General features: G+C 38.5%; 11 protein-coding genes across 17 annotated transcripts; 7 read left to right on the top strand and 4 right to left on the bottom strand.

Moving 5' to 3' along the window:
* The first annotated feature begins 766 nt into the window (after positions 1-766).
* Positions 767-28346, top strand: LOC110381962 (glutathione synthetase). Of its 3 annotated transcripts, XM_021342407.3 has the most exons (13): positions 767-1144; positions 1755-1850; positions 2262-2378; positions 3145-3294; positions 8544-8677; positions 12362-12404; positions 19343-19513; positions 19742-19809; positions 20119-20223; positions 20736-20942; positions 21109-21244; positions 25368-25459; positions 25867-28346. In XM_021342407.3, the coding sequence occupies exons 1-13, from the start codon at positions 998-1000 to the stop codon at positions 25994-25996; spliced, it is 1596 nt and encodes a 531-aa protein (XP_021198082.1). In that variant the 5' UTR covers positions 767-997; the 3' UTR covers positions 25997-28346. The 3 variants fall into 3 exon arrangements, with proteins under 3 accessions (XP_021198082.1, XP_021198077.1, XP_021198079.1); XM_021342402.3 differs by lacking the exon at positions 8544-8677 and having other exon boundaries at positions 3145-3314; XM_021342404.3 differs by lacking the exon at positions 3145-3294 and having other exon boundaries at positions 768-1144.
* Positions 28347-28650: 304 nt separating this feature from the next.
* LOC110381963 (NADH dehydrogenase [ubiquinone] 1 alpha subcomplex subunit 10, mitochondrial) lies at positions 28651-32076 on the bottom strand. The gene is made up of 5 exons (XM_021342408.3): positions 31975-32076; positions 31165-31898; positions 30365-30538; positions 29228-29443; positions 28651-28806 (listed from the first exon to the last, which is right to left on the bottom strand). The coding sequence occupies exons 2-5, from the start codon at positions 31864-31866 to the stop codon at positions 28711-28713; spliced, it is 1188 nt and encodes a 395-aa protein (XP_021198083.3). The 5' UTR covers positions 31867-31898; positions 31975-32076; the 3' UTR covers positions 28651-28710.
* Positions 32077-37391: 5315 nt separating this feature from the next.
* Positions 37392-39289, top strand: LOC110381964 (RNA-binding protein pno1). The gene is made up of 3 exons (XM_021342409.3): positions 37392-37756; positions 38283-38445; positions 38919-39289. The coding sequence occupies exons 1-3, from the start codon at positions 37497-37499 to the stop codon at positions 39261-39263; spliced, it is 768 nt and encodes a 255-aa protein (XP_021198084.3). The 5' UTR covers positions 37392-37496; the 3' UTR covers positions 39264-39289.
* An 88-nt stretch (positions 39290-39377) lies between these two features.
* LOC110381965 (EARP-interacting protein homolog) lies at positions 39378-48140 on the bottom strand. Its single transcript, XM_064041484.1, has 9 exons — positions 47998-48140; positions 47482-47616; positions 47065-47211; positions 46265-46351; positions 45543-45728; positions 44311-44435; positions 43091-43192; positions 42219-42350; positions 39378-39703 (listed from the first exon to the last, which is right to left on the bottom strand). Exons 1-9 carry the CDS (start codon positions 48037-48039, stop codon positions 39541-39543), a joined length of 1119 nt encoding a protein of 372 aa, XP_063897554.1. The 5' UTR covers positions 48040-48140; the 3' UTR covers positions 39378-39540.
* Positions 48141-56022: 7882 nt separating this feature from the next.
* LOC110381959 (SCO-spondin) lies at positions 56023-83431 on the top strand. 3 transcript variants are annotated; one of them, XM_064041434.1, is made up of 11 exons: positions 56023-56461; positions 75029-75094; positions 75482-75619; positions 76067-76174; positions 76371-76468; positions 78724-78903; positions 79257-79394; positions 79883-79921; positions 80518-80677; positions 81265-81418; positions 81921-83431. In XM_064041434.1, the coding sequence occupies exons 1-11, from the start codon at positions 56401-56403 to the stop codon at positions 81961-81963; spliced, it is 1185 nt and encodes a 394-aa protein (XP_063897504.1). In that variant the 5' UTR covers positions 56023-56400; the 3' UTR covers positions 81964-83431. The 3 variants fall into 3 exon arrangements, with proteins under 3 accessions (XP_063897504.1, XP_063897503.1, XP_063897505.1); XM_064041433.1 differs by having other exon boundaries at positions 56026-56461; positions 81265-81414; XM_064041435.1 differs by lacking the exons at positions 78724-78903; positions 79257-79394 and having other exon boundaries at positions 56267-56461; positions 81265-81414.
* A 497-nt stretch (positions 83432-83928) lies between these two features.
* Positions 83929-88317, top strand: LOC110381956 (uncharacterized). Of its 2 annotated transcripts, XM_021342393.3 has the most exons (5): positions 83959-84098; positions 86225-86644; positions 86989-87213; positions 87597-87810; positions 88095-88317. In XM_021342393.3, exons 1-5 carry the CDS (start codon positions 84032-84034, stop codon positions 88222-88224), a joined length of 1056 nt encoding a protein of 351 aa, XP_021198068.3. In that variant the 5' UTR covers positions 83959-84031; the 3' UTR covers positions 88225-88317. The 2 variants fall into 2 exon arrangements, with proteins under 2 accessions (XP_049701768.2, XP_021198068.3); XM_049845811.2 differs by lacking the exons at positions 86225-86644; positions 86989-87213; positions 87597-87810; positions 88095-88317 and adding exons at positions 84760-84879; positions 85198-86218 and having other exon boundaries at positions 83929-84098.
* Positions 88318-88809: 492 nt separating this feature from the next.
* On the top strand, positions 88810-94869 carry LOC110381966 (uncharacterized). The gene is made up of 5 exons (XM_021342411.3): positions 88810-89380; positions 89703-91609; positions 93353-93609; positions 94273-94400; positions 94616-94869. Exons 1-5 carry the CDS (start codon positions 89317-89319, stop codon positions 94867-94869), a joined length of 2610 nt encoding a protein of 869 aa, XP_021198086.3. The 5' UTR covers positions 88810-89316.
* Positions 94870-95322: 453 nt separating this feature from the next.
* On the top strand, positions 95323-97074 carry LOC110381957 (uncharacterized). Its single transcript, XM_021342394.3, has 3 exons — positions 95323-95429; positions 95546-95671; positions 95753-97074. Exons 1-3 carry the CDS (start codon positions 95369-95371, stop codon positions 97057-97059), a joined length of 1494 nt encoding a protein of 497 aa, XP_021198069.3. The 5' UTR covers positions 95323-95368; the 3' UTR covers positions 97060-97074.
* Positions 97075-97551: 477 nt separating this feature from the next.
* Positions 97552-100249, top strand: LOC110381961 (uncharacterized). The gene is made up of 3 exons (XM_021342401.3): positions 97552-97658; positions 98227-98373; positions 98579-100249. Exons 1-3 carry the CDS (start codon positions 97589-97591, stop codon positions 99838-99840), a joined length of 1479 nt encoding a protein of 492 aa, XP_021198076.2. The 5' UTR covers positions 97552-97588; the 3' UTR covers positions 99841-100249.
* On the bottom strand, positions 100104-121215 carry LOC110381958 (GMP reductase 1). The gene is made up of 8 exons (XM_064041427.1): positions 121010-121215; positions 109255-109374; positions 106094-106184; positions 105291-105457; positions 104606-104671; positions 103931-104053; positions 103327-103543; positions 100104-103102 (listed from the first exon to the last, which is right to left on the bottom strand). Exons 1-8 carry the CDS (start codon positions 121094-121096, stop codon positions 102933-102935), a joined length of 1041 nt encoding a protein of 346 aa, XP_063897497.1. The 5' UTR covers positions 121097-121215; the 3' UTR covers positions 100104-102932.
* A 4205-nt stretch (positions 121216-125420) lies between these two features.
* LOC110383067 (uncharacterized) lies at positions 125421-141845 on the bottom strand. 2 transcript variants are annotated; one of them, XM_064041564.1, is made up of 14 exons: positions 141627-141845; positions 141053-141248; positions 139433-139505; positions 138827-138954; positions 138365-138436; positions 132533-132616; positions 132376-132421; positions 131900-132066; positions 131412-131479; positions 130715-130850; positions 129850-129959; positions 127129-127222; positions 126664-126786; positions 125421-125529 (listed from the first exon to the last, which is right to left on the bottom strand). In XM_064041564.1, the coding sequence occupies exons 1-14, from the start codon at positions 141774-141776 to the stop codon at positions 125432-125434; spliced, it is 1545 nt and encodes a 514-aa protein (XP_063897634.1). In that variant the 5' UTR covers positions 141777-141845; the 3' UTR covers positions 125421-125431. The 2 variants fall into 2 exon arrangements, with proteins under 2 accessions (XP_063897634.1, XP_063897635.1); XM_064041565.1 differs by having other exon boundaries at positions 126660-126786.
* Between the last annotated feature and the right edge of the window lie 789 nt (positions 141846-142634).

Genomic DNA, 142634 nt, shown 5'->3' on the forward strand with positions numbered 1-142634 from the left:
GACTTCCTCTGATGTAATCATTCCTCACTTTATCCATTCTTGTAACACTACACATCCACCTCAGCATTCTCATTTCTGTTACATGCACTCGCTTGTCATCCCTCTTTTTTAATGCCCAACACTCTGATCCATAGACAGGTCTTATTAAGGTTGTTTTTGCCCTTCAGTTTGAAGGGCATCCAGTGCCGGATTTATATTTTTAATGAGTGTAGGCTACTTTATTTCCGCTGCCCCATGCATGTGCAAACCTTACAAATGATAATATTTCATATTTGTAGTAAATTCGACCAAGGGGACCATTTTTTTTTTAATTTTATCTTCTGAAATCTGACGCCCCTGTGACGCTGCCGCCTCTAGGCCCATCTAGGCCGCGGCCTATACGGCCGCGTTGTCAAAAATGTCTTTAAATGAAGAAGAAAATAATTTTCTTTTTCTTGACTGTTCTTGCTCGATCCTTTCCTCTTACTCTCACAACAAAGAAATAATAATTATTTGAACCATTTCATCGTCCACCTGCTCAGAGGTTGCCTACCTCTACCAACTATAATTTTGAAGCGTCGCTTGCTGCAGTTCAAGTGCGGCTTACCAAAAAATTATGCGTCGTGTCGCTCAGTTCCGCCTAGTGCAGTCGCACCTTTACTAACAATACCATTTTTAATAATATCTGAATCAACATTTAGAAATAGAATTTAAATAATTTGTGTAGCCGAAATACATGTCAAAATGAAAAGTTGACATTTTACGAAATGTCAAGTGACATCAAGTCAACTGTCTACCATATGTCAATGAAACAAAACTATTCACAATTTCACATTCACATTGCCTGGCTGTACGTTTGTCAAAAGGAAAACATCTTAAACTAAAATTATGAACTAGTCCTTGTACTACATAAAATACAATAAATACACGAAATTTAAATCATACGTCGCTAAGCCTTTAACAGAGCAACACGTCTAAACATTTCAAACAGTATTTGTTCGGCAATATCTTTTTAAAAATGTCGCAAGCCCGCTTCGCATCGTGTATTCCTTTGCCGATAGAACAGAAGAACTTGGTGAACGTAATAGAAAAAGCGAAGGACTGGGCTTTAATGCACGGAGTGGCGATGCGAGACAAGAAACACTTCAATAAAGATGTGATCCAGGTACGAAAATACTATGTTGAATTTTCTATGCTCATAGTGACTTGCGTATCTTCAGAGGTTCCTTCTCAAATAAGCTTATCTAAAATTGTACGTTGCGGCGCTGTGCGTAGGCCCAAGCCCAACTGGCCGTTTTAGATATCAATAGAAGGATATGATCAGCAGTCAACATCGTATGGCAATTTAATCTTTTTCTTTATTTAAAAAAAGATTCTTGCAAAACTGAGCAGAACTTTAGATCATGTTTATACAGATTTCAAACTTAAAAGTGGCTTAACATGTTTTTGTGTGCAATAAACAATATGCACACACCTAATCAAGCAAATCAGATAATAATAAATAAGTTAAAAAACATGCATCATCATAAACTGAAAGATAGTGTATCATATAATTGACAGAATTTACTAAAGTTCCCAGTTTAACTTACATGTTTGCGTTTATGCATAATTATCTCACCTTTGGCTGAAATGATGTGCATGCAGTTTTCAGCATAATATTTGTCAGACTTAGTAACAGGTTTAAGGTAATACATATTATTGAAATCAGTTTTATTTTTTTACTGTACTTATGGTTCTGATGATTTTAACTATTGAATCTTATTCTTTGTTCCTAGGTTGCACCATTTGTGTTGTTGCCTTCACCATTCCCTAAGTGCGAGTTTGAGAAGGCTGTGGAACTACAACCAGTGTTGAACGAACTAATGCATAAGGTAAGTTTTTTAATAACAATTCTACCTGATATCCAAGTAAAACTTTATATCACTTACGGCCAGTTTCTTCATCAAAAGTAAAAGTCAAAGTAATGTCTAAAGTGAAAGTAATGGTCAAATTCGTTTTTTCAAGGCTAAAGTGACAGCAAAATTCATAGAAAAATTGAATTTGACCATTACTTTTACTTTAGACATTACTTTGACTTTTACTTTGGCTTTAACTTTTGATGAAGAAACTGGCTGTAAATAGCAATTTCAATTAATATGTCAAATTGTGTTGCAAATCGATGCAAGTTAAAAATATATAAAAAATACATTGAGATTTCTGTGAAATGATTTTGTCTCTGCCTTGTTCTTCTCTTGGCTTGGCAGATGATGTTGATAATGATGATGATGTTTATGACGATATAGGTGGCGCATAACGATGAATTCTTGGAGCATACACTGCAGAATGCACTGCAAGTGGACGAGTTTACAAGGAGCCTTTATGACATTTGGGTCAAAGTGCGAAACGAGGGAATCACTCAGGTACACGTCATTATTGATTTAAATAAACGGAATGTGAGTGTTTTTTACAGAAGAACTTGTATATAAAATCCTTATGTCACAATGTTAGTTACCTAACTCCTCCGAAATGGCTTTTCTGATTTTTACAAAATTTTATATGCTTGTTAAGTAGGTCTGAGAATCTTCTGGCTATTCATACCCATACATGTGGATATTACCTAGAAATAATTTATATGGCAAAACATGTTTGCCTGGTCAGCTAGTAAAATATATTTTAGAATAAAAATATACAAATAAAAAAAATTGCCTGAAAACTCTTAAGCATCAATGGAAGTAAAACATATTGTATAATACAGGTAATCTCGTCCGTTTAAAATTAACAAAAGTACCTACTTTGTGACGGTTTCGCGAATTATAATTACAAATCACGATGCAGTAAAATTGCTTCTAAATATAATTGATTATACATACATGAACGTTGCTTTATTCGTTTGAATGGTTTCTAAAAGATTTTTAACTCTTTTGCAGTTTTATTAAAATTCACACAGCATTTTTCTCTGTAACCACGCTCACATTCCGTTTTTTTAAAACGTTTGTAAAAGCGATTTTTACTTCAGAAAGGAACTGAAAATTTTGCAAACTCCCTTTTTTATTATATATTATATTGCGGTAAAGTAAAGATCGATTTTACATAACACAAATAAATATGAATAAGTCATCATCATTATATAATTTGTCATTACCCGTGGGCGTTCGAACATCATGTAAAATGTGCAATGTGGCGTAGCCGATATCATTAGGCATGCTGCGGTCGGACATCATGCTGGAATCCAGATGCCCCCACACGGAGAACCAGTGTGCTAAACACACACCATACTGCTCCTGGAAGCAGGTGGAAATCAACAGCATCGCGTCAGGGTTCGGGCACCTGGGACCCGTTTCCAGAGAAATTCAGAGGTAGAGGATCGTAGAGATCGTTCTTGTTGAGTCGCATTCACACATTTTTAGTACTAGCCGAAAATTGCACCAAATTTGTATTTTAGTACTAGCTTCTGCCAGCGGTTTCACCCGCATCCCGTGGGAACTACTTCCCGTACCGGGATAAAAAGTAGCCTATAGCCTTCCTCGATAAATGGGCTATCGAACACTGAATGAAATTTTCAAATAGGACCAGTAGTTCCCGAGATTAGCGCGTTCAAACAAACAAACTTCAGCTTTATAATATTAGTATAGATGTAGGCCATCTGAGACCGTGGTATGACAGTGATCCGGATTTTGAAGGCCTTAGAAATCTGGATAACTATGTACAGTTTGTGCCAATTAACTTTTTGATCCCTTGCGCATATTCTCGTACAAATCTTGTCAAGAAGCTCAGCTTATCCGGTGGCTAGCTTCAGGAGTGCAATGTTGATTTGCGAGAACTGTACTATAAAAGATGCGGTCCTTAACTAGCTCGCATAGTTTAAGCATAGACGGTGGTTGGGATATACATATAAGATTACTCAACGCTCAAATTGCAACACAGCTTATTATTTGAGAGTCTTGTATCAAATACTTACACATTTCATTCAAGTGTAAGTTCGATGGGCAAAACCCATATTTTTCCAAACCTAGTAAGTCACGTCAGAGTCTAGTACCTACATCTTTTATATTTGCTTGTTTTTCCCTTTCTAACTATTATAACGATTTTCCTTTTCTTCACTTTTGTTAACAAGGCATGTCATAATTATGAATAAAATATAATAATACTGCATTGACTACCTACAATTTGATGTGACGCATCTGTTCTATACATGTCACCTCATTACCATAATAAATACTTAATACTCATGGCCTTTTTAAAGGACAGAACTAATATAAAAAATAAATAGTAACTTCTGTACTTTATAATAGACTCGAGGTTCTAACAGCTGCACGGTCCGATTTAACAAGGTGAAGCTAGTTACATACTTTGTTATGCAAAATCTATACTAGTTAGGTCCATTCGTTTTTCGGAAAACAACTATTTACTTTGTCTATGAACTTGGGCCTAAGGGCTTCTTCAATCATCAGCTAAGTTTTTTTTTTTTTTTAGTTAAAAAAAGTTATCTGGCGATTGAAAAATCTACCCCTAGAATTAAAACGATTATACCCTGTTAGGCTGTGAAGTATGTTTAAAGTTTTATATTATGCAAAACCTGTAAGGCATAAAGACTGGCTGAACATAATTAGATAGATGATGCACTTTATGATAAAACTTACGGCTACTTTATGAATGTGTGAGTGAGGCTGTCGAATAATCTCTGCTTTGATATTATTATAATCGCGGGCGATTTGTTCAGTTGTGCCTGTTTTTATATGTTTAATACGAATACTATGCTGGAAATTGTATACATTGATACTCTCTGACTAAAGGCTGTTCCCTATATTTTATATCTGTTGATTTCCTTACTAGAGATATTATTTTGACATTAGCCCCTGAAAAAAATAATGTCAAATACTTCTAATGAGCAAAACCACAGACAGACAAAATATTCGGAACTGCCATGCTGGAACTGTAAGAGGCATATTTTTTTTTAGGGAATTGAAAAGTGTATATGTAACTTCTTGTCGGTTCTCCATGAGACCCACTTCTTGAAACTGTTCAATTAGCTTGACGTTTCAAAAGAGCTTTAATAGCGACCTATTTGATATAAAAAAATTAGTTTGAGTTACCAAGAACTCAAATTCATAATAGTGATCATTCCTTTTGTGTCTTTTTAAAGTAGAATATTAAAACAATTTTTCATAACATAAAAATAAATCAATGTATTACAATTTCTAGTAAAGTATGAATTTGTGACTAACAAACTAACTGCCCCTTTGAGTTCTGTTTGAAAACTTAAATATTTTAAGCTTGTAGAACTTGAAAAGAGTTTGTACTCAATTTTATATAGCACCGACCGTACGTCGAACATAGAACTCCTTTTTTAAGTTGTTAAACTTTTAACTACTCATAAATCAATAGCGTTGAAAAGTTTATAATTGAGTACAAGCTACAACTTGATTTGATATTGTTTTAATTAACATTGTGCTAACCTGTAATTTGAGTTTATTTGCCTATAATTTTGAACCTGACAACACTGAAAATATTTTTGTAACTATTTACAGTGTTGCTATCCAAGAAATATATAATACGTAACATTTAGACAATTGTTGAACGTAATTGCATGTAAATTATTGTAACTGGCGGACAACTGAACTCGTTGCCCGCAAACAACGAACACTGCATTTTATAATCATACATGATTTACGATGAGTTGCTCCATTTAACTATAACGATAACCGAACCATTTCCAGTTGTGAAATCGCTGATTTGACCAATGGCCGGCAGTTTCAGTTGGCAGTTAAATGGTGCAATTCACCCTTAAATCCAAAAATACATTGTTCAAGAAAACACATTGTTCTTTCTTTTTCAAATACATTTGTGCCTATTACAAACACAAATTGCATTGTTCGATGCTGTAAAATAGAAATACGTAGTTAGCAAGCCCAATGCTTACTCTGTGAAAAGAGGCCGTATATAAAAAAAAAAAAACTGTTGCAATTGAACTAATATTAAAAAAAAAAAAACTGTTCTGCCAAGGGGACAAAGAACAGTACTTGCTCGTTTTGCTTTTTCCGTTACGTACCTACCTATTTGTTGATAATTAATATTTTTTTTTAAATAAGTATTGAAATGCAGGCGTGGTGATTAAGGGTCTCCCCACATTTATCAATGCGGAATCGGCTCAAACCGAGAACGTATCACCACACTAATCGCCGATCCGCTATAAAAACGGTTCGTTACACCAATATTAATAACTAGTAAATAGTAACACCAATACTATGTTTACAAAAAGCCTTATTTGGCCGGTGTGAAGCCGACAAATGTGGGGAGACCTTAACGCTTTTTTCTTGTCTGTTGTGAAGAGGTTTGTACCTTGTTGTGGGAAAATAAAAAGTCTGATAACGATTAGCACGTACTTATTTCGGGAAACAAGGGTTTTGGAAAAGTTTAAATGGAAATATGAAAGTCGTGTAGAACACATTATTAAGATATGAGTAAATTATGTCATGAGCAAAATATATTAATCGTCTTGATTTTTTTCCTAATTCAAACAATCTTTTAAAAGAAAACGAAGAAATAAGTGATCGAGTATTACAATTATTAATTCGGTTGCACGGTTTTTTTTTTCGAAAATTACCTGTAGTATTAGATCGTAGTTACCATGTAGGTATTTTATATCTAGCTAGCTGTACATATTGCGTAAATACAAAGACAGTATGGTAGTGGAGACCTACCTATCGTATAATAACATATTTCGTGGTTAACATTTGTACAACACCTCACATGTAACCTAAACGCCATATTGAAATTAAATAGGCGGGAAAATATATCTGTCAATATATTTGACATTTGTTTTTTACAACAAAGAAATCGAAAAGCTTTTGTGTTCATAATTTAAAAAAATAATAATAATTGTAGTTATTACAACCATCACATGAATATAAATCACAGTTGATCACTTACTTCTGTTCCAATATTGTATCTAAGTATCAATAGATTTGCTTATTAGGAATGGGATTCCTATGTTTAGTAAGCAAATCCACGCATAGGTAATTGAGAACTGCCGTTAGTAGGTATAGTATTTAGATGAGTATGAATGTATGAACAAGGACAATATTTATGATGAATGGAATACACATTGATGAATTGAATCACTGTGTTATGAAATAAAGCCCCGTATGTTGTTGAATCATGTGTTTAAGGAAGGATATTATTGTTTTACCGGGTTTTCAAACACCAGTCATATGAAAACAGGAAAATGCACATAATAATAATAATATTGTGAATGTTTAACCTAGTTTTCTTTTATAATTTCCTTATTGGTCATTCAAAGCACAACGCATGGGATTTTCTTGGATTTATTTTTCCCGTATTTAAGTATGGATAGGAGAAAACTTTAGCGACCGTTTAGCATCTATTGCTTCACATGATAAAATGTAATCATCCGGCAAGTTATTGCTAAATCCCTTAAGAAAACTGTTAGAGCGTATCATTATTATTTTGTAGCAATCGCCAAAGATTTCTAGTTGCGTTATGTTGGTACCAATTGTAAGTTTTCACAAAAAACCGACGCTAGTAAGAAAAATAATGTGCAAATACACTTTTATAAGATTAAACATAATACACATTAATACACTTTTATAAGATTAAACAAAAGACATGTATGTAATTGTGACCTAGTTCATTCTAAGCTAATTCTCTCAATGAGTAAAATAAAAAAGATGTATGTAATTATTAATTTCATTTAGAATTTATCTGACAGATATGTATAAGGTTTTGACAGCTTTTGCATAGAAAATATTTTGTCAAACCGCTATATTTATTCCTCAGATAAATCGGGTCTTTGGATGTTATTACAGGAATTGTAAATCACATTAGAAAACTAGTTAGTGGAATAGTATTCAGCTTTCAGGGAGTAAGGGTTTAATTCATTGCACTGAGCCTAAAGGTGAGATTCTACCGGTGTGCGGCACACAAATGTTTCTTTTAGACTACGCTCTTTAGCATTTAACAAATTGAATGTGAACATTTCTAAAATATCTGCAAAGTTACAACCTTTGTGTGCGAACTATTTTGGTGGAATCTCGGCTTAAGGGTTACTTATAAAAAACTCTCACGGTTTAAATCTGAATAAAAAATATTTTTAGCTGTCTTCTCACATGGATCTTTTTTTTTCAATTTTTTGTCAAAACTACTTTAGGTTGAATAGTTCATTTAAATCGTGTGGGTCTTTTAACCCTTCGAAAGAGCAAAGCACATTTAATAATAAAAATTATAGCGCAATCAGAAAATAGGTACTTGTTTGAATAAACTACTACGAAGATGAAATGTATTGTAATTTTACTACACTGTAAATATACATATACTAAGATAAGAAATTTTTATGTTTAGCTCCATAACGATTTTTATACGAGTATATGCTGGGAATTTTGAGTTGTATACAATTACAGATTTTATGAATTATTTTTAGAGATATTTAACAATAAAAAATATGTTTTTTTTGTATATACTGTACTGTAGTAGGTGAAGGTGCGTCTGGCGGGCGGATAAAACAAAATCATTCATAACACATAGTTACAATGGATTGGACAGAATTTCACAGAATTAAATATTTCCAGTCGATCAGCCTCGGTCTCTTCCGCTCCGATTACCTGATGCACAACGAGGACAGTAACAGTATCAAGCAAGTGGAGTTTAACACGGTGGCCTCAAGCTTTGGAGCCATGACGTCGTATCTGCCAACAATGTCTCGGTACCGACACCGCTGCGGCGAGGATCTGATACCTTAGATCACTAACAACCTACAAAATTACTATTCCAAAGTTCTGTGGCACATCTAGGTATCAGTCCCCACCGTTCAGCAGAACATCTCTCATGTGGCTGCTATCCTTCCGATCTATGCACGCTGCATCTTCTATCCTTCGATTTACTCCGTAGTGCTTCGGTTTACTTCGTACTCTTCCGTTGTTTGTTGCACTGTATTACGCTTTGCTTCACTGTGGTGGTTTCAGGCATGGTATTTAGACTTCGCTTCCTAGTTAAGATGTTGTATTATGCTGTTCAATATTCCAGATGTAATATCGTATCATTAGCACTAGGTAAGCAGTTTTTTTTTAGTTTTTATGTCACCATTTCACGCATGTATTTGAATTGTAAGATTTTGGTTGCTTTGCCGTGGCACGTTCGCTTGAGAGATGTTACCTGTCCACGCCTGCATTGTCGGTCAGTTCCGTTTATTTTCCAAATTTGGTACGGAAAACTGAGAACGGTGTTTATGTTACAAATGTTTTAATGTGTATTTCTGTCCAATCTTTGCTGGGTATGGCCTAGGGTACACATCTTTCAAAAAGTGATTTGACGCTTGTGTTTTCATTCATACACAATTGCACATACTTTACATGTTGTATCAAGAATCTTCAAGGTCTCATCATGTGCTTTATTTATTTCGATGTCTAAGACAATGAAACCATTGAGAAGCTGATTTGTGAAACATATTTTGTTCATTGTCATCAGTGTCACGCTTAGCTTTACTTGATGTTGCAAGAATCATGTTTGCAGTTGACATGGCGACGTTGGGAGCCAAATTCACTAAATATTACGATACAAAAAAATAACGGACAGCTTATAAAGGACCAGATTTAAAAAATATATATATTATTTCGTTTTGATATGTCGATAAAATTGTAAACATTTCAAGTCAGCCATGTTTTAATGTCAAAGTGCATTAGGAGCCCAAGTTTCGCCATAAATTATAGAGAATCATCGTTCATACGATACGTAACAAACAAAGACTATGTCAAATAGTAGGTAGAGATAAGAAGTTTATAATGGTTTTTATCATGTTAACTGATAATAATTACGTAGCTATTAATAGTGGTGTCTAATGAGCATTTGAAATTGCTTCGTCATCGTATCTTTGACAACAAGTTTTTCATAGGACTCCAGAGTTTTGAAACTTGCAGACCTTCCAAAATGTATATACCATAGGTCTATAGACCGTTAGATATTATGAAGAATGTATGTAGATGAGGTTTACTGAAATTTGGATTGCAGTCTAGATAGTAAATAAATAAAACTTATTGAAGATTTATATTTACATATGAATGAATTTGGATGAAAAACTAAGGCTAACTAAGGCACCTAGTAAGTATTTGTGTAATATAAATAGAACTACTAAAAATGAAACAAAAAGAACATTGCGTCATATTCTTCAAAGAATTATTTCTTCTTTCTAGTCACAAACATGAAATTGCAGTTTTGATTAACATGAAACAAGGATAACATAAAATTGAGAATCCTAAGTGGAGGTGTATTTCAGATGTCTGTAGTTTAATTATTTTACGATTTTGTTGTCATATTCAATGTTATTTTATTTTAGTCATATTTGCAATTTCCTTTAGTCGGTAACAAATACTTATCCTTAGGGTTATTTTTTTTAAATTTGAAGTGAAATAGTTTAAAAAAATTGCAAGTAGGTACCTATCGAATAATAATATTGTTTGAAATATAAAGTGGAATAACCTCTACAACGTGATTTACTCAAACTACAGCCTGAAATCATTAAAAATATTTAAAAAAAGATTCAAGTGTCTCTGATCGATTAATAATAAATTAATCGTTTATAATCACTAGAAAAACATGTTTTTTTTTAATCATGACTTTTCTAATAAGTCTATATAGAGCCATGATGCTATGTTTCAATACGAAGTTGCTGTTCATATCTTTCGGCTTCAGTATCAGATCAGTTCAGCAATACGATCCTTTGAAGATGGGTAAATAACATTAAACATTAACAACCTTACTTATAAACGTGAATTAAATAATACTTAAAGACTGTTTAAGAAAATACTTATGAACATTGCTTAACCATGTCTTAACTTACATTTAATCACTACTTAAGGCTTAAGTAGTAATTAGTTAAAATTATGCTTAGATATTTTTGTAAGTAAGACTGATAGTTAATTGCATACGGGTCGACCTAATAAAACGTGCTAAAAGGGTGCAATTTTTCCACAATGTTTAATGTAGATGAAGCTAATTCTTTCTGTAAAAACCGCTACAAAACGTGGACATTTCTTTCCTTTCATTCTTATCATAACCAAAACATACTGTTTTTCAGATCATTCATTTCAAAGCAGTTTCAATTCATAGCTTGCGAGCCTAGAACTATTGCATGTACGGTAGACTGCACATCAGTGGTAACTGTCATGCATCTTAACTCAATAGTAATAAGTACGATATTCCTATAAACCTGTTACCACTGATCTGAAGTTGACTGTACTTGAATGTATAAACCCATAATTAATTTAAATATTTATTAGCTTGTATGTATTGTATTGTACTTATATGTAGCTGTATTTTATGGGACTTAATTTCTCAACGTTTGTCATCATTACTTGTGAAATATTAAGACGGATTGCCAACTGTAAAATTCCTATACCTATATAAGATACAGCAAAAAAAACACGAGTTCTATAGTTGGTAATTTTGTCTTTATTTTCGCACAGTCATCGTAATATGTAAGAACTGTACTCTTGACTATACTGTGCTTGTAATGTGTAGTAAGAGCTTTACTTAAGGTACGTTTTTAAGTCTTCCTGTCGACCGCAAATGCCGCGTCTGCATGAAGTTGGCCGCAGCTTCACTACTGGTTTATATGTATTTACATGGAACAGTTGCAGTCGTCAGCAAGAATTGAAAACGTACCTTTAGGGCGGTCCACTCACGCGGAAATTGATCGTGTGAGTGAACGGCCTTGCATGAGTTTGACGTGAACGAAATAAAGGTCTGACCGTTTTTTGGTGCAGTTGAAAATGCTATTTTCCCTAGAAAAATAACAGCTGCGCAAAAAAATCGGTACCTAAATGATTTGCTTTTGGTTAACACCATGTATGTATTTTCTTGTACACGTATGTAGCTACTTTTTTTACTAGTCCCTGTATGTAGCATGACTTTTAGTTTTATGACTAGATTTCATCATATTACAAACAGGTGTGACTTGACGCAACTGCTTTGATGACGTCATATGTTCGGTAGCTGATGAATGATGAAAATTTCTAAAATTTTAAATAAATAAATATGGAATATAGATAAATGATGGAAAGATCTAGAACGAAAATGAGATCCGATATTTGTTTTTTTTTGGGTCGGTATCATAGACATTGTTTGGGAAAACTGTAAATAAATTAATACAACATTTGTCTATTTCAGACTCTGTTAAAATAAAAACCATTTAAAATTGCTTTGGTCTATGGTACCGTCTTCGTTCGTTGGCTCCTTTTATTTCAATATAAAATTATTGAATTACTCTTTCGAACTTTATTTTTGAAGCTGTTAAATTTTTTTTTCCAAAACTTTCTAACGAAACACCAACAATGACGTCATCGAGCAGTTTTCTCTTTTAGAACGGAGACTGACGAATGTTTTAAATTTTCAGTTACATCCTGCGACAGCTGGGACATCCCGATTTGATCAAAAATGTAAGTTTAACTTAAACTTATTAAGCAGTTTTATAGTAGTCACGCCATAACTACGTTTTTCTTTTCTCTCACAAACAAATCACAAAGAAGATACAAAACGATTGAATTTTGTGTTACGGCACTTTTAAGATCATACTTAAAAATTGTACATAAACGCGACGTCACAAACCCTCACTCCCAACCTTTAATGCTTTATATCTAAGTGACTTTTTAATGTTTTAATAAAATAAAAAATATGTGTCCAGTATTTTCTGATAATACAAAAGACCAAGTAATTAGACTGATTATTTTTCCGACCCAAATATCGACCAATAGAATTGCACCATTCGACGTCACGTGGTACAACCTACATGGTATTATACTGATAATTTTTTTTGAATATTTTCTCTGGTCGTTGCTATGTCAAACTGACAGGTTGTGGCCGACATTTGGGACGGAAAATAATACGAGCTTCAAAATTCTCTGGCATTTCCTCAAGGTTCCCTGCAAACAAATAAAGTCGTCAAGTTTTCCAGGAAAAATCACTCGCGCTTCGCGCTCGTGATTTTTTAACCTGAAAAACTTGACTCCTTCATTTGTTTGCAACGAACCTATCGGGAAATACCCGATAATTTTGAAGCTCTTGTGGTATTATAAGTGAATATTTTTTAACCCTACAATCACGCCTATTTTGACTTTCGTAACGTGCTATTTTGCAGTCTAATTTGAACAAATGGAATCAGGCATCATGAGTTTCCCCATGATATTTAATGTTATGAAAAATATGTACCTAGCGTTAATTCCGCGAGAATTATAGATCGAGGCTGGGGCGTAGCCGTGTAGCGACGGCTTAAGAATACACATGTCGCTACCCCTTCTTCCAGTGGGTGTCGTAGAAGTCGACTAATGGAGTAAAAAATGCACCGAACACCGTGCGAGAGAAGGAAAACTCGAAAAAAAAACCCTCTATCAACCCGTCTGGCCAGCGTGATAGCAGTAGGCTAAATTCCTCTATGTGCAGAACCATAAAGCCACGGCCCCTAGTTCCCGGCAGTCCCGTTATTCCCGGTCACGGTGGCGACCGTGGTTACGGCGGGACAGGGGGTGCGAAGAATCTCCGGGTTACGGGAGGCCACCAAACTAAACTGACTCTGGCGACGTACAACGGCCGCACGCTACGGCTTGACTCGCATCTGGCGCAACTCGAGGTGGAACTTGGGAAGATTAGGTGGCACATATTAGGGTTATGTGAAGTTCGAAGAGAGGGGGAGGACACCATAACCCTCGAATCAGGTCACCTAATGTACTTCCGAGAGGGAGACCAACAATCCCAAGGTGGCGTTGGGTTTCTGGTTAATAAGTCCCTAGCTGATAACGTGGTGGAGGTGTCTAGTGTGTCGAACAGGGTAGCGTACCTTATCATAAAGCTCACCGACAGGTATAGCCTCAAGGTAGTGCAAGTGTACGCACCGACCTCGACACATTCAGACGATGAAGTGGAGGATATGTTTGATGATATATCAAGGGCCCTCCACTTCACTACAAAGACCCATTACACCGTTGTCATGGGGGACTTTAACGCTAAAGTGGGAGTACAGATTTGCGGCGAATCGGCAGTAGGATCCCATGGATTTGGAAGCAGGAATCATAGGGGGCAAATGCTCGTCAACTTCCTAGAACGCGAGGGGCTCTTTTGATGAACTCCTTTTCAAAAGCAGCCCCAAAGGAAGTGGACGTGGCAAAGCCCCGATACTATGACTAAAATGAGATTGACTTCATCATGACGAACAAGAAGCACATATTCAGAGACGTCTCCGTGATCAATAGGTTTAATACCGGGAGTGATCACCGACTTGTCCGAGGCTCTCTGAATATCAACTTCAAGGCTGAACGTTTCCGTCTGATGAAGGCCAGGCTCCGACCAACACTGCTCCAAACCATGACAGGATCTGAAACGTTCCAGTCAAATTTGGAGAACCGATTTGCCGCCGTGGAAACTACAACAGACGTTAACCAGAACCACGAATATGTGGTTCGGATCCTCAGGAGGAAGGTTCGAGATTCTGTAACATGCAGCGTAAGGGCAAGAAATCAAAGCTTTCGGAAGAGACATTAGGGCTTATGAAGAAACGACGTGAAAACCCGCCTGTCACTTCGTCAGCTCAGCGGGCTCTAAACCAAGAGATCAACAAGCACGTACGACGCGACCTCCGGTGCTCCAATACTCTGGACATTGAAAGAGCAATTGAGCTGAATCGGGGTCAAAGGTGTTCGTACAATCTCTTGGAAGAAGCCACTTGACGAAGCTGACCACAACAAGTGGAGAAGTCGTTTCTTCGGTGCCGGCAGTCCTTTCGGAAGTGGAAAATTTCTATGGCCGGTTATACGCATCGCATGCATCTCGACCTGATCCCGGAAATGAGGATTCTAGAGCCACATTAACACGCCATTTCACCGAAGACCTGGCAGAAGTCAGCAGTGGCGAGATCGAGATCGCTCTGAGACAGCTCAAAATGGAAAAGCCCTGGCGAGGATGGCATTACAACAGAGCTTTTAAAAGCAGGAGGCAAGCCCGTACTGGGGGAGCTCCAGAAGCTTTTTAATGCCGTCCTCTTTGAAGGGAGAACTCCAGAGGCGTGGAGTAGGAGTGTTGTCGTCCTGTTCTTCAAAAAGGGAGACAAAACCCAGTTGAAGAACTATCGACCCATTTCCCTCCTAAGCCACGTATATAAGCTGTTCTCAAGAGTGATCACGAACCGACTTGCGCGAAGACTCGACGAATTCCAACCACCGGAGCAGGCTGGGTTTCGAGCGGATACGGCACCATAGACCACATCCACACAGTGCGGCAGATTATACAGAAGACCGAAGAGTATAATCAGCCCCTGTGTCTAGCATTTGTGGACTATGAGAAGGCCTTTGACTCGGTTGAAATCTGGTCTGTTCTGGAGTCCCTGCAGCGTTGTCAAGTAGATTGGCGATACATCCAAGTGATGAGATGTCTCTACGAAGCCGCTACAATGTCCGTCCAAGTACAGAATCAGCAAACAAGGCCCATACCGTTGCATCGAGGAGTGAGACAAGGGGATGTTATTTCCCCGAAACTGTTCACTAATGCAATGGAGGATATGTTCAAGACGCTGAACTGGAAAGGACGCGGCATCAACATCAATGGCGAACACATCTCTCACTTGAGATTTGCTGACGATATCGTCATCATGGCGGAAACGCTGCAGGACCTACAACAGATGCTGAACGACTTGGCTGAATCTTCTCTACGCATCGGCCTACGGATGAACTTGGACAAAACCAAGGTCATGTTCAATGAACATGTTCTACCGGAACCGATTGCGATACACGGCGCCGTTCTCGAAGTTGTTCGGAAATATGTATACCTCGGGCAGACATTGCAGTTAGGTAGAAACAACTTTGAGGACGAGGTGAATAGGAGAATTCAGTTGGGTTGGGCTGCATTTGGGAAGCTACGTCGAGTCCTAACATCGTCGATCCCACAGTGCCTAAAGACAAAAGTCTTCAATCAGTGCGTCCTACCTGTCATGACCTACGGAGCCGAAACGTGGACACTGACGGTACGGCTGGTCCACAAGTTTAAAGTCGCTCAGCGGGCTATGGAAAGAGCTATGCTCGGCGTTTCTCTGAGGGATCGCATCAGAAATGAGGTAATCCGTCAGAGAACCAAGGTCATCGACATAGCCTACCGAATCAGCAAGCTGAAGTGGCAGTGGGCTGGCCATATTAGCCGAAGAACCGATAACCGTTGGGGTAAACGAGTTCTAGAGTGGAGACCACGCCTCGGCAAACGTAGTGTAGGACGTCCTCAGGCACGGTGGAGTGATGACTTGCGCAAGACGGCTGGCAGGAGCTGGATGCGAGAAGCCGAAAATAGATCTCAGTGGCGTGCACTTGGAGAGGCCTATGTCCAGCAGTGGACTGCGATAGGCTGATGATGATGATGATGATGGGGCGTTGTGTTACTTTCATACATCTATACTTATAATAAATCTGTAGAGAGGTCAATTCTGTACATGAAATATAATTAAAAAATAACTATCGGGGGGTGATTAGGGATCGATACTAATGCCAAAAATGCAATCAGTAAAATTTTTGTCTGTCTGTCTGTCTGTCTGTCTGTCTGTCAGTCTGTATATTCGTTATGGAAACAAAAACTACTCGACGGATTTTAATGAAACTTGGCACATTTATTCTTCATACTCCTGGTCAGGTTATAGGATACTTTTCATCACGCTACGATCAATAGGAGCAGAGCAGTGAAGGGAAATGTTGGGAAAACGGGAGAAGTTTCTCCATTTTTTAAGCTTCCGTCGCATGTACAGTCTTAATGGTTAAAGCTACACAGAAATCATGTATGACGGAAATGTTCTCCTTAAAATTTTACAAAAAATATTCCTTGACAGCATATGTCTATATTTTATGGTTGACTCACAATAACACGTGTAAGTCCCGATAGCATAGCAGTTTGGAGCTTTCTGATTATATTTGTCTGCTCTTACGTTTACAACACTCTCACTCATCTATAATTAAAAACAGTTAACATTATTCCCTATTCAATAAAAAAAGAATCATGTAAATCGGTAAAGAAACGCCAAAGTTATGCCTAAAATACGCTACTAAGCCATCGCGCTTGAATATTGGAGCATGCTATAAGGATTATTTTTGTGTATCGGTCGCCGCGCTCGACGTCCTTCGCGGCGTAGGTATAAAAAGGCGGGGGGTCCGCGCGCGAGCTTCAACCATCCGCCAGTATATGAAGCGTGCCGCCATACGGTACTTCGAACGCGCTGAGAAACACGATAACTCACTTATCGTGTCAGCCAGTAATTATACTCCCTCCCGCATCAGTAGGATTCGCCGCCCTAGGCATGCCCTTCTAGAACCTGACGATGAGATAACTGTCCTCCAAGAGAGTAGTAAACTCACTAGCACCCTACACAAACACAAACCGCGTTCGTACAAACCTCGCCGCCGAGGTCCGCCGCGACGTCCCGTTCTCTGTCCTCCCGACCCTTGCTCATCGAGCCAGCCCGCGAGCTGAGCCAGTAGCTTTAAATTCCCCATTTAATAATAATGATAATATGATCCAGCCTGTCCCTTTGCTGCCTCCCCAGCGACGCCCTAAGCCGAGGCCCGACCCCACAGGGGGTACCCTTAGCGCAGTCGCTTAGTTTATAAGTTGTTTACGCCCCTGGCTGGAGGCCTTAAATTCTAGGCATCCACAGGGAAAAGTCCGGTTAAGCAGTACACGGCCTCCTAGGCTGAACTGCGAGATGCCATACCAAAAAAAAAACGCGCGAGCTTCATACAATATTTGGCTGTTGATGCGAATAGATGTGCGGACTGTTCGACCTTATTGACAGACAATAATTGTTATAAACGAACCGTGCTTATCAGCGCGACTTTTAGTCTTTATATGTAGTTTAGTTTTAGATTAGATTTGTTTTGTTGTTATTTTATGAAATAGGTAGTAGTGTTAGGTTTTGGTAGTGTTTAAATATTATTAATAGTATAGATTTTATTTCTTTATAAGTAGTAGTAGGTACGCATATTAGTTATTTTGGTAGTGCTTAATTTTATTAATACTTAGTTTATTTTTATTCCTTTATAGTTGAAGTAAATAGTAGGTACGAATATTAGTTATTTTGGTAGTGTTTAATTTTATTAATAGTTTATTTTTATTTCTTTATAAATAGTTGAAGTAAATAGTAGGTACGAGTATTAGTTATTTCGGTAGTGTTTAATTTTATTAATAGTTTATTCCTTTATAGTTGAAGTAATTAGTAAGTAGGTACGAATATTAGTTATTTTGGTAGTGTAAAATTTTATTAATAGTTTATTTTTATTTCTTTATAAGTAGTTTAAGTAAATAATAGGTACGAGTATTAGTTATTTTGGTAGTGTTTAATTTTATTAATAGTTTATTTCTTTACAGTTGAAGTAATTAGTAAGTAGGTACGAATATTAGTTATTTTGGTAGTGTAAAATTTTATTAATAGTTTATTTTTATTTTTTTATAAGTAGTTGAAGTAAATAGTAGATAGGTAATTTCATTCTATTAGACTTAGTTCAGGTATCTATTTTTTGGATTTATTTTGGATCAGTTTTATTATTTCAGTACCTAGGCACTTAGATTTCGTAAGTGTAAGGTAGCTTTAGTTGCCGTCGATTAAAAATACACAATGCCACCTAAAAAACGACCATCTTTATCTCGAAACTCGAGAGATGCTAAGAGGATGAGAAATGCGCGTTCTCAGGAATCGGCAGAGGAAAGAGCTCATCGGTTAAACTCTATGAGAGTTAGTGCCTCAACTTCTCGAGCCAATGAAAGCTCTCCAGAGAAAGAGATGCGATTAGCAGCTGACAGAGCAAGACGAGCTACATCACGGGCGTCTCAAAGCCTTTCTCAACGAGAGTTGAGGCTTACCATCGATCGAGAGCGACATGTGTTAATCCGACAAGCTGAAACTGCTTCACAACGAGAATTGCGGCTCACAGCTGACCGCGAACGACATACATTATCTCGCGAGTCAGAAACATTTATTGACCTGACCGCGAACGTCATACATTGTCTCGCGAGTCAGAAACCTTCACTGACAGGGAATTAAGGCTTACAGCTGATCGCGAACGACATACATTATCTCGCGAGTCAGAAACCTTCACTGAGAGTGTCAACACACTTCACTGTCAACTTTCAATATAGTTTACCCGGAAGCTTTGCGCTGAAGTATTTTCGTTCTACAGGTACTTAAGCCTCATGTGAACGTGATCTAAACAATATTACCTTCTTATATATTAACTTAATAACAAAAGGAGTTAAAAGCTGACCGAGACATAGCTATCTATACTTTTCTGCCGGAAGTCACTACACCACGCGGACGAAGTCGCGGGCAGAAGCTAGTACTTAATAATATGCAAATTTTCAGATGCCAGAAAACAAAGCGCTATCGGGCCTATGTTCCGGGATCACAGACGCTTACGACCTGTTCGGCGTGCCGAATGCAGTCATCCTGTTCGTAGTCGAAGAAGTTTCATACAACATCTGCGACCAAAGATTCCATGAATTTGAAATTGCTGAGAAACGGCCCGATATTATGGTGAGAACATTCTTTTATTACATTTACCCGACTTCAAAAAAAGAGGTTTTCAGTTTGACCTGTATGTAGGTATGTTTGTGCGCGATTATCTCGCGTTTGGTTTGACCGATTTTGATACGGTTTGCAGCATAGTATTTGTCAGAAGGTTTTAAGTAGATAGTTGAAGTCGGTTTATTTTTTTTGAAGATCTATTCATTTATTTCAATTTTCTCTCATGTTATTTTTCAGATTCACAGAAAAACACTGAACGAGATTTATGAAGAGACCACTTTGAATGACAAGAAGCAGCTTATTTTGTTAGTATAAATCATTTTGTAATTACACCCTCTTCCTAGACTAGCTAATTAATTCAATCGTGTTAAACGTTGCTATATTCGTCTCCAATTACCATCTATCTATTTGCCGACTGACACCAGTCTAACCAAGGAGTAACTGGGTTGAGGAGGTCAGATAGGCAGTCGCTCCTTGTAAAGCACTGGTACGCAGCTGCATCCGGTTAGACTGGAAGCCGTCCCCAACATAGTTGGGAAAGAGGCTCGGAGGAGGATGATGTAATTTCAAGTAATTTATTTAGTTTTGTTTGTTAACTGTTATGTTTCACACAGGGATGGCCGTGCAGTTGCGGTGGCGTATTATCGCTCTGGGTACGAGCCTGCACAATATCCTTCGCAAAGAGAGTGGGACGCCAGACTTCGTGTCGAGAGATCTACGTAAGTATCATTATAACTAGCTTCCGCCGGCGGCTTCGCCCGCGTGGTGTGTTGATAAAGTACCCTATGTGTTAGTCCAGGGTATGGATGGATTGCCTGAAAGATGATATGAATAGGTAGGGAGTGAGTGGCAGTATGACGAGTGACAGGGGAAAATGGAAGAAAATGACATATTGCGCCAACCCCAAGTAAAATTTGGGAACAGGGCAGGAGAAAGAAGAAGAAGTGTTAGTCCAGGGTATCACCTATCTATCTTCATACCAAATTTCAACCAAATCGATCCAGCTGTTTTAGGGTGATAGGAAAACAAACATACATCCATATATTCTCACAAACTTTCACATTTTGTAATATTAGTAAATAGTGGGATTAGTCGGATATTTTTATTGGGATTTCTTTTTATTTTTCCTTCAAATTCAAAGTTTACATTTAATGTTATCATTATATTGTAAGCGACTTTGTTTCCTAAATATATAAAATAAAAATATATATTACATACAAATTTTTTTCAGAGCCATAAAATGCCCGTCGATCCAGTACCAGTTAGCCGGTACCAAGAAGGTACAACAAGCGTTAGCGGCGCCGGGCGTCTTGGAACAATTCATGGGCGCCGGAGCGACCACCAACAGAGTGAGAGATATATTCACTGGACTCTACTCTCTGGACTTCGACGAGAGTGGGGAGAGAGCCGTCGAAATGGGCCTTAAGGATGCCGAAAAGTAAGTTAACCGACTTTTTAAAATGAGACACTTAGGGTCCGTTCAGACAGACCGGCTCGGAGAGGAGAGCAAATTCTTAATACGTTGAAAATCGAGTACTTAGTATTTGTAGGACGCCGTGGCCGTAATCGGGCGTGGACGCCATTAATGTATATGTCGTTGTCAGGTTCGTGCTGAAGCCGCAGCGCGAGGGCGGCGGACACAACGTGTACGGCGCCGACGTGCGCGACGCGCTGCTGCGCATGCGCCACTCCCGCGAGCGAGCCGCATACATACTCATGGAGAGGATCGTGCCGCCACTGGTTAGTACACACCGCATACATATACAACGTGTACCACTCCCGCGAGCGAGCCGCATACATACTCATGGAGAGGATCGTGCCGCCACTGGTTAGTACACACCGCATACATATACAACGTGTACCACTCCCGCGAGCGAGCCGCATACATACTCATGGAGAGGATCGTGCCGCCACTGGTTAGTACACACCGCATACATATACAACGTGTACCACTCCCGCGAGCGAGCCGCATACATACTCATGGAGAGGATCGTGCCGCCACTGGTTAGTACACACCGCATACATATACAACGTGTACCACTCCCGCGAGCGAGCCGCATACATACTCATGGAGAGGATCGTGCCGCCACTGGTTAGTACACATCATCATCATCAGCCTATCGCAGTCCACTGCTGGACATAGGCCTCTCCAAGTGCACGCCACTGAGATCGATTTTCGGCTACTCGCATCCAGCTCCTGCCAGCCGTCTTGCGCAAGTCATCACTCCACCGTGCCTGAGGACGTCCTACACTACGCTTGCCGAGGCGTGGTCTCCACTCTAGAATTCGTTTACCCCAACGGTTATCGGTTCTTCGGCTAATATGGCCAGCCCACTGCCACTTCAGCTTGCTGATTCGGTGGGCTATGTCGATGACCTTGGTTCTCTGACGGATTACCTCATTTCTGATGCGATCCCTCAGAGAAATGCCAAGCATAGCCCTTTCCATAGCCCGCTGAGCGACTTTAAACTTGTGGACCAGCCGTACCGTCAGTGTCCACGTTTCGGCTCCGTAAGTCATGACAGGTAGGACGCACTGATTGAAGACTTTCGTCTTTAGGCACTGTGGGATCGACGATGTTAGGACTCGACGTAGCTTCCCAAATGCAGCCCAACCCAACTGAATTCTCCTATTCACCTCGTCCTCAAAGTTGTTTCTACCTAACTGCAATGTCTGCCCGAGGTATACATATTTCCGAACAACTTCGAGAACGGCGCCGTGTATCGCAATCGGTTCCGGTAGAACATGTTCATTGAACATGACCTTGGTTTTGTCCAAGTTCATCCGTAGGCCGATGCGTAGAGAAGATTCAGCCAGGTCGTTCAGCATTTGTTGTAGGTCCTGCAGCGTTTCTGCCATGATGACGATATCGTCAGCAAATCGCAAGTGAGAGATGTGTTCGCCATTGATGTTGATGCCACGTCCTTTCCAGTTCAGCGTCTTGAACATATCCTCCATTGCATTAGTGAACAGTTTCGGGGAAATAACATCCCCTTGTCTCACTCCTCGATGCAACGGTATGGGCCTTGTTTGCTGATTTTGTACTTGGACAGACATTGTAGCGGCTTTGTAGAGACATCTCATCACTTGGATGTATCGCCAATCTACTTGACAACGCTGCAGGGACTCCAGAACAGACCAGATTTCAACCGAGTCAAAGGCCTTCTCATAGTCCACAAATGCTAGACACAGGGGCTGATTATACTCTTCGGTCTTCTGTATAATCTGCCGCACTGTGTGGATGTGGTCTATGGTGCCGTATCCGCTCCGAAACCCAGCCTGCTCCGGTGGTTGAAATTCGTCGAGTCGTCGCGCAAGTCGGTTCGTGATCACTCTTGAGAACAGCTTATATACGTGGCTTAGGAGGGAAATGGGTCGATAGTTCTTCAGCTGGGTTTTGTCTCCCTTTTTGAAGAACAGGACGACAACACTCCTACTCCACGCCTCTGGAGTTCTCCTTCAAACAGGACGGCATTAAAAAGCTTCTGGAGCTCCCCCAGTACGGGCTTTCCTCCTGCTTTTAATAGCTCTGTTGTAATGCCATCCTCGCCAGGGGCTTTTCCATTTTTGAGCTGTCTCAGAGCGATCTCGATTTCGCCACTGCTGACTTCTGGCAGGTCTTCGGTGAGATGGCGCGTTAATGTGGCTCTAGAATCCTCATTTCCGGGATCAGGTCGAGATGCATGCGATGCGTATAACCGGCCATAGAAATTTTCCACTTCCGAAAGGACTGCCGGCACCGAAGAAACGACTTCTCCACTTGTTGTGGTCAGCTTCGTCAAGTGGCTTCTTCCAAGAGATTGTACGAACACCTTTGACCCCCGATTCAGCTCAATTGCTCTTTCAATGTCAAGAGTATTGGAGCACCGGAGGTCGCGTCGTACGTGCTTGTTGATCTCTTGGTTTAGAGCCCGCTTAGCTGACGAAGTGACAGGCGGGTTTTCACGTCGTCTCTTCATAAGCCCTAATGTCTCTTCCGAAAGCTTTGATTTCTTGCCCTTACGCTGCATGTTACAGAATCTCGAACCTTCCTCCCTGAGGATCCGAACCACATATTCGTGGTTCTGGTTAACGTCTGTTGTGGTTTCCACGGCGGCAAATCGGTTCTCCAAATTTGACTGGAACGTTTCAGATCCTGTCATGGTTTGGAGCAGTGTTGTCGGAGCCTGGCCTTCATCAGACGGAAACGTTCAGCCTTGAAGTTGATATTCAGAGAGCCTCGGACAAGTCGGTGATCGCTACCGGTATTAAACCTATTGATCACGGAGACGTCTCTGAATATATGCTTCTTGTTCGTCATGATGAAGTCAATCTCATTTTTAGTCATAGTGTCGGGGCTTTGCCACGTCCACTTCCTTTGGGGCTGCTTTTTGAAAAAGGAGTTCATCAAAAAGAGCCCCTCGCGTTCGAGGAAGTTGACGAGCATTTGCCCCCTATGATTCCTGCTTCCAAATCCATGGGATCCTACTGCCGATTCGCCGCAAATCTGTACTCCCACTTTAGCGTTAAAGTCCCCCATGACAACGGTGTAATGGGTCTTTGTAGTGAAGTGGAGGGCCCTTGATATATCATCAAACATATCCTCCACTTCATCGTCTGAATGTGTCGAGGTCGGTGCGTACACTTGCACTACCTTGAGGCTATACCTGTCGGTGAGCTTTATGATAAGGTACGCTACCCTGTTCGACACACTAGACACCTCCACAACGTTATCAGCTAGGGACTTATTAACCAGAAACCCAACGCCACCTTGGGATTGTTGGTCTCCCTCTCGGAAGTACATATTCGAGACCTGATTCGAGGGTTATGGTGTCCTCCCCCTCTCTTCGGACTTCACATAACCCTAATATGTGCCACCTAATCTTCCCAAGTTCCACTTCGAGTTGCGCCAGATGCGAGTCAAGCCGTAGCGTGCGGCCGTTGTACGTCGCCAGAGTCAGTTTTGTTTGGTGGCCTCCCGTAACCCGGAGATTCTTCGCACCCCCTGCCCCGCCGTAACCACGGTCGCCACCGTGACCGGGAATAGCGGGACTGCCGGGAACTAGGGGCCGTGGCTTTTTTGTGCTGCTCATAGAGGTATTTAGCCTACTGCTATCACGCTGGCCAGACGGGTTGATAGAGGGTTTTTTCCGAGTTTTCCTTCTCTTGCACTGGTGTTTGGTGCATTTTATACTCCATTAGTCGACTTTTACGACACCCACTGGAAGAAGGGGTAGCGACATATGTATTCTTAAGCCGTCGCTACACGGCTCAGTACACACCGCATACATATACAACGTGTACCACTCCCGCGAGCGAGCCGCATACATACTCATGGAGAGGATCGTGCCGCCACTGGTTAGTACACACCGCATACATATACAACGTGTACCACTCCCGCGAGCGAGCCGCATACATACTCATGGAGAGGATCGTGCCGCCACTGGTTAGTACACACCGCATACATATACAACGTGTACCACTCCCGCGAGCGAGCCGCATACATACTCATGGAGAGGATCGTGCCGCCACTGGTTAGTACTGTAGAACACTTAGAAACTTTTTAGTCTATATTCATTGTTTGGTCAAAACGTTTATTGACTGATGGCAGGGAAGTGACAACTTCGATATAAAAACCTATACTATTTCTAACATATCTAAATAGTTGTTCAGCCAGGGACCAAACAACGAATATACCTAGATTAAAAAGTACACACTGCATTAATATATTCTATTTTTATTTTATATGTGAAAACAAACAATTGTACATGAAATTTTATACGTCTGTATTTTACTACAGTAAAAGTATAAATGTACATCAATTTAGTCCTGTACTACTACTGTATTTTAGTTCTCATTAATGTTATTATACTTTATCCCGCAGGTGTCAGGCTACGTGATTCGTCCGGGCGCGACGATACCGCCCCCAGTCGTCGACTTGGTTTCAGAGCTCGGCATATTTGGAGTTATCATTGGGTAAGTAGTACTAACAACACCATTGCATCTTTTTAACACTGGAGCTATTTTTCAAATTGGACCAGTTGTTCCTGAGATAACCGCTTTCAAACAAATAAACTTCGGCGTTATAATGTAAGTCCAGATGACATATTAGCCCCAGTGGGGACCAATAGGGCCAAGGCCCTCTGGAGCCGCGGGATTAGTCGAAAGAGTTACCGCGGCTCTGGTACATAAAAGGCCCACGACGGAACATGATGGATTTTTAGTCGTAGCAGTCTGACACTCCCTCACCGCTGCTAACCCACAGCGGGAGGTGTCATTTGATGACTTTTTCCATCATCAAAAAAGAAAGATGACATATTAGCTATTGTTAGTAAAAAACAAAGTGAAATAAATAATTTTACTAACAGTTTATTTTTTTACAGGACAAAAGACAAAGTATTCCACAACAGGCAAGTTGGTCACATGTTACGCACGAAGTTAGCCGACGCCAACGAGGGCGGAGTCGCCGCCGGCCTCGGAGCCCTAGATTCACCATTCTTAATAGATGTGTAGTACGAAACACCAAACTGTTAAACGGACTATACTCATTTACACGAATATTAATTTGAGTTTTACTTTAATTACAGGTCTTATTGTTAAGTAACTTTGCCGGTCTGAAGTTGGCTAGCATTCAATTCACGATGTGGTAATACATTTTGACTATCTCATACAGCGTTCCCAATATTTTATCTATTTGTTGATTTGCTTAATACCGATAGAATTTGACATGAGCCCCATGCGAGTAATATCGAATTCCTATCTTTAGTAAGCAAATCAACAGTTGGTTTTATAAGAAGATTGCGAACGGCAGTTAGTGAATAATAGCCAACTTCATATTGTTATTTGACAAGGCCTGTTTTTTTTTTTATCAAATCATTGAAATTATCTGACAGATGAATATAGAGACATTTTTTATGTGGTTAAATCTGCTGTTAAAAATATATTAAGGGCTCACAACACTGCTCATTTAATATAATTACCGTTAAATGTATTTGAGTATTTATTTTGTCTATTGCGATCTTTGAAGACGCTGGAAACCAAATGACTAAATAAAAAAAGATCCCGACGAACTGAAAACCTTTTTGGAAGTCGGTTTAAAAATATATAGTTCGCGGAGTTTTTATTTATTGAGCTGTGGTAGTAACCCTTAGTGATGCTCCTAACAAGACAAAATATCGATAAATCGATAAATCGATAAATGAGTATAGTCCCCTCGAGTCATGATTGCAGGACAATATTTAATGACTAAATTATGAGTGTTTTTTTCTTATATATATATTTAAATAAAATGTTGATATAATTAAGGCGTGAATGAACGTGATACTCGCACAAGTTTTTTTTAACGGAACAATGCACTTTCAATGCCTTTAATAAATACTTTTTGACTTCACTTTTTTCCAGCCAATGTAACATGAAATTGGTTATTTTACTCATGTTCATTACATTAGTTTAAAAATCAATATGTACCGTATTTTAAAAACACATTCTTTTTTAAGATTTTTAATTTCTTCAACCATTGTGCAAACATCATTAGAATAAATTGTATAATACGTGAGTTAAGACACTTGTGATATCTTGCACTTAGACTACGTAATTTTTTACTGTAATAATATAACTTTTATTCATAGATTTTAATATGATGTCAAGAAAACAAAAAAACTTGATTTTATTTAATTATTATTGATTAATCCAAATACTTGTAAAAAAAAACCCGTAAACAGTATATTGATTGAATAGTCAACTGTAGAAAATTATTTTTCCATATTTTTTCTGCCAAAAATTTACAATGCCTCCGAGCCTTTTTCCCAAACTATGTTGGGGTCGGCTTCCAGTCTAACCGGATGTAGCTGAGTACCAGTGCTTTACAAGGAGCGACTGCCCTGCCTGACCTCCTCAACCCAGTTACCCGGGCAACCCAATACCCCTTGGTTAGACTGGTGTCAGACTTACTGGCTTCTGACTACCCGTAACGACTGCCAAGGATGTTTAATGACAGCCGGGACCTACAGTTTAACGTGCCATCCGAAACACAGTCATTGGTGTCTAAGATATACTTAGAAAGTACATACAAACTTAGAAAAGTTGCATTGGTACTTGCCTGACCTGGAATCGAACCCGCGCCCTCATACTCTATATTTATAATGAACAATAAAATTATGTTTTTAAAACCAAGAAGAACGCCTATCAATGATAAGCTGGCAATCTAACATTAGAAACTTGTTTTGTGCAATAAATTAATATTATCATGAATTATATTTAAAAATGACGAATTATTAAGTTCCTTCGCCATATATTATATTGTTAAATAACGAATTGATTATTATTTTGTATTGACATTCCGTATTATTTTGGCTCGCATTTACGAATACGAATGAAATCGCTCGATGTATTTAAAGTCCAATTTTTGAATTTATTTCTATTACGTAACACCTCTTTAGTAGCATTTATCGAAATCTTGCATTGGAGGATTTCATTAAACTACTGTCGAGTTACTTCTCAACAAATTTTAATCTGTATTCTTCAGTAGGAAAGAACAAAACCGATCGACCTTAAGTAACTCGATTGTAAAAAGGTAATAATATAATCTATTTTTAAGAAAGACTGTGAGACGATACCTGCAATCAGCATCGAAAATAATTATATCGAAGGAAATATTAATCGGAAAATTCTTTTTCACTGATAAATAATTTCTATATACCTACTCACCGCAGCGTTCTTTGCGCCTTGAACAAAAAGCCTAGGCCAATTATTATCTCGAAGTTAGTTGCAAGTATCCGTCGATCAGTGGTGCTGAGCGAAACGCGTAGATATAATACTTTAGATGTTTTTAATAACTTACACGAAATATAAGCAGTTGACTTAATTTTTCATGGTTTTATTCAGTCATTACCCAAACTCTAGCGTTTTCCCTTCTGTGTTAAAATAGTAAACATCTATTCACTGTCCGTCAGGTGCACAAAGCTCCATTAAAATTAAAGCTTCACTTAATGTACTGCTAACACTTTTTATCTTGTTCACAAAGAGAGTCAGCAATAGATTTATCAAAGCTTTAACTTTAATGGAGCTTTGAGCACCTGACGGTGTGGTGGCTATAAGGTAAAAGGACATCATCCATTTTCAACAATATGCATTTGATTTCTAAAAGGCTAAGGCTAAAGAAAAAAAAATCCTATTTAAATATATTTATAACATTATATTAATAAATGAATCTACAGAGTTGTCCACATCTAAACGTATTCTGTGTACTTGGACATTTTGTTCTTGAACAAAGACCCGGAGTCGTACCCCTCCATGTACTTGAATTTAGGGTGAGCGTCAATTACCTGGAAATAAGACAAAAATCATTATTATTATTATAAAGATAAATCATTAAAGAACTTGTATTTTCTCAGAATGGATTAGTTGTCTGTGAATTGTGTTTCATTTGAATGTTATTAAACAAATATTACGTGAGTATTCTGAATCGTTTATCATTGAACAGCCAAGCATTAACAGACAGTATTTTTTCTCCCCCAAAGTAATAACAACGAAGATACAGCTTGTTTTACCATTTAACTATAGCGATAATCAAACACTAATAAAAAAAAAAAATCACTTGTCAAATCGCCGATATGTCCAATGGGCGGCAAGTATACGGCCGGTTATGGTTTGGTCATCGTTATAGTTAAATGGTGTAACTCACCCGTAGTTAGAATTATTTGGTGGGGAGATCTGTACATGTCTATAGGTAGCCAAGCAACTTACTATCTGCCTTTCGTAAGAATCATCAGCACTGGTGATCAGTTCCGGGACATCCAACTTGGGTATACCAAAGAGGTTCATGAGGAAGTACTTCTGGTTGGTATAGATCATGCGCTGGTCGGCCCACTCCACTTCGCGGGGCAGGCGCCAGTCTTTCATCTTGGGGTCCTCTCGCTCCGTATACTGGTCGAAGTTCAGACGCTCAATGTCTTCAACCACCTGGATGGGGAAGATAACATTGTTACTATACAGTCAACAAAAACTTAGGATCTTCGATAAGATTCTTATAGTGAGTTGAGCCATTTAACATAACGATAAATCATTTGATGTTGTCAAATCGGTGATTTAACCAATAGGCAGCAAATACACAGCAGATTATGGTTTGTTTATCATTTTATTTAATGATGCAATTCACCCTTAAAATTTAAGGATTAACTTTTGTGAGAATACATTAAATAGTATGAAAGATGACATGAATAGGATGGGAGTGAGTGTCAGTATGACGAGTGACAGGGGAAAATGGAAGAGGATGACATATTGCGCCGACCTTAAATAAAATTGGGAACAGGGCAGGAGGAAGAAGAAGACCATTAAATAGTATGAAAGATGATACCTCTTGCCACACTATCGGCACCAAGTACTTTGCCAAATCTTTCTACAACCAGTACTGATATTTTTTTTTTGTAATGTTATACAGATACTACAACCTCCTACGTCACCAGGAACAATTTGTTTGTGGACATGATGATCGGTGGCATCGCTCCCGTATAGGCCTTGTTAGCCATCAGCGCAAGTGCCAAAACCAAACAACTAGACACAGATGCAGCTTTCATAATCCTAACTAATATTATAAATGTGAAAGTAACTCTGTCTGTCTGTCTGTCTTTTCTTCACGCCTAAACTACTGAACCGATTTGTATGAAATTTGGTACAGACATAGTTTGGAACTTGAGAAAGCACATAGGATAGCTTTTATTACAAAAACATATAAAATAAAAATTAAATATATTCCGGACATACCTATCTGCTGGTCAAACCAAAAATCTGCCAGAAGTCACTATTCCACGCGAACGAAGTCGTGGGCAAAAGCTAGTCTTTTATAGATAGTTGCTAAAAGGCCATTGAGGTACAGATACTAACCACTTCAACCTCACCGCCACCGCTCCAGTCGTACACGAGCAGCTCAGCGTGGGTAGAAATGTCACGAAGGTACTTGTTCTTGTACTGACGCTCAACCTCCGTGAGGAAGCCCTTGGTGAGGGCACGGCCGCTCACCTCATGCTCCAGGTTGCGTTTTTTAATAGCATCTTGCACCTGGAAATTAATACTTCCTTTAAATACACAACACAACCATAGGGAGTGGTGAAGGGTCGGTGTTTTGTGGGCTGTCTTTTGTTTGTGCTGATTTATTACTATAATTTGAATATTTTTTTTGAGTGTTGAGTTCTGAATTGTTTATGCGAGTTTTATACACTTTATTGTTTGGTGAATGTGTAATTTAACTTTTTATGAGTAGGGGGCTACACGAAAGAACGAACGTTTATATGAAATTTTTGAACGTTAAACTGTAGGTCCCAGCTGTCATTGAACACCCTTGGCAATCGTTACAGGTAATCAGAAGCCAGTAAGTCTGACGTCAGTATAACCTAGGGGTATCGAGTTGCCTGGGTAACTGAGTTGAGGAGGTCAGATAGGCAGTCGCATCTTGTACAGCACTGGTACTCCGCTGAATACCGTTAGACTGGAAGCAACCCAAACATAGTTGGGAAAAGGCTCAGGTGATAATGATGATATAGTTCAGAACATAGGTGATAATGAAGCAAAAATAAATTGATATATGAACTAAGATAAAATGATATAATGAAGAAACAGTCTGTTCAGAAAATAATGATCAACATTACCTAAAATAAAAAAGGAAGGGTATAAAACTAGATACTTACTTTGCTCACTGGCAAGTCCAAATAGACAACTAGATGTGGGCGCATCAGTTCCTCAAGGGTGTTTGCTCTCAGCTCATAGTACACAGACCTCACTGCCTTGCTGAGGAACTTCTGTTTGTACATGGCCTCCAGAAACACAAAGTCGGAGTAGGGAGACCTCTCCAAGACAACTCCCTGGCCAGTGTTCAACAAATGCGCCAGAGCATCAATGTATTGACTGTACCTAGCTATGTACATCATGATCTGGAAGTTACCAGCTAGACGGTGGTCTGGCGTCAAGTTGAAGTTGACATGATCGAAGGTCCTAGTATCTTCAGGAATCTGATCATCGAACATACGCAAATCACAGCCATTCGGCCTTTTGTAATGGATGTCCATGTTCGCTTCAGGGAAATGCTTCATGCCCAAGTCTTCGGCGAGTGCAGCCGCGAACTGGGTCTTACCAACAGCGACAGGGCCTTCAACGACGACAACTTTAGTGTTCTCGTCGAACCTGTGGGTCGTACGGTCGAAAAGACTTCTGAACCAGGTGTAGTCCTTATTAACGTAGTCGAAGGGTGCTGGCTTCGGCGGCGGGCACGGCAAGGAAGCCCTGAGCGCCTTGCCAGCGATGCCGCGGTTCTGCACGAACGTACATGCCGCTATTTTACATCCCTGGCTAGGGGAAATGATTTTCACAACACCGACTTTTAGCAGCGACATTTTGATTCGAGGTATCTCCTATTGTGCGATACCTAAAATAGAAGATATTTCATTAGATTTAAGTTAAGCAACGCATTATTTAATGAGATATAATAGCGAAATCCTTACCTTCAAATCAACTCATAACAAAAATTAACCCTGTGACATAACCATTCACAAATGGAACGTTCGAATTATCAGCTGTCAATCACTGCCATTAGTGCCATTTTGGATTTCCTACATTTTCGATTTTACGAACGCAGCTTATTTAGTGTTGTGCCCTTACAGTTGACACCGTAAAAAGAATAAACCGATACCATGTTTCTGAAATATTGTGACGGAAAATGATTTGGAATTTACTTCTATGGCGTTTGGCTATTAAAATATTGATTCGAAAAAGCGTGATAGTTTACGAGCTCGTTTTTAACTTTAATTTAAATGTATACCAGTCTCTAAAAAGTAAATTGAACTGGCAATATGCACAAATATACATCAAAGTGACAATAATAACATTAAATTCTTTTTAATCTGTGCATCTATTAAAAGCCGTGTCGTGTGGAGTTGCTGGACTCCCATCGACCGCGTCCCCAGGTGGTGGATAGGGGAATGCCCCCCAGATATGGGAGGTACTAGGGAAATCAAATACCTAGCGCGAACCAAAACCAGTAGGCATGGGCGTGCCTTTAGTCTTCGATACGGCCTAAGGGATCATACCCCGACAGAAAAGACAAAGCTGTGGATCAGCGAAATTCTATGAAATGGCGGAATCAAAAACATATCTACCCCAGGAGGGTACCACGACACGTGGAGAATCCCTCCCTGATCAATGCTCACTCGAGCAGAGTTCAGGCTGCCCCTCGTATTCTGGGGGGGGGCAAATTTCGCTCTAAGAATGTAAAACCCAAGATGAATAACCCAACACCTAATCTTACGCAACAGGTCTTCCATAAGGGACTTTTCATTAACAGACCTAGATCCAACTCTTACAGTGGCTTGCCGTCGGAAGCTCCTGTAACCGACACACAAACCTTAGAGGCTCTCTGCATGGAACATGCTCACAGAAACGACCACAACGACACACAAACCTGGCAGGAAGAGAGTAGCCGCAAAAGACTAAGAAGCAGCCCTGAAACAACGGCACGAAGTCAGAAACAAACCAAACTGAGTTACTGGCTGGCAGCACCAGTACCAACATCAAATATGTTTGCGGAACTTGCAACTACTGAAGAACCAAAAGCTGTAGACCAAGTAACACGCCAAGTAGTGAAACCTCCACCTTTCTTTGTTGACAAGGTCAGCAATATCCAGCCCTTAACAAAAATGCTGGAAAGCGTTGCTTACGAAGACTATGAAATCAAAATTCTCCAAGGCGAAAGAGTAAAAATCCAGGCAAAATCCCCAGAGTCATACTCGAGTATTTATAAAGAACTCAAAAATAGAAACACTGAATTCTTCACATATCAACCTAAACGCGAGAAAAGCTTCAGGGTAATACTAAAACGCATGCATCCCTCAACTGACACCGAAGAAATAAAACAGGCCTTAGAGGAACTAGATCACAAGCCCAACAATATTTGGAATGTAAAACACAGCAGAACAAAACAACCACTCCCAATGTTTTTCTTAGACTTGCAACCAAGCCCTAACAACAAGGATATCTATAGCATCAGATCACTCCTGAACTGTCGCGTAGAAATTGAACCACCAAGGCCTAAACGCACAATTCCTCAATGCTCCAACTGCCAACAATATGGCCACACGCAAAAGTACTGTCACAGACAACCAAATTGTGTGAAATGTGCTGGACCCCATCAAACAATAAACTGCCCTAGAAAAGAGCGTTCCGATAAAGTGAAATGTATTCTCTGTGAAGGCAACCACCCTGCTAATTATAAGGGCTGTATTGTCTACAAAGAACTACAAAAAATAAAATATCCCACCTCTGAACCTAACAACCGAAAGCCTAAAAACTCAGAAAATTTAATAAAAGGAAGTCGAACCACTGTGACTACTCCAGGAATGTCATATGCAACAGCTGTAAAAAATGACTCAAAAACAGCACCAAACAAAGAGAACAATACCGCACAACACATGGCGGATATTCTTCAAAATTTTAATAGCTCGATGCAGACTCTCATGAACCAAATGCTAACAATGACCCAGATGCTAGCTGAACTCATGTCTAAGTTATCGTCACATTCTCATCCATAAAAATATGTGTGTGGAATGCTAACGGTCTGTCAAACCACTCAAATGAGTTAAAAATTTTCCTAAACACAAATAACGTTGACATTATGCTAATTTCTGAAACCCACTTCACAACTAAGAGTTTCTTTAAAATCCCGGACTACACACTGTACCATACAATGCATCCAGATGGTAAAGCACACGGTGGGTCAGCCATTCTCATCAGATCTAACATAAAGCATCATCAAAGCCAATCATATCAAAAGGACTATATCCAAGCCACGAGTATAGTTGTGTACGACTGGACAAGTAACATTGTAGTATCGTCGCTCTATTGTCCACCAAGACACACTATTAAGGAAGAACAGTTCAATGATTACTTCAAAACACTTGGCAATCGATTCATAACCGGGGGTGATTACAATGCCAAACATACATTCTGGGGCTCCAGATTAACTCTACCAAGAGGCCGCGAACTTTTTAAGAGCGTTCAAGCAGGCACTATGAACGTAATCACAACAGGACAACCCACATACTGGCCCTCTGACAAGGCAAAGATACCAGACCTAATTGATTTTTGCGTCGCTAAAGGCATAGCAAAACACAATACATCTTGCTATAGTTGCTGGGACTTATCATCAGATCATTCTCCTATTTTTGTGGAAATCAGAGCGAAATTTAGAGAAACGACCAAAAAATGTACACTACACAATAAAAGGACAAACTGGACCCTTTTTCGTCTTCTTATAGATGAAGCTTTCGGCGCACCTATTGCTCTTCAAACGGAAAACGACATTGTAAATGCTGTTGAATTTTTTACTACTAGTATTCAGAGTGCAGCTTGGAATTCGACTCCAATAGTGCAACATAAACCCGCAGAGCAATACATACCACCAAACATTCGCGACAAAATTCGTGAAAAAAGAGATCTCCGTAAATTGTGGCAGCGCAATAAATGTCCTGAAACAAAAAAACAATTAAACTACAAAATAAAAGAGGTTAAACACATCCTTGACCAGGACCAAAACGCTGGATTTCAAGCATATCTTGAAGATCTTGATGTCACCAAAGATACTGACTATTCCCTATGGAAAGCAACAAGAAACATCAAGCGACCTGCAACAACATCCCCACCTTTGAGAAAGGCAGATAATTGTTGGGCACGAAGCGACCAAGAGAAAGCTAATACTTTCGCTGCACATCTTTCAAATGTTTTCCAACCTCATCCTTACGAAGGCCCAACAGAACACGAGAAGACAGTTACAGAATATTTGAATGCCTCAGAAATAGATGAAACTACACCAATCAGATTTACAACGACAGAAGTCAGAAGAGTAATACAAAAAGCTAACTCAAAGAAATCTCCAGGATACGACCTCATTACCAATAAAATCCTGCAAGAGCTACCTGACTCCGGGATAGCAATGATTACAGCAATATATAATGCCATATCTAGACTCCAATTTATTCCACCGCAGTGGAAAGTTGCACAAATAATAATGTTGCTCAAACCGGATAAAAAATCAGAGGATCCAAAGTCATATCGCCCAATAAGCTTGTTACCCATACCGTCGAAGATACTCGAGACGCTAATATTACTACGTATAATGCCATTAGTAGAACAACAAGGCCTGATACCCGATCATCAATTCGGTTTTCGCAGAAAGCACGCTACTATAGACCAAGTACATAGATTAATAAATGAAATAGACAAGACTTTCGAAGCTAAAAAGTATTGCGCGAGTGTCTTTCTCGATATATCACAAGCCTTTGATAGAGTCTGGCATGAAGGGCTATTATTTAAAATAAAATCATTGTTCCCTTATTCCATCTATAAAATTCTGAAATCTTTCTTAGAAAAGAGATATTTCATGGTAAATCACGGGGAGGCTTTCTCAGGCCTTTGTAATATAAATGCTGGAGTCCCTCAGGGTAGCGTCCTAGGACCGCTACTCTACCTGATCTATACCTCAGACCTACCAACATCTGACTGCATTACAACTGGAACCTTCGCCGATGATACAGCAATTTTGTCATGTCATGAGGACCCAACTGAGGCCTCAAGAATTCTACAGAAAGGATTAAACAATATCTCAAACTGGCTCAAGAAATGGCGCATCAAAGCAAATGAAACCAAGTCCATAAATGTTACCTTCACCTTGAAAAAAGGTACATGTCCACCAGTAAAGCTCAACAACCTCGAGATCCCCCGAGCAGACCATGTGAGATACTTAGGCATACACCTGGACAAGCGGCTAACGTGGCAAAAACATATATTTACTAAACGGAAACAATTAGGATTGCAAATTCGAAAATACTATTGGTTAATTGGCCGCCGGTCACAACTATCAATGTGCAATAAACTGCTATTGTATAAGGCAATACTAAAACCAATCTGGACCTATGGTATCCAACTGTGGGGGACAGCCTCTCACTCCAACATTGAAATAGTGCAGAGGTTTCAAAACAAAATGCTGCGAATGGTAACCAATGCTCCCTGGTATGTGACAAACGAACAGTTGCATCACGACCTGCAAGTACACACTGTCAAACAAGAAATTCTACGACATACAAAAACCTACAAAGAAAGAATTACACACCACCCAAATCGTCTGGCGAAAGTCTTGATGAAGGAAACCCATGCAACTCGTAGACTAAAACGAAAAATGCCACAGGACATACTTAAATCACAATAAAATAAAGTAGGATGTGTCCCAGGACGCATTCCGAGCATGTCATTATAGACCCCGACCAACCAACTGCCCAATGTTCTAGAGTGTGACAGAATGCAGTGATCAAACAGACAAAAAAAAAAAATTTTACATCCCTGGCTAGGGGAAATGATTTTCACAACACCGACTTTTAGCAGCGACATTTTGATTCGAGGTATCTCCTATTGTGCGATACCTAAAATAGAAGATATTTCATTAGATTTAAGTTAAGCAACGCATTATTTAATGAGATATAATAGCGAAATCCTTACCTTCAAATCAACTCATAACAAAAATTAACCCTGTGACATAACCATTCACAAATGGAACGTTCGAATTATCAGCTGTCAATCACTGCCATTAGTGCCATTTTGGATTTCCTACATTTTCGATTTTACGAACGCAGCTTATTTAGTGTTGTGCCCTTACAGTTGACACCGTAAAAAGAATAAACCGATACCATGTTTCTGAAATATTGTGACGGAAAATGATTTGGAATTTACTTCTATGGCGTTTGGCTATTAAAATATTGATTCGAAAAAGCGTGATAGTTTACGAGCTCGTTTTTAACTTTAATTTAAATGTATACCAGTCTCTAAAAAGTAAATTGAACTGGCAATATGCACAAATATACATCAAAGTGACAATAATAACATTAAATTCTTTTTAATCTGTGCATCTATTAAAAGCCATGTGAGAATTTATTTTGCAACAAAATATCTTGAAATACGCTTGAAAAATAAACATTACAAAATGACTGAAGAAACGGAGTTGAAGATGGACACAACTAATATCAATGTGGACGAGTTTCTGCCTGCTAAGAAGACGGTGAAGCTAAAAAATATAAAGCGAAGAGCAGTCTCAGAATCTGGTGATGGCATGGAAATTGAGGAACACAACGGGATCCAGGGGAATGCTAAACACAGTCGTTCAAAGCCAAAAAAGAAGAAGAAGAATGCTGAACCGAACGAATCTAAAGAGAATATGCGAAAAATTCCAGTACCAGCTCACAGGTATAACCTCAAATTAGTCTAAAATAAATATCGTAGGACAGGTATTTTAACAGATGTTCGTATGCATTAGCAATGGTGTGTGATAATTCTAGAATAATGTTAGTAAACAAATATGTTCTTAGAAAGTCATCATTAGGGTCAGTTAAGATATTTCCTCAAAATTAAAATAACCCGAAATAGTTATTAATTCAGAAACAGAAGTATTGACAACGTTGTATTATTGTTATAGAGGTACAAAAAGATATAAATAACCCAGACTAACATTCTTTAGTTATTACCAAGTTTTTTCAAATACATATTATAGATGGTAGACACCATATAACTATCCTATTTGGAATGAGTATTATCACCATCTGCCTAGCCTTTTCTGAGCTGGGGTCAGTTTCCACTCTAACTGGATGTAGCTGCGAACCAGTGTTTCATATCAAGCAACTGCCTATCTGACCTCCACAACACCGCTTTGACTTACCCACAAGCTATTCTATCTCAAATACATTACTAACTAAATGATTTATCTCATTTACAGATACACACCATTAAAGGAGAATTGGTTAAAAATATTCACACCTATTGTGGAGCACCTTCTGCTTCAAGTGAGATTCAACACAAAGACTCGTAATGTTGAGATCAAAGTGGGACCGGAGACCAAGGACATTGCTAATTTGCAGAAGGCTGCTGATTTTGTTAAGGTAAATATATACTAAACCTACAGTAAATATACAGGAAACATTCATTGGTCTGTTTGAATCCTGAAGGCTCCAAAACTACTGAACTGATTTGAAAAATTTCTTTCACTGTTGGGATGCTTGACTAACCCCAGGCCTGAGGATATATTTATCTGTGTAGTTCCCTTGGGATATGAGTAAAATTGTAGGAAACAGCTGGTAATATTATAGTTTTGTCTATTATGTTAGGTACAAATAGTATATATGGTAAGGCAATATTAGAAATTTCAAGTTGATCAGCATGTGTGTGCAATTATAGGTGTTTTTTTTTTCAAATTTTATTAAGCCGAGAGATTAGTTGTGACCTCAAAAAAAATATTAACTTTCTTTTGCCTTGTGCTAGGAGCACATTTTTTATCAATAATCTTAAAAACCCTTATTCTTAGCTCAAAAACGTTGCAATGAATAATAAAGTAATGAGTTTGTTTTATTTACAGGCCTTCCTCTATGGTTTCGAAGTGGACGACGCCCTCGCCCTCCTTCGATTAGATGACTTATTTGTTGAATCTTTTGAAGTAAAAGATGTTAAAACTCTAAATGGTGACCATCTCAGTCGCGCTATTGGTCGCCTTGCCGGAAAAGCAGGCAGAACAAAATTCACCATAGAGAACGTCACTAAAACCAGAATAGTGTTGGCAGACTCAAAAATTCACATCCTTGGCAGTTACCAGAATATTGCATTGGCAAGAAGAGCGATATGCAACCTTATCATGGGTTCACCTCCTTCAAAAGTTTATGGTAATCTAAGAAATGTTGCCAATAGGGTCGCTGAGAGATTTTAGTTGTAAATAAAAGTTATATTTATAAATGTTTTTATTTTTTACCTATTTAACTTACATGTTATACATATTTATCAGTGGAATGATTAAAAAACTAAATAATAATACAATATTCAAATCTGTGCTTACTATCGACCGATAACTTATATGATCCGCTTTTTCGCAAGATGGTATCATTGCCGAATTTTAGTTCTTATATTGTATATGTTTGGTGCTACGAAAATTTGCTAAGGTGGGTCATAAATGTCATTGGCGGATAGTACAATTATTATTCGTGGTACTACAGGAGTATTTTGTATTTAAAATGTCTTGGCACTCGCGAGATGACGAGGCGGGCGTCGTAGCTGAGCGAGGCGAAGGTCCAGGGCTCCGCGGCACTCCACTCGGCACAGTACACCGAGTCTTCATGCTGCTCATATGACTGTAGGACGCCATCTTCTAAGCTGTTAGAAAAATAAAAGATCTATTAATATTTGTTAAACAAGTACAGTCAACTTCAGGTCAGTGGTAACAGTTTTATAGGAAAATCGTACTAATTACTATTGAGTTACGGTGCATGACAGTTACCTCTGATGTGCAGTCTACCGTACGAGTACAAAACATTTTTTTAAACAGATTTTATCCTGATAGGATAGAGGTAATGTCAAAATAGGTACATATACTCAATCTATACTAATATTATAAAGCTGAAGAGTTTGTTGAACAAACTCATCTCAGGAACTACTGGTCCGGTTTGAAAAATTATTTCAGACATAGATAGCCCATTCATCGAGGAAGGCTAATCACGCTAAGACTAATGGGAGCAGAGTACGTAGGGGAGTTCATAGTGTACATAAGGAAATACATAGCGGAGTTAATAGAGTGTACAAAAGGAAATACATAGGGGAGTTCATAGAGTGTACATAAGGGAGTTCATAGTGTGGGAGTGCATAAAGTGTACATCTATCTATCTAAATATATTTAATAAAACTCAAAGGTGACTGACTGACTGACTGACTGACATAGTGATCTATCAACGCACAGCTGAAACCACTGGACGGATCGGGCTGAAATTTGGCATGCAGGTAGATGTTATGACGTAGGCATCCGCTAAGAAAGGATTTTGATAAATTCCATCCCTAAGGGGATAAAATAGGGGATGAAAGTTTGTATACATCTTCTTAGATTTTATGAAGAAGTCCTGATGACGAATCAGAATTTTATGATGACGTTCGCTTAAATACGATTTTGATTAATTCAACCCCCATTAAACCCAAAAAAAGGATGTAAAATGTATTAGTTTGAACCTATCAGTACGTAATGGAACGATATAGTTCACCCAAAAACTTAATAGTTTTAGCGCCTAATGACAGATTAGTAAAGAATATTGTGTACAAAGAAGTTTTGTAGGCCCTAATTTTTTACACACGCTAAACAAAAGTAAAGCCGCAAAAACCATACCTAATACTTCTTAACGCGAGCGAAGCCGCGGGCAAAAGCTAGTAAGGAAATAAATAGGGCAGTTCATAGAGTGAACATAAGGAAACACTTGTTATAAAGTATGTACTTTTTAGAAGTAAGTAAATCTTAGACACCAATGACTGTGTTTCGGATGGCACGTTAAAGTGTAGGTCCCGGCTGCCATTGAACATCCCTAGCATCGTCGTTACGGGTAGTCAGAAGGGGTATTGGGTTGCCCGGGTAACTGGGTTGAGGAGGTCAGATAGGGCAGTCGCTCCTTGTAAGGCACTGGTACTCAGCTGCATCCGGTTAGACTGGAAGCCGACCCCAACATAGTTGGGAAAAAGGCTCCGACGATGTGCAGTAGTTCAAAAGTGATGCGGGTGAAATCGCTGGCAGAAGCTAGTTTTATACAGGAATTAATTTTATTCAGTGTAAAAACTTTGTCAACTTATAGTTAAATAAGTTTTATAGATACATATATTTTTATTTTGATGTGTTTTAGTACAAAAATAGTTATTGATAGCGAAACCGGTTTACTGACGCGAGCGCTGCTCCAAAACCGCGTAAGAATAGTTAGGCTAAGAACTCACGGAGCGATTTTGAACCGTGCCCGCCGCGGTGGCGGAACTGCGTTTTTATTTCCAAACTCACGAGACCGGTTATTTGCGCGGTTACACAGCCGTAGCGGTTGAGATTATCGCCCGCAAACGTGGCGGGCAATGATCGCAAGACGCAAGACGGGCAGCCTCTGCGCTACTGCGATCGCCGGCCAATCGACCGCGGAGCGCGCGGGCGCTTCCCGCCGAGGCTGCGGGTGACCGCGGCCCGCGCGATTCTACTAGTTGCCCGCCGGTGCAGCGGGACCCGCAAACAAACGCGCAGACTGCGGGCGTAAAACGCGTCGTGAAATGTGCTTTAATTTTTTACATGTATATCTGCATTCTACAGAAGCTACGGGCCCGCAGCCGCGGCGGTCGCGGGTGAAAATCGCTTCGTGAGTTCTTAGCCTTAGTATCCATATTTTGCTGATTTTAAGACGGATAAAAAACAAATAACTGATGACACAGATATGTTCTTGACCACCAATTTTTTTTGCACTGCTTAAAATTCATTCCAGTATACAAGGTGTTGATTTGCATTTGTGCCATACTTCAGGAGGAGGACATAAAATACGTAAATAATCGATTGTAATTACAGTAGACGGGAAATAGCTAATACGCACGGCTTTTTTTGTCATTGTAATGTCGTAGTATTTCGGAAGTAATCCAATTTTATGAATAATCATTGCGTATGCTTTGTGTTTGCGTTTGCGTGAGGGCGCAGCACGGTTTTAAGGCCAGTAACACACGCGCCAAGTTTAAATACGGCTAGATGACATTGACGGAATTCCGAAAAAAAGAAAAAAAAATACGTGCCAATTTTTTTGTTGATTTGGGTCGGATCATTAGCATAATTACGTCCTTGAATATGGCACGGATGCAAATCAACAGCTTGTATAAAAGTAGGTATACATACAGTTGTGTGGGTCGTTTCTCGTCGTCGTTGTCGGTACAGAGGCTGGCGGCGGCTGTGAGCAGAGCCCGGGCGTCCGAGCTGCCCGTCAGCAGCAGCTGCTCGTGGTACGTGTTGTAGCGAACCGTCCACACCCTAACGAACACGTAAAAATAAAATCAAAAAACACTTTTTCAAAGTAGACTGAAAAAAAAAACATTATTTATAAAATTTGCAAAAACATCACGTTTGCTTCAAAACTCTCTAACTATCACGGTGCATGAGATACGGCCTGGTGATAGACGGACGGACGGACGGCCAAAGGAGCGAAAACAATAGGATCCCTCATCCCGTTTTACCCTTTGGGTATTCGGAATCCTTAAAAAGAAATAGTTCAAAAAACTAAAAAACACGCTTTTTGTAACGTTTCTTAGCTAGTCATGTATTGTCATCAGAACTCAGAGCGTAAGCAAAATTTCATCCCAATCGAAGGCCGGGAAGTGGGTAAAATTGAGATTTCAAGAAGTGGGTAAAATAGAGATTTCAACATTTTCTTAAATACATAGTTACAAGTGCAGCTATGATAAGCGTGTTAAAAACAGCACATACATGAGAAAGCCCCAAAAACGCCCACCCTTCACCACATCCTATGTGTTATTACTGGGAAGAAGTGGCGCAACAAACTCCCCAGCGACACATGTCTGTCTTATCGATTAGTTACGAGTGAACTAACGAAGCGTTCGGGTTCTTTGAGACATCTATCAACGATTTTTGGTATTGCCTAATAAAATGGGCGGGTTTCAAGAACGCGATAGATAGAATATTGGAAACGGCCGTTAGAGGCTGATGCGATAAAGAACAAAAGCCCTAAGGAGTAGATGCTATAAAGGACTTACCAATGAGAATGGTCCGTCCTACTGAATATAGGTTCCTTCCCATTTCTGTAGTCCCAAATGTTGAGAGCCGCGTCGTCGCCCGCCGTGGCCAGATGAAACTGCCTGAAACGATACAAATTATGTAATATGTACTTGCTTCTGCTAGCGGTTTCACCCGCATCCCGTGGGAACTACTTCCCGTACCGGGATAAAAAGTAGCCTATAGCCTTCCTCGATAAATGGGCTATCTAACACTGAAATAAATTTTCAAATCGGACCAGCAGTTCCTGAGATTAGCGCGTTCAAACAAACAAACAAACTCTTCAGCTTTATAATATTAGTATAGATAATACAAATATAAAGTATATACACCTATTACGAAAAATGAAATTAATTTTAAATCCTACTAATATTATAAACGCGAAAGTTTGTATGTATGGATGTATGGATGTTTGTTACTCTTTCACGCAAAAACTACTGAATGGATTTTAATGAAACTTTACAATAATATAGCTTATACATCAGAATAACACATAGGCTACAATTTGTAAACATATTGTTCGAAATACTAAACCTGCGCAGACGAAGTCGCGGGCACCAGCTAGTAATAATTATAATTTAAAATGTCATCAAAAAACTCCTCATCGCTGCCCACTGGGAGTGTACCCGAGAGGCTGGCAGCCATAAATTTAATGTACTTAATTACTTCAAGCTTCTAACAAGACTATTCTAAAGATTTACAAAAAACCTTAAGATGCCTCATAACTTCTATATAGCTCATGCAAATTATGCCAGGGATTCACTTACTAATTTAACATTGAAAAATAACGTGAATTTAAAAATACAACAATTTGTTCTACTATGTTTTTTGAGTAAAAAGAAAACAAAACAAGTTGTATGATTTTACATAGTTATCAAATAAATTAAATATCAATACATCTATATGAACAGTTTTTACACATTTATTACATTACCTGTTAGGATGGCACAATAAACTATAGGTCCCGGCTGTCATTAAACATCCTTAGCAGTCGTTACGGGTAGTCAGAAGCCAGCAAGTCTGACGCCAGTCTTACCAAGGGGTATTGGGTTGCCCGGGTAACTAACTGGGTTAAGGAGGTCAGATAGGGCAGCCGCTCCTTGTAAAGCACTGGTACTCAGCTGAATCCGGTTAGACTGGAAGCCGACCCCAACATAGTTGTGAAAAAGGCTCAGAGGATGATGATGATTACCTATATTACCTGTTAGGATTAAAATCCAAGTCTCTGGCGAGTTGCGTATGCGCATTGTCGATGGTCCAGGCCGGCTTGCTGCAGTCTGACCGCGTGTCGTAACATTTTATGTGCATGTCTTGTAGCACTGCGAACTGGACACAAAATACGTCATGTAAGTCACTACATATTAATTATCAAAATCAAAAGTCATTTATTCAAAGTAGGCTGAAAATCAACACTTTTCGAACGTCAAATTTACAAAAGACAGCCCCCAAAACGCCCACCCTTCACCACTTCCTATGTGTTTTGCTGGGAAGAAGAAGTGGTGGAACAAACTCCCCAGCAACACATGTCTGTCTGTATGGTTTGAAGAACCGTATACAACAAAGTCGCCTTTTCTTGTCCCTATGTCCCTTTGTACGCTGAAATCTTAAAAACTACGCAACGGATTTTAATGCGGGTTTCAATTCAAAATTATTTAAGAATTTTAAAGAATTACAATAAATGTTTGGCAATGACCCTCAAGGCTACGGCCTGTGTTTTGAGGATCCGAGTTGCGACATTCAGGTATTGACGAACATTAAACATATAGAAATATGTATAAAAACAAAAACAAGAAATGTGCATGGGTGTACGTGTGTGTGTGTGTGTGTTATATGTGAATGAAATAGATAAAAAGTGATTGAAGAGGAAGGTTTATTTGTATAATAACACCCATTAAATAGTTGGGAAATACCCGTGTCATCCAGTGCGAAGCCGGGGCGGGTCGCTAGTTCGTAATAAACAAATTCTATAGGCGACTGTTTGTGTGTGTGTTTGTAATTTTATCACCCGCAGAGGGATTTGATGAAGCCTGTCGACAACATATAGGCTACTTTTTATCCGGGTGCGGGAAGTAGTTCCCTAAATGCAGAAGGCTGGCGAAACCCCTGACGGAAGCTAGTAAATACAGCTGAGCTTACCTGTACCTACTTAAAAAGTGGGTATCCAAAACCAATGTCCTGTTATTGAAAATTAGATCGAATTACGTACAAAATAAGGTGTAAAATCCAAAAGTAAGTCAATGGCCGATAAAAAGGTGAAGGAAAACATCTCGAGGAAACCTGGACTACTTATATATAGTCTGAAATCACCAACCCGCATTGAGCAAGCGTGGTGATTAATGCTCAATCCTTCTCCCTGTGAGAGGTGTGTGCAGATGTACAGATGTACAGCAGTGGGACGATATACTTAAAGGTTGTAACAGTAAGTCAAGTTACCTGTGTATGTCCCTGATGGGGGTTCCACTTGCCGCCAGTGAACTTGAGCCGGGCGGAAGCGGCGGCCCGGCTGAGGGCGGCGCCGGTAGTGACGTCATGCACCCTGACCCCGCCCTCGCAGACCACGCCCACTCGTTTAGCGTCCGTTGGATGCCATTCTGCACACCTAATTTCTTCTTCTGGCTTCTATAAGATTGTCATACATCATAAGAAATATTGTCGATTTGAAATACGTAATGTGAATTAAATAATTTCCAATTGACAGTTTTTTACACCCGGTAGGTTAGCCTCATGGTCAGCTATTAATAAACTTGTGTAATGGGTACAACTGATAAACTACACAAAGCTACATATACATATTGTAACACCCAGATCACGCCAACAAGCACGCTCAACACACAAATGTCGACCGTACCGGCAATCGAACCCGGTACTCTCAGTTCGAAAGGCCATGGACCTGAAGTTCAGAAGTCCGGCGAACGGAGACCATTGCGCCAACGGAGTCGTCACGGGGATTCTATTTCATACTTTTCATTACTATATTATCGGCTTTCCCTTAGAACGCACAAAGGTCCATTAAAATTAAAGCTTCATTAAATATATTGCTATCTCTTATTATCTTGTTGACAAAGAAAGAGACAGCAATAGATTTAAAGAAGCTTTAACTTTAATGGTTCTTTGTGCAACTGACGGTTAGTGTCTGTTTCTAGAAGTATACTAACCTCTGGCTTGATGGTTAAGAGTAGCTCCATATCGTCCGCATTCCTGCTTTGTATAGCGCTCAAGTCGTCCAAGTCCTTAGGTATCACCTGTAAGTTGCATTTAAATTGCTACAGAAATAAATACTTAGTGGTCAAAATTATAACACCCCTTTTGCATCAGTATAAATAACTTCTCACCAGTGACCAGACCTCATAAAATTTTCAGATATGTATATGTATACTATAAAAAGTATATTATAAAAAGGAAAAAATATATATTTTTGTTTGATTAAAATCAATAAACTCAAAAAGTACAGGAGTGATTTTAAACAATCTTTCACCATTAGAAAGCTACATTAAATTCGACTACCATCCTAACTAATGTGAAAGTAACTCTGTCTGTCTTTTCTTTACGCCTAAACTACTGAACCGATTTGTGTGAAATTTGGTATAGACATAGTTTGGAACTTGAGAAAGACAATAGGATAGTTTTTATTGCAAAAAACTATAAAACATATAATTTATTCCAGACATATAGCGCCATCTATTGGTCAAACCAAAAATCTGCCGGAAGTCACTAGGTATTCCACGCAAGCAAAGTCGCAGGCAAAAGCTAGTAGGCTATATTTTATCCCAGTACGGACAGCAGTTGGCACAAGACGAGGGTGAAACCGCGAAAAAACGCCTATAGCTTATACATCAAAATATTGACAGGCTACTTTTTATTTAGGTGCAGAAGTAGTTTCCTCGGGAAAGAGATGAAACCATTGGTGTAAACTAATGTTGTATCACGAATGTATAAGTTTTTAATAATATTTTACCTCTACAGTAGGTAACTTGAATACAGAGACGCCCATAGTGCACTGTGATGTAGCTGGGTCGTACGAGTTATGTGTAGTGAGCAGGGTTGCAGCGTCGTGCGGGGAGCAACGCAGATGCCATACTTCACCGATATCATGTTTAAATACCTGTAACATCGTTTCTGTTCACTTGAATTATAATTAGAGAAGTGTAAAACAGTAATTTTTAAGCGCATCATTCAGAGTATTTTCTTTTGTACATTCTTTTACTGACTTCCCAAAAAGAATCCTTTTGAATTTGTATTTTTTTGTTTTATGGAACTGTTATAACGTTGTAAGAATGGTATATTCTTCACACTAGCCTTTAACATTCATTTAATGATTTGAAGAAAGTAATATGACTGTTGTATTTATATTAGTATTGTTTTATCATCTTACTTTAGTATGTAAAGCTCCGGTATCTTCTTCCAATTCTACAACATGGATTTGGTTGGAGTTAGGCTTCAAACTTTGAGTTCCAATGAGGAATCTGATCGCGTCACTTTCTCCATACTGAGGGGATAAAGCTCTAGTCTGGAAAATTTAAGATTATATTTATTTACTACATAATTTGTTCAGAGGACCGATATAAACAAAGTAGGCGCCTTCCGGGTCAGTGGGTCATCTTATAAGTCCCTTGATCCAGTCGCCTAGCAGAAGGCAAATTCAAATAGAAATAACAAATTCCGTATTTTTGTGTTATGTTAACAGCAACACAGATTTAGAACACAATTGGAACATGATATAAATAAAAAATGCGGGGTAAGAGTGGTAATGTTGAATTAATCTAGCTAGGTATTCAAAATCATTCAAAATATAAAGCCCCTAAGACGACCCACTGACCAAAAGATGGTATTTGAGTGTCTGTTAAAGGAAATGTACTACAGTGAGGTTGGTCTTCTTATATTATCTTACCTGGTGCTCTAGGCCGTAAATAATTGAGTTTCCTTCTTCCATATTAGCATCAAATTACATTTATTCCTTGTAAAATGTTTATTTACATCAGTAATTCAGCATTTCTCCATTCTTAGAAAGAACGATACGTTTTCCTTCCTTATTTTTTAGACATGAACAAACTATCTTCTATCACTTTTCAACTTACATAATCGATGCGTTGTAGAAAGGGAAAGAATATTTTTATATGCTCAATTTTCCGAATATGAAACTAATACACGTCAGATGACTTCTGACATTTGACATTTATTATGACAGTAAAAGTCAGCGGCTTTTTTTTGCAACTCGTCTGGATAGAGATATTTTTATCAGATCGCAGAGCTGGTTGCTAAAGTTGAATAAATAATGGCATGTAGTGATAACTTCTGATCGGTCGACCCGTGCTGCTGACTGTGCCACAAGGCCACAAGCACGAGCTTCACCATTAATTTTATTAAAAGTCCAGCATTTTCGGTTTCAGTAAAAGTATCACAGGAAGAGTAGAAAACATTTGCATTTATGATGCAGTTTTCGCCTAACTTGATAAGGGTTTGCAATCCTAATTTCCGAACCCAACCGTCTCGGCCAAGCACTTCAACCACCCGATGCTTTAAAAAAATTCCCGCGTAGCTGCTCGTACTCGTACCTACGCCAAAAATTTTTAGAGATCACGATACGGTACGCTATCGAGCAGTTAAAATGAGGATACCGTAGTAGTTAATTTATTCATTTACATATTCCTATCTTGTTTAATAAAATGAATTGTTTCCGCGTAAACTTGAAAGCGTAATAACATAATGGAAGGCAGATGCAACGAGAAAATTGTTTGTAACGATCCACTTATTTATGCTGTGGGAAAACAATGGAACATAATACCTACTAAGTAGTACCTAGGCATTTAATTGTTTTAGACAAATGCTGCATGTAGGCAAATATACAATGTACAGTCAGTCCCAGTCAGTACCTACTTACTAGGACGTTAGTAGTATAATATGAAAGTAGGCTATGTAGGTAGTAGGAATGATGACGAAATGAATAGGTAGGTACTTATGTAGTGCTTTCAAACTAGTGGATTTTCCGCTAGGCTTTTCCTGACGACATCGATTGCCCCGTATCAGGCGGTCAGGGGACCCAGGGTCCGCATAAAGGTAGAATTCCGTGGGTCGCGGCTGACGCAGCCGCGCGCGGCTTACGACAGTCGTTGGCCGCGCGCGACAATAGTCAACCTATGAAAATGTATGGCACCGCTGCCGAGGCTCGCGACAGTCGCGCGCGGCCGACGAATTTCGTAAGCCGCGCGCGGCATTGTGTTGAAATTAGTAGATTTTGTTCGTCCGTTCCCTCTAGTCGAAGTGCTAATTGATATCCTTGAAGAAGAAGAGGATGACGTGTTGCTGTGGCTGTATTATGAAAATAGATTACCAATCTACCCTATCTTTAAAAAGTAGAAATGATGAAGGATACTTCCAAATACTGATTCAAAAGCATTTGTATTGTAATGAAAACAAAAGGAAGTTTTGCCGACTAAATAAAAAACAATTCAATTCTGGTTTTACTAAAATTCTATAAATGTTATTAAGCGCTAGACCATGTTGAGATGCATACGGCCGCGCGCGGCTCACGAAATTCGTCGGCCGCGCGCGACTGTCGCGGACCTCGGCAGCGGTGCCATACATTTTCATATGTTGACTATTGTCGCGCGCGGCCGACGACTGTCGTAAGCCGCGCGCGGCTGTCGTAGCCGCTATCCACGGAATTCTACCTTAAAAGTTTGTGGGCTATCTGATAAATGAATTTTATGATCATTAAATTCAGGTACCTACCTATCTACATGAGGGTGTGTATACAGAGAAAAGGTACATAAGAGAATATACAGAGAGGCGATGTTCGTTAGTTAGTACATAGGAGAGCATATGGGGGACAACATAAGCAACTGAAAAACCGTTAGATGGCCACCTGATTTAGACTTACAATCTCATGAGCTCTCACACTATAATATCTAATAATAAAAAATAGAGTTACCTATTGCTTTAGGCTGGAAACAGTGCTTGACCGTCGGTCGACATATCTGTGCAAGTCTATGAACGCGCACACATCTAGGTAGGTACGCTGACGGTACGCGCGTAATTTTGTAGGTATGTGATCCGGTCAGGACGTACGGTCAGCACTGACCGTCAGCCGAGCACTGTTTCCAGCCTTAGGGTCGCCCTTCTTGTATATAGGCCGATAAGCTTACTCCCGAGTCTGTACAAACTCTTCGCTGCCATGAACAAGCCCTGTAATCGATGCCAGAAAACCTGTAGAGCAGGCAGGTTTCAGGAAAGACACTAATAACTTCTTTATAATTCCACATTCATGATCCCAACTTTAAAAATCCCGTGCGTGCGTAAATCATAAATAAATTCATACGCACGTTAATTCCTTACATTCTTGAGCTAAACTTGAATTAACACAAACATAGTTTTATGTTCATGGTGAACAAACAGAGTCGTTGAGAAATTATGATTATCTATTTTATATTTAGAGGTAAACCGTTTGGCAGTGAGGAGATTATCGTTCCCAATTATCTATCTACCGAATCTACCGACCTGTGGATTTGGTTACCTACTCTCTTTCCTGCTATGTAGATACATATCCTACATGGTAGTGGGGTCAGCTTTCTTAATTTTTCTTCTCCAAGTGGATTTAAACTGAAGATAGGAACTCGAAATCGCTTGTATGTGGCTAATGTCAAAATTCTATCTTCAGTGAGCAAATCAATTATTGGAATCGGCCGTAAGCGCCGTCTGTGTTTCTTCTTGCAAAAATTTCTAAGCACAGGTGTGGCGTGTGGCTCATACACCTCGAGCAATTCTGCCTTATTAGGAAAAATACTTTTAAGTCCAGTTTTTAATAAATTCCTAAAAAATATACTTATTTTATTACGCTACGGTTCCACCCACGTCCAGAGGGAGCCACTTCCCGTACATAAAAAGTGGCCTATGTCCTTTCTCTACAGGCTTTAAGTACCTGTGCATCTGTAATTTATCTCGGTATTCTCATCTTGATCTTGTACTTTTTACATTAATACAGCACACAAATCTCAACAAATTGCTAACTAATGAGTTAGTGATGGTTTCTAATCTATTTTTTTTCGTAATAGCGAGGATGTTCCCACGTCTATCAGCTCTTGGTTCCGGCCAGTATCTACGACATATCCGTCCCATGAACGCCCCGTGTGACTCATTGCTTTTCTGAGGATACCATGGTAAACAAAACTTATGGGATTTTCATTAGTGCCCGGTTTTGCCCATGGTTTTTTTGACGTAAACTTATCTATGGATACTAAAATAATGAAGATGAAGAGTTTGTTTGCTTGAACGCGTTAATGTCACGAATTACTGAATACTAGATACTAAACTACTGAATACTACTCATCTAAAGAACTATATATTGAGTATTTGTTGAGGAAGACTGTGTATTTTTTTTATCCGAGTGAAAACGCTGATGAAAGCAAGCAGAATAATTTCATTTTTTAAAGTAATATAATACCATCAAGCTGAATGACTCTGCTTAAGTTTTTCGCGGCTGCGGTTTGTGGTCATTGTAAGTAAAAGTCTTTTATGAAATTCAAACGATAACGTTAATAGATTCGCAAAACAAACATTAACTTAACATAAATCTGACATCTAAATTCCTAATGTCCACCATATTGGATGAGAAGTAAAAGCTTTTTAAAACGTTCGAATAAAAGGCGAAGGCAACAGCGAAATGCCTCGTCGAGCCTATCACGAAATCGGTTCGTTCGCATACCGCGGGACCCGCGTCAAAGGCTCCGCGATAACTTTATGCGCTTTTTACGACTACAAACTCTTGTTCTCTTTGGTATGTCGCGTTTAAATTTAGAATTCGCATTTTCCAATGCTTTTAGGATGTCTGCATACTACGGAACTTTAGATAGCAATGTGTAAAATATTGGGAAATTAAGAATGTAGTTTTGCTATCAGAAGAGGTTATTGATAAGCAAATCGTAGACGTATCTTTAGCGACGTGTTGTGAAGCTTGAAAGTGGGATAAAAGCTTTTACGGTTCTTCGAAGTAGGTACCTACAAGTGATAATATGAGTAATGGAGAAAATGCAATTTACCTTCCTATCATGAACTCGAACTGCAAAGTATGAAACTTTACCATTTAGTTGCAACTAGGGCTGCCATCTCGAATTTTGCCAAACCCGGACAATCATTAAAATAACCCGGACATTTGGCGTACATCGCACTTTTTCCCTTAACGAGTCAGATTTAAAGTTTAAAAAATAAATTACTAACTATATAATTATATTTACATTTTAAAAAGAAAATGACCTAATTTTAATCCATTTACTATTACCATATACTTAAATTCAATGAGGTGCTTCCTTCCATGAAAAATGTCCGGGTTTTCTACTTCTTGAAAACCCGCCCGGCCCCCGGACGGCCTCCAAACTAGAATAAATCCGGGGAAACCCGGACGGATGGCAGCCCTAGTTGCAACATAACATTACTCCTTAAGTACATAAGGTACTGGAATTAGCATTTATCGGCCGTTGCCATTGTTGCTAAGTAGAACTTACACGAAAGTTTTGTCCTATTCGAAACTTTACGTTAACCTAAGGTTCGAGGACTCAGTCTGATAGACGGCAGTACCTATGCCTTGCTAGTCTGCTATTTAATGCTAGCCAAAAAATGAGTACGGCATAATACGCCAAAATAAATACTTCCACAATTTTTCGCCGGACATAAGTCGTGGCGCTCCCTATAATTCCGATCTTTCCGATTATTTTTAGGAAGTGTCAACTTTCCCTCATAGGTACCTACCGATGTCGATTGGTGATGCTCATGATGTAGTTGTAATGTTATATAATTGTTCTGTTTTCAATATTTATTTTGGAATTGGTTAAACCGTTGTAGTGTACCTAGGTTGTGTGCCTGTGCACTTCGAAAATTCCTTTTCAAAAAGGAAAATCCGCCTGTCAGTGAACGATAACAAAGACGAAAACTATAAATAGATATTTCATTCTTTCTAAACGATTAGTTACGCGTTACGCTTTCCTTAGGCCAGTTGTAATACTTAGGAAGTTTCTTCTTACTAAAGACTATCATTAGCCTTACTTGGCTATTATAGGTTTGAAAAGCACGACATTTTTAATATTCAGACCGCCATTCACGGTACCTAAGTGTTCGTACTTTAAAGAAGCACTTGATTTCTCTTCAAGTATTTTCTTTACTTTCCTTAGGGAATTATTCACCACTAGCCGTTTTCCCGCGGTTTCACTTTCGGGAACTACTGCATGTACTTACTGGAAAAAATGTTCCCTTAATTACTAGGAAAGAGTGTAGCTTTCCGACAGTGAAAGATTTTTTCAAATCGCTTCTGTACTTTCGGAGCCTTTAGGCTACAAACAATAATTTTAAAAAATGCATGATTTCAGCATGGATTAGTATCTACTATTCTATTATACAAACCAACGATGTTTATTGTATTATTTTTTTCGGATTTACAATCCTAAAGTTTGGTATTACTTCATGTACTATTATTACCACCAGTTCGTAGTAGTACCAATTAGTACTATTATTAGGTATCTACATATCTATACAATAGCAGGTTTCGTAACCAGTGTACGTTCACCCTTATTCGCGTTTTTTAATGATCCCAGTGGCCAGACTGTTGCTAACTCCAGTTTTGTTTTTATTTTTTTACGGCGCGATCTCCTTTGATGCTACCTCTTTGCTGCCTTAATCTGTAGACGAAAATACTCTATGGTATTTTTATTTTATAGGTTCTGCGTCAAAGTTAGAAAAATTTTCATTGTTTTATTATTAGGTGAACTATAAAAAGAGTCTTCCCACGCGAAATTGTAATGAAAAAAATATTTGTTGTATCAAAAATAGCACATATTTGATTGATTTGCGGGGTTGTTGTTCGTGAGTATCTTAGAATTAAGTATTTTTATGATAAATTGGGATTTTATCGGCATTCGGCCGTGGGTGATCGCGTGCGTAACCTACTTAAGCCGGGCACAATAAACATTGCGAAATACGTGAAATTTGAGCTGGAGTATCTATAGTTTTTCTTCGATTTGCGTAAATAGATTACATCAACAGTTAATAAATACTTATTAAACATAATTCTATCTACACAATTTTGCACCGAGAATGCATTCTTACATAAGAAACCTGTCCCACAACGTCCAATATTTTTTTTCTTTTAACAAAAATGTTATCCGAATTTGGAACCTAAAATAAAAGATGTGCAAAAATTTTGGATTAAAAACTTGTTTGTCAAAAAGTCGACTACTTACTAAAAATATTTAAAAGCAAAAAAGAAGTCGGTGTCATCCCAATTTGGATTAAAATAATCAGTTTATTTTTATTTTATTTTAAGTAAACAATCAGAACACCTCTGTTTAAAACTATAACTTTCCAACTCACGCGATCGGGACAACATTCCTGCTTAACGGCCGTTCCCATATTCTATCTATTTTTGTTTTCCTTACTAGAAAATAGGAATTTTAGCAATGGGCGTTTTTTTGTAACGACATCGAAAATCGTCAAATGACCCCTCCCGCTGTGGGTTAGCAGCGGTGAGGGAGTGTCAGACTCTTACTGATTAAAAACCGTCGTGTTCTGTCGTAGACCTTTTATGTACCAGGGCTGCGGTAACTCTTTCGAACGATCCCGCAGCCCCGGCAGGCCTTGGCCTTCCTGAGCCACGCTGAGGGCTAATGTCATATACCCATGTCTAGTGACCAAATCAACAGATAGGATATTGGGAAGCCTGAAGTGACGTCTAATTATCTCAACATTAAAATTGAATTGCTTATTAAAGTGCATAATATAAATTAATAATTATAAGCATACGCGACCTCTGACCAGTATTAAGAGCGTGTCGTAACAAAGGCATGACTAATGTTTATCAGTTTTATCACATTTCTAGTAAAACGATAACTATAATAAATAACAACAGCGCTTTCGTACGTGTGACTTGTGCTTTTTAACCGAGTTACCAAAAAGGAGGAGGCTTTTTTTTCCTCCCACTGTGGGTGCAGCATGAGGGAGTGTCAGACTTCTTACTGACTAAACCCATCATGTTCCTTCTTAAGCCCTTTATGTACCAGGGCCGCGGTAACTCTTTCGAACAATCCCGCAGCCCTTTATGTATAGACCTACCTAGGGATCTGCACAGTTCAATAAAATAGGAGCTAAGGTTTCAGAGCTGGATAGGTCATCACTACAATAGGTTGAAGTTTGTTATAAGTTGAATCAAATTTTTAGTCAATTCAGTCACATTTAAATTCGGGGGCTACTGAATTTCGTGGCCGTTTTAGGACGACAGGACGACGACGCCGCCGAAACACATTCAAAAGAAGAGAGACTTTAAAGATCTCTGCACCTATGTATCTAACCGTGTTGCGCCGCAAACAGTAACAGATCCTTAGATGTGGCATAATATGTTGGTTTACTTACTATTCTCATAAGTTTGGAAAATCATGTTTCAGCAAAATAATGTTGCCTGAATTGTTTTCGATGTTCAGATTATTGATGCGATTAACAGCGATTCGGTAAAGTGGTTAAATAAAACACCTTCCACTTTGTGTATAGAGCTTATCTCATGACCGACATCTAATCAGGAAAATATGCTGCGGGATCGTTCGAAAGAGTTACCACGGTCCTGATACTCAAAAAGCAAAAAGATGAGTTTTGGTCAGTAAGTCTGACATTCTCTTTCACTGCACTGCACCCACAGCGGTCATGTAATGATTTCCCATTGCGAAAGGTAGGACAACATCTTTATAGGTGAACCTGGATAAGATCAACCAATCATCAGTAAAATTAATAAACAAGTACTAATGATGTAATACAAAATACGTAATTCCGTAATCAATAACAAGTGTATCGGACTCCAGTCCATCGGATCAATAATGTTTACCATCGGGCTACACACGTGACCAACAAACTGCAACTAATCACAATATTCCTACGAAACACAAACTCATAGCATTATTATCAGACACGACTATTTGCCAAGAGGTCAGAGGGAGCGCGCCCGCGTCGGTCAAACAACAGACCACTTCAATTCACAAACTCTACCGTATTTAGAACCTAAAATAATCACAATTATTATAGATAATAAACAGCAAAGCTAACTTTGCTGGCGACGGAAAACGCTTACTTCAACATCGCCCTTAAACTGTGGGAGTAACAAGGGGTGGGGCGAAAAAAATCATAAATCGAACGGTAAATTTAATGTTGCGCAGGAGTATATCATTTGAATTGTACGCGAAGGAATATCAGTTGTGTCTTGTAGTCGGACGGCGGCGGTCGTGTGTCCCGGCGGATAATTACATTTAGTGTTGTGTCTAATAGTGCGATGAAGTGGTTGATATTTGTTTGTTTGGTCGTGTGCTTGGCGAGGTTCTGCGACGGCTTGGGTAAGTCACCCTAGTTTTATAGAAATATTTCTGCCAGTATAAAGCAAAAAAAAAAATTTTGCCAGTGTTTATCTTTCTTTTTCTCTACTACAAACGGTTTTCGTTGTGTCATAGGTCGTGTCAAAGGGTACGAAATCGCTTCTTCTAATTAACTCTCAAGCCTACTTATTTGATTTCTGTACACGCTAAACTTGAAACATTTCGGCCTTCATAGTTTATTGGCAATCAATATTCTCAATAAGAACTGGAGTGCTTTAATCATTCCTGACTATTGAATCAGGTCACTTTGTTAATAAGAATATCATTGATGCTGAAGTAAAATTAATATTGTTCGTAATTCATACAGTTGATGATAGTTTAATAAAGTATCGTCTAAATAAATAATCTCATTGAGCTCGTAAGATCCGTCGATCCAATGACGATGAGAACGTCGCTTAGTTCCGATAAAAACTGCGATATCGCAGTGTCAGTGGAATTCCGGGCTTATTCATTGTTTTTGAAACTATTGTTCTTGATTCAGTAAACAGATACTACTGACTCAAAACTTAGGCTCCATTTAAAGTTATATTTACTGTCAAAATTCTTGGACATCACGCTAATATTATGAAGGCGGAGTGTATGTTATTTTGGATCTTCACGCGGTAATAGCTGAACTGATTCTGATGAAACTTACCAGTAAATAGCTTCCAAATCAGAAGAATGCATACCTCCATTGGAGATAGGATATCCCAAACACAGGAAGTAGTTCCTCAGAATGCAGGAGAAACCACTGGCTTACGGCTAAGTTGATCTATAAAACTTCAGTTTTATTAACGGACTTTCCAAAAAGCTATCAATTCGGGTGTTTGTATGTTATTTTTTAAGTTGTATATTTTATCGATTCTTATTTCGGAGAACTTTGAATATTGCCCGATAACCGATTAAGGATATTGAAATTAGCTTAGGTTAGTCAAACGTTTAAAATATTCGCTCATCGTTTTCCAAGAAGCTGTAGAGCAGGATAAATATTTGCCTATGTCTTTTCAAAAGCTTGACAAGTAACGGTCGTTTCAAAAGCTAAGCAAGTAAAAGCTAGCGGCTAGACTTAAAGTTTGCACTCAATGAATGTTTCAGGTGAAGCAACGGTACATTCGTTTGAGAATAGGTTTTGCATCCGTATCATCTAGCTAGATGACATTAATACAAAATATGTAGGTAGTTGATGAACTTTCAAATATTAGTTTACGTAAATCCTAATATTATAAATCTGAAAAAGAAGAGTGTGTTTGCTTGAATTCTATCACTGAAACATCTTTTAATTTTAAAAGACCCATTAATCGTGAGAAGCTATAGACTTTTTTTTTCGAGTGCTAATCTTGAACGGTTCAGTAGTTATCCGTAGTACCTTTTAGTTAGGTACTGGGTCCCTTGAGGAGCCTTAAGGAGCTATGGCGCAATGTGTCCGTCTTTCACCGTTAACTTTGAAAATGTTCTGATAGTCTGATTGCAATTTTGGATTGCGTTGCGTCATTTGTTATGTATGGCTCCATTAGCTTAACGGAAATATATAATAATTGGACTGAAACTAAGGATACCGGGTTGAGGAGGTCGATTAGGCAGTCAGACCATGCAAAATACTGGTATTATGCTGCATCCGAATAGACTCGAAGCCGTTCCCAAAGTAGTTGGGTTAAGACAACGCAGGTGATGATACAACGATAGGATTAATATTACTAGGCCAGGATCAATCAGTTGCTCTCAACAATCTTTGAGATTATGCTCAATTGTCTGACTGACCTGTTTCACGAACACAAAATCGCTGTAGAAATTCATTGACGCGTACACCATGACCTACAGCGATGGTAGACGTGGACGTAACTAGGTATGAAAGAGGTATCTCTGCAGATTTCTGAGCACCGTTGTCGGCTTTGTGTCTTTTTATTCATTTTACTTAAACTTTTATGTGCTCAGAAACCGGCCATTAGGAATAAATAAGTTTGCCAGAAGGTAAAATTCTTCCTCTGAAATCTGAGCGAAATTATATTGCTGAACAATGGACATGCCTTCTCAGTAAATAGCTCTGTTTCAAAGTCGGAAAAATTGAAGAGAATGCTAATGTTACACTGACATATAAGCAATTACTGTTTGATTAGTGGTTGGAAATCTATTTCCATCATTGTTATTTCAGCTAAATAAAAATATGGTGAAAAAGTGTAGGTACCGTTCTCAGGACTTTATGACACCAAATCCAATTCCATAATTCTTTAAAAGTTTAATCGGAGCAGCGATGCTCTTATTTTGCCATGATCATTACCACCTACGGCGAGACAGATAATTCAAAGAAAAGTTGTTCTATAAATAGACCACGAAGCCTTTTCATTGATGGTGGCGCCAATTCTAGTCCAAAGTCCGCTACAATCTACAATAATTTAGTTGTAGACGTAAAAAAAGTTATTCTCAGTAAAGTATTTATGTTCAAGTGATTGGTGGTCGGTTGACGCAAATCAAAGCTCGATTGGTTCCAATTGGTCATGATTGAACTGATTACTGAGGCGCCAAGCTTGTGCTGCTTTCGACATTGGTGTTATTTTCTGCTCGTCTTAACAGTAATTAATTATCATCATCATCATCCGCCTTTGTATTTTCCCATTACAGGGCATAAGCCTTTTCTCATATGGAGAAGGAATGAGTGTCAATCACCACGTTTGATCAACGCGGATTAGCGATTACAGAGTCCATGTTTCCTCAAGATATTTTCCTTCTCAGTAAACGATGTCCAACATGTACTTAGAAAGTACAAATAAAAGTTATATTGGCACTTGCGTGACCAAGAATCGGACTACTGGAATTGAGCCTGATTATGGCAATATATAGGTATATTTTATAGTTATAACATCTTGTTAACCCACCCGTATTCTGCAAAAATACAGAATTTAAAATGAAAATATTTGATGATCAAATTATCGGCCGACAGTTAGTCTGTAGTATGTGGACACTCCAAAGAAAATCTTTTAGGGTGAGTTGCACCATTAAACTATAACGATAACTGAACCATTGTCAGTTGTCAAATCGCCGATATGACCAATGGGCGGCAAGTATACGGCTGGTTATGGTTCGGTTATCGTTGTAGTTGGCTGTCGCAAGTGCGGCTGCTGAGCACGAGGTCTCGGGTTCGATTCCCGAGTCGGGCCGAAATCGCTTTGTGGGTTTTAGAAGACTTTCACAAAGCAGCCCGGAGCCTGGAAGCTGGTGATTGATACACCCGTGCATCGGAGAGCACGTAAATGTCGGTCCTGCGCCTGATCTCTTACCGGTCGTGTCGGATTGCCGTCCCATCGGGTTATGAGAGTGAAGGAATAGTGAGTGCACCTGTGTTTGCGCAAATGCTCGTGCACTATAATATGTCCTGCGTAGTTGGCTAATCTCCTTACATGAGAACAGCCGCCGTAGCCGATAATCGGCTAGGAGGACATCATCATCATCGTTGTAGTTAAATGGTGCAACTGGGTCTTAGAGTATGTACCTATAGTAATTGAATCTTCTTGCTCATGACCTTCACCAGCTGCATTAACGTAAACAAAGATGTAAAGAAACGATGTCAAATAATACAATTAGTGTCACAATGGCGTGATTGCGTTATGTGGGAACTGTTTTCCTTGAGACCACACAACGTGATTCTTGCCTACCCGGATAGACTTTATAGTGCACGACATTTCTAATATAATTGTATTTGTATTTATGAGTCTCACCCACCTCACCATACTCCTTGTATTGGGTTGCCCGGATAACTGGGTTGAGGAAGTCAGATACGCAGTCGCTTCTTGTAAAACACTGGTCTTCAACTACATCTGGTTAGACTGGAAGCCGTACCCAACATAGTTGGGAAATGGGCTCGGGAGATGATGATGAGTTTTTATTAGGATAATTTGCTTCTTCTTAGATAATCTGCTTTTTCTTCGTGTTATCGAGTATGGAGTGAGCTGCATGTTTTAACACATTATGTGAGTGGGATCGTCATTATGACCCCTTCTGCGTCAGACTTAGGCCAAAACCCATTAAGTTGTCCCTTTGCGTACTCTAGCCGCCTAATAATTCCGCAGTACAGGCAGATTTCAGTTCACTTCCGATATGTAAAATAGAAAAAAATACTCCTTTTTTGTTTTATTTAAAAGGGTCTTCTCTTGCAAAAACTTTCCACATGACGGAAAGTAAGGTGCGTTTATTTGATCAGGTTAACATCGTTATCAAACCCACTTTAGAAATTAATCAGCAATCATACTCATCGACAATCTCATTCACGCAAACAATTTTTCTAGCATGCGTATAAGAAAATAGAACTTACAACAACAACTTGATAAGTATTGCAAAAACCGCCTATTGTTCAGTTTATGATCTAATCTTCTCCTTGAAGGTCGAGGTTTTATGCAGGTCTAGTAATATCTGTAGACCTATATATACCTATATATCATTATACTATACTCCATGGTGCGGCCCAACGTAATGCTTGCTTGCATAATGCAGATACAATTACACTGCACCAGCGATTCACACCGTGACCGGCCAAACCTTCGAACAGATATAAAATTGTAAATAGGTACCTAATAAAGCCTCAAGTCTCTTTCTACGACTTGGTGGATACTGGATGAATATTTAAAATTGCTTTCTAGATTTCAAGACACATCTTTCTTTGATTCTGGAAGTTGGTGATTTTTACAAGGAGCGTAGGAGGAGGAGAACACGTAAGAAGGCAGTCGCTTCTTGTAAAGCACTGGTACTCAGCTGAATCCCGTTGGACTGTAAGCCGACCCCAGCATAGTTGGGAAAAAAGCTCGGTGGATGATGATGTAGGACACGTAAAGTATCTCACCAATAATGTCGGATTGCCGTCCTAACTGGCTTTGAGAATATTCTCTCATTCTAGAGAATTATATTATTAGAGTATGTATCTGCGCAAATGCTTGTGCACTATACTGTCTTTCGTAGATGGCTGATCACTTTAAGTGCGACCAGCCGTACATCGACTATCGGTCTGGACGCCACTATTTATGCAAATCAATATCATAAAGTCTTCGCCGACCTACAAAATTTCAATTCTCCGATTGGTCTCCCGATGTCCACAAGTGCACTATCAAGAGCGGTCTACGGAGTCGACGTCACTCCGTTATCAGAGGTCGGGGGTCGCTTCGACGCGTTCATTCATAATTATGTTGGACGCGATCCGACGCTATCCACGGATGACGTCATCCAACACGCGCCGCCCGCGCAGCCGGATTTTGTTGAGATCTACGTTAATGACATTTACTACTGTTGTTAAAGAGAAATGCGATTGATATGAGTTTGATTGACATTGCTTAAAATGTTGCCAAGTGCTGGCGATGGGCGAGCTTTATGACTCTACCTCTTCAGGTCAATATCTGAATTTTACTGCGCTTCAGTCTATCCTTTTGAAGACAGGCACAAATATTCAACTAAGTCTAAAAAAACTCACTTTTGATAATCATGGTTTTTGGAGCTTTAATAGGTTTTGTAGGTTTTAATGCCTGGGAGTATGGTAGAGTTGATACAAGGCATGTAGTGGTGAAAGATAAGTACGAAAAAGTATCAGGACTCGAGCGACATCGTAGATTTGTAAAGTTGACCACAATGTGGTATTGATAGCAGGAAAGAGAGCGAGGGACTGGCGTCTAAAGGAGTTGCCAAGCATGAATAACAGTGTATTCTTGATTCTAAGTTTGTTAAAAAAACTTGTGCTGGAATAATTCTAGATGTGCTGGGTAGAATGTTTGTAGGCGTTTTGATAAGTTTAGCTTTTGTTATAATCAGATTATTGCTGCGAGGAAGTTTCTTATCCTTTGGCCCGGGCGGCTAGTAGATGATTAGGCTAGGAGACATTTTTACATGAGGAAAAAGCTTATTGCTGTTTTTTTGCTTGAGACTGTTCATAAATTACTCGGGTCCTTAGGGGGACGCCCCGTTGCAACATTTTTTATTTGAAAATCGTCATAATTCAGTGTCGCTTCATTCAAGGAAAAGGATGCCATTACAAAGCGAGTAAAACTGGATTTTTATATTAATGTAAATTGCAGTATATATTGTATAATTTATGGGCATTTATTATTATTTTCCTGCAGATTTTACCTTCGCGATTCACATGTTATTTTATAATGTCCACCTAATAGCACAAATTACTATATGGTCTAAGAGTTTGTTTCCTATTAACTGTCGTCCCGTCCTGTACTGGGATTCTATAAAACTCGATCAACAACTCGCATTTCACTTCGATTCGTAATGTCATTTCATACTTTAGGGGAGGTAGGGGAGGGATGGGCACTTTTTCACAATTTATTGCATAAAAAATCAGATTTTACAGATCATTATCAACTTTTATTGCCATTTCTTATATTCGGCTAGATATAATGAAAGAGCTTTCCTAAAAATTACAATCAGTTTCAACATTACGAGATATTTAAACGGTTTTATTTAGCTCACCCCGTTTGTTTTATTATTTATTCTTGGATCAAATTTAGTAATTCAAATTTCACCCTCTTCCTGTCAACCGATTGGTCTGAAATTTTGTATACACCTTTAATTAAATCCAATATGGCCGCCGGCACAAAATGGCACAGCCCCCTCAATATGGGTATCAAATGAAAGGGCTACACAAGTAGAGTACTGTCAGCAACCCCAGCGGGGCGCAACAGGGCCAAGGCCTGCCTGCACGTCGATTCTATAAAATTCGAACAACAACTCGCATTTCACTTCGCTATTCACTCTCACTTCGCATTCGATTCAGAACGACCTTGATTTTGCATTCTGTAATTTACAATAATCACTAACATGATCAACTGTAAAAATAAAAGGGTCAGTTTAATTATAATAATATTAAAATTATATTATATCTAGGTACTAACCTTTCTTTTAAAATTTGCCTTTCTTGCTGATTTTGAGGAAACCTTATATATTTTTTTACTACGGCCGGATTGTTCAGAGCTTCCACTACTTCATTTATGCAACGAGATGCAGACGGTTGCGATAAATAAGTTCTGATGCCCTCTTTAATAACCTTCTGGTAACTGCCACTAGCCAAGAATGATAAAGTACATAGTATCTGTGAAACAATAAATCAATAAAAAATGTAATACCTACTTTATCTGGATTTAGTGAAAACAAAATTGAGACCAATTTGGTTATTTTCATGCTTAAGAGAATACCAATATTATAACTGAAGTGCAGAGGCTTTTGAAAACATATCAGCTGGCGGGGAAACCACATAAAGGGAATACTCCTTATTAAGAACTAAGTGTTTTTCTTATTATTGTGTGCTTGATTACAATTTTTCAACTATAAACTGTGTCAATACTTACTTTTACACGAGTTGTAAGTCCTTTGCCTCGACGTTTTGTGGGCTTTATCAGGGGCAGTAAATCAGACTCCAGTTGGTCAATTAGCTCCTTTGACAATCTATATATGCTCACATAGTCATCATCGCGAGTTAATAAAGGTAAACTACGAATTCTAGCAGATTGTTGACGCTTTTCTAAATTATCTAAAGCATGAGCTTCTTCTAATAAAGATTTAAAAAACATTCTAGCCATCGTTAAATGTAGGCACTTAATCACTTTAAAACACTTAGAACTTTATTTAAACACTATTTTAAATATAATAGTCTCTAGATCAAGTTGGCAACGGTACCTGAAACAAGATTCTATAAAGGATTTTTCGCGCAGATTTATAACCTCACAAATTTTCACTGACGAAGAAGAGCAAAAATTTACAAATTATACATTACATGGTATGTCCAAGCCTCCCTACCATAGAGAGCATTGGACACTTTTGACTTAGTTTATGAAAAAAAAATCGGTAAAAAAACTTTTAAGTTAAACGGTTTTATCTTATGTGCACTGAAAACTAGAAAATAAAAAATAGTTACTTACCTGTCAACCTACGTAGGTGGTCCCGGTCATATTAGACTAAAATAAAAACGTGGGGCCCATTATCTATTGCTGTAGTACTCTCTTCTAAAGGTATAATAGGTGTGGATTGCATCGACTTACTATAATTGTAACTGGAGATTTTGACAATCAATAATTAATAATAGAAAATACACATACCTTTCATTAGTTTCTCTTTATAACGATCCGAAACCGCAACAAAATATTTAAGTACTTTTACGAGTGTTTGTTCTTGACAACTCACAGAAATGACAGATAGTCTATGGATGAACACCGTTACCAGTCGGTAACGTAAACTACCCAATTAAAAAAAAACAAAACTATGATCAGAAATCAGAATAAAAGGACCCCCCTTTTATTCTGATTTGATCATGTCTCCCAACTGCCCATCTCTCCCTACCTCCCTATAGATAGACAGATTTTGACAAATCTGTCAAAATCTCGACTTTGATTTAGTTCAACTTGTCAACACGCTCGATAGTGAAGCGCTAGTGTAGTTTGACAATGTCAATCACGAAACTTTAAGGTAGAATTCCGTGGGTCGCGATTGTCGCAGCCGCGCGCGACAAAAGTCAACCTATGAAAATGTATGGCACCGCTGCCGAGGGCTGCGACAGTCGCGCGCGGACGACGAATTTCGTGAGCCGCTCGCGGCCGTACGCTTCTCAACATGGTCTAGCGCTTAATAACATCTATAGAATTTTAGTAAAACCAGAATTAAATTTTTGACAATGCCGCGAGCAGCTTACGAAATTCGTCGGCCGCGCGCGACTGTCACGGGCCTCGACAACGGTGCCATACATTTTCAAAGGTTGACTATTGTCGCGTCCACGGAATTCTACCTTTAGATCGAAGTCGAAGTGAGAGTGATGTCGAAGTGAGTTGTGATATTTTATAGAATCGACATGCTGATTCGAGAAAATATTTCAGTATTAGACAATTTATTGATGCAGGCTACTTTCTATTCGAGTGCAGGGAATAGTGCCCGTGGGATGTAAGTGTTACCGATGGTGGAAGCTAGTGTTGGTATAAAAGGAGGATCGAGCTTTAATACATTTCATTTATCGAATGGAATATTCTATTTTCCTTAGCATGTTCGAGACTTTGTTGGGGTCTTCCAGTCTAAATGGATGCAGTTTTACATGTTTTATATGGGTCGACTGCCTATCTAACTTCCTCAACCCAGTTGCCAGGGAGACTAATCTTTTTAGTGAAACTGTTTATCGGGATTTCTGGCAAATAAAAATTCTAAATTATTTATCAATCAAGCAGTCATTAACAGTGCTCCTCATAGCACTTTAAAAAAGGCTTATGTTTAACTGATCACCAGATATAGTAACAAACAGCAGACAAAAATAGTAAATGATCACCAAAATGAAACTCGCATTTTAATGTAAAATTATCACCAAAGTTTTAACACTTTGCTATCCTCACTTTTGGGGCTCGGTATCCGCTTTTACAATAAACTACCTCTCACTTTACTACAATTACCGTTTCATGCATTTAAATTACAAGTAAAGTTAATTCTTTCAAAGAAGGCTTATTATAGCATTAATGATTATTTAAATGATAGGAATAGTTGGTCGCTAAGTTGAACGCAAGGCAGCTCATTCTTGCTATCACTGTAACTAAATTATTAACTTATTATTATTATTTTTTTACATTGATTGTCATTAATTCAGACATTAATTCTATTTTTTTCTTTTATTATTTACTTTGGGAACTTTTGTTAAATTCTGCTTAGCGTTGTTGCTTTATGGCTTGCTAGTACTGCAGTACTTCTTACATGTTCTACTTTTGTTGAATAGCTACAAGCACGTCATGCTCCCTTAGACGGTATGGCCAGCGGTAGCGTTGGGGGTCGGGTTGTCCCCTTCCCTCAAAAATGTGCGAAGGGGGCGATGGCTGATCCTCGCGTTATACTCGTGAACGGGTGCTGCTGGCGGTACCAGGTCGTGTTGGTGGCTATTGACACTATTAATAATAGTATGATTTTCTATTAGCTTATTTTGGAGAAAATAATAATACTGTAGTCCTGGCAGGTATACACCTTGTTTGTGTTGTACAGCTACAACATATCCATCTGCGCATGTGGGTGGGCACGCCGATTTTATGCTTATATTAAAAATACATTCTTATTTTATTAACAGGAGGCTTTAGATACACTTAATAGACTGTAAGTAATGCTTGAGTACTTAGTCTTTATAGGTGTAAATCTGTGCGCTAGCCTACTTGTGTTAAACTTATGTTAAGTTTGTATTGTTTTTTCCTTTCTTAATTTTATATAATGGTTATCATGTGATAATGATATTTTTATTTGACTTGTATACATTCTGGTTCTTCAAACCTTGCAGACAGACACGTGTTGCTGGGGAGTTTGTTGCGCCACTTCTTCTTCCCAGCAAAAACACATAGGAAGTGGTGAAGGGCGGGCGTTTTGGGGGCTGTCTTTTGTTTTTGACGTTCGAAAAGTGCTGATTTATCAGCCTAATTTGAATAAACGATTTTGAGTTTGAGTTTGAGTTTGAGTTTATTTAAGTGAAATTACTCCAAAATAAATCATGCGTAAGCCAAAAATAGTAAATGATCACCAAAATTAAACCACCATTTTAAAGTAAGATTATAACCAAAGTTTTTAAATTCTGCTATCCTATTTAAGCAAAATAAGTCCAAAAAAATCATTGTTATCCCAAAAGTAGTAAATGATCACCAAAAGTAGTAAATGATCATCAAAAAAGTTTTTACATCTTGCTATCCTGTTTAAGTAAACTGACTCCAAAAAAATAAGTTCGGCCTGATAAAATAAATGTAATAACATTATGGGGACCCTTTTCCTGCACTAGCGTGGAAAATTGTCTATTGCATGCCTCTAAACAGTGCGATAAGAGTGTATTGAGAAACACATTCTTCTTCTTCTTTCTCCTGCCCTGTTCCCAATTTTACTTGGCGTCGGCGCAATATGTCATTTTCTTCCATTTTCCCCTGTCACTCGTCATACTGACACTCACGCATGCATTGCAAGCCGGACACATAACTTAATATGGCATCATAATACTTTATTTGGTAATAAGCCTACATTTTATGGCAATCACAGTGACTTATTTAGGCAACAATAATACATTAATTTGGTCGTCAAGAGTTGGTGATCATTTACTTATTTGGTGGTCGAATACAATTTAAAGTGAAGTCGTGACTAAAATAGCTGGTACTATTACATTTTTGGACTTTATTTTTCTGGTGTTCAGTAGATATTTCTGGTTGCAAAACTCAGGGTATCAAAGCATTTTATGGTGGTCATTGTATTTGTTCCCTTTAAAAAATATTAATTTGTCTTTAAACCTGACGTTCTTCGCTTCGTTCGTGGTACAAATTCGCAATACTTAAATGTAAAAACATTATTTCTTGATGATGTTTATTAATACAAGTATAATTTTTGTAAATGCTTCCAAAATTGCTTTTCTACTTAACTGTCGAATTGATGTTATGTATTTACTATAAAATAATTACATATTTTTTTTTGTTTTCAGACAAGTGTTAATGTTATTATTTAATTTTGTTAAAACTTAGGTACTTATTTTAGTAAAAAGCAAATTAATAAATAAATTAATACATTAACAACTTCCCTGTCCCATGTGTCATATGTGATAAATACCTATTGTTGTGTGTTAAATTCGGGTAAAAGCTCGAGTACAATAAAATCGCAATAAACATAAACGGCATCAGGTTATGCCAAGTTAAATTGAAGAAGTTCCTAATAAACAAAATAGTGACCTTTTATGAATAAATAAGAAAATAATTAACAACACAAACGTCATCCAATTTACAATCCAGGCCAAAAAAAACGGGACCCACAATTAATAATCAAAAAATTTGACACAAAATGTAAACAACGAAATATATTATTCGGAGTAAACAAATGTATAATGTTTAACCGGATTTTGTATAAATTTGCAATCATTAGGACGTTTTATAGTTCGATGGAGGTTTACCGTTAAGTTGGCCGAGTGCTTGTTGCTGAGCGCACGCCCCGCATACAGTTGTCCTGACTACACTGCAAGGAAAGATTAATGGGCCAGCTTTTTATATAAGAAAAATTAATCTATGTCTAATTGAAGAATTGTTAATTTCGAATGCAGTTTAGGAGTGTTTAAAAATCAAGTTTGATAGCACAGATTTTTATTTAAAAAAATAATTAATCTAGGTACGCCAAATTAAAGTATCGTTATAATGCAAATGCAGCTACAATGATTTTCTTTAAAAAATCGGTCGTTGCACCTTTTTACATGGATATTTGACAAAAAGAAAGAAATAAGAAACAAATTAAAATAAAATAAAAAAATGATAGTATTTTTTTATTCTGACAGTCAATTTCTGTAAAAAAGTACTGTTACAGTTAGTGGAACATCTTTGACAGTCATTACGGGTAGTCAGAAGCCAGTAAATCTGACAACCAGTCTTACCTAAGGGTTGCCCGGAGGAGGTGAGATAGGCAGTCGCTCCTTGTAAAACACTAGTACTCAGCTGCATCCCATTAGACTGGAAGTCGACCTCAACATAGTTGGGAAAAGGCTAGGCAGATGATGATAGAGAAAGTCGCAGACAGAAACTAGTCTACAAATAAATCTCTCTTCATTATAACTTGTCTAGATAAGTTCTATATAATTTATTACCTCCGTTCGCGAGTTTAAGTTCACAAATACAATTAATGGATGGCTATAAATAGATGTGGAGTCTGATATAACGGTCTATATTAGTGAAGCTATAAATAGAGGGAGATAACAATACCTTACGAGCTTTGCTTGAAGTAGTATTGAGCTTTCTGATAGCAATGTTTATGTACCCACTTGACTGATTGTTGTTGTTTGTTTGTATTTATTTATGCTTTAGAAATATAGAGTGAGTTTATGTTTTGGACTAGCTGTTCCCTGAGATTGCGTCTCTCGTCAAAAAGGTATCACTTTCCGCATACGTATGAAAAGCTGCCTATGACTTTTTTCAGGCTCTGAGCTATCTGTATACCGAATTTGATTTGCATCAGCACAGTAGTTTAGGCGAGAGACGAGTAACAGAGTTACATTCACATTTACGTGTAAATAACACACGGTATACAACAAAGTTTTTCTTTCCACTTAAAACTTTTGAATTTGAAGAAGTGTAAATTGTCAACCAAGTATTACATGTATTCTGATTTATACCTATACGCTTTCAAAGCTAGGTACCTGTAAAGGTAGGTAGCTGTATCCTAATAGCGGATTTCAATAAATCCGCTATTAGGATACAGCTACGATAGATTATTGAATCTATCCTTGGATTTGCCATGAACCTCTTACGAGTAATGCCAAGTTCTCTATCTAGAGATTGGCAAATCCATAGATACGATATTGAAAACCACCTGTGGATATAAAAAAATATTATGTGTTTATTTATTAGCAGTGTATCGGTAACATTGGCGGCGAGTGTATCAGGTGTGAGATACCTGTAAGTGGGCGAGCGAGTCGGGGGCATTAGCCGCGCTTGTCCCCACACAATCATAACACCATAAATATACATAACTAGCTTTTGCCCGCGGCTTCGCTCCCGTCAACTGACTTCTCTACTTTACCCTATTTTTTTTTCGTAAGAACCTTCTCCTGACAATAACAAACACAACAAAAAAGAATTAGCCAAATTGGTCCAGGCGTTGTTGAGTTATGCGCTTACCAACACATTTTGCGATTCATTTTTATATAATAGATGTGTGCCTTCACATACTAATCGAGCTTATTATTAACCTTAGTAGTAGCAGTTGGTCGTCTTGATCTGTTTGAAGGGTCGTCATTATTTTGGGGTTAATATTTCCCCCAATAGCAATAAAGAAGTAAGAATAAGTACCCTTTACTTAATGATTAAACACTACAGTTCTCCGGAATATTAATAAATTAATAAATATGAATAAAATATTATTCAAAACGAGTAAGCTCCATAAACTCCCTAAGCAAACAATATTAACAGCATGCCATGAAGTACCTAAGTTTAGTTTTTTCATCTCGCAGAGAAAACAGCTAGCCCAGTTGTCATATTTGTAGCTAGCTGAAGTATAGTGCAATTTTCTGGTTAAGAAGTGATCGAATTGTAAAAAGAACCCATACAAATAAATAAAAGGGTAACTGGGTTGAGGAGGTCAGATAGGGCAGTCGCTCAGCTACATCCAGTTAGACTGGAATCCGAAATTAATATAGTTACGAAAAAGGCTCGGAGGATGATGACAAATAAATTAAAGACAAACTAATAATTATGACGACAGATTATACATACAACTGGTTGATATTAATCCACTAAGTCCATATTATGAATGAAGTCATTAAAATTAATGAATCGCGATAACTTTTCAGTAATGAATTCAACAGAAATCATTAGACATTTCCTTTGGGTTATTTTGCTTATCGAATTTCGCAAAACCCAATAAAGATCTGCCGACAAAATGTTTTTGGAGTTCCTCATTTGAATTTTATGGGTTTTTCGAGAACTCTCGAAAAAAATAAGTGTAAAACGTCATAAAATTAAAAACGAGAATGGTCTGCATTTTTGTTTCCGACCAGTTAGAGAACTTTTTTTTTTTGGTAATGCATCTCGCAGTTCAGCCTAGGAGGCCGTGTATTGCTTAACCGGTCTTTTCCCTGTGGATGCCTAGAATTTAAGGACTCCAGCAAGGGGCGTAAAATTTATAAACTAAGCAGTTAGAGAACTGCTCCAATTTTTTTTATAGCCAGTACTGTTCCACTGCACGGCAGAGGCTTTTTACTATCGAAAACAAAAATTATTGTGTCTAGGATATACTTAGAAAGTACACACAAACTTGGAAAAGTTGCATTGGTACTTGCCTGACCTGGAATCGAACCCTCATAGGGCGCCTTCATACTCGAGAGGTTAGTTCTTTGCCCACTAGGCCACCACAGTGTTCTACACTTTTATTTGTAAGAAAAAGCTGTTTTCTGTAAACATTTTCCTTTCCTTAATGAAAGTCGTAAAATCTTACATGCTTACTGCTTATGTATTAAGGTACCTAAGCAAAATTTTTATTTAACTTTGAATTACGAGGCTAGAGTATCTAATATAATAAACGTGTAACAATTAAGGAACAAATTCTTCATCTGTTTAATATTAAGATGATAAAGATATATAATAATAGATGATGAATCATTTATTTTTCACATTAGTAAGGCTTATTTTTGTTTTCGAACTGTGAAGCAATGGAGTATTTCTGAATACATGGAAATCAATCAATTATTATGAAAATAAGTAGAGATAAACAAATTAACGATAAACTGTGTTATAATTAATTTGGTTTATCATGACGGGGTTTCCCTTTAGTGAAGACGGCGAAGTTAACTTGTATTTAGAAGAAGTTAGCTTTTGACAGCGGTTTCAAACGCTTTTTGAGTATCGGGGTACCTACTCGGATAAAATATGTTGCCTATATGTTATTCTTCTTCTTCTTCTTAGCGTTTATCCCGTCTTATGGCGGGGTCCGCTTTCCGTATCTTCTTTTCCACTTCGCTCTATCCAGGACATCTTCCTATTCGAGTTCGCAGATTTCCATGTCTTTCTTTACGACACTCTGATATATTAACTACATTACTGCCAACATTCAACTAAGTTGATTCAGCAATTTTCAGATCCATACATTAAATCGTTCCTCACATCCATACAGACTTTCGTGTTTATCGATACTAATATTATAAAGCGGAAGAGTTTGTTTGTTTGTTTGAACGCGCTAATCTCAAGAACTACTGGACCGATTTGCCCATTTATCGAGGAAGGCTATAGGCTACTTTTTATCCGGGTTCGTGCCGTGGTTCCAACGGGATGCGGGTGAAACCGCTGACAGAACCTAGTATTTAATATAGTTAATATGTAATAATGATAGGATTGTTATGTGTTGCAAATTCAAATCTTTAGTTAGTAGATCAACAGGTTTAAATCATTATTTATAATTAAATTGTCGTTTTAACTATGACCCGCCGATGATTCAGTTGTTGCATATAAAGGAACTAAGTATTACTACATCTTTATTCTGTGGTATTACTAATTGGTCTAGTATTGTGGTGACACATGTGGAGTAGCCATTACTCATATGTAGGTAACTAGCTGTTGCCCGCAACTTCGTCTGCGTGGGCAATATAGAATAGTCAAAATACTTCTTATCCCGTAGGTGCATTCTTTCACGTGCAACCTGCGTCGACACCCTTGCACCTTCCCACCTTCCCAGTACGGCGAGCTGTGTCGGTGCAGCTGCTGCGGCCGCGGAAAACCTCAAGCGGCACAAATATGTAAACCTCACCGGCAATTGCATTTTTGAGCCGTTTGGGGTTGAAACCCTGGGACCATGGGGCCCAAGTGCCCACAGACTATTTCGAGAAATTAGTAAGCGATTAGTGGAGTCCACTCGTGACCAAAGGGCTGGCCTATACTTCGGTCAAAGGATATGCATTGCCATCCAGCGTGGCAATGCAGCCAGCCTTTTGGGCACGATCCCAGCTGACAGCGATGCGGATAAATATTTTGATACCTAGTTTTAATATTTCCCTATTATAGATTAATATTGATTATTATGAATAAATTCACGTGACAGTATAATTAGGATTAGCACTTAGCAGTCGCATAGATTCATTGATCAAGGTTGTGTTGTGGATGTGACCATTTATCTAAACAAAAGAAGTAAAGTTTGTGACGTTGTGAATATATCTCTGGATCTAGTCAGCCAATTTGGAAAATTATTACGTATGGTGCGTAAGTAATTTTCACAGGAAACAGCTATAATCTATGTCTATATGCTTTGAGTCTGACCAAGCTGTCATTTGTACATTTTCTGCAGCTGCTGCGACTAATCAGAAGCCAGAAAGTCTGTCAGTCTTACCATGGATATCGTTTTGTGTAGTTGACTGGATTGAAGATAGGTAGACAGGTAGTCGCTCCAAGCAAAATATTGGTACTCAAACAGATTCGGTGACTGGAAGCATTTTACATCCTTCATCATCCCTTATTTTATCACCATTATTGTGGGGGTTGAATGGGGGTTGAATTAATCAAAATCGTATTTAAGCGAACGTCATCATAAAATTCTGATTCGTCATCAGGACTTCTTCATAAAATCTAAGAAGATGTATACAAACTTTCATCCCCTATTTTATCCCCTCAAGGATGGAATTTATCAAAATCCTTTCTTAAGGGTTGCCTACGCCATAGTAGCTTTATGCATGGAAAGTCTCAGTCCGATCGGTTTAAAATTGACAAAGTTTCATACAAACTTTCATCCCCTATTTTATCCCCTTGGGGGTAGAATTGATCAAAATCCTTTCTTAGCGGATGCCTACGTCATAACATCTACCTGCATGCCAAATTTCAGCCCGATCCGTCCAGTGGTTTCAGCTGTGCGTTGATAGATCACTATGTCAGTCAGTCAGTCAGTCAGTCACCTTTGAGTTTTATATATTTAGATGGAAAGAAATTCTCTTTTTAGCCATATATCTGCGTCCTTATTCCTATGTTTACCTTCTTTTAGGCATAAAAGGAAATTGCTGCTTATTTTCTTTGACTTCTACAGTTAGCCAAATAACTTTGCAGTTCTGTGTTTTGCTATTTCATTAGAGTTAGCAGGACCCGGGAGTCAGTAAAAGTCTGTCACTCCTTCTTGCTGTACCCACAGCAGGAGGAGTCATCTGATAATTACCCATCTCAAAAAAAAATACTTCTTCGCCAAAAAAATTAGATTTCCGGGATATCCGTATGAAATTGGATTTCAGCTGATAATTTCGTAATACCGAAGCATCAAAGATGATCGTCGGCATGTAATTATTGAAACCAATTGTTGTTGCTATTAATAGAACTGCAATAATTGTGAAGGGCAACTTGAGGACCGACCGGGCGCGCTCCGCCCGAAACATGTCACGTGACGACGCCATTTTTATAATTTATGGCGCGAAACGAAATGTCAAATCAATGTTTACATACAGCCAGCGACAAACAAAAAAAAACTGACCAACGATAGTACTCTTTCAAATGATTGAAGTTAAAAACAACGATATAGTAGGCCCTATAAAGGTTTATCACCATTACAGCAGTCATTTGGAAAATGCTCATAAAATAAATCTATGAATAAACTACAGAATGAGGAATGGCCATCTACAATGTGACATTTGTCAATTAAGTAATTATAAGTGCACTGCGTCTTGGAGTCTGTGTTTCGACTTCGTATCTCTTGCAAGTCAGTATAATTTAATTTCGTCATTATAATAATTGTAGATGTACCCAGGTAAATGTTGTTGCAGTTATAAAATGCACTTTGAAAATACACACAAGTTAGTAGCATAAATAAAATAAAAAAATCTTTGCGATTTGATTGCTCAGGTTTTCCTTAGTTGTTACTATGTAATCGTTATTCTGCTGAAAACGTCTTTAAGGACCGTTTTTGGACTTGATTAGAAGAATGGCGTACTTTAAAAAAATAGATCACAGTCATTTTCATATCACAAGATCACAAGACGTCCTAGGCAAGGCTGGGCCACGAGACATAAATAAACCCCCAGAGAAATAATACCATTTCTTGTATTTTATAAAACTAATTCAAATATTTATTTATATTTTTTCTTTATTTCAGCAATAAAATGTCCGCCCGGTGTCACAGACCCTGCATGCACAGAAGACAAAATAGAAGACACATCTGGTATGTTATATTTGCTTTTTTAATTGAAAATTTTCATCTAACTTATTTTGCGAATGGATTTACTTTTCATTTTATAGTTGCTGCATTTCTTTAAGTTAAACATTATTTGCACTCATCCACAAAATAGGAGTCCAAAAATTCTAAGATATGTAGGTCAGTTAATGATGGTGATGCAGAAAAAGAAACCGATAATCCCTAATTCATTCACCCTCACTCTAACTGTTTTCTGTTACTAAACATGTACGCAAAATTTCAGCTCAATCGGTTGAGGGCAAGTGCCTTAAAATTGAGTTGTAAAATTCCACTCGAATACACATACATACAAACATTGTAAGTTAAATAAAAGCTTGTAAACAAGGAATAAAAGGAAGGTTGTTAAAATTCCAGAAACATCAAAACCAGACGTGACAGACGCGCAGTGCTTAGTGGGTAGCGAGTGGGAGAGCAACTGTCACTACTGCCGCTGTTCCGACGGCGGCGTCGCCGAGTGCCTCAAGCAAAGCAACTGTGACAAAGAAGTATTTGGTGAGTTGCTGCCTATAGCCTTTTCCTTATTATGTTGGGGTTCGTTGCCAATCTAATCGGATGTGGTTGAGTCCGCGTCACGACTCAAGTCTTATTGATACTACGGCGCTAGTATCAATTCCATTGCTTAGTAATTATATGCAAATAGGAGTTCCACAATTTTCCACCGGACTTGCTTCATGGTATGTACTCTGTGATTTACCGACTGTCTGATATGACCGCCTCAATGTAGTGATTTGGGCAACCTGATAACCATTTCTAAGACCGATAAAATACCTGTACAACCTGCCAAAGATATAAATGCCAAACATGATCGGCAGCTGCATAAACACAATATAATTCGATGTGAAACAAATAAGCATCTTTTCGCTGACCAACAAGCGTTACTAGACCATAGCTATAGCCCAACATTCACAGTGCTAACGATCCCTGTTCGTACAATTTCAGCGGAACCAATCCTCTGCAAGCCAAACACGGAGTTCCAGAGAGACTGCAACACTTGCATCTGCCTAGAGAATGGCCTGGGACTCTGCACCTTAGAGTTCTGTCGGAGAGGTAAACTGCAACTTGACTTTATATAGACTAGATTTGTTGTGTACATAGATGTGATGTACTGTGAAGTAGTGAATAAGTCCCAAAATTCATATTATTGCTGTACTAATAAGCCCGAGGGCTTGATTCTGCTCCAAAGTTCAACTACAAACTTTATTCACTCTAGTAGACCATTAATTGGTTAATTCTCAATTTTCAGACAGTATTGGAGCTACTCCTGAAATATTGGTAGCCAGTGAATTACAAGATAAAGATGAACCTGATCAGAAGTCAGTCAAAACCGCGGTTCTCGTTCCGGTAAGTTTCTTGTAGAGATTCATTCACGTACATGATATATGTCAACTTGTCACTACGTTGTTAGAAGGTAGGGAATACTGTTTTTAGCATAAGTTCACGCAAAAAAAGCAGCTTATTTTAAGGGGCTCTTATATACCACATATTTATTCATTAATTTTGACATTTATATAAATGAATTAATAATCATATTGTAATTAACTAAAGCACCCATTATTATAGTATCTAGTGAAGTTTCAAAGGTTATTATAGCACTTGCTAATTTAACTACCATGGGTTACGAAGGTTTCGGATCAAAAAACTTTGTTCACCATCGATGTTCGATACTTACATCGAGATATAGAAAGAAGAAAAAAAGAAAATCCATTTATTTCAAACACACGTTACACGTATATGTTTCATATTGTGTGTGAGTTTGTGCACGTTTTGGTGAATGGGATGCACTTTTTCATCAAGGTAAGTACACCATTTGGTATTAAATAATGATCATGAAATTAATACAAGAACGAATTCTATGAAGAAAACTTTTACATACATCTACTAACGACTAGTTTGTTAAAAAAAATATATTTTCTAGGACTCAAAACTGATCGAACCGAACTTAATACGTCTTATTTTCAAACTTCAGAACCAAAATCATTACGACATAGAAAACCTTCTAGATTTGGACCACGGCCTGGTTATACTAAAGAGGTCGATTTGCAAGCCCCTAGCGGAGTTCATGAGAGACTGTAATCCTTGCAAGTGTGCGAGTGACGGACTGAGTTACTCTTGTACACATAATGAGTGTTTGGAAACTGAGGCAGATAAGGATAAAGAAGTGGAGGTCTTCATGCAAAGTGAGGTGGGTATATCTTTGTGAGCTGCTAAAGTAATCATTCTCACAGCCTTTTTCCCAACATGTTGGGGTGGGCTTCCAGTCTAACCGGGTACAGCTGAGTACCAGCTTTACAAGGAGCGACTGCCCTATCTGACCCCCTCAACCTAGTTATTCGGGCAACCCAATACCCCTTGGTTAGACTGGTAGAGCTGCTAAAGTAATAAAAGGTTCAAGAACAGATCGCGCCAAATAGCTTTTGCAAGTCTGAAGTAAGCAGTTTGAATCCTTTTGCATTTGTTCGTACAGATATTGTTGAGAAGCTTTGCTTGTCAAAAGTTGCTTACTATTTACTTAACAGGAGTCAAGAAAATATGAACAGAAGACTTTGTGGCTAACTTCAGAATTGCAAAGTTGTTTGACGCAAAATATTCTCCAGTGTGTTCTAGTCTAAAGTGAGTTTGTATGTTTCACTTTCACGCAAAATTAGTTGAAATGTTCTCTTCTTTGCTCTGTGTTGGTATCTGCTATATTCTGACGAACAAATGGATTAAATTAAATACTCAATAGCACCTTACTTCAGGGCCAAGACCACATAGAGCGCCACTCGGTCTGCCGAGCCAGCAACACGTTCTACATCGGCTGCAACACTTGTCGCTGTAACAGGCTCGGTACTGACTACTCCTGCACTAATAAGCCGTGCCCCTTGCCTGCTGATGTCGAGCTGTTCCATGAACTTAAGGTTTGTTTCCATTGATAGAGCTGGGGTGTTTGTTACACTTGCATCTCTTCTTCTTCCAAGAAATAACGCACAGCAAATGAAGAAGTGCGTTTATGTTTTGTTTTTTGAGAATGATTATATTAAGCATAAGGTTAATGGTTTTTAATCTACTTCAAAAAAAGGAGGTTCTCAGTTTGATCTGTAATGTATGTTTTACCTCATGTATAGGTGGACGTATGCATTTTTTAGCATAGTATTTGTCCGACTTACAAGGTTTTAGGTTTATCATTGCAGTCGGTTTTATTATCTTATGTAAAGTTTTTGAATACATACTTACATAGTACGTTCCCAGGAGTATGAATACTAATATCCTTATGCATATTTTCAGGATGTAAAACCAGCGATACCATATGGAGATATTGACCACGATCTAAAGGCTATCAAGTTGTAAACACAGAAGAAAGCAGTACTATTTCACTAAAGCTACACGGATTAGTGTTTCATTTTTACTATTAAAGCCAAAGTTAACATTACCAAGATTTTTATTTACCCGAAACATTGTCATCCACGTAATTTTATGTTTAATCTTTGTCTTACATCCATATCTGTGTCATCCACCACCGTGTTTAAAAAAACGAACTCTACAACTTCCATAACTTTTTTCACAAACACCATTTCATATGTGACTAATCTTATCATTTACACTTTCATCTCACCTAGACAATGAAGTCATCTAAAAACACAACAAAATCTAAAGTCTGTGAAGCAAATCGCATGTTCATCAAAGACTGCAACACTTGTTGGTGCAACGAAGATGGCACGGGATACTACTGCACCCGCCGAGCTTGTGTGCCACTCCTGCCCGAAGACCAGGCTGATTTCGGAGGAATACCAGTTGAAGTATGATTTGATGAAAACCTTTAGCATGATCAGAAGAAATCCTTTTTTCAATAGTATAGCTGCGAAAGCAATTGTGTTTGTCTGGCTTTTACACCAAACTACTAGATGGCTAAAAAAAATTTAGTGCACAGATAATCTAGATTCTGAGATAGGACATGAAAGGGATTTTATAAATCTGAGTGCAGGGAATATTTTGAATAGTTTTTCGTAAAATATAGTGTCACCATTTGACAGTTTTTTATTTTAACCATTGCTTTGCTTTTTACCCTTGGAATTACTTTCGCTTATAATTGCTTTTGAAATAAAACATATTTATCTTTCCTTGATTTTAATAACATTGTTACAATAAGCAGAATCTCCGCATCGTACCAAAGGAATGTCGTCCAAATGAAGTATTTGAGTTGGATTGTAATATGTGTCGCTGCAATCCTGATGGGAAGTCCTATGCTTGTACTAGAAGAGCCTGTGAAGAACCACTTGATGATAAAAAGGTTGTTATGTCATTTTTGTGGAAATTATCTGGTGATGGTATTCTGTACATACTGTTACAGCCTTTTTTTATCGTCCCACTGCTGGGCATAGGCCTCCTCTCACACGGAGAAGGATTGAGCATTAATACTCTACATATTACTACTTACTACTTTATATTGTACATACTCTTATAATATGGTAAAGGACTTTTGTCTTAAATGAATTATGTAATATGGTTTTGGTTTTGTTACTGCAATTGTACCTGCAATACTTATCTTTGAGCTTTTATATGGTGGAGGATTTTTCTTTAAATAAAGACTGCAGTAATATACTAACTTTTGTTTTACTTTATTCCTTATTAATTTCTTATTAACTTATGTGTCAATGTTTCAATTATAAGTTGTAATTCCTATTTCAATATCCACTGAAAAACTTACTCTCAGGTTATGGATGAGCGATTAATTTTAACGCAATATGTATTATAGACTTTATTTGTTTTATTTTCCAGAATGCCACCTTGACCAGGAAAGAACGATCGGTATCTACGGTAATATTTTTTACATTCTTTTATTATCATTTAAATAGTCGCTCTATCTTTTATCAAAATGGAGTCCATAACTTGAAATAACATTTCACCTTTTACTTACTTTGGATATTTTATTTATGATACCATGAATTGGTTCCCAGCGTTACATCAGGCCCTTTAAAGGGCTCGACTGGTAGTGGGAAATTCAAAATATATATTTTTTTCATTTTACTTGAGGTCACCTTATTGATTGGAGTAATAAGAAAACTCAAAGTAATTTTTATGACTCTCGAAAACTCCTAAATTATTACAGTGCTAGATAGTCCATTTATCAGGGCATGTACTAGTACCCACAGATCTTAAGTCGTACTAGGCTCCTGCCAGCGGATTAACCCGCATCCCGTGGGCACTTCTGCAGGAACCCGGCTAAAATGTAGCCTATAGCCTTCCTCGATAATTGGGCACACTATCTAATAACACTGAGAGGATTTTTCAAATCTGACTTGAAGTGCCTGAGATTAGCGCGCCTAAGCAAACAAACAAAACTCTTCAGTTTTGTAATATTAGTGTAGATAACAAAGATGAAGTAACAAATAACAGTGCCATGTATCTAGTAGGAGCTGGCAAAGACCTGCACTCCAGGCACGGAGTTCCGCATGGACTGCAACAAATGCCTCTGCGACAACAAGGGACAAGACTTCTCCTGCACCAGGATCGACTGCAACGCTTTGAACAATAACCATCACGCCAGCGCGTTTACCGCACGGAGTAAAAGAGGTGGGTTAATAATATTTTCTAGCAAAAATGATCATATGCTTTTTATTATATGCATTGATGATGATAATATCAAAAATAGGTATGATGAACATAATGATGAATATTTACCATAAGAGCCCTGCCTCATTAGGACGCTAATGGCGACGTCGCCGGCTATGTATCCAAGCAGTTAGTATTGAAATGTATGGAACCTAACTCATTTGGCGACGGTTTGGCAACGTCGCCAAATTGGAGGCGTGGCCTCGAGCTACAGTTCCCTACGTGGCTTCTGGCTACTCCGGCAGCTTGGCGACGTTGCCACGGTTGCCACTCAAATGTACACGGTAACGTGCACCTCCCTCACTCAGTCGCCAGTGTGGTCGCCAGTCAGCGTGCAATTTCTTCAGCAACAACGGAAACAATTGACTGCCGAGACGCCATGGCTACTCGAATTGGCGACCTTTGGATGCCAAAAGTAGCCAGGCCTGCACCAAAACCAGGCGTGCTTTAGCCAATCGAATGCTTTCGATAAATCAAAAATCGAAAGTTAATCTAGGCTTAATTAATTAATTATTACGTTAATAAATAAATTATTTGTCAATTTCCAGATGTATCTGAGCAGCTATCAATGAAATGCGTTCCTGGCAGCGTGTTCGACCGCGACTGTAACGTCTGCCGCTGCACCGAGAACGGACAGTTCGCTACATGCTCCATCAAACGGTGCTCGGACAATAAGCTAGAAACTGAACATGCGCCTGGTAGGTAAGAGTTGTTGGAAGTATACTTCCAATGTGAATTATTACAGAACACAGTTTAGATAGGACCATTATTAGGTCATCCATCATCAAAGTCAAAGGAAATAATAAGGCGTAGACATGTCTTAGGTATGGCACTAGCCACCGAGTGACGGCACGGTGCTGTGTACAGTATTCTGTCACAAGTTTGTAATTTGAGGTAAAGACGAAATGGAAAAGCCTGAAGAGTTAGTAGCTAGTGAGGAGCTATGATGATCGCTCCTTGTGAAACACTGAAACTTAGCTGCAACGGTTGGACTAGAAGCAGACTCCAACGTAGCTGGCAAAAAGTCGGCTGATGACCAACTGGGTAAACCGATACCCTTTATTAAGACTGAATGTCAGACTTTTCGGCTTGTGACTACCCATAACGACCGCCAAAGCCATGCAAATGGCAACCAGGACCCACCAATTTAACGTGCCTTCCGAAACAACAAGCTGACTTAACAAAAATCTCTTTTTAATTTCAGATTCGGATCTCGGCTTCCGCTGCAACCCTGGCGAACAGTTTAGACGCGACTGCAACGACTGCACCTGCTCAGCGGACGGCAAGAGCGTGTTCTGCACTCTGCGCTTGTGCGACGAAGCTCTCGCGGCAGACATATAATCGCACAGCCTTGCTTGTCTTGGAATGCACACGACATACAAACAATGTACAGACAAATCAACCTAGCCTAATCTGTCAAATTTCTTCAATAGATTTTCATCCTTATCACAATAGTGGAAGGTTAATGTTTGAATGGTGAAATTTGGCAAACGCGGGCTGTCACATTACTCATGATCTTTTGCTCCAGTGAATAAAAATGTTGAACCATTTTGGTTTTTCTTTTACGTTATACACAGGTTTATGTTACAAATTATGCTCTCTATATTTATGTTCCTTTATATGAGGTTAAGTAACGATTTTCTAGACTGTTTCTGAATTACAAGCATTATAAACGCAGTTATAAGCGCTAAAAGTATTACAAATAGGAGAAGCGCTTGGTCACAATTTAAACCCTTTTCTCTTAATACTTACAGTTTTTATTGTCGTGTGTTATATCAAGATAAGTTTTGTCTCCTTTAGCAGCTTTGCAATCGATCTAAATACATTTAGTCGATTTATCGAATAACTGTGTGCTTTAGTATCATTTCAATGTTTTGTGTTTTTTATAAGTATTTTGTGACTAATTTTACTTAGTATGTAATACGAATGAACGAGTAGTTACTATTTCATTTTAATGTACAATGGTTTAGTAAACATTAGTTAAAACTAATAAGTCTTAATAAGGATTTATCGAATAATTCACTTTAGTCGATTATCCAGCTGTCATATTGATAAAACTAACATTAGTTTGTGACAAGAAATCGACTATAACTGAATAGTCGATAAAACCAGCGTTTTGTTAAATACTAAAAGTATAAATACAACTAATAGTTTCCCGTACATTGTATTTAGTTTACGTATTAGTAAACTAACTTATTCTATTACTAGTTAGTGTGAAGAGCCTATTTTCATGTGTGTGTGAATCGTTTCATCGGCATTTCCAACTTAGTTGAATCATATGCGATTTTGTGTAAGAGCTTTTCATTTCATTTTCATTCCCTTAGAGTGTAACTGTGTGTGGGTCGAGTTTTTAGTCAGACACCAATATATCATTTGCAGTAAAAATAATGAACGAGAATCAGTCATAATTTCAATTAGAACTGTGTTACAAAAACTTTGTAAATCGATATTATAGCATTTACTTAATTAGTATCTTTTTACATGTCATGTAATAGAATCGACTAAGATCAAACGATTTTAGTCGATTTTTCAAACTGGTCTCTGGCTATTCTCTCGGCACCGAATAGTATCGAATGTTTAGTAGTTTATGAATGAATAGTGTTACGTGGCTTAACGTAGTAAGGAACGTACTATCATGTATTAGACGATACGTAATTAAAACTTAAGTAATTTGAATTAAAAATAATCACGAAACGAATAAACGAGTTAATTTTATTTATTTGTTTTATTTTATATCGTCCTGAAGGTAAAATATCTGTTACCACATAGCTATCATATCCCATTTTACTCTTTGGGTACGGGACCCTAAAAACAGCTTTTTTTAACAAATAAATTTTCACTTTAACAATAACTAAACCATAACCAGCCCGTATATATTTATCGGCACGGATATTGAGCCCTGATCTTCACCTGCGCAGAAGCAAGTTATTGGTTTAGTGCCTTATGTGTACAGTGCGCAAAGCGATCCCCACTCTTCCGCCGAGAGCTCAATATCCGTGCCGCTAACTATACTTGCCGCCATTGGCCAAATCGGCGATTAGACAAATGAAAATGGTTCCGTCATCGTTAAAATTCAATGGTGCAAATCACCGTATGTCTAATTTCAAAATAATTGCGTGGCCAGTCAAATTAGCTGCAATATGCAGAAAACCTCCATGGTATAATTTCAATCTACCAATAATCGTAAATGGTTGATTAATTTATTAATGGCCTAGCTTTATGACGGATTTAAGTGGACATTTAACCGATTGCGCAGGAATGAGCTACTTCAGTAATTGTTCTTCCATTATGCATTCAATATACTAAAATCGAAGCATGTTGATTAGTTTGCTGACATTTATAACAACTTTAGTATTTTTAAAGGGATCTGATTCAGCTTTATGTGAGTATTTTTCTTTGATAAATAATATTACGCAGAGAAATATTACTGAAATTATTAATTTTTTTTATTGTACACAAAAACATTAAAAACACACACAGCATTGTGAAGACATGTACAAGGCGAGCTTAACCCAGAACTGGGTTCTCTAACAGCAAACCTTAGAGCGATAGAGAGATGCGATAGGGCAGATAAAATTAAAAGTGCACAACATTAAAAAAAGCAAAGAAAACAAATAACCCCAAATTATAATAGAAATTATGATTGAAAAACACGCGTAGTCCTTAAAAATGGGTTCATCTCTACTTAGAACAGTTGATTTGATATATACGATTAGACGTAACACGCAAGAATCAGTTTTTTTTCTTGTACACATCGTTTTATTGCTGTTTACAAATTGTCAAGTCTATTTACAATAAATTAAATACAGACAGAGTAAAATAAATAATTATAATATTTTATATATGTATTTCCCTAGTCTTTAGTATTGATACGTAAAAATACATGGTTGTCGTGCTCAATACCAGTAGCTATTGAGAAATTATTTTATATGTATCGTGGACGGTAAAAATAAGTCTTCAAATCCTCACCACTTAAACAGAACATTGTAACCGAATTTAGACCTTAAGGAGATACAGATAAAGTTAGTTTATGCCTGGCCTAGTGGAGCCGGTGAAGCAATGCGTGCCCACCGCCACGGTGCGGGGTCCATGCCACGTGTGCGTTTGTTCCCCTGAGGGTGTGTTCCACTGTCGCCCGAAAGAATGCCAGGATGAAATTGTTGGTAAGTCACTCAGAAATGTATAACAAACTCGTTGACGGAGAGATTTTGTCGCGAATAGGCAGGTATCACCATCTAAAACCCTTTTCAGGCAATGGGGCAGACCATCTAGGAGACACATCACATGCGTTTCCAAATATAGAGTTATGCACACAAAGGCTGTGCTCTACAGGATACAAAACAAAATCCTGTTAGACAAAATAATCAAAATAAACAACCTACAGGTCCTAAGAACAGGATTACACCACTAACATTAAAATTTAATGTTCATATACATTACATGAATTATAATTTCAATCAATTTATTTTCGTTATTTCCAGGATTAGGCAGACCAACTAGAGATTGCGAACCAAACCTTGTATTTAGACAAGATAATTCATTCTGCACATGTAGCAACGAAGGCAATTGGATGTCAGACACCTGTGAAGAAACATTCCGATACCTCCATGCAAATTACGACGATCCCATGCAGAATTTAAGGACTAATGTCGCTTGCATCCCCAATGCTCTGTACCTCTTCGACTGCAACGTTTGTCGGTGTCCCCTCAACGGCGTCGTTGATGTTACCCAGTGCACTACTAGGTACTGCGGCGATGGCCTCAAAGCTGACACGTGTGTCTACGGTGACATCATTCGTTTAGAAAATGAGATTTGCGCGTGCAGCGACATTAATTACTTCATCGACCGACTTTGCGTTAAAATCGAAAACAAGGTCGTACAAACTCTTCTTCCTGATGACGTTATCAAACTAGACGACATTGGCAGGTCCTGGAGGCGCTTACGTGATCTGCAGACAGATTTTTGTAATACTGATGTTATGTACAATGTCGATTGTAACAGATGCGCCTGTGTGGACGGTCACCTTGTCTGCACAAAAAGGACTTGTGAAGAAGTTAAGAAGTCTTTTCCCTTGAGAGACGATAGATTGAATGAAGTTGAAATCCTTCCTGAATTGAGCAGTCTCAACGGTACTATATGTGAACCCGGCAAGCAGTATCGTTTGAAATGCAATATTTGCACTTGTGGTCAGGATGGCCACGCGTCGTGTTCTACGATGGTCTGCTTAGAAGATGTCATCTTGGATGAAAAAGCACTGAGAGGATTGTTGTCTGCTGGATGATATTGCTACTTAAATATATTAGTGTTTAAATAGGGTTACCTTATTTATTGATTCGGTATTTATTTTTGTTTGAACTATGTTTTCATGTCGTTTCTCCAAACCCATTTTTTTATAAAGCTTTATTAGGTAAGGCAGTGCAAAACAAGTCTGTAGTCAAGTAAAATTATACTGACATGATTTTGAATCTATTCATTCATTCATTTTAATGGTATTATAATAAATTACAGCTAATGTGACGAATGCCAGCGATCTGCCAGAAATAAAACATGGAATGAAATGCATTTACGGGAAAAAGTACAGAATGGATTGCAACACTTGCCATTGTGGTCACAGAAATAACCTATTATGCACTAAAATAGCATGTATAGAAAGTGGTAAGACTAAAAACGATGGAGAAATTAGCGAAGAAGAACCAAACGATGCTGAGAAAAATAGAGAAGGAATTGAAAAGAGAAAGAGGCTAAGAAGAATAGTTAGAAGAGAGAATAAAAGGTATCTGAGAACTGATTCACCAGCGTTCCCGCCGTTGCCGCCCAGTCGAAAGTGCTTTGCAGGGAGACTGTATCAAGAAGACTGTAAAAGATGCTTCTGCAAGGCTAATAGAGTGCCTGCGTGTTCTGCCCACAATGCCTGCATTCAACCAAAGCGTAAGATGCAACTCTTTAACCATTTCTTCTGTCCTGCAGTAGGCACCTCTACTCACTATTTACCTGTACATGTTATTTTTCTATAGCCAGTCTTTATATTAGAAGGGATAATAGCAATCAATGCTTAAATATTTTAACAGAACCTACTGGCATTCGAATTTTTAAAACCCTTTTCGTAAATTCATACTTCTTTTTTGCCTTATTTATTTTTACCTGGACATAAACATCCCACTACAGGTACCTACGGTTAATAAAAAAAAAAAACAAAAACAGTAATTTTCAAAACCAATAAATATTCGCAAAATCTGTGCATTAATATACTTACCTCATTCCTCCTTTTCCAGTGCCTCGAGAATTAGTACCAGAAGACCTTCGTCCACCGGTAAAGGATAGCGAGTTCAGGGACTTGCCAGTTCTGCCTCACACTGCCTCCCCTTGCGCGCCCGGCACGACCTACAAGGTGGACTGCAACGTATGCCTCTGCAATGAGTATCAGAACCTCTTGTGTGACAAGCTGCTGTGTGTCAGTTTCGCTGACATACACAGGGCCGAGGCTGTGAAGAAGTCTGGTGAGTCATCCGGTATACAAATCCTTTAGTCTCTATTATTATTTGATGGAGCGAGTAGACGAGCGGAAGATTTGCTTCACATTGCCACACACAAGTATAATCTCATTCTTACATGTGACATCTGAACTGATCCATGAGAGGATTTATCTAATCTTTGCGAATCTTGTCTCAAGTCTACAAACTATGTAGAGGTATAGTATTTATTAAATTGCTATCAGCAGGTGCTTCGTAGCTTCCCCGATGCTCGTTCACTAGTATCCCATCACTACAGCCAAAGTAGTTAACTACAGACCTATGTACACAGAGATAATTGTCGGCCCCACGTTTGCTTCCCCAATTCCCGAGTTCAATAGTCCCATAACTACATTCAAACTTTCTTAAAGGTCTACCATGCAACGCAAATGACAACGCTGAGAACAGTGTACTCCAGTCCAAGTGCGTGCAGTGTTCCTGCAACGGAACCACCTTCTGCGAGGCAAAGGGGGACTGCGTCGCCGAGACTGAAGTCATGATGAGGACCTACAACTCCAGAAGAAATGGCTCCCGGCTGACGTTTGATTTAAATAAGGAAAAGTGCATACCAAACCATATTTACAAGTAAGTGGTTTTGAGATGCGGTGTAGGGACCTTTTAACTTTTTTGTGAAGCAAGTAATATCAGATTTCTAAAATCGCCGCGTCCTAAATTGGGTAGATAGGTTTTTTTTCAGATGCGTGAATATTAGTTGCGTTAATGTTAGTAGAGTGTCAAACTTTAACTGGCTGAAACCTATATTGCATTGATCCTTCTGCAGCGTTTAGTATCTCTTTTGAACCAGTCCGCACCTAATATTAAAAATATTAAAAGCCTGTCTTTCCAAAATGATTCCCCATCTTTTCCAGGGACGACTGCAACAAATGCTACTGTCAAGAAGACGAGACTCTCCGTTGTACGCAGAAGATTTGCCTGAACTACAACCAGGCCCTCGAGATGGAGAAAGAACACAAGTATCTAGAGGAACACGGCTTATAATGACGATGATTACGATGACCACGGCATGTTACAAGGATCTGATGAATCATATTATTATTTAGGAGGGTTTGTGGAGCAATGAATAAATGTATTCACTAAAATTAGTGTTTTTTTTCTTTGTTCGTAATAGATTGTAAATTGTCATCTATCCCGTCCCTTACTTATGTTACAATTCATAGTTTATCGCAACTGGGCAGTAGCATCTTCAAAGCTTAAAATATCCCACATTACGCCCAGAGACACTCCTCAGTTTGGGGGAGGCCTCAGTCCAGACTTAGGCATATATGTATTTGCCCACTCACACTCACGCCCTTTAGATCACCAGGCCTATGTGATTATGATACGAATTTTTCACTGATAGACTTTAGTATTTGATTAAGCGTGTCATTTTTTTTCAACGACTAAGTATTTTTCTGCAATACCTACGCATAAAATGCTGAAACTGAATACATTTTTCAACACCTACTTACTTTACTTTATGATTTTAACGGTTCTGTTACTTATTGAAATTTCAAAAGTTATAAAATCGAATACCTATAAAAGCAACAATAAATAAAAATATTTGCCGCATAATGTCGATAAAACAAATATTAAATAAAAGTAAACAGAAAAGTACATAGGTGTTCAACGAATATAATATTGTTTTGTTTGAATAATCTACTAGTGATCTGATGTGATATTAAATGGTTAAAAACAATGCAAAAACTGTAGACGAAAAAAATAAGAAAGCGAAAAATTACAGAGCCGCAATCTTAATTATTAGTGAAACAAACTTAATTTAAGTTCCTCCAAATTTAAAATTGATATTACACAAAGATAAAAAAAATTAATCATAAAGAAAATCAGTTTCCACGACGGCATGGATTGGCATAAAAAATAAATTACTACTAAACCATTAAAAACACTTAACTTAAAACCATTAATCATTAAAAAGCAAATAACTAATTAAATTGACCGAAAACTATAAAACTGTTCAGACGTAACTTTTTCAATTTCCAAATATGACGTAGTTAATGGACCTGAAAGAATTTGATTAAAATCTTAACTTTACCAATATCGTGTAGGGAACAAAAATACTCTTTTTCTTATAAAATGTTTATGATTGTCACATTTGTAACCTTGCTAACAGGGATACGTTTTGGAGAGGCACTACAGAGTAAGTCTTGTTTCTTGTTATTTATTATTTTCAAGATCTGTACATATATATGTTATCCATTATTTAGTTCGTCATTAAAAGCTGTGTAGATGATAGAGATTGAGAAGCTTGAGTCATGGTGGATGTTTCTCTAGGTTTGTGCTTAGCAATGGTTGGACCAAGGGTGGGATCTTCAGATAAATCATCTTCGTCACATATTTTCTGAAAAATAATATTAATTACAAAACTATTCCAATTTTGCGAACATCTTTAGGTACTCACATGAAAAGTAAAATAAAATGATATTGTAAATTTCTACTACATTTTTGTTTATTTTCCATAGGCACGTGTGTTCCAAACACCCAATTCTTACTGAATGGCCGACTATGCTACTGCAACAATCTAGGACGATGGAGCGAAGTCACCTGCCAACAGATAGGGCGTCCACAAAGTTGTCAGCCGGGCCAGATCATATGGGAAGAGTGCAGTCAATGCATTTGCCAAGAAAATGGGAAACTAATGTGCACAAATACAGAGTGTTCTGACGACGGTACTAAAAAGAATGTGACTAATCCAGAGTCTGGAGCAGAGCTGTGGTGCACACCGTTCAGGTCTTACTACATAAACTGCAGTCTTTGCGTGTGCCCGGCGTCCGGGAAGATGTCCGAAGCCCGGTGTGCTACCGACTCATCTTGCTCTCTAAAAGGACCCAACGTATCAATAGATGTGATCACAAAAAAAGTTTGCATACCAAAAGTCATGTACTTATTCACCTGTCTCCACTGCTTATGTTCAGATGACGGGTTCTTCGTCCAAAGCAAATGCGTGGAAACCTGTCACAAAGCGCCTGAGTCAAGAAAATGTATCCCTCGAACATTTTACAGAGTTGGTTGCAATGTCTTTCGATGTCCCGAAAATGGTATTCCTGATGAGAAATTGAGTTCAAGGACTAAGTGTCCAGAACGAACTAGTCCTTTAAATTCATTGAGCAGTTTAAGGAATGTTTCAAGTGTGTGTACACCCAACAAATTCACAAAACCAAAATGTATCTACTGTGAATGCAATTCTCATGGAGCTGTGAACGAAAAGAGCTGCTTAGAACAAGAATGTTTGAAGCTAAGCGATTTCAGCTACGATTTTGTCAAGAGTACATGCAGTCCTGGGGAGCTGGTACCTACGTGCATGGAATGTTTCTGCCTCAAAAGTGGTTTCACTGAAGAAAAATATTGCACAAGAGTTTGTTCGTTACAGAATAAGCTGATAATGCTAGAGCGTGTTCTTAAGGAAACGATCAGTTTTGTAGAGAGAAGTGCTATTAAAGATATTACTGCCAGTGAAACCTGCGATCCGAACTCAGTCTTCATCGACCACGGGAGATATTGTTTGTGTCCAGATAATGGTAATACAAAATTTAAACTATGCTCATCTGTGACGGATGATTCCGGCCGAAAGAGAACACTTAGGGTTTTAGGAGACAAATCAAATGTAATAGACTATAATGCTACTTGCGAACCTAATACGTTCATTGAGTTCGGTTGCAATACTTGTTATTGTACCACAGATGGTAAGATTGATCAGAAATGGTGCACTTTTGATGATTGTGAGGCAAAACTGACAATACAAGAGGCTCACAAGGATGACGTTCAGCCTCTAACTACAGTCTCGATCACCTCCACTTGTGTTTCAGGCGCTATAGCTAAAGTCGATTGCAATTTTTGTATTTGCGGTGCAAGTGGATTGGTAAAAGATAGATCATGTACGAATAATACTTGTGGCAGTCAACTCAAGAATGTAATTGCAGCAGCAGACTTTGCGTGTGAGCCAGCAGCTTACTATACAGTTGACTGCAACATTTGCTTCTGTGGGACGGATGGTGTTAAAAACGTGAACAAATGCACCAAAAATCAATGCGAGCCTAATTTCTTGCGTTCAGATACTTGTACTCCCGGGGAATTATTTAGTGACGACTGCAACATATGTATCTGTCCTCCAAACGGCGAGAAGAAAGACAAAGCGTGCACGAACAGAACTTGCTCTGAAACAGACACACCTTGGAAGAAAATATTCAAATTGTCTCAGTCTTTGTTAGGTAACCAACTTGTAGAAGACACAACTAGGAATTTAGAGCTTTGTTTTCCTGGTGAAGAGTTTAAGTTAGGTTGTAAGATTTGTGTGTGTCCAGAAATGGGCTTAAAAGAATACGCTAACTGTTCTCCTGCGCTTTGCGATAATGAGAAGGCTATAAGTACTGTAAGTAAAGTAGCTGTATTTTTTGATGACTAAAAGCAAGAGACTTCATTTGTGGGAAATATTCTGAAGTTGGGTGCACATGTAGTATAAAATGTATTTATAAATGGTCACAAAGCCGATACTTAAATCGAACATGGCCTGAGGATTCGGATATTATAATAATTGTGTCCAAAAATCCATTTTGTGTAGAACCACCCCGAAATTCGAGACAGACGGGGTTTTCTGTTTTGTTTTTGTTTAAATTAAGTTCTTTAGTTTCATTTAAGTTTGTTGGCAAAAATTGCATTTAGCGATAACGTTCGTTGATGAGACTAGTTTTGAAGTTTTTCACAGCTTCCAAACATTCTATAAAGTATTTTAAATTATTAGTCTGATGACCAGTCTATATGGCCAAATCTTAGAGCCGCCGTACACGGACCGCTTCAAGCAGTTGAGACCGACTGCTTAAAGCCGCGACCGCGCAGTGAACTATAGTCATTCATTCGCGGCCGTACACACGACTGCTCGAGCAGTCGCGACCGCTTCAAGCCGTCAACTGCATGATGAAATTCCATCGTGCCGTCGACCGCTCGCGAGCGGTTGCGAGGCATACACCGACTGCTCGAGCCGTTGACTGCGCTAGAGCAGTCGACAGCTCTCCGACTTCCCTCTCCCCCCCGCCCTTTGCGGCCTCGCGGCGTCTGTTTTCTCATTTGACTGCTCGAGCAGTTGGGTCGTAGCTCGAGCAGTCAACAACCGACAGCTCAAGCAGTCGACGCCGACCGCTCGAGCGGTCCGTGTATTTCACTCAGCCGCTAACTGCTCGAGCAGTCCGTGTACGGCGGCCCTTAATGCACGATTCTACCGAAGTCACAGACTGTTTCATTTCATATCAAATATTTAATGACTACGGCCAAATCTGACATTAACTCTAAACTTTATTTTGTTTTCAGTTCTGGAAAAAATCCCCTAGTTCCACCTCCACATGTTTTCTTTGAAAAAGTACCATACGCGATCGTGAAATGCAATCTTTGACAACATCCTGTATTTGGATAAAACATATAATATTTGTATACTGCACTGTGTTATTTCATAAGTAGTTTTTCGGCAAACTTAAACTTAATGGCGGCTCGCAACTTATATCAATGCAAAAATTTGGGCTTGTGGTCCTAACACATCTTCCCGATCGATTCATATCCAAAAAGTTTTCTTCGCAGAACTACAGTTAGCAGCCTTTATTGCTAACTTGGTGTCTTCCCACTCCCTAGCAATAAGTTGGCTTTAATTTAATCAAATTCATTTCTGCTCATTATTATTTCTGCGTGCCTAAAAATAGGAATGCTTGTCCTTGGTATTTTATTTAATAATCTGAGTGAATTAAAACGGTTAGCTACTAATTATTATAAGACTAGTCTAATAATAACATTTTTTACGTATTTTTGGTTGTATCATGCCCATTATCAATTACAGATTTTGTCATTTAGATAGCCTATTGAAATAAAATCTCATATGTTATTTTATTTTTTATCCTGAATATCATTTAATTATCCTGGAACATTGTTTCTGTGTTACTTATTATGTCTAAGGTCGCTTCTTTATCTTCGCAAGGTTCCCTTATAACGTATGAGTATGACCCTTATTATTTGAAATCAACAGCATCTTTACTCCGGTTTCGACTTGCTCAAGATCAACAGCGTATAGGAGGAGAAGGATGTTAAAATCCATAATTTTGCTAAATTCAATATGATAGCTATATTGTTATAGACTAAAAGTCCCGGTGGTATCCGAGGAGACTATAGTGAAGACCTTTTCTACGAAGAATTTAATGGTGGCGACAATGCTGGTGGTGACGAGATTGTGGATGAATTGGATGATGTGGTTGATATAGCTGGCAGTTATAGAAATACTGGCGAAGAAGAAGAAGTTATGATATCGAGAAGATTATTGAACTGTACAACGTATAATGTATCTGATAGTTCTCCAAGACAACAGTGTACTGCAGGGTCGCAGTATATTATAGGGTGATTTTAATGAAATACAATTTATAATAGTATATATCTAATCAATTACCAAAGAAAAAAAAATAACGCATCAACTATTATTTCTGTTTTACATCTTAAATTATTAACAAGTCGCGCCGAAATCGCTTTGTGGGTTTTCTTAAACTTTCACAAAGCAGCCCGTAGTCCGGAAGTTGGTGATTGATTCACCCGTGCATCGGAGAGCACGTTAATGTCGGTCCTGCGCCTGATCTCTTTCCGGTCGTATCGGATTGCCGTCCCATCGGGTTATTAGACTGAAGGAATAGGGAGTGCACCTGTGTCTGCGCAAATGCTTGTGCACTATAATATGTCCTGCGCAGCTGGCTGATCTCCTTAAATGAGAACAGCCGCCGTGCCCGAAATCGGCCGTGGACACCATTATTATTACCAAACTTTTTTACTTTGTTTGGTCCAATGATAGTACCATGTAGCACTCTCGATATTTTGCACGTTTTATTTTGTACGGTCAAAATATTGGAAGATTTAAAGTCAAACAAAATGTACCGTCTTTTTTGTGTTATAATATTTTTTTACTGTTATGAACGTACAAAATATATGTCGACTATGTGCAATGTAGTTTCATCATTGGTTTTTCCATAGTTGAGGTGTTTTGACTAGATTGCAATAGTAAGCTTGTTACAGGTGTCAGATTTGCATATGTCCTTACATGGGAAACATCAAATATTTTTGCCGGCCTATGCCAGAGACCCAATACTGTGAACAAGCATTTCCTGGGATTAACTATGTGCCCATGGGAAGAAGGACTGTTGGTAATTGTACCCTTTATATATTTACAAATAAACTTCTTGGACCTTTTTAGTTTTGATGACGATTAATGAAATACTCAAAACTCGAAGAAGAAGCTACATACTCAATACTTTATTAGCAATACATAATTGAATTGTAGGCACAGAATCTAGACCAGTAACTACAGTAACAGATCCTACTGTAAATAAACAACTAAATAAAAGAACTCTCTCAACAGAAAATTCTTCAAACAACACAACAGTAAAACCGAAGTTTCCTATCCAAATCAAGGTTCCTCACAACCATACTATGCATAAATGTGAAGAGCCAGGCAAGGTGACCGACGAATGTTTCTTCTGTGAGTGTGAAGCCGACAGGATCTTAGTAGAAGAACATTGCTATAAGAGTCTAAGCGATGCCTGCGTTGATGCTACCCCCACCTTCATTAAAGTCGGCGAATATCCCATCTTCATCAAAAATACTACAAAGTGATCCATTTAGCTTTTATGAATAAATGGAAGTTTAAAAATATGTTGTCGTTTTCTATGTGGTAAATGAAAAATTTAATGTTATTGTAATTGTTATCTACAAGCAAATAGTTTTCCCACAAACGAAATTATTTCAAACAATTTAAGAGGGCTTTATTATGAATGTGACTGCTGGAAACAGTTTAAAAAGACAAATGAAGACAAGAAGATCATCATGGATGATGAAAATATTTATAAAGACCCTGGACCGTTTGTTACCACTAAAGGTGATGAAACACCAGAAGCTATGCTAATTTCACGATCGTTCCTAATTAACGAAAATACTTACCCTAGTTGTAAGTCACGGTCTTATTTCCAAAGATTTGATATAATTCCTTAAATTGGTAGTTAAGGAAGAAGTTCACAATCATAATAAAAAATCACATAAAAAGCTATCAATTGTTCCAATTACGTTCTGACGATGATCGAAGTTTCTTTACGGTTTCAGCATTTATTGGAGAAGCATGTGGTTGTTATCCTGTTTCATATTGTGCTTTGCCATTAGTAGTGTTAAATCGTCGGCAGGTAAATTCTTTTGGAAGCATAAGCCCATCTTTATCTTGTAGTGTTTTAGCTAATTTATCAAATATATTGATAGCTATTCCGAAATGTGGGTCTCCTGATTTAATAACTATTTTCAGGTAATTTTCGGCACCAAGTCAAGTCTTGTCAAGTAGGAGACGTGGTGCAGAATGAGTGTAACAAATGCTTGTGCACCTCGAAGGCCATATTTGAATGCGAAGCTCTGAACTGCAATAGGACTAAAGGTGAGCTACTTGGATCGAATTTCTGAATGCTGTTGGTTTTAAAACATGTGTTAGTTTACATAAAATGATAAAATGTTTCAGATGACAAAAGAATTGAACTTACAAAAGGGCAATGTAATCCGAACCAGCTTTACGTGCAAAAATTAATAACCTGCATTTGTACCAAAGATGGACGATGGCCACACAAAAATTGTTACGAAACCTTCCAATCACTACCTCCCAGTAACGTCGTGAAACATGAATGCGAGCCTGATAGTTATGTCTCTATCGACTGCAATGTATGTAGATGTGGTCCGAAAGGTATCATCCTCTCCGATCGTTGTACAAAAAATACTTGTGATGAAGAAGTCCACCGTAGAAACATGAAGCCCAACAGCATGTACAGTAACTGTGAAGTAAAAAACTGGTACTCCTTAGCTCCCTGTCAATTCTGTTACTGTATCAACCAAAACAAACTTGTCTGTAATACTGGAAACTACTACTCTAAAAAACTTGAACTTGGCTCGTATAACTTAAGGATCTGTGGCAAGGATTTAATAACAGAAGCTGTGGAACTCATACCTGGGAACCAAAAAGCGTTAAGGACCGAAAGTCAAAAGGCAACAACAAAAGAGATGGCAAGGGTATCTCCAAAACCGACCCCGCATAAAATGCATAAAAACCAAAACATTGCTATAGAGGTAAATCGAGAAAGTAATGAAATCTACACTTTACCTACCACCAAAACTACGAATGATAACTTAACTGAAAGTGTCGAATATTATACAGATTCCGAGGAAGCGATTAAGGCTCAGCTTAATAATCCAGCTCCACAGAAGAGTGTCATATCAAGTACCGTACCTACCCCTGCACCTACTGCGCAACAATTATTAAAGGATGGAAAAAGTACTAAGTTCCCGATTGTAGAAGGTGATGAAATGCTCAATGAAAGTCCTAATGAGGAAGGGGACGAGAATTCTAGCGAAAATGAATCAGTAAATGTGGGTCCTGAAGTTCCTGAAACTTCATCAACTACTGAAAGCGCTATTATGTTACATGCTAATGAAAACGCTAACGACAATGCAAATGAAAATGCTAACGAAAATGCTGACGGAAATCCCGAATTTGACCCTAATAAAGGAACAGTAGTTGAGATATCAAAAGGATCAAATACAGCAGGATCCTACCAATACGCCGGCAATACAATAAAGATAAGTCTTCCTAAAGTATTGAACAAGGTTTTCCAACTGGCGCTGAGGAAGTCCATGGTTACTTTATCAAAGGAGACGAAATGCAAACCTGGGTCGACGACAGTCCAGGATTGCAATATGTGCTTCTGCTTAAAGAATAGCAAATTACTTTGTACTAAAAACAAATGTGGTGATGCAGTAAAAAGCATAGAGAACTAATTTTTGTTTTATTGTTTTTATGGAAACTGTGAACTTTTAGATAGGTAGGTAATATACTTGCCCTTAATTTTCTAACTTTGTCTTACTTGATCTAAAAAAGGGTAGGTTACATTATAGAACACAATTCTTACAAAACAACTGAACTTTATATTTTGATTGTACTATGTTTCTGATGGTACTTGAAGTATACTCCAGAAATCTAAAAATTGCAATAATTGTTCTCAAAGATTTAAAAATAACACAGACCCAACCATTATAGAACAAACAAAGACATCATACACCTTTAAAGAGAAACTTTATGACAAAATACTTAATGTTTCTATATATCCGAAAAATTATTTCGGACTGAATTCTTATCTTAATACTTCAGAACCGACATCTGACTATTCATTTTCAAAAACCAATTATTCATGGCCGACCATAAACGAAAAACCAATTACAAAGCCCAATATTCAAAGATAATAAATAACTTTTACTAGTCAAAGGAAATAATTTCCCTTGGTTGAAAACTGAATAAATAAGAAAGAAGATGACTATCAGAATCTTATTTCTTTTGTTTTTAAACGTTCGTTTAGCAGTGATGTTACGCTTTGAAACATGTAAGTATCTTCTGCAAGGGGCTTACGGCCCCGATATTCTTACAGTCAACTTCAGGTCAGTGGTAACAGTTTTATAGGAAAATCGTACTTATTACTATTGAGTTAAGGTGCGTGACAGTTACCACTGATGTGCAGTCTGTTTGTTTCTGGATAGGTATATAGAATGTTGACAAACTCCTATGTTTTTATCTGTGATCTATTCCTAGTGGTTTTATATTCACCCAAGTACAGTGACTCCCATATGTTCTTAGTCTTGCTAGATCTTCCTTTGTGTATGGCAAACATATTCAAACTTGCAAGTATGTAGCCCCAGCCTGTTTTTAAACGTTATAGTAAAATCGTTCTTCTGCTTGTGATCAATCAAGCATGAATTGATTGGAACTCAAAGTACTAATATTCTAACGATACCATTTACGGCATGATGCTCATTTGTTTAGCCTTTAGGTGAAAAACGTTGAGAGGATTGGAAGGTGTTCTATATTTGGGTATATGCAGAAGTTGCAGTTGCTCTTTAAGACACTGGAGAAAAGAAGCTAGTGGATATAATCTTAACAATGACTGTTTTCAGCGATTGCAGAGAAAGTGTGGAGCGAACGATGTTCAAGAAACAGTATTGCTCTGAACGATTGCAACTGGTGCCACTGCGGTCCTAAGAGCCAATACACTTGCCGGGCTCGAGATTGCAGCGAAGTTGATATGTTTGGTCACTTCAATGGTACGTTGACTCAGTTGCAAATCATCTGATGCATCCAGTTAGGAAGCCAACCACAGCATGGTCTTCTACTTTATTGTTTTTTTCCATATGTTGAGCAGCATGAGAGTGCCCGAAAACAACTTGCAACCTACTTTAGTTCTACTTGTTAGACTTCTCCCAGATATCGCTCATAACTCCAATTTCTGTACCAAAAATTATCTTTCAGATGCCATCACTCATATGGATGTAGGTATGGAAGGCCGCGGCGTCTGGCGATCAGAGAGAACTCCTTGCGAAGCAGGAGTGCACTACCGCAAGAACGAGCTTCTGTGCGTATGCACCGAAGAAGGCACGTGGCCCAACCCGGTCTGCCGAGACATCTTCAGAGTCCTTCACACCGTAGAAATGACCGACTCAAAGAAACCAGCCGAGAACACCAGCTGTATCGCAACCAAAGCCTACCTCTATGACTGCAATGTTTGTTTCTGCCCCGAATCAGGTCTAATAGACACAAAGTTTTGCACGAAAAGAAAATGCGAAAGCGAAAAAGTCTCAAAAGCTCACACTGACGACGACAGAGTTGAAGAGGTATACGCCACGTGTACCCCTAGTAAAAGATATAAGCTCGGCTGTCAAACTTGCGTCTGTCTCCGAAACAACCGACTCTTATGTGACAACTGTACTGCCGAAGACGATCACGATATGGCTACAACGCAAAATACTGCTTGCTACCAGAAAAAACCCGGTACTGTGTTTAAAAAAGCTTGTAACTTCTGCCATTGTAACAAGAAAGACACTATATACTGTACAGCGAAGAAGTGTTTGCAGGCACACACGCAGATCTCTTTACCGCAGCTGAGTTACGAAGAAGCGCAACAGAGTGAGGATGAGTTTAACTGTGTGCCTGGAACCAAGTATGAGAAGGACTGCAATACGTGTCACTGCTTCATGCTGGACGGAGTGAAGTACTTTGGATGTACGATGAACATCTGCAAGCAGCCAACTGAATTATTGCATGACAGGACCTGTGTCGAAGGAACCTCTTACCAAGTCAACTGCCTGATCTGCCACTGTGTCATGGAAAACGATGAGAAACGCGAGTACTGTACTATTGACGAGGCTTGTAAGACAGCAGACAAGACGCCTAAGGAGCTATCTACAATGCATGGCTATTGTGAACCTATGCATTTTTATCAGTCGGACTGTAACAAATGTCGATGCTTGGCTGACGGTAAGACAGTTGCATGTACATCAAAGTTATGTTCGAAGAAAAAGGAGAAACTGAAGGAAATTTTCACGGATACTAGAGGTATTCCAAAATTTCGAGGAGATTTGAAGCCGCCGCCTGATCAGCCTATGATGATGGAGTTCATACCATTCGTGCAAAAGGATAATTCTTGTCCTAAGGGACAAACTTACATGGTAGATTGCAATGTTTGTTATTGCATGAAAACTGGTAATGCTGTGTGTACGACGAAGCAATGCTGAGTTTTCTAGAAGGTTCGACGTGACTGGAACATTAAAATGTGTTTCAATGTGGACAAAGTTCTGTTGTATGATACAATTATTTTAATAAACTAAAGGGAACGTAGTGGGGTAAAGTTATTACCTCTAGGTACGTCGTTTGATTTTATTTTCCACAGCATTTTTTTTTAGTTACATAAAAAGTGGGAAATAACAATTAATTTAGGGAAAAGGACCCCTGCTCTTGGAAGAAAACATCACAGGATGGAATAAATAAAACGCCGAACTATGTACATTAACTATATTTTAAGAACGTTAGAAACAACGGTTCTTCGTCTTTTAACACATAATAACAAATAAAAATAACACTCTTCAAAACATTTTATTCGTCGCCATTGCTTTGTGCTTTTCACAAAAGAGGTCCGATTACTTTTAGAAAATTTACTATGGTTCCAGAATTTGAATTTCAAATTACCAGAAAACAAGATGGTGAATAAAGACCAGTATTTTGTGCAAACAGTATAATTTAATAGTTAACAGATTCTGAAATAAATTGAAGGTCCTATTAGTCGGTTTCTGGTCACCGTTATCGAGTATGTAGTGGACCATTATCAAGGATTTTTATCCATACTCCTTTAAATATGAATAGATATACAAAATACCAATAAGGGTGCTTAAAAAGCCGACCATTAGCAACTTTGAAAATAATGTCACAGCTATCTGTGAACAATTTATTTAATTTAGGGCTTGCCACTTCTTCACTGCCTAGGTAAATATAATGCTCAAATTAATTTTCAATAAAAGTTATACAATATATAAATTACAGGGACAAATAGGACAATTTCAATTATTAGCAGCTTAGGCAGTCAAAAATGCTAAATGGCTTAAACTTAAAGCAATACAGAATTAAATTGTGCAAGACCATAAAATGTGCTCGAGATAGAAACATTTTTACATTTAAAGCATCATACGTTTAAAAGTCATTATTATTTTATTATTTAAAATTCGATTTAACATTTTATATTTTAAAATTTCATTTTTTGAAAGCCACGATAAGGTCAACAATTGAGGCATAAGAAAATTGAAACAAAAAATTCTAATATTTCAGATATATTAATTTAAAATGGGACTAAAATGTTGATATTTTGCATTACATTTCACAAATGGATTTTAACAGACTTTTTTTTTATTATTGTCTTTGGTAAAAGATTTCGGTTTCAGTCAGTACATTTTTATTGCCTCGACTGAAAGTACACTTTGTGCCTCGATATAAAGTCGTTTGTTTTCGAATCAGGTGAAATGTCTTATAATATAAGTGATAGACATAAGATGCATTCGATTAAGGATTTAGTTGACTTTGCCCGCGGCCTAGGGGCAAGATAGGTAATAATATAAAGTATCTGGTTGAGGTGTGAACTTGATAGATTCTTTACATTCCTTTATTACAGTTATTTTTTTAAGTAATATGTAATAATTAATTTACATCAATATTACAGTAGTAACTATCATTTTACACATTAATTCAAGAAATGAATTGTTATACCGTTATGGTGTGTGATGTGCTAAAAAATGTGCGTCATGTAGCTTTATAAATAGTTTAGTAATACATTCTACATATAAAACATTAGGTGATACAGGAAAATAAGTTAAATTCGAAAAAACTAATTCAAATATTTACTTAATTAATATTTTATATTTACGATGCTAAGCTGCAAAAAGCTCATGATTATAAACTTATGAAAAACTTAAGTGTTTGAGTCCTGAGTAATAGCACCGTACTAACGTAAATAAACAAAAAAATGCGTCCTTCCATACATTTATTCCTGTAATATTCTTCAACAATCACAAATTCGCGTAAGTATATAATTTATCTAAAATTGAACTATTACATCTATTCAAAAGCTGATTATTTCGTTTTGATCGTGTCTCCTATCTAAGAGATTAATATTAGAGCACCAGAAAATTGATTGTGTATTTAAGCTATGTATTGTTAAGTTTAGAATTATGTATGAACTGACTTAAGCATTAAGTGCTCGCCTCGACAAAGTTCTGCCTCGATGTAAAGTTCTGCCTCGAGATAAAGTACTGCCTCAAGCCAAAGTATGCCTCGGTGAGAGCAACAAGTATTCAGATGAAACTATGTGTATAATGACTCTAAAAAACAGTGTTTAAATATCTCATATCAGCCTTGCTGATCACGAGGCCAATTTAAACCACAAGGAAATATAGTTTGCAGAAAGACGAGAACATTTTATTTAAGCTCATTTTTGAGGCACGAAAAGTATCCTTTCCGCATTTAGTTCATGAGTTTCTTGTTCGATTAAATTTCTAGTTTAACAAAGTGATTATTTAATTTCTTAAGTATATTCTTAAGTAGAGAAAAACTGCTTTTTGTTGAAGTATATGACCAGACCAAAGTACATTGATCAATTGAAGGCTACGCTTGTGTTTCGAGTAAAGCAATATTAAAAAGACAAGGCCTCGAGATGAAAATAAGCCTTAAGCTAGTTTAAAGTTAATTAATTTGTCAATGTTCTTTGGTAGTGCAATGTTTGAGTGACAATAATTTTCTAAATTAAGTAAGACGTGATTTTTCATAGCGACTTTCTCTTAAGTCTCAACATCAATATTAAGTAATAAAATCATGACGCAGTGGCGTTGTGACGTAACTAAGTTCCTCTGTTTAAAATACAAATCTCTACAAACAGTAAACGAATGGTTTTAAAGTCTTTGAAGCGGATAAAGACATTTTAAGAACAATTGAACATGGAATACATTGTCCTTCTATCATCAAAATTGTGATATCAAGAACTTAGTTATTTCGCAACATCACTATCACATGTACTCCACATACAAAATCTATACCATCAAAACTATCATAGTCAGATCTCATTTCGCAGAAAGATCTTACTATCCCACAGAAATTCCAACTATCCTATACAAGAGGTTACTATCACACTGGGATAAAACTATCTATCCCACTGGGTTAGAACCAACTATCCCACTGTGACAGAACGACCTATCCCGCTGGGATATAACCAACTATCCCATCGTGACAGAACTAGCTATCCCAGTGTGATATACTATCCTGATGATGTACAATCCTATACGTATACTTAGGAGAAGGTGTCATTGACCTGCCTGCAGCACCTGATGAAGGTGGCTCTTCGCGGCAGTTCCCGTAGATGCGCGGCACCTACGTATGTGCAGGCGGATCGGAGGCCGCCTAGGATATCTTTCACTGTTGCACCTACGTCGCCTCTGTATTCTACCTCTACTGTTTTACCTGAAAGAAACATCGAATGTTGGATATTAATTTTCTAAAAAAAGTATATGTAAACACATTTATTTATAACATTTTGAAGAATTAAGATACTACATAGGCAACCAAAGCGGAGCGTAGCAAAAATGTTTTTAGACAATAAGAAATAGCAGTACAGGGATTTCTCCGCTCCAATCCTCTTTGGTGGATCATCTGAGATTTAGACCAGAAGAATGTGATCCCCTTACCTTCCGAAGACCGATACTCCGCAATGCCCCCCGAATGCTTCTGCATGGCGGTAGACGAGGACATGCCGTAGAACAGCTTAACCTTCCTGCCATCAGGATGGGTGACCACGTCGCCGCCGCACTGGTCGTGTCCGGCGAACATACCACCCGCCATTACAAAGTCTGCACCAGCACCGAATGCCTTGGCCACGTCACCAGGACAGGTGCAACCGCCGTCCTGAAATTTGGCATGAGAGGAGTTAAAATGTGGAAGTACTTTAGCTGATTTGGTCGTCACATTAGAGGAATTCCTTGAGCCATCTGACTAAATATGCCTGACTGCGGGATCGTTTGTGCGAGTTACCACGACCCTGGTACATAAAGGAAGAAAAGAAAGAACATAGGTGGGTCTTAGTCAGTAAAATCTTCACCTGAACCCATCATTATGTAATTTAATGATTTTCCATAAAAAAGGCATTTGAATAAAAATAAAACTATGGAAGTTTCCAAAATATAACCATTAAGATTGCGAGGTACCAGTCTATCATTTGTACATCTGTGGCTTGTCGTTATGGGTCTAGCTTAAAAGCCAAAGAGTCAGTAACTCTGTGTGAGTTATCCTTACCGATATAATATGTCCCTTAAGGCCGTGCGCTGCGTCTGCGCATTCGATGACAGCCGACAGCTGCGGGTAACCCACACCTGTCTTAATGCGAGTCGTACACACTGAACCGGGGCCGATGCCCACCTGAAACATAAACATGACATTGAATGCTTGGCAGTCATTACGGGTAGTCAGTCAAAAGCCAGTAAGTCTGACACCAGTCTAACCAAAGGGGTAAAGGGTTGCCCGTGTGGGTTGAGGAGGTCAGATAGGGCAGTCACTCCTTGTAAACCACTGGTACGCAGCTACATTCGGTTAGACAGGAAGCCGACACCAATATATTTGGGAAAAGGCTCGGAAGAAGAAGACTTTAAGTGCACAGTATTGCACAAAACATAGACACTAAGATACATAGAACAAACAGTAGAAAGGCACAGCTTGTGACATAAGAAATCTCTTCCAGCAGGCTCGTTAGGAGAGTTAGAATAAAAAAGAGATGTAGATAGACTGTGTAAAAAGAAAAGAATATATAAGCAATATATAATCACCAACATAGTATATACATAGTTTGCGTCGGATAAATACTTTTTTAGAAGAAAGCTTATTTTTCTTTCTACGGATTTTCATAGATTACAAATAATAAAATTGCAGTTATCTTGGAAACCATGAAATTAGAGAACAAAACGATTGACGTACCTTGATAATATCAGCACCAGATAGAATGAGTTCTTCCACCATCTCACCGGTCACTACATTGCCAGCCTAGAAATAAAACATAATTGAAATATATAAGGAAAATAAATAAAATTTATTTAGAAAAAAAGTATTTGCTCTCTGTGTGGCAAACCATAAAACGAAGATGGTCACCCATCTACGGAAGGACCGCACAAAGCGTTGCTTAACTTTTATGACCGATCGATCCGTGCGGCTTTTATTTAGCCACGAGCTTCGATTTTCCCTTCCTTCTTATATTTTTAGTTTTCATAATATCAGTCATTATTGAAATTCAAATATGAAAAAAAAACAACATCTGAGGAAACAAATTCACAGCTCTTTTGAAATTGAAAATATACTCTTCGTAAATTCTAGGAAAAAACTCAAAATTCTACTATTCCATTCACAAACCTAAAAATAATAGTATGCGTAAGGAGCAAGAAACATCAATTTTATTAATAAATTATATAGTCTTTTTTTTTAACGACGTCAAAAATCATCAAATGACCCCTCCCGCTGTGGGTTAGCAGCGGTGAGGGAGTGTCAGACTCTTACTGACTAAAAACCGTCGTGTGCCGTCATAGGCCTTTCATGTACCAGGGCCGTGGTATCTCTTTCGAACAACCCGCAGCCCCGGAAATTACATAGTCTCAATTCCATTACTTACAATAATAGTATGAGTAGGGAAGGCAGCCCTAACTTTGCGGACGTACTCGACAAAATGCTGCGAGTACCCATTGGCTACGTCCAGACATATGAACTTCAGATCTTTCACCGTGTTCAAGATCTCTGTGAGACGCTCGAAGTCGGCTTCTGCTGTGCCTGAGCTGGCAGCTGGAAGGACGAAAAAATTGAGGTTTTTAGGAAATAATGCTGTTAAAAAAGGTGTGGTCACAGACATTATAAGCCTTACTAAACAACTTAAACATCTGTTGAACACTTGTCTAAAAAATCCAAGATACACTTAGAAAGTACATACAAACTTAGAAAAGTTGCATTGGTACTTGCCTGACCAGGGATCGAACCCGCGCCCTCATACTCGAGAGACTGCTTCTTTGCCCACTAGGCTACCACGACAATTCTCTCCTTTACAACTGCATAATATATAAAATTTACTAGCGAGCTAAACTTGTTTTTATTGGTTTGATATACATAATAGCCCAGCTTACCTACCCTCTTCCCCTAGAATACCAGTTTTACCCCAAGGGGCTATTAATTCTATATTAGTATTATAACGGACTTAGGTACCCATTGATGAAGATGATGAGTATGAATGTGGACGGTTATAGTGGAAGAGGAAGACCAAAGAAACGATGGATGGATTGTGTGAGTGAAAATAGATATGGTAAGAAAGAATGTTACTTGTGAGATGACGGCAGATAGAAGAGTATGGAAGGAGAAAACATGCTGCGCCGACCCCAAATAAAATTGGGATAAGGGCAGGAGGATGAGGATGATGAATGGACTTACCCATTTGTTCTAAGCATTGTGGATGTTCTGTTGCGAATTTCTTCCACTCATCAATGGTGTAGTATTTGTGAATACACGTGAACAGACCGTGCTGGAAAAATAAAAATAAAACGTTAATATGTGTTTTTCTATTTAAAAGCCTATACCTATAAAAAAAATAGATACGATCTTTAGAGCGGTTTGACGCGTCTCGTCGAAACTTCATCGTGCTCCCGAAATGGATGCATAAAACCTTTCTCAATGGGCTATCTAACACTGAAATAATTTTAGGAATCGGACCAGTACTTCCTGAGATAAGCGAGTTCAAAAAACAAATTCTTCAGCTAACATAGTACAGTCAACTTCAGATCAGTGGTAACAGTTTTATAGGAAAATCGTACTTATTACTATTGAGTTAAGGTGCATGGCAGTCACCACTGATGTGCGGTCTACCGTACCAACTTATTTGTATAGATATTCACGGGAAACCCCTAACAGTATATTCCTAGAGTTAAAAGCATAGGTTCTTTGTTATAATAGGTACCTAAATGAACATATAAAACATTGTAACCCACTGTTTATTTAACACAACCCTTCATCCGCTGATTTTGCCATCCGGTATGCCATTCATCATTTTTCAAACACCCACACATACATACCAACTACACTCACACAAATAAAATAATGGACTATATAGTAGCCATTCATTAGTTTGCGCTTAATCATTTTGATTTACATTGCGTTATGAGAAACGTCACTCACACATACATGACTCACACACACAGTTGTGTTAGCATAAATAAACATTAATATTTAGATAGCTTTGACATCACTTGAGCATTGTAGAGTAAGGGTGTTTACACATGAACGAACGGACTTGCTGGGAAATTGAGAATCATCAATATCATCAACCTCTTTTTTGTTCCACTGCAGAGCAAGGCCTCTTCTCTCACAGATAAGGAATGATGAGCGTTATTGAAAGGTTACTATAAAAATACTAAACGATACAGGGAATCGGTACATAAATGTATCATCGATACATAGAGGTAGTATATGACCAGATCATTTTCCTAGACTACGTTGGTATCGGTCGGCTTCCTTCCTGATAAAGATGCTCTAAAAGACAGCCATTTAACGTGCTTACTGAAACACGGCAAAACTTGTTACGGGAAGATGCTCATCCATCCAAGAACTGACTGCGCTAAGCATAGCTTAACCTTAAAATCGATCCATCCGAACTTCTCTCCAAACTTCAGATTAATCAGAATCAGAACAACTAATATGTTTCTTTAATTGCGTCACACATGGCAAGCCCAATATATTATGTACCTACATATACTAACGGACTATGCGTGCACGCCTTTACAATGGCAATCATACAGCTAATGTTCCCAGAAGCGTGTCTATCTATTCTAGGCACGTGTTACGCTAGTCATGACAAAGTTGACATCTACCTAATACTCGTGTAATGCAAATGTATGACACACTGAGTGTTAACAGCGATTTTACCAGCGTCTCATGGAAACTGCCCGTACCGGGATAAAATATAGCCTTTGTTACTCGGGAAAAGAGTGTGGGGGGAAAGAATTTCAGCACTTTCGGAGCCTATTGGGCGAAATTGAAACGAAAAAAATCTTTTTGAAATGCCTTTGATTGCAAAATTTAAAAACTATCCTATGTTCTTTCTCAAGGCCAACTCTATCACTGTACCAAATTTGATTAAAATCAGTTCAGTGGTTTAGACGTGAAAGCGTAACAGACAGACGGACAGACAGAAAGACAGACAGACAGAGTTACTTTCGCATTTATAATATTAGTAGGGATACAAAATAGTACAGTAGGATGTATGACAAATTACATTACCACAGGCTATTGTATCATACATTTTATTGCCCTTATCTTTATTGGATGAAGATAAATAATATCGATAAACGACTAATGGTATAGGTAATGCGTTAAATAAAAGTTATACGGCTATTAGAAATTGTGATTATACATAATATACTACTAGTGATTCTAATTAGTCTGCATTTCAGATTACCAATTGACACGTATTTTTGATTTTAACATAACATAAACAATGCCTGAGATATAACACAACAAATATTGAGAAGGGGGTCCCGTGATGTCACGTTTATGTATTTGTAGGTACAGTCAACTTCAGGTCAGTGGTAACAGTTTTATAGGAAAATCGTACTTATTACTATTGAGTTATGGTGCATGACAGTTACCACTGATGTGCAGTATACCGTACTTTAAAGTGACGTACCACAAAATTAAGTCGTGATGATCTTCGTTGAGAGAAAAGAAAAAATACATTTATGTTTCCTTTTTAGGAGTTATCTAAAAGACGGACTAATGCCATGCCTATTGTGTGAGAATCACGTGATTGCAGTTGATATGCACGAGCAGACGGTCGATATCTTAAGTTATAAATAAATAAATAATAATTATCTTTGCATTTACCTTGCAATCTACCTTGTATTATATAACTTTATCAGCTTACTATCGTTATGTAATATCCTGAGCCTTTTCCCAACTGTGTCGGCTTCCAGTCTAAATGGATGCAGCTGAGTACCAGTGCTTTACAAGGAGTGACTGCCTATCCTCCTCAACCCAGTTACCCGAGCACCAGAGTAACCTTACAGGCTTACAGACTACTCGTAACGACTGCCAGTCGTCGTTAACATATTACTTCTTGAGAAAAAAATTACCATGAAGTTTCTTCTCCATGAGACCAACTTTTTGGAACCGTGCAACTAGTGTGACATTTCATAGGAGCCTGCAAAGGCCTATTTGAAATAAAAACATTTGACTTCGACTTTAATATTTATCTAGGGCTGCCATCTCGAATTTCGCCAAACCCGGACAAACATTAAAAAAACCATACATTTGGCGTAAATCGCATTTTTCCCCCGAACGAGTACGGTTTTTTTTAAACAAAATAATACCTAATTTGTAATTCATTTACTATGGTCCTGGTGCTTCCTTACATGAAAAGTGTCCGGGATTTCCCCGGACACTTCTTGAAACCCCGCCCGGACGGCCCCCGGACGGCCTCCAAACGAGGACAAATCCGGGAAAACCCGGACGGATGGCAGCCCTATATTTATCGGAAGTTCCCAATATTCTATTTATCTGTGGTTTTGCTTACTAGAGATAGAGACTTAAATAACGGTTACCTTGGATAGTTCTCTAGCCATTTCAAAGGTGCCTACGGTGTCCATGTTGCTTGCCATGACTGGGACACCCTTGTAGGTCTGTCCCGAATTGCGGAATGTGATCTCTCTGTACAAATCCACCTGAAACAAATGAAAACGCGATAAGTATCACAAACTGAGTAAAATTAGTACTAATCGTAGTATGTCAGGATACTTTCTTAGAGGTCAAAAACGTACGGGGTGGTCATGACCAAAACAATTGAACCAACGAGGTGTTCGGGTTCTTTGAGACATCTGTCGACGATTTTTGGTGTTACAATAAATGGTCAGACGACCTTATAAAGGTCGCCGGAAGACGCTGGATGCAGGTCGCCTCCAACAGTGGAGATCCAAGGGGGAGGCCTATGTTCAGCAGTGGACGTTCTATGGCTGAGATGATGATGATGAAAAAGTGGTCGGGTCCCAAGAAAGCGAGTAAGGGCGAAGACAGTAACGTTCCTCGTCCACAGCACACTCGCATTTTTTACTTTTTGAGATGTTCCTTTATGGATTGTCATTTTGTTCCCCATGCTTGTTAATTGTTATTCACATTAAATAAACCGAATACGTAACTAGCTATACGTCCTTGATATAAAATTTCAAGAATCTCAAACTATCTAGCAGTATTGTTCAACGCATTACTTGGCATATCGCCCAAACTAAAGTTACGTCATGAGAGAGAGAATTTCAATTCACGTATCACTTTCTTAGTCGAAATACTTTTATAGAATACTGAAAAATTGAAAAGAAAAAGGTTGGGTTGGTTTGCTGGGGTCTTTATCTAAATCTATTTAGTATTTATAAATATTGTAACTATTATGTAGTCTATCAGTTGTGTTAGCACCCATAACACAAGTTAATTAATAACTTACCATGGGGCTAACCGACCGTGTGTGAAAAGGTGTCCCGACATTATTATTTATTTATTATTTTTTGTGGCATTTATGGAAGGAGATGACAATTTATCGGAGCAGCAAGATAACTGTTATATTTAGACGGTGTAGAGAAAATGTAAATAGAGACATCGTATATCTATCGTCGATATATCTGAAAAGTTTGCTGTTTGAAAACTTATTTCAAAAAAGTATTTATTTTCAAAACCGAGTACCTTGTTGACTTCTTACCCACTACCATTTTACACCTGACAATTCCACTTATTCGCCACTCTTAAAGCATGACTCGACTCAGTCTAAGTACCCTCTTGGATTCCCGTCAGTAAACCGTCAAGTGTCGTCTGAGTGACATCTTAAAGACAGTGAAGTTCCTGAACATGTTAACGACAGGTTTTAATATCGTATAAAGGACATTTTATGACTCCCATGCCAGTAAATATATAACTTTAAAAGAGGTGCTGTTGAGTTTTATGTCTTTCACACTCATTCGTAATCCTTAGTACATCCATACTATATAATAAAGAGGAATCATTTTTTGGTTGCTCGTTTGTAACAGAAGTTTCCGAAATTATTGAATCGATTATAAAAATTCTTTCACCATTGGAAAGCTACACTCTTATCCAGTAACATAGCTAATATATAGCTTATATTAAGTAATTTATCCCGGTATGGGCAGTACCCACGGGACGCTGGTGAAACCGCGTGAAAATATTATATTTGGAAATAAGTTACTCTTGTTTGCTTCTAACAACAGGTTTTGTCCCCGGGGGATCTATCATCACCGGGATAAAAAGTGGCCTATATGTATACTGTCTGCAAAGTATAGGTTGCTTTTGGGGGCTGTCTTTTGTTTTGACGTTCAAAAAGTGCTGATTTTCAGCCTACTTTGGATAAACAACTTTTGATTTTGTTTTTTCTATTATTTTGTTTTTGTCCCATTGCTTGCTTCTGTGATCAACATCCCTGTGGTTTGACGGTTTTAGCGAGATGAATGGAAATGAAGGTGTAATAGCAGATTGTAAATTATTGTCATTTACAACAATATTATTTATCTTATCTATTTTAATTTGTATCTAATAAAATAGATGAAAGATAGATAATTAAAATGCATATTTATAAATAACTTAGGAGGGTCACTGTAATAATACCTACCCATGTAATAAATTATAATTAATTATTATCGTTATCTTGCTTGATCATTAGTAGAGTTCTGTTATTCTTTACAATCTCTACCTACCTATTTATCACCTTTTAGAATTCTTAAACTTTTGCAAAAAGCATATGTATATTACAGGAATATATGTCACCGGAAAATACTAAGATCATTAAGTTATAAACCTAGGAAAATCATAAACTTTCGTACGATTCTAAACTAGAGATAAATTGTATTATTTTACGCCCATATTTACGTAAATTGATAAACTTACCTAAGGGCTTATTACACTTGACTAAATTCAGTCGTCTAAATGATTCAGTCACTAAATTTAGGCAAATGTAATCGCATTTAGGAAGGTAGGTTTCATTAAATCATTTTGAAACCTAATTAGACGACTGAATTTAGTCAGTATGCCCTTTGCCGAACTCACTTGTTAAAAATAAGTAGATAAGCAAGTTTATAAATCTAAGTTTATCATCATCATCTCCCGAGCCTTTTCCCAACTATGTCGAGGTCGGCTACCAATCTAACTAGTGTTTTACAAAGAGCGACTGCCTATCTGACCTCCTCAACCACTAACCCGGGCAACCCAATTTCCTAGGTTTATATTATTTTCTAAATAAATAGAAGAGCCACTCAAACATTGCGGAACATAATTAGCGGAACACAAATAAGCCATTACACCCACGTGCAAGTTAACATGACATGATCGATAAAGCCGTGTGACGTCACAACGTGAACTAAAGTCACACCATAAGCGTATGGCGGCTAATTCCTATAACGTACGGTCAGCTACAAAGATTTGCTAATGCTAAATGTAATACAAAGTAGTAGGTACTATTATATACCTACTAATAAAATATAATAGAGGCACCGAAACTACTGAACCAATCTGAAAAAATCTAGACTATTTTCTAATTGAAGTTTGTTTGCTTGAACAATATAATTTCAGGAAATAACTAGTACTAGCAGGAGGGTCAATTCACACTGAAAGAGCAGCGGCCGGCAGCGGCCGGCAGCGGCCGTAATTGCAAGGGATTGAGCGTGAGCGCGGCGGGCCGCGCGGCGCCGCGCGGCGCCGCATCGCGCCGCGCTCTTACATTTTCCGTGCTCTTACGGCCGCTGCCGGCCGCTGCTCTTTCAGTGTGAATTGACCCTTAGGAAAAATATTTTACATGATGAAGAGCAATTTTTTATCCAGATGCGCGAAGTTCTTATTTAGTTTCCTGAACGATTTCAAATGCAATTGAACTAATTTAATGTTTGGTACATAGATAGTCTAAAAGGATGTAGGCTACATTTTACCCGTGTGCGGGAATTAGTTCAAACAGAACACTAGTACCAAGTGGAACAGCTTCTATAACATAATTATGGTGACTCATTCAAATAAAAATTACACTCCCTTATCTTCAGACAAAAATATCAGAAATGACTGCAGAAAGTATTAGTTAGATAATACCTACGTACGAAAAGATAAAAGAAATCGGTGCAAAGCGGATATTTTCAGTCGGGTCGGTTACGGACGAAATATCGAGGCCAAGGCGTTCAGACAGACGGACAACCACGGGAGACTAATTTAAGTAATACGGTTTCCTATCAACTGCAAACTGTCCTCCCACGGAGTAAGGAAATATGAGCAGAGAGGCCATAAGCCATAGGTAATATTGGTAGGTCAGGTGCCTTCTGCTAGGTCAAATTCGTGCGGTGGGCATGTCTAAAACGATGAGTCACGAGTGAACTAACGTGGCGTTCGGGTTCATTGGGACTTCTGTCAAATTTTTTAGTGTTCCCAAAGAAAGCGTATATGGGCGAAAACAGTAGTGTTCCTCGTCCTCCGCTCAATCGCATTTTGGCGCGCTACTTTCGTGAGCGATTTTCCGCTTAGGCACCTCCGCTAGTCATTTTGTTCTCCATGTGTCCTTCTAACCGATTATCGGCAGCTGTTATTTTATAAAGAGATCAACCATGCAGGACAGTATTATAGTGCACGAGCATTGCGCAGACACAGGTGCACTCTCTATTTCTTCATTCTCATAGCCCGATGGGACGGTAATCCGACAAGAATGTAACATAACTTGAATCGATATTGTGTACCATCCCCTGCATCGCTTCAGGTACTAAATTATCTGCCCTTGACCTTCGTACCTTACACCAATCGGTATTAATTGCACTTGCCTTGAAAATATTGGTAATATATGAAGCAGAACTGGAGCTCAAAAGCGACGCGCATTGTATAAAGTTATCTCTAAAATATTTGACAGGTGTAGATAGAACGAGCATTTACTCCTCTCGGAAAATTAAGAAGGAAATATGGCACCATGCTCCATCAATAGGACATAAAGCTGGACTATTATGTACTAGTTGCCTCGCAAGGTTTCACCCCCGAGGGAAAACTAGCTTCCCAGCAGTGAAAGATTTTTAAAATCGGTCGGGTAGTTTCGGAGCCCTTAGGGTACAAACAAACAAAAAAACCTATTATTTATTTTATTTATTTATTATCACAAACACGTTTTCTTACAATCTATGCTATAAATCAATGCTCCACAAAACTGTTTACACGGTTTGTCTGCGGAATTATTCACTTTTTATGTGAATAATTCCAATATCCTCTCAAATATTCACAAAAAAAAAACCATTAACTTTCCGATCGATTCAGACAACGCTATCAATAACGTTTTGTTTACCAACATAATTACGTTCCGCAGTCAGACAGTTGACATATCTGGCATAAACAGGAACGGAACTTTGGCAGCATTTCAAACGAGGAATATTGCATAATTAGAATCTGGGGCGCCATCGCTTGAAACCATTTTGAACGTATATCAGGAACCTAGTTGTAGATAAGGTAATGAGTAGGTCTTTTAAGATTTAAGAGACTGAAGTATTGGCCGATAGTTAGCTCGATGTTTGGCTGAAAATTTGGAAGATAATTGTGAATCTAATCGAACTTTTTTGTCGGTCTCATTCCAGTTTAATTGTCTAGGTATGTATACTATACTATTATCATAAAGCTAAAAAGTAGGTCTGTTTTAAAAACAAGCAAACAGTAAACTCTGTCACAAACTACTGGACCATTTAAAAAAAAAGGCTATATATATGTATATATATAGGCTTCTTTTTATCCGGTTGCGCGTTTTGAATTTTCAATGTTTAGGTATATTGTAATTTTTATTATGTTAACAGACTTTTTTTGTAACTGTATCTAATTATCCAGCTAGTCTTTTCATCAAATGCCCATAAAGCAGGGCTATAAAATACCGTGACGTCTTACCTTGTCACGGTGTCGTGACGAACCATAGTTAACCTTGCCCATTGTAGAGGTATATCTACGTATTGCTTGTAGAAAAAATGGCCCTTCCGAACTGTGTAATGCGTAACTTATGGGAAGATAATTATGTTAAACTATCTTCTGTCAGCGGTTTCTTGGGAAAAGTAATCAAAATCAGTTGACAGCTGTCAGTTTTCAAGGGAGAATTTCAGTTGTTTGTAATTACTGACTTTATAATATGGTGTTCTAATTTTCGCACATTTTTATTCTATTTACTTTGTTTGAAAAATTCATTTTTTAATTTTTACGTATTTTTCTTTGTTTTAATTAATCGATATATATTAACCAGTTTATTAACGCATTTCATTTAACGTGATTATGAACGACACACCCGATATAAGCTGCAATACTACCAAGTTTCATCAAAATGTATCGATTATTTTTTGCATGAAAGCGGAACAAACATCAATACTGACAAGCGACACCAACATAATTGGGAAAATACTAGGCAAATTACTAAAAAGCAGACTTTACAGTGTCAACGTTTATTTATTTATTTATAAACACCTTAATTAAACTATCTTTACATGATCTCTTATCCTAATACGACAGCTAAGAACTAAACACTATTTAAAAAGTCTACTAATTACATTACTACATTTACAATCTACTAATCTAATTACAATATATTAAGTACGTCGAAGTATTCCAATAAAGTTAAAATTATATAATATTCTGTTTGTATTAAAAGATACCATAAGCAGATGATGATTAGAAGAACAGTTTAGAGTGACGCAGCTTGTGCCTTCTATAACTCATCAATTTATCAGTAGAAATATATGAAACCATTAATCAAAAACCAATAAAGGGTCTGACGGCATTCACGTCAGCGTGTCGTGACGAACCACAGTAAATTACCATGGTACCCGTGACTACGGGGCAAACGGAATTAGAACTGGGGCCCGATTCTCCAAAGTTAATAATGTCAAAATTGAATCGCAATATGATCGCAATAGCAGTTTTAACGATAACAGGCATTCTGCTAGTAATATAAGACCAATCGTATTCCAACGACATTCGATTGGTGTCCCATTTTGGTGATTTTGGTCTATACGATAGTTTGCTCTACAATCATATTGCAATTGTAAATCATTTGCAGACAAAATGATTCATTAAATACATAATACGGATAAAAACATTTATTTCATAGAAAAAATAGCGGAATGCCACATAGGTACGCTTCAATCTTAATTGAGTCGGGATTGGATCTCAGTCGAACGTGAATCGTATGTCGCTTAAGTAAAATTAGGAGAATCGGGCCCCTGTTACATTATTGTTGATAGATCGACTCTCTTTGATGTTTTTTTAGCATGACGAACATTAAGGGATAATATGTATATTGTTTTGTTTTTTTTTTATGTAAGTGATTAGAATTTGGGGCTGAATTAGAAGTTAGTTAGGGATCTCTTAGCAAGGTTTTCGGATTCTATACAATAGTTTTACAAAATATTTTATTTTTGTTTAGTTTTAGCTTCGAAATCTGATTCCACGGATAATATTTTTTAGACTTGTCAAGTGGTGGCCAGGCAGAAGCAGATATTAATTAAGAAACATCAAATTCCATTCCGACATTTCGTGATTGGTTATTTACTCTACATCTATACATATCAATATAATAAAGAGGAAACTTTTTTGTTTGTCCGAAGCCTCAGAAACTAAAGACCCGTTTAAAAAAAATGTTTGGAAGCTACATACCCGCGAGTAACATAGGCTATAGGTATTTTATTTGAGTAAGGGCTAGTTTGAGGTGAATGCGAGTGAAACCGCTTGTGAGAGATAAATAAAAGGTACAAAGATTACTTGTATGCAAGAACGAGCAAAAAAATTGCCAACAGTAAATAGGTCAGCATAAGGTTTCCTAAACATTAACCCTTTTCTGTCTATTTGGGTCAGTCCCTTGTCCGTCTATTGACACATAAATGGGTACTTATTGGACCGAAATTCAACTAGACTGCCAACACTTTTAACCTAGTTTTGAAGCTTAGGTTCTACTTTCAGTCTTATACTTTAGTTTTTTATATGAAAGAGTGTGCTAAGTATGAATGTGGAAGGATGGAGAGGCAGAGGTAGACCGAGGAAAAGATGGATTGATTGCCTGAAAGAGGACATGAAGCAAAAGGGAGTGGATGTAAGTATGACGTCTGACAGAGAGGAATGGAAGAAAAAGACATGTTGCGCCGACCCCAAATGACTAGGGAACAGGGCGGGAAGATGATGATGATGATGACTTAAGTTTTTTTTATATAATAGTGGATCTGTGGCAATTATAGTCCCCATACTCGTAACTCGTTTATGAGATTTAAAATATGCATATGGAGATTAAACATTTTTGTCCTTTTATTGTATTTCATAACAAGGAAAAATGCGACAAAATTTAAAATACATTTCTTACATAAAACAGCATTTTTCAGTGGTTAAAATCCCTGTGAAATGTTCCATTGCATGCTCCATCTCATCAACTAGGTACCTGGTATTTCCTTACTATTATGGGGTCGGCTTCCTGTCTAACCATTTGCAGCGAATTAGGTACCACTGTTAAATGGAGTGACTGCCTAACTGACCCTGCGGCAAGACTGGTTATTGACTCCTCTTAAAATAATGTGCTTACCTAATATATTCTGGATAAGAGCGATTAGAGCTCTGGCCACGAAGTAAGGAAAGATGAGTAATTTATCCATGGCTCTGGTAACATTTGATTATGATTGATTATGCTCATAGTTCAGTTCAGTATGGAGATTATTATATGCCTATACTTACCTTTTTATTGGCACCTTTGTGTAAGCACGTTGTTAAAATCAAATAAAACAAAAGCCAGTTCCCGCGTTACGATTTTGCTCGGCAATTTGCTAATGCGCTCGTAACTTATAAGAACGGAATCTCTTGAATAACGTCAGGATACAGCCAGGATTAGAGTGGCATTCTATAAAAAAAATTATTCTAGTTCATAGGTACTTTTGAATCTATTGATACTAATATTATAAAGCTGACTTGTTTTTATTGAACGTGTTAAACACAGGAAGTACTGGACCGATTTGAAAAATTATTTCAGTGATAGATAGCCCATTTATCAAGGGAGTCTGTAGGCTATTTCTTATAAAGGCATCTTATACGGGTGAGCGTAGTATTTCAAACGGGACGCGGGTGAAATCACTGATGGAAGCTTGTAATGCAATATACATAGGTATATTATGTAGAGCCAAATAGACACCCGTTAAATTGAAATACCATTACTCACTGGCAACTTTTAACCTTTCGTTTGATACGAGTTACAAAAAGATTTTTAAATGACGAGATCCAAATGGTTATTCTACCCCGGTAAAACCTCACCCTATTTATTCGAAGCTATAGAATATCAAAAATGAAACTTCCTACATTCAAATTAGGGATGACTTTTGTGCACAGAAAGAGGTTTTACATTTCAAAGGGGTCGGGGTTCGTTACGAATCTGACACTCAAAGTGCGATAGAGGGATATTTTTTCTTTGAAGTATTCAGATTCCTAGTACAGTTACCTAGGTTTTTTATATGAAAAGGATCATGTATGAGGGGCAAATCCCTACTAATATTATAAATGCGAAAGTAACTCCGTCTGTCTGTTACGCTTTCACGTCTAAACCACTGAACTGAGTTTAATAAAAATTTGGTACAGAGATAACCTTGAGAAAGAACATAAGATAGTTTTTATCCCGAACTTTTGAAGAATTCTTGGAGACGCGATACAACCGAACTCTACGCGGGCGAAGCCGCGGGCGGAAGCTAGGTAGTTACTTTATAAAACGCTGCAAAAGAATTTTAGCGAAAAACATATTGCCTTGCCATAGTAACTATTTCGTGATCTGTAAGCGACAATCCCAGATAGTTAATTACTTAAGTATATTTGGCAATAAGAAAGAATAGATTTTAAACTTTATTTCTCAAAATTCGTCGTATATTTAAAAAAAGGACTTCGTCAGTCAGTCTTCTACGATAGCTTATCTATTTAATAAAACTGGTTTTCTTAATTGAAACATGAATTCCGATATACAGAATAGCTGAAAGTATAAAAACTGAAAGCAGTTCTAACTCACTTTATTGTTCGAATACAATACTAAAGTCACCCATCCATAAAATAACAACGACAGCCGTTGCTTAACCTTGCAACAGAACATTACCGGTTTGAAGCAGTTACTCTTGATATCAAACAGACACAATCTAACTCAAGATTCCGCATTACTGCACCGTAAACAATGCAATAAAGTTAATTGTCTTGCAATTGCAACATATTAACGACTTGATCTCAATTGAAAACTACAATTACGATTAATTCTTCACGTCAAAAACAATAACTGCTTCATATAAAACCTCATCCTTCTTACAGCTGATTAAAAACAAATAAAACCTCCGTCGATATTTTTTTATTCTTAAAAAAGTTTGAAAGTGCCTGTCTGTTCGTTAAATAGTCTTTACGTCAATCACTATGGAGTATTTACTCAAGGTTACTGAAAGTTTCTGAAATAGATAGGGTCATTTCGCCTGTTGGCGACCATTTAGTGCAGTTGGCAAGTTTGACAGCGATAATAAAAATGCTCCAGCACTCATTTCCATGTCAAATTTGTGTAATGTATTCCTTATATACTCTATTTTAAGATTAACTTTCAGTTGTATCAGAAATATCTTTCGTTTTCTATTTAAATAGGTAAACCTCAGAATTAGGCGTTTTACCCAGTTTGCGTCCACAAAATCCAATTCGCGTCCACCCATGGTCCAGTTCGCGTCCAGTAGCTTAGAAAAGGAATATAGGGGTGATTTTTTAAAGAATTAATAAAGAAAGATTGTATTAGATCAATTTCTTTATTTAACAATAAACTTAATTATTAAAAGTCAACATTATCATCATTTAAAATTCACTTTAAAAAATAAAAATAATTCTTCTCAACATTGGTTTAAGTAACTTAAAATAAGATTAAACAGTAATTTTTTTTATTAAGATATATACGTGGTTATAATTAAATTATAATTATAATTTAAATATTTAATTATAATTTAATTATATATCTTAATAAAAAAATAGAAAAATTATAATTTAATTAGAACCACGTATATATCTTCATAAAAAAATGTACTGTTTAATCTTAATATATTAAGTAATTTCATTTAAGATAAGTTCTTCGGATACAGGAAAAAAGAAGGAAAAGACAACATACACAGAAGAAGATTTAAAGAAAGCATTAAATGATATTCGAGAGAAGAATAAATCGATAAAAAAAATATTCAAAGAATATGCTACCTTGTCTGATAATTTATTGACTCAACAATTCTTTTAGTTGTATGTTTAGACAAAATTTTAATATTGTTTTGTTAATTTAATATGGCCAAAAACTTACTATAATCAACGCGGGTCTTTCCCTGTGATTTTAGGGTAAAATTAACAGAACTGATTACTGTTTATTTTTCAAGTTGCAAAATGAATTGCCTAATTTTGAGTTACTTAAACCAATGTTGAGAAAAATTATTTTTATTTTTTAAAGTGAATTGTAAATGATGATAATGTTGATTTTTAATTTAAAATAACAAAAAAAATTTAAAAAAATACTGTTTAATCTTAATATATTAAACAGTACCCATGTTTTAATTATTTTTTATAAGCAAGTATTTAACGAAAACAGTGGACGCAATTTGGTTTATTAGTATAGAGGATAGTTTTAGTTCGCGTCCATTGTGGACGCAAAGTGGAAGTTTTGTAAAATTCGATGTAGTAATTCGCGTCCACCTTATTTTATTCGTTAAATATAAAAAACATTACCAAATTCATAAAAAACATTATACCTTTATTCATCATTAAACTGTAGAAATAGCTATCTATCCTAAAATTCACATAAAACAATATAAAACTTGCCATCAAACACGCCGCTGCACACTAATTTTTATCTAAAATTCAGCGTGTTTGCGCTTTCTTGTTGAAGAGCCTAGACTAATTATTTTTTCTAAAAGGATTGGTTGGACGCACAGAACTTTTGTCTATCTGTGCGTGCCTCTTATACATTAACGTATTAGCGGTAATGATCTTTCGTTTGATTGGTGTGTTAATTATCTTGTTTTCGAAGTTTTTTTAAAGGAGATCGGCAAAATGGACGCGAACTGGGCGATGGTCGCGAACAGGCGAAATGACCCTACCTGAAGCGCCAAACAGCTGCGTCTAGGTAAATTTTATTTTAATGAATACAAAATAACTTACTTCTGTCTAATTAAAAAGAAACGTAGTAAAATAACTAAATAAATTTTCCGAGTAACCAAAAAGAATTTTCACACACCTATAGGCATTTTCCGCAAAACCTTGATCATCTAACGTTTCAGAAAATTAAAAAGTAAAAGTGCCACTTACGTCATTTCTGCTGCGCAGAGTACTGCGTTTTGGTCGCAATAACACATCTTTGAAGTCTAATTTAACTTCGTTTATAATATTAGGCATTTTTCACTGAACACAAATGTCTTTTTTATACGTAAAATATATTTACTGAGCGATTCTGACGGCCGCGCGTTCCTTCCCGCGCGCTGTATCGACTGCCTGATGCAAGCGATGTTGCTACACATATAAACTATTTTACCCCGCGTAGAAAATTAGATGTCAAAGTAATGATTCGTTTAAGTTTTACCGCCGAAGTTAATTGCATTTCAAAAACTAATGTATCCAAATCCAAACTAATATTATAAATGCGAAAGTAACTCTGTCTGTCTGTCTGTCTGTCTGTCTGTCTGTCTTTCTGTCTGTCTGTCTGTCTTTTCTTCACGCCTAAACTACTGAACCGATTTGTGTGAAATTTGGTACAGACATAGTTTGAAACTTGAGAAAGGACATAGGATAGTTTTTATTACAAAAAAAAAAATAAAAGTAAAATTATTCCGGACATATAGCGCCATCTATTGGTCAAATCAAAAATCTGCTGGTAGTCACTATTCCACGCGAACGAAGTTGCGGGCAAAAGCTAGTAGTTTTATAATAAGGAAAATTATTATTACATATCATTTTTATTATTAGGGAAATACAAACAAAGAAGGATTTATGCAGGTATTCACCTTCATGATATTATTGAGTTTGTCAGTGATAAAAGAATATATAGGTAGGACAGTGTTCGCAATAAAACCAGTGCAGCAAGATCACGTATTTATTTTTAATAACTTTCTTATACATTTATTTTAATTAAATATCTAAACTGTGTAAATATGTCGAGAATGCCGTTTCTTGTATACTATAATGTACGGATTGTTGATATATCTACAAGATATCTATCTTGTGCATATATCAACATTAAAGGATGATGGGCAATTTTGTATGAACCCTGGCCTGATAACCAATAAAGTTCTAATGTATATTATATTATTGCTTATACCCTACAGTTACTGAAATAAAACAGTTCATGTCAAGAATCGACCGGAAATAAGTACAGTCGGGCAGAAAAGAGTTATACTTTTTGCACCTATTTTTTTTAGTTAAAATAAAATCTATAGTAGAAAAATTCATTTTATGATGTATTTTCGTCAACTTATCACTTATTGAAATAAGCCTAGGGTACACTATCAATAAAAATCGGTCTTAACTAGGCATAATTGTTTTAATAGCAAAACGAAACATTAAAACTTTTACTTCTACCACCGTATACTATTTCCATTATTGGAGATAGCATTTCCTCGTTCTGCGGCACCAGGATAGTCGGCCCTGGGTTGTCGAATTATTAGAAAAGTAGCAACCCACCCCAGCTTCGCGCGGGAAAACGGTATTTCCTCACTATTTAACTGATGTTATTACACATACAAACCTTCCTCTTCAGTCACTCTATCTTTGAATATAATAGTATATTATACCTAACCTAACCTAAACTCCTAGCTTTGTCCACATGGATGATACAGGGGGGGTGAAATAGCCGCGAAACGCTTCGAGAAAAGGATGGTACGGCCGTGCCCGCTTGGCTCAGACTTGACTGGGGCACTGTTGTGCCCCCAGATATTAAAAAACCGTATCAAAATCCATTGCGTAGTTTGGAAGAGTTAAGCTTTCAAAGGGACATAGGGATAAAATGACTGAAAAAGCGACTTTGTTTTATACTATTTAGTGATACACAAATAGTAGATAACCAAACGGGTGGTCAGGACCGCAAGGATACATGAGGGGTTCGCTCAGTAGAATAAAGTTATTTAAGTTGTTTGTCAGCTTTCACAGAGTTCTCATCATATGGCACATCAGGCTTGTTAGCCAGGACAGTTGACAGTCATTGGTGATGATAAATTGATGCCAGCACACCTCCAATTCCACAGGATTGTATTTCAAAGCAAGATGTATTATCCTGGCCATTAGATGATGTCTGTGCAATTGGGCACACTTGCTTAACTGAACTGATTTGAAAAATCTTTCAGTGGTGGAAAAGCTACTTACGTTATTTATAATAAGAAGATAGGGTTTCTTTATATAACATACGTGCCAAAGTAATTTAATTCCATAGGCAGTCGTAGGCTTACAGGACTGATACCTTTTTTCCCCTGTGGTTAAAAATGTTCCACCCATAACAAAAATTGAAGTTAATGAATTGAAGGAACGGCGGAATACGTACACCTTACTTTGTGAATACTAACTGTTATTTTTTTTTTATGGACACATGCACCTTCTGTACACTTCCTGACTGATATTGACAATAATATAATGCACTGCTCCCAAACTAAATGTAGTGGTTAAAATCCATAGCTGTCCTACGCTATCAAGTCTCATATCTTCGTTCTCCGGTGGTTTACAATATTTTGCCCATAATAAAAAATGAAGCTTAGGATATAAGCTATCATTTGATATACAAACGGTTTTCATTGGTTATACCGGTTAGACTCACCAGAACGGCGAAATACGTACACCATACGTTGTAGATACTACCTGCTAAATATTTTTTTTTTTCAATAAAATTGGAAAATATGAACACAGACACCTTCTGTGACTCGTTCTGACAATTATTGACATTAATAATGCACTTAAACATCCGTTCCATACAAAATATGAAGTGTTTCAAGCCCGTAGGCTGTCCTATGCTATCATGTGTCATATCTTCGTTCTCCGGTGGGTTACAATGTTTTGCCCATAATAAAAAATGAAGCTTAGGGTATAAGCTATCATTTGATATATAAACGGTTTTCATTGGTTTTGCCGGTTAGACTCACCAGAACGGCGAAATACGTACACCATACGTTGTAAATACTACCTGCTAAATAATCTTTTTTTTTTCAATTTAATTGGAAAACATGGGTACAGACACCTTCTGTGACTCGTTCTGATAATTATTGACAATAATAATGCACTTAAACATCCCTCCCATACTCAATGAAGTGGTTTAAGTCCATGGGCAGTCCTATGCTATCAGGTGTTGTATCTTCGTTCTCCGTTGGTTTACAATGTTTTGCCCATAATAAAAAATGAAGCTTAGGGTATAAGCTATCATTTGATATGCGAATGGTTTTTATTGGATATACCGGCCAATTTTACCCATCATCCTTTACAATTTGTTCGATTTTGAAAAGATATGTAGGGAATAATTTTTAGTTTTGTATAAAGATAAGTAGTTTAAGTTTGTATATATGTATAGTGTGTACATTGGGAATAATTAAGTTTGTAAATATAGATTTATACATGTCTTTATATGACAATATGTAAATATGTCATATAAAGTTTCTTGTAATATTATTTTAAAGAAAATGCATACCTTATAACAACGTAAACATACATTAGAATACCAATGTTTTAAATTCATAATCCATATTGAAAGCTAATCTTATCTCAGCAAAATAAAACAATATTTATGCTAACGCAATATTAAACATCCACCTTAAAATTAAGCCAGCCTACACGAATATGGGAAATATTTCTCTTACTGGCAACACTGCTTCACAAGCGTGACACGAAACGTCACGAGGGCGCCCAGAAATACCCGCTTTCAGCCGCTAGGTGAAGGTTATTTAATGACCGACGCTGCACTATAAAAAACTTACCAATTTCTCTCTACAAAACTACTTTTTCCTTTAAAATTTACGTAGGTTCTTTATAAAGTCGTATTCGAAAATGAAACTGTTTAATGTTATTGATATAACACAGTCAGCTGTTGTTGGAGCATGCGCAACGCGGAAGATTATCTTGCCAAATTAAAATGGCATTGAGAGTTTGATCGAGGACGCGGTGTATGGTCATCTCATTTTGCGCGCTTAACCTTAGGTTTAAAATGTCAGATAGGTACTTAGATAATTAGTAGTTGGTATGATAATGCATTTTGTATGCGATATACAAATCCTACGCTTACTAGAATACTATCGTGTAATGATTAGTGAGTTGATTGAACTTGATACTACGAGGTGCGTTTCTACTAGCTAGTCGGGTAATGGTATCAATTAAAGGTATACTTTTATTCGTAAGGGGATTTGGGTCTGATTTCCGGGTTGAATAGGAATTTTACTCGAGATTGCTTACGGACGAAAACGTTTTTCTTGTTGTTATGCTAACACTACCTAAGCAGGTTCTAGATGTATGTATAGGTAGCCTTGCAACTTCATGTGCAACTAACTAGGTACCTTTATATAAAAACGTTTTTCTTTGTACTCTAAATGCTCCGAAGCCCTGTTGTAAAGCTAGGTACACTCTTCCCGAGTAACATATGCTATATTTTACGCCGGTACGAGTAGTTCTACTTAGTAGTAGCAGTAGTTCTCACTTCTCTCAGGCAATACTCGCAGCAATCTATACTAATATTATAGTCAATAAAACAAGGGTATAAAGAATCAATCATCGTGTATTGTAATGCAGCATGGCGGACACGTCAGGAGTGGTGCTCCGCGTGTGCGGGTCTTCGGGCGCCACGGCCACCGACGTCAGCTGGGCCACTGTTCAATACAAACATGCCATTTGTTTATTTACATAACTATTGATATAACTGACATCTGTCGAATGCCCCCGGGCAAGTGGGCCAACATCACCACAAAGTGGATCCCGGAGGATGGAAGGCGACCGAGAGGGAGACCAAGGAAACGCTGGAGGGAAGATTTGGACAGCTTCCTCTCGGACTGGCCTCAAGCAGCGATGGATAGAGAAAAATAGAAGGCTTTGGGGGAGGCCTTTGCCCAGCAGTGGGACTACATAGGCTATTTAAAAAAAAAACTATTTATTTTAACTACATTTCAAAATACAATAAATAAGTAGTCATCGCTATCGGGAACGATGAACATCTACATATGACAGAAAGTCGTGTTAGTTACATTATCTACTTGTAACTCAGGAATGACTGAACCATTAAGCTAAAAAGGAGAGGTAGCTTCGATCCGGGAGCTGAACATAGAATAGTCATTTTTGTCATCATTAACAAGCAGACGAAGTAGATCATTGTAAAACGATTCCTACAAGTTTCCCTAGGATTGATCTTCACTTTCTTCAGTCTGCATTCTGCCTGTTCAATTTAAGTGTCTAAACACACTATGCCGAGAATACGCGACGGAAGTTCGGCATGATTACGCCTGCAATGCTATTTGAATTACTGGCAACACATTATGCCGAAATTACGTTGCGTTATAGCGTACAGCCGAACTTCAGTCGGGCGTAAGTTCAGCGGAAATTCGGCGGCAACGTATTTTGTAGAACACACATTATACGCGACCGAAGTTGAACACAGAATAAACACACAAAATTGCGCAACTGAACTTCTGCCGCGTAAGTTCGGCACGTATGGTGTGTCATATCAGGCGATTACGTTGGAACGTAAAATCAACCGCGGAACTTCGGTCGCGTACGTTCGGCATAGTGTGTTTATAGACACTAAGGCGTCCGAAACGAAAAGTAAGTCTTGTCCTTCCTCTATCACATAATATATTGTAAACTGCTTTTATTTACAGATTTATTATGTATTTAAGAAATTCTTGAAAGCCGCGCCGCGGAGCGCGCCTGCTGTCTTTAATAACGTCAGCATAATATACAAACAAAACATACGTAAAAGAATAAAAACATGAAATTAAAAACATACCTACCTTCAATTTTGTCGTCGCCATCCTGCCACTCGTCGAGATGCGGAGTAAACACGGCCTCCTTATAGTTCCCGTAGCCATCGCACTCCACATCGGATCCTGTGCGACACCTCTCCCGAGCACAATCTATGACAAAATGGATAGATATAATCATGTTTAATACCAGCCGCGTCCTGTGAGAACTACTGCCCTTACCGGGATAAAATATAGCCTATGTTACTCGCAGAGAATGTGGCTTTCTAATGGCGAAAGAATGTTTTAAATTGGTCCAGTAGTTTTTGAGTTTATCCATTCCAAAAAAAACGGTCAAATTTTACCTCTTCATAATATAAGTATAGACTAGCTTTTGTCAGCGGTGTCACCTGTCGCATACAAATGGTTTGTCAGTTTTTAAAATGAAACTGGCAGCTGCAGTCTAACTAATAACACCTCTTTACGACGGTGGTTAAAGATTAACACCATGCATACCGCAGTTCATATTGGAGACTTCAATTCGAGGTACTTTAATGCCCAGGATAAAACTGCCATCTTCAAGCGCGCAGTAACATACGAAGCGGCGACACTGGAAAACATATACAGCTATAAATCTCAAACTACACTCTTTTGCAAAAAAAACGGGCACCTATGCGAAATCTTAGTTTTAAGGACTTTACGTGTATTTCAAATGGTTTTAATGATTGTAGTATGTTTCTAGCATCAAAAGAGTTAGCCGAGCATGCGTGAGAGTGTATTCTAAATTTGAATTTTGTACAATTGCTAAGAAATTGGTTAAACCTTGTTTTGGACTAATTGCTAGCAGAAAGTTCGTCGGTGTTTTGAAAAGTTTTTGAAGTGATTTTCAGGAAAATGATAATGCAGTTTTAATTAATGATTAATGTACTTTTTTGTTAGATCAAAACATTTTTGAAAAACTATGCGTATCTGATAAAATTTTCACCTGCTCTAAATGGGCTGTACTGATGATTGATGGCAATGTTAAGAGTTTCGGTATTTTAGTGTAAAGCGTTCTATTGTTTAGATATTGTACCCACGTGTTTTAAAATATCGCTTTTTCATAAATAAACACTATTTAGAAGAGTATCAGTACTTTTGGCTGCGACAAAACAAAATTAAAGTAGGCAGTGCCGATCACAACCCGTCTCCTATCGGACTTTGACATTTAAAAAATACCAAATTTTGTGATAAATGTTAAAATTAACCACATGAAAAATTCTGAGGAGGGTTAAAGCTATCTTAAAAGTCAAATTATTGCCTCGTTGAAGCTCTCGATAACTCCATAGGTATCGGGTTACTAAACAACGATTTAGCTGAAAGGGAGTCAAGAATTCAAACTTATTGGCCAAACGTATGTTTCTTAAGAAATGAGCAGCTAGCCAATTATTGTTATGATTTAAGCAGGAAAGTGCTGCAGATGCCAGAAAATCTCGGTGTAGGCAAGTTTATTTAATAAAATATCCGTGGGACGAAAACACGCTATTTGAAGGCTCAGACTCATAGATCTTCAGAGGTCTACGGAGTTTCCCAAGAGACGACGTTGTTTAAAAATCAGTAATTACGAGACCTTAAGACCTCGTGCTCACAGTCTATGCGCTATTTTCTGTATTTTATAGAATTTCAAGACTTTTAAAAATGTCAAAGTCCGATAGGAGACGGGTTGTGATCGGCACTGCTTACTTTAATTTTGTTTTGTCGCAGCCAAAGGTACTGATACTCTTCTAAGTAGTGTTTATTTATGAAAAAGCGATATTTTAAAACACGTGGTTACAATATCTAAACAATAGAACGCTTTACACTAAAATACCGAAACTCTTAACATTGCCATCAATCATCAGTACAGCCCATTTAGAGCAGGTGAAAATTTTATCAGATACGCATAGTTTTTCAAAAATGTTTTGATCTCACAAAAAAGTACATTAATCATTAATTAAAACTGTATTATCATTTTCCTGAAAATCACTTCAAAAACTTTTCAAAACACCGACGAACTTTCTGCCAGCAATTAGTCCAAAACAAGGTTTAACCAATTTCTTAGCAATTGTACCAAATTTAAATTTAGAATACACTCTCACGCATGCTCGGCTAACTCTTTTGATGCTAGAAACATACTACAATCATTAAAACCCTTTGAAATACACGTAAAGTCCTTAAAACTAAAATTTGCATAGGTGCCCGTTTTTTTTGCAAAAGAGTTTATATTCTAAATTTCAGCAACACTCTTACAACAATTGATTACAATATGCAATATTGACATAATGTCGTGGTGGCCTAGTGGGTAAAGAACCTACCTCTCAAGTATGAGGGCGTGGGTTCGATTCCAGGTCAGGCAAGTACCAATGCAACTTTTCTAAGTTTGTATGTAATTTATAAGTATATCTTAGACACCAATGACTGTGTTTCGGATGGCACGTTAAACTGTAGGTCCCGGCTGTCATTGAACATCCTTGGCGGTCGTTACGGGTAGTCAGAAGCCAGTAAGTCTGACACCAGTCTAACCAAGGGGTATCGGGTTGCCCGGGTAACTGGGTTGAGGAGGTCAGATAGGCAGTCGCTTCTTGTAAAGCTAAATCCGGTTAGACTGGAATCCGACCCCAACATGGTTGGGAAAAAGGCTCGAAGGATGATGATTTCTAGATCACCTAATTCCGTTAAAATATTCGGACGCATTTTAGCTAGTGGAATCGAAGTTTGCCTAAGCTGAGGGTTTGATCAAAAGAGTTAACGCGACTCTGGTATATAAAGCCCTCCAGGCCGGTTCCAAGCTTGTTCCTAGCAAAAACAAACAGGCGTTTTTGAGTGCTCTCTCATGAAGACGTTCGAAAAGTGCTGTTTTTCAGCCTACTTTAATTAAATTCTTATTGATTTTGAGTTTAGAAGGAACAGACGTAGATTATAATCAACTAGCGACCCGCCCCGGCTTCGCACAGGATAATAGTATTTCCCCACTATTTAATGTATGTTATTATACATATAAACCTTCCTCTTTAATCACTCTATCTATTGAAAAAAACCGCATCAAAATCTGTTGCGTAGCTTTGAAGATTTAAGCGTACAAAGGCACAGAAAAAGCGACTTTGTTTTATACTATGTAGTGACAAAGACAAAGACAATACAGCTTAAGCGGCAGGGGTCATATAATGATTTTCCACCTCGAAAGGCTGTAGTTTTTCAAGGAAGAAGATATGTTGATACCTGCACAGGGGCATATAGCCACAAGGGAGTGCACTGCGGTGCATTGTAATGCAAGTGACCGTCCGGACCAAACTTCTTCTTGAAGTACTTCAGCTCTCGCTTGCAAGGCTCTGTTTGGGTAAACAAATTGATTTGCGATAAATTATAATTTGATACTACGTATATTACTGTATAGTTATTGGCAAAAATCTTGAGCTCTGACCTATATCTGTGTAGAAGTGATTTATTAGCAAAGAACCAATCCCCAGTGACGGCTATGACGCGATGCGCTGCGGGCCAATCACCGCTTTAGCCCGCCCCCGCGCCTCTCTTCATACCACAAAAGGGACCCAATAAATTACTTCTGCGCAGATGTAGGTCAGAGCTCAAGATTCGTGCCGATAACTATAATTACTTATTACTGTTGTGCGTGGTTCTATATTATACTACGGTAGAGACCTTGTCCTCACCCAACCAAAGAATCCTCGTTAAGAAAACGCCAAAAAATTGCTCATAGTGGCTCATAATGTTGAAAGATTTTCATTTTCATGGTTTGATTTTCATGGTTTTGAATGAAACTCGTCATACTATCATAACGTTGGGTTAAAATGCAAATAACTGCGTATTCAAAGCATATCTTATTTCTTTATTTAAAAAGAAAGTCCTTCATTCAGGAGATGTTTTCATAACTTTTCAGTCCAAAAACTAACATATTTAATTTCGTACGTATAATTTCCAAAGCTATACTAGCTAGCTTATAACTTTGCTAACAGTGATCGTTGTAGGTTCGTTGTACGTCCACACATGACGCCGCGAACGACAAGCCGAGAACGGCTCCGCTTGTGCTTCGCTCGTGCTCGGTTCGTCTAGCGTAGACCCGCCTTACCATTCGCCATAGATTCTTGCTCATCTCTCTTGCGCCTGACGCCGACATTGGAGCGCACGGTATGTATGTCCTGGCATCGACCCTGGCGGCAGACCAGCCCGTCGTCACAGCCCGGCTCCAGGAACTCCTCTTCCACCTGAATGTGAGATATTAAGAACAGTGTGACGTAAAATGTAAGTACTTATCTATACTAATGTTATAAAGCTGAAGATTTGTTTGCTTGTTTGTTTGAACGAATCTCAAGAACTACTGGTCCGATTTGAAAAATTCTTTCAGTGTTAGGTAGCCCATTTATCGAGGAAGGTTATAGATTATATATCATCACGCTAAGACTAATAGGAGCAGAGCAGTTTTTTGTTTTATTGAGAGCTTCTGCTGCGTGTGCTGCGTGAACGGTTTTTCGCAAAAATGATGTATGACAGAATTGTTTAAAAGTTCTAAAAAAATATCCATGACAGCATATGTCTATCTCTTAGGTTTATCCCACTATAACCTTTTTTATTCTTATAAAGCTGTTTTAAAATAGCAACACATAAAATAATGATCGAGTACTGCGCGGCAAGATGTGCACAGCACATAGTAAGAACCCACATTTAAAGAAGTAATTTATCAACCTTTTTATTTTTTTATCGGTGACTTAACAACTTATTAATATAATGTAATTTGTGGTGTTTTCACAAACTAATGGAGATCTCACCTCTATCTCAACCGTATTGTTAACTTTCTGGTATGTCTTCTTGAATTCCGCACACTTTTCATTCAATTCTGTTTGATGTTAAAAAGTTATGTTTTAATTTCCATTTTATTTATCACAATCTCTACTAGCCTCATTTTCATAATCTACTCCTTTTTTTTTCAAAGAATTAGGAATCCCAAAACTTGTAATTTGAACATCTTTGGCAGTCGTCACGGGTAGTCAGAAGCTAGTAAGTCCGACAACCAGTCTTAACCGGGTAATTGTGTTTTAAGGAAGTCAGATAGGCAGTCGCTCAATTGTAATATACTGGTACTCCGCCACATTTTCAGTTAACCACAAGATAGTTGGCAAAAAGCTAGGCAGATGATGATAAGAATCACATGACTTTATACGGCCAAAACAAATTCAAACTAAAAACTAGTCATCTCTTTTCCCCATCATTTATCTTACGAGACCCCCACGAGTTAGAAAGAGACAAGCATACTCACGATGGTACACGCTGCATCTGCCGCAGCAGTTGCACTGCTCCTTATCGGGCAGAAAGCCTCCGAGCACGCAGTCCTTCTCTTTGACCAAACCTGCTCTGCACTCGTAGCCGCGGCACGAGATCGGACAGTCCTCGTTCGTAGTAGCCTCGTAGCGGAAGCTACGACGGCTACGAGAAAAAAAATTGTTCAAAGATTAAAAAAAAACTTGTTGTAAATTGTTGGTAGAGAACGCTTGAGGCGTTAAGTCTGTCTTTATAAGTAAATTGTGTAATTTTTGCGCAAAAAGTGTAAATAAATAAATGAATACCTCACAATAGACATGAATCACGGAATAAATTGGCAAAACATTGCGTAGTACCTATATAAAATAATTAATAATGTATATAAATATTAAAGTCTATAAAAGTTAAAATAATGATAGTAAGGTTGGGTATTTTTTTTGCTTGCCCAAATAATTACATGCACGTTACACTTACATATTCAGAGTTTCATTTGGTAGCTGTGGTATCGTGACGGGAACACCTGCACAAAAATATCTTAACAACGGGTTTAGTACCAAACAAAAAAATAAATAATTGGATATCCTTTAGTATAATAATTTTACACTAAAATAAAATAAACATGCGTACTAACACCTCCTCAGTATTTTATCGCATCTCAAAGCTCTGAACTCTTGCTCAGGATGACCCCAATATGGATTGCAACCGGCCCTGAAATCTGAAACGTTTTGCTAAGCATCAGACTAAGGCCATATACAGATAGAAAGCTGATAGAAGCACAATCTACCAGCGCAGTAAATTCTGTTTCATGTTGCTTCAACCATCATATACCTTTTTTTTTTTTTTTGGGAGGGGGAAATCCTCATGGACTTCCTCCGCCTGGGGAAAGGCGGAGGGGTATGCCGGACTCCTACCGGCTAAAACCCCCTTGTGTCCTCCTTGCACGTGTGCGCGGGGCCGCGGGAATCCAGATTCTTCCGCAGCCCCACACTAGTGCTGGCCCTCGCACGGGCCTCGTCTCTTGCACGGGGTAGTGAGGTGTTCGCCTACCCCGTGCATCATCTCAGGGGCACGCGCCGACACACGCGCGTGCCACCGCCTCGGGTCCACTGAGTAGGGGCGGGAACTTCCCCAAGTCCCTCGCCCTTGAACCCATTCATGGGGGGCGGAAGAGGGCGTTGTCCGCCCTTCTCCTGCGCCCGGTGCGCCTTCTGCGACCGGGGAAGGGAGTCAAAATCTCCCTCTCCCGTTCCGCAGATTCCTTCTGCGACATCACGTCCTCGCAAAAGGAAACCACCGCGTCCCACGACTCTGCACTGCCGACCATCCTCTGCACCACAGCCGGCAGCGACAGATCGTCTCCGATTTCGTTTGTGAGGACACGGCGCTGCTCCTCCCAAGCTACACACTCAGCGAGCGTGTGTTGCGCCGTGTCCTCCCCGCAATGGACGCAGTGGTGACACCGAGCGTCCGGCTCCCTGTCTAAGCGACACAGAAACTTGCCGAAGCACCCATGCCCCGACAGTACCTGCGTCACCCTGAATGACAGGGAGCCGTGCCCTCTCGAGCCAGTCGTCGAGTACTGGCCGGATCGCCTCGACGGTAGCAAGGCCGGCGGTAGGGCGCATCAGCCTTTGCCGCCATTCCGCCACTGGGACTTGACGGAGCTCCTCTCGGCGCAGCTCGATCTCCCGCTGCACCGGCATCGAGCCCCGTACCCGCTCTTCCTCGCGCCATCGGTATAATGACGCGAGTACTTTCGCCTCTAGGTCCCAGGGCGGGGATCCGGCCAGGACACAAGCCGCCTCGTAGGAAATCGTGCGGTACCCTCGGATGACTCTGACGGCCATCGCCCTCTGCGGTTTGCGCAGGATGGCGAGCGTGCCGGCCGTCATGTCCATCGCCCACACGGGGCCCCATAGGGCCATGGACCGCACGATTCCCACGTACAACCGCCTACAGGCGGCGCTCGGTCCCCAAGTTGGGAAGCAACGATGATAGCGCGCCCGCAGCGCCCATCAGCTTGGGCGTCAGCCGCCGGAAGTGAGGCCCGAATTCCCATCGGCTGTCGAGCACCAAGCCCAGGTACTTCATGGTGGGGCCGACAGCGATCCGGGCCCCGCTGACCACGATGTGTGATCCCGGCGGCGCACGTCGGGGACCATGGAACACGATGGCCTCCGACTTGTTTAGGGCCACCTCCAGGCCCAGGCGCCGGATGCGGTTCACCACCTGTGATACCGCAGCTGTGGCTATCAACGTCGCTTCCCTGTGCGAGCTCCCCCGGGCAGTGACAAGCGTGTCGTCCGCATAACACGTCATGTCGGCGCCCGGTGTGAGCTCACCCCTTAGCACCCAGTCGTAGCCGATGTTCCACAGGAGGGGTCCCAAGACCGATCCCTGCGGAACACCGCACGACATAAGGTGCCGACCGGCACCGTCACGTCCCCGAAAACTGACGCATCTGCCCTCCAGGTAGGCCCCTACTGTACGGCGGAGGTAGGGAGGAACTCGATGGTATTTGAGAGCCTCCCGAATGCAACTCCAGGGAAGGGTGTTAAATGCGTTGGAGATGTCTAAGGACACCGCCAGCACCACCCCACCCCGGGACACAGTCTCCTCCGCCAGGGCCCTCACGCGCATGATGGCGTCTATGGTGGAGCGCCCCCGACGAAAACCGAATTGGTTGTCGTTAGGGCTTTCAATACCGGTATTACGGGATCCCGTAATACCGTGATCACGGATATATTTTGGTCTTTTTTCAATACCGGTATTGACGAGCCAATACCGTGATTACGGTATTACAATCTTTTTATAATTTTAATTATTGTGGTTTGTTGTAATAAGTAGCAGGAACTTGTATTAAATAAGATAAATAACTACGTACTCGTAATATTATTCTCACACTTCACACTTGTGTATTAAGCGCCAACTTTTATCTCCAGCATACCTCCACCTTTCTTAAACAACTGGTTTCTTAATCGGTCGAGCGAGCCAAACGACTTTATTGTTTTGTTAGTCAGTAGTAAAGAGACATCTCATCACTAGGATGATACATCCTAGTGATGAGATGTCTCTTTCAACACGCAGTGTTGCCAATCTACTTGGCAACACTGCAGGGACTCCAGAACAGAGTAGATTTCAACCGAGTCAAAGGCCTTCTCATAGTCCACAAATGCTAGACACAGTTGAAGTTGAAGAACAGGACGACAACAGTCCTACTCCACGTCTCTGGAGTTCTCCCTTCAAACAGGACGGCGTTAAAAAGCTTCTGAAGCTCCCCCAGTACGGGCTTACCTCCTGCTTTTAATAGCTCTGTTGTAATGCCATCCTCGCCAGGGGCTTTTCCATTTTTCAGCTGTCTCAGAGCGATCTCGATTTCGCCACTGCTGACTTCTGGCAGGCGGTGAAATGGCGTGTTAATGTGGGTCTAGAATCCTCATTTCCGGGATCAGGTCGAGATGCATGCGATGCGTGTAACCGGACCATAGAAGTTTTTCACTTCCGAAAGGACTGCCGTCAGCCTGTGGTCAGCTTCGTCAAGTGGCTTCTTCCAAGAGATTGTACGAACACCTTTGTTTGACCCCCGATTCAGCTCAATTGCTCTTTCAATGTCAAGAGTATTGGAGCACCGGAGGTCGCGTCGTACGTGCTTGTTGATCTCTTGGTTTAGAGCCCGCTCCGCTTAGCTGACGAAGTGACAGGCGGGTTTTCACGTCGTTTCTTCATAAGCCCATATGTCTCTTCCGAAAGCTTTGATTTCTTGCCCTTACGCTGCATGATACAGAATCTCGAACCTTCCTCCCTGAGGATCCGAACCACATATTCGTGGTTCTGGTTAACGTCTGTTGTGGTTTCCACGGCGGCAAATCGGTTCTCCAAATTTGACTGGAACGTTTCATATCCTGAAATGGTTTGGAGCAGTGTTGGTCGGAGCCTGACCTTCATCAGACGGAAACGTTCGGCCTTGAAGTTGATATTCAGAGAGCTTCGGACAAGTCGGTAATCGCTACCGGTATTAAACCTATTGATCACGGAGACGTTTCTATGTGCTTCTTGTTCGTCATGATGAAGTCAATCTCATTTTTAGTCATAGTGTCAGGGCTATGATTGGACGCTTTTTGAAACTAAAGGATTGTGTTTTAAAAGTTTTAATCGATCTAAAATTAAACTCCGATTTCGAATTAGACGAATTCGATTTGACAATATTAAAAAATATTTACAACAGCCTTTCTGTAGTAAAAGTAACTGTATTAGAAATTTGTAATCGGGATCTTCTTCTTCGCGAGTCGATGGCAAATCGGGATGCCAATTTACTAAAAGCGGATATTGCGCTAAAATGTATGTTGACTAGTTAGATGGTCAAGCTAATGACTTAAGCCAAAATCTTGCAAAAGCACGGCGAAGACGCATAAAGGAGCGACGACTTTTAATATCTGGAGTATTGCAATATTTGCATGACCGACAATACCGTGATCACGTGATCACGGTATTGAAATTTTTAATACCGGTATTGATACCGGAATTGAAAAAATCCGGTATTTGAAAGCCCTAGTTGTCGTCCAGATCCGGCCCCTCTCTGCACAAGTGGCTGACGAGGCGATCGGCTATGATGCGCTCAAAGAGTTTTCCCGCCTCGTCGAGCAGCACTATGGGCCGATACGCGGACGGCGAGTCCGCGGGGCGCCCCTCCTTCCTGAGCAGCACCAGCCTCCCCTCCTTCCACACATTGGGAAACTGACCCTGCTCGAGACAAGCCGTGAAGAGCCCCCTCAGCTGGGGCTCCAGCTCCTTCAGGGCCAGGACGAGAGCTCGACCAGGAACTCCATCGGGTCCCGGCGCTGTGTTTTTAGCCCGAAGTCGCGACACGGCCGCTCTCGTCTCTGCTTGCGTCACCTCGGGGACATCGGTGCTCTCCTCTTCTGAAGAACCTGTGGCTGGGGGCGACGCCATCGCCGGGGGAACGTGTTCCGCTCTCTCAGGGAAGAGGGCCGATACCACCGCCTCTAGCAACTGGGGTTGCATACTTTGTACCAGTGGAGGCGCCCAGGGCCGTAGCTTGCCACGTACCCATCGGTAGGGGCGCCCCCACGGGTCCCGGTCTAGAGACCCCAGCAGCTCCTTCCTGGCACGCGACTTAGAGTCGCCGATGGCCAGCCACAGAGTCTCCTTGGACGCGCGGTACACCTCATACAGCGCGTCTTCTTCGACGGGATTCCTTCGACGTCGTCTCCGGTATCGTGTGTACTCGCGGCGAGCCGCAACGCACTCAACACGCAGCCGTGCGATTTCATCAGTCCACCAGTACACCTGGCGCCTTGCGGACTGTTGGCGGGCACGGGGCATGGAAGCGTCGCAGATCTGCGTCATCGCCCCGCGAAACCGCAGAGCCACCGCGTCGACGTCGATGGGGCCGTCCGTCGTCGACTCCCAAATCCAGGACTGGACTAAGGCAGCTTCCTCGAGTAGTTCCCTGTCAATGCGCTTAAGCGCCCAGCGCGGGCCGTCGCTAATCGAACCATCATATACCTAACCTAACCTTTTCCCAACTATGTTGGGGTCGACTTCCAGTCTAATCGGAGGTACGGCTTAGTACAGTGTTTTACAAGGAGCGACTGCAAATCTGACCTCCTCAACCCAGTTACCCGGGCAACCCAATACCAGATGGCAAGACTGATTGTCAGTTTTACTAGCCTCTGACTACCCGTAATGACTGTCAAAGATCTTCAAGGACACGTTGCTCCAATCTGCTTGCTTTATGTAACTGTTGCAAGAATTTTTCACAAAGCAGCTTAATCTGGAAGTTGGTAATTGATACACCCGAGCATCGGAGAGCACGTAAATGTCGGTCTTGCGCCTGATCTCTTTCCGGTGGTGTCGGATTGCCGTCCCATCGGGCTATGAGAGTGAAGATAGTGAGTGCGCCTTTGTCTGCGCGAAAGCTTGAGCACTACAAAATGTCCTGCGGTACTGGCTGATCTCCTTATATGAGAACAGCCGCCTTGGCCAACATTTTGCTAGGACGCCATTATGTTTACTACAAGGGTGGACCATCGCCGATTAAGCGCTAGTAGATCGGCGGTCGCTACCGGCTTTCTTTCTATATACGGCCTAACATCCCAGCTTGGCAAGGCTCCAAGTTAAGTTTTACTTGGGGATATTGGATCCCGTATATCTTTGACGCCATCTTTACCTTTGACCTTCTCTGTTATATGTAGGTCAGATGCGAAAGATTATTCGGTCTTTGTAGTTTTTTTTAAGGTTCCTTTTGGATAAATTCCTCTTTGTATAGTTGGATAAAATACAATGTGTTAGAGATCGGTTTTCATTATGTAAAGTTAATTATTTAATTACATTCGATTAACATAATTTTGGCAAAACTTGTACTTACTCATACAATTCATCAATAAAAACCAATGGGTACATAATTACCTAACTAATAATTGCAGAAAAAAATATTTGTTACCTATTGTTGTGGTGGGTAAAAACTCTTCAGTGTCGAAACTGTATTCATCTTCGACACAAGATTGGTCCAATTCTGAAATATGAAGTGATAGCACGGAGATAAATAAAACTATACTAGAAGTACAGAATAGAATTAACCAATACCCTCTCAGATCAAAGTACTAAAGTTTTGACTGTGCATATGAATTTGATGGATTTGATTTCTAAGAGACCTAGTAAGGGTCTCTGAAAGTCCATCTTCAAGTTTGAACTACTTGACTACAGCGGATAGCCGAAACAACCCAGTACCGGATTAACCACATAACGAGAATAGCAATTTGCTACGGGCCCCACACCTGGGTATAGGGGGGCCCTACACACCTGAATTAACCATATTTTCAATATCTTGAACTTGTGAAGCTTACACTCTACTTACTTTCTTACTCTTTTTCTTTTCTTACTTTATTTCTTCTCACTTACTTACCTCTATAAAATATGCACTCATCACAACATCGACATTGTGAGTAATCAGCTGGTACGAACATGGACCGCCATTTTCCATATTTACGGTCGCAGTAAGTTCTGTATTCTGATGGATTCACTTTACGTTCTCTAGAAAGGGAAGACAGGTGTTGTGTGTGAATTGAACGTATAACCAGATAAGCTATTGTTTATTTGAGTGGGCACTTAAGTAAAGGTAAGTATTAGTAGTAGTAAAGCAGTAGGTGCTGTGTTATTTCAGGGGGCCATCCTAGAAACGGACTTCTTTCTCAACTTTAGCACTAACGTAGACATCTACATAATTTTCATCCTGCTTAAAAGCTGCGGGTTGTTTTAGTCTTCTTGCATCCAAAAAAATGGCGTCCAAATCGATACCTCCTTTTTTAGGACTACGTTGTTGCTTTACATAGACATTATTTACATCCCTATTTGTATCCTCGCATTGGGGGTTAAAAATATTAAGTATTTTAAATCCCCTTGTCAACATCTACTACATAATTCCAGCAACTTAAATAGGTTTAAGCCAAGATGTATACTTACAAAATAAGTCCGAACAAACATGTACTTACCTAATAGAAAATTATCTTACTTGCAAGAATCCCGGAAAAGTTCACATTCCGTGTGGTTATTGAAATGAGGGCACTGCGGGCACAGCTGGTAATCTACAAGGAACAATCTTCATGTTATTAAAACTTCCCTTCTATAATATTCGCTGAAGAACTTTACATCTTAAGTACAAGAAATAAGGTTTAAAATTGATCGCGATGTGTCTTCATCGGGTTCCCGTACAGACATGTGCTGATGAATTTTAGATCTTAACTATAACGAAATAAGATTAGAATTTCTTTGCAGGTGTCTTCTTTGAGTTCCCAATCTGCTATGCGGGTTATTACTTTATGTAAAACAATGTTTTCCAAGCTTATGTAACTTGTAAATAATTGAAGTTCGTTACAAAACATGAGTTATGAATATACATAGAAATACAATGTTTTTTTTATGTAGGTACCATTTAGGTATTAAGTAATTCAAGGGTAACGCGTAAACCTAAGGGTAATAAAGCGAGAGCATGTCCGTTACCCTGCATTTTTTTTTCAGTTCCTTTTCTAAAGCGTAGGTACTTATATAAAAAATTGAAAAACTGTCTATCGTGCTTTCTCTCCATGAACCAATAAAAAAAGTATAGAAAAGTGGCTTCTTTTTACGCGGTTACGGAATCTTCTGGGACGTGGATAAAACCGTGGGTAACATCTGGTATAATAATTATAATCTGTCAAATAAAAATTAGGTAAGTATTCAGTCAAAAAGGTAAAAATACTATCAAAATCAGCGTCAGGACTATCCGTCGAAGATAATTTCCGAAAGAGCAAATTCTTTCTCGGCTTTAAACTTGTATAGCTTCTGCGGGTTTCAAGTCTTCTCTTCAAGCATGGACACTTATGCCTGTGTATGTAAGTCCGATTGCGCACTCTGAACGTTTCCGGACGAAACGAGTCACAAGAGCACAGCTCATGAAAACTACGGCGCTGAGGAATTTGTTCTGTATACAAAAGTCATTTATGAAAACAAGAAATAGGTAGGAACTTTTTTGGAGTCCTCATTAACAGTTACCTAAGCTATAAAGTTATAAAAAGAGAGACCAGTCTACGCCACTGTATTTGTCCGTACATATGTATATTGAGGAAAGAAGCAACCAAGATCAATAAGGCAGTGACTCCTTGTAGAACACTGGCATACAGCTTCATTCGGTTAGACTGGCAGCCGACCCCAATACAGTTGGGGAAAGGCTCGTGAGAAGATGAAACAACCACACAGGAGTGAGAGCTAGGCACATAGAGGACACTGGCTTGGAATAGTCTCTCTCTCCAAGCTTCTGACGCAGTTCATTACAGTTGTCGTCATACAACTTTATCGCTTTGAAGTTTGTGACTACGGGGCAGACAAACGATGTCTGACCAGAACACACAAATACAAAAGGCATCAAACAGCAAATTTTAGAGAGATTTGACTTTCGTATCAACTAGTGACGATAACTGCATGCGTGAGACATAGAAGAAGTTCAATATTTTTTTTTTTTTTTTTTTTTTTTAATTAGCCTATACTGTCCCACTGCTGGGCAAAGGCCTCCCCCAAAGCCTTCCACTTTTCTTTATCCAGAAGAAGTTCAATATACCTACCTAGTAAATACAAGGTTCTACAGAAAAATCCTTACCGATTCTAGTCCTACAAATAGGCCTAACAGTCCTTAAACTGTTGATCTGCACGACACTGCGGTCTAGAGCGCTCTGTTCACACTTGTCATAGTCAATCCCCACTTCGTTGTTCCTCACGAGGGACAGAATCTCCGTCTCCCGCCAATACTCGCTGGTATCCATGTCTTTATCTATCAGCATTATGAAAGGAAGGTACTGGAAGAAGAATAGGAAAGTGAGCCTTATTTTCTGGAGGGTAAAAGAAAATCTTGAATAGCATCAGCGTTCACATACTTTTAAAATGCGATTGGCTTTGCGTCCGTAGACTACACTCCTGTCAAGCTCGGTAAGAGGAGTATTCACGTAGAACCAAAAAAAAAACAATTGAGTTTGTTGCGTAGGCAGGCAGTTAGGAAAGGTAGGCGTTACATAACGTTTAAAAACTGTTGATTTATCAGCCTAATTTGAAGCCTTCCGAGTTTATATTTTTAGCCAAACACGACAATATGTATGGTTAGAATAAACAGGCAGTTGAGAGTGCAGTGTAAGCAGGATCTAAACTAAGCATGCATATGAAGCAGTAAATAAAGTTACCTTCAAAGTCTCTTGTGTCTTATTCTCATTGTTGACCACGTTATTGGCTTTCGTGTCCAAAGAGATAACAGGCACCATACTCTTACAAAGAACATGATTGACATTGTACAATACGAAAATATAATTAACTAACAACATTAAATATTTCATTATTATGATTTTTTATGTTTTTTCTTTATGTAAATTTGTACAAAATGCGTACATGCCTTGACAGTTCTTTGACGTTATGCAGAAGTTTGAAAGCTTTCAAGAAGAATTGTTAATGGTCAAACAGCCAGATACCTACTGTTTTGTCTGAGGAATACTCTTTTCCTCAACTTCAAGGATTGTCTATGCAGGTCTTGTCAAGTCCTGCTAATGGTGGCCACGAGACGCGGGCTTTGGTATCGGAAACTATTGAACTTTATATGTTGCTCCTGGACCCTTTTTTCCGAATTCGAATTTAGCCCTCTGCCTACAGATATGCAGATATGCATCGCTCTTGAACCACATAGGTAAAAATCCGCATGAAAATCCATGCAGCAGCTTTGGAGTTTATCCCGAACAGACAGACAGATACATGCGGCATGCAGCGAAGGATTTTCCCATAATATATAGTACCTACTTAGACTAACTAAAAAATAAAACCATAACTTCACATACAATCGTTTATTCGTCATGTAAAATACGTTATACAAAAGAGTCCATACCAACCAAGTTAGGAATTGTGTCTGCCTACTTAAGGCATACATCTATCCTTTTTAACGATTTCTGCACACACAATTAACTCTATAATTTACGGGGGTAAATACAACGTATATGTTTTAAACAAGGGTAACAATAAGGACATGTTTTTACCCTATTACCCCTTATATCTTTTGAAGAAAAATAAAGTTTTTTTTTTCAGGAAATTTATCTAGGGTGTTTTTAAGTCGTGCGTGCAGAAAATGTTAAAATAAAAAATCAAACATTCGGCATCACACAATCCAATACCGAATATTCTTCATAGTTATTTCAATTTCGATTATT

This window comes from Helicoverpa armigera, chromosome 25, assembly GCF_030705265.1.
Source record: "Helicoverpa armigera isolate CAAS_96S chromosome 25, ASM3070526v1, whole genome shotgun sequence".
Classification (NCBI taxonomy): domain Eukaryota; kingdom Metazoa; phylum Arthropoda; class Insecta; order Lepidoptera; family Noctuidae; genus Helicoverpa; species Helicoverpa armigera.

Excerpts from the sequence above, each read along its gene's own strand:
- LOC110381964 (XM_021342409.3), top strand. The coding sequence starts at position 37,497 with ATGACTGAAGAAACGGAGTTGAAGATGGACACAACTAATATCAATGTG. Across the intron at positions 37,757-38,282 it reads ATTCCAGTACCAGCTCACAG|ATACACACCATTAAAGGAGA; the intron begins GTATAACCTCAA and ends TCTCATTTACAG. Across the intron at positions 38,446-38,918 it reads AGGCTGCTGATTTTGTTAAG|GCCTTCCTCTATGGTTTCGA; the intron begins GTAAATATATAC and ends TTTTATTTACAG.
- LOC110381966 (XM_021342411.3), top strand. The coding sequence starts at position 89,317 with ATGTTTATGATTGTCACATTTGTAACCTTGCTAACAGGGATACGTTTT. Across the intron at positions 93,610-94,272 it reads GGGTCGCAGTATATTATAGG|GTGTCAGATTTGCATATGTC; the intron begins GTGATTTTAATG and ends AGCTTGTTACAG. Across the intron at positions 94,401-94,615 it reads CATGGGAAGAAGGACTGTTG|AAAATTCTTCAAACAACACA; the intron begins GTAATTGTACCC and ends CTCTCTCAACAG.
- LOC110381965 (XM_064041484.1), bottom strand. The coding sequence starts at position 48,039 with ATGGAAGAAGGAAACTCAATTATTTACGGCCTAGAGCACCAG. Across the intron at positions 47,617-47,997 it reads TTTACGGCCTAGAGCACCAG|ACTAGAGCTTTATCCCCTCA; the intron begins GTAAGATAATAT and ends TAAATTTTCCAG. Across the intron at positions 45,729-46,264 it reads TCTTAACCATCAAGCCAGAG|AAGCCAGAAGAAGAAATTAG; the intron begins GTTAGTATACTT and ends ACAATCTTATAG.
- LOC110383067 (XM_064041564.1), bottom strand. The coding sequence starts at position 141,776 with ATGAAATATTTAATGTTGTTAGTTAATTATATTTTCGTATTGTACAAT. Across the intron at positions 132,067-132,375 it reads CCAAATGAAACTCTGAATAT|CCGTCGTAGCTTCCGCTACG; the intron begins GTAAGTGTAACG and ends TTTTTCTCGTAG. Across the intron at positions 127,223-129,849 it reads GGCTATATGCCCCTGTGCAG|TGTCGCCGCTTCGTATGTTA; the intron begins GTATCAACATAT and ends TATGTTTTCCAG.
- LOC110381957 (XM_021342394.3), top strand. The coding sequence starts at position 95,369 with ATGTGGTTGTTATCCTGTTTCATATTGTGCTTTGCCATTAGTAGTGTT. Across the intron at positions 95,430-95,545 it reads TAGTGTTAAATCGTCGGCAG|GTAATTTTCGGCACCAAGTC; the intron begins GTAAATTCTTTT and ends AACTATTTTCAG. Across the intron at positions 95,672-95,752 it reads GAACTGCAATAGGACTAAAG|ATGACAAAAGAATTGAACTT; the intron begins GTGAGCTACTTG and ends AAAATGTTTCAG.
- LOC110381962 (XM_021342407.3), top strand. The coding sequence starts at position 998 with ATGTCGCAAGCCCGCTTCGCATCGTGTATTCCTTTGCCGATAGAACAG. Across the intron at positions 12,405-19,342 it reads ATCCCGATTTGATCAAAAAT|ATGCCAGAAAACAAAGCGCT; the intron begins GTAAGTTTAACT and ends GCAAATTTTCAG. Across the intron at positions 25,460-25,866 it reads ATATTTGGAGTTATCATTGG|GACAAAAGACAAAGTATTCC; the intron begins GTAAGTAGTACT and ends ATTTTTTTACAG.
- LOC110381961 (XM_021342401.3), top strand. The coding sequence starts at position 97,589 with ATGACTATCAGAATCTTATTTCTTTTGTTTTTAAACGTTCGTTTAGCA. Across the intron at positions 97,659-98,226 it reads GATGTTACGCTTTGAAACAT|CGATTGCAGAGAAAGTGTGG; the intron begins GTAAGTATCTTC and ends GACTGTTTTCAG. Across the intron at positions 98,374-98,578 it reads TATGTTTGGTCACTTCAATG|ATGCCATCACTCATATGGAT; the intron begins GTACGTTGACTC and ends ATTATCTTTCAG.
- LOC110381959 (XM_064041433.1), top strand. The coding sequence starts at position 56,401 with ATGAAGTGGTTGATATTTGTTTGTTTGGTCGTGTGCTTGGCGAGGTTC. Across the intron at positions 75,620-76,066 it reads CTGTGACAAAGAAGTATTTG|CGGAACCAATCCTCTGCAAG; the intron begins GTGAGTTGCTGC and ends GTACAATTTCAG. Across the intron at positions 76,469-78,723 it reads AAACCGCGGTTCTCGTTCCG|ACAATGAAGTCATCTAAAAA; the intron begins GTAAGTTTCTTG and ends CATCTCACCTAG.
- LOC110381956 (XM_021342393.3), top strand. The coding sequence starts at position 84,032 with ATGTTGATTAGTTTGCTGACATTTATAACAACTTTAGTATTTTTAAAG. Across the intron at positions 86,645-86,988 it reads TGCCTGCATTCAACCAAAGC|TGCCTCGAGAATTAGTACCA; the intron begins GTAAGATGCAAC and ends CTCCTTTTCCAG. Across the intron at positions 87,811-88,094 it reads ATACCAAACCATATTTACAA|GGACGACTGCAACAAATGCT; the intron begins GTAAGTGGTTTT and ends CATCTTTTCCAG.
- LOC110381958 (XM_064041427.1), bottom strand. The coding sequence starts at position 121,096 with ATGCCTAATATTATAAACGAAGTTAAATTAGACTTCAAAGATGTGTTA. Across the intron at positions 109,375-121,009 it reads CTCTGCGCAGCAGAAATGAC|GTGGATTTGTACAGAGAGAT; the intron begins GTAAGTGGCACT and ends CATTTGTTTCAG. Across the intron at positions 103,103-103,326 it reads GGAGTATCGGTCTTCGGAAG|GTAAAACAGTAGAGGTAGAA; the intron begins GTAAGGGGATCA and ends TGTTTCTTTCAG.
- LOC110381963 (XM_021342408.3), bottom strand. The coding sequence starts at position 31,866 with ATGTCGCTGCTAAAAGTCGGTGTTGTGAAAATCATTTCCCCTAGCCAG. Across the intron at positions 30,539-31,164 it reads TGGACTTGCCAGTGAGCAAA|GTGCAAGATGCTATTAAAAA; the intron begins GTAAGTATCTAG and ends ATTAATTTCCAG. Across the intron at positions 28,807-29,227 it reads ATTCTTACGAAAGGCAGATA|GTAATTGACGCTCACCCTAA; the intron begins GTAAGTTGCTTG and ends TCTTATTTCCAG.